Source organism: Haemaphysalis longicornis, unplaced genomic scaffold (genome assembly GCF_048455015.1).
Source record: "Haemaphysalis longicornis isolate Haplotype H1 unplaced genomic scaffold, Haemaphysalis longicornis Haplotype H1 scaffold_3, whole genome shotgun sequence".
In the NCBI taxonomy this organism is placed as follows: domain Eukaryota; kingdom Metazoa; phylum Arthropoda; class Arachnida; order Ixodida; family Ixodidae; genus Haemaphysalis; species Haemaphysalis longicornis.
The window spans coordinates 150,423,266-150,567,444 of NW_027526335.1; the positions used below are offsets into that span (position 1 = coordinate 150,423,266).

The following is a 144,179-nucleotide window of genomic DNA, read 5'->3' on the forward strand; positions in this document are numbered from 1 at the left end:
TGATATGACGCGAAAAGCAAAAACACCCATGTGTGCAAGATTTCAGCCCACTTTAAATAACCCCTGCTCGTCAAAATTAATCCGGAGCTCTCCACTACGGCGTGCCTCATCGCCTGTGTAGTGTTGGCACGTTAAACCCCACAATCAATCAATCAATCAACCTACTGTAGCCTCATGCAGTGTGACCCTTGTACACCCATCAGTGAATGCCGGCATCCTCTGTATGTGCCAAAAGGGAGTGCTTGATTCCGGTTCATGGGAGGCAAAAATAGATTGAACCATTGTTCCACATCGTGCATTCACTGGTCACTGCAAATGGGGCTACGACAGGTGAGAATGTCGTTTACTTGAATTCGAAGTAATCACCAGCCTTTGTGCAAAGTTTGAGCGCAAGCGAGTGAGCATTTTACTATAAAAATTTTAAAGTGGTTTAAATGTGACAACACCGTGTTTATCTTCCTTTCGATTGCAGAAAGAAGCCTGTCGGATTCTTCCGGGGCTCGCGAACCAGTTCGGAGCGCGACCCGCTGATCCTCCTGTCGCGCAGCAAGCCAGAACTGGTGGATGCGCAGTACACCAAGAACCAGGCCTGGAAGTCGGACCAGGACACCCTCGGACGGCCAGCCGCCAAGGAGGTGCGCTTCGAAGACCACTGCCAGTACAAGTACCTCTTCAACTTCCGTGGCGTCGCGGCCAGCTTCCGCCTCAAGCACCTCTTCCTCTGCAAGTCCCTCGTCCTTCACGTGGGCGACGAGTGGCTCGAGTTCTTCTACCCGCAACTCAAGCCCTGGGTCCACTACATCCCCGTTGGGGTGGACCTTGATGAAGTTGAGGAGCTTCTGGAGTTTGCGAAAGAGAACGACGAGGTCGCCATGGCGATCGCCGAGCGAGGCTACGAGTTCATATGGAAGCACTTGCAGATGGAGGATGTGCTCTGTTATTGGCGCAGGCTGCTCAAGAGGTATGCCAAGCTGATGCAGTACAAGGTCGTGAGGGACAGGTCACTTGTCAGAATCACCGAGAAGAAGTGAATGTGCTTGGACTTCGAGCTGTGGTAAAACCAGAAGTGACTTCTCCGTGATGTCACCCGCCGCGGTGGCTCAGTGGCTAAGGCGTTGTGCTGCTGAGCACGAGGACGCGGGTTTGATTTCCGGCCGTGGCTTTTCTGATGGAGGCGAAAAGCAAAAACGCCCGTGTGTACGAGATTTCGATCCTCAGGTGGTCAAAATTAATCCGGAGCCTTCCACTACGGCGCGCCTCATCGCCTGCGTTGCATCGGCACGTTAAACCCTATAATCAATCAATCAACTACTCCGTGATGTAAGCTTCTTATGAGTGGTGACCGGCACAAAGTTAGAGAAAAAAAGTCCTCAAGTCCTCTTCAACTGCACTCAAGAAAGGTAGGAGCTGGTGAAGGAAAGATCTGCAGCCCGGAACGCTACGATGAAATCTGTGATTCACCGCATGCCTCGTTGGACAACGTCATGTTCCCTAACGGACATTGGGTCACAAGAAGAGACATCTCGCATCTGGTTCTCCCGTTTTTAAAGGACACAAGTCTATGTGATTCTTGGTGATTTCCTGTGCTTAGTGTTAAAAAGGCACTGATCAGATGGAGCAAATGCTGGCAAGGCCTGGTCTGCCCGTTCATGAACAACCACAACACATGCAGGCCAGTTTGCCGTACCCTGATGACACATTCCATTGTGCGGATGCACCAGCACAGCAAAGGTGGAGGACAAGTCGGCGATCTGGAATGGAAACAGTGTGGTAGACAACATTCAATGAGAATTGTGCTTGTTGAGTGAAGTCCCCTGTTATGGGTTTGTAGCTTTTTTACAATATCTTTGCATAGGCCACAAGTTGTACAAGGTATTACATTCTTCTCTGAATAGCCTTGTATGTAACCTCCTACCTAACCCACCGTGGTGGCTCAGTGGCTAAGGCGTTCTGCTGCTGAGCATGAGGATGTGGGTTCAATTCCCGCCCGCAGCCGCCGCTTTTCTAATGGAGGCAAAAAGCGAAAACGCCCGTGTGTACGAGATTTCAGAGCACGTTAATAGCAAATTTAGAGAAACAACGCGCTACGAGCTACGCTTTACCCTGCTCGTAAAGAAGCGCATTGAGCTCGCGATGAGATGAGAACACTACGAACGCCCACGAGCGCGCGTTAAAGATCCCCAGGTGGTCAAAATTATTCCGGAGCCCTCCACCACGGCACGCGTCATCGCCTGCGTTGCGTCGGCGCGTTAAACCGCGTTAATCAATCAACCTCCTACCTAAATTGGCACCTCACTTGAACCCTGCACGGATTGTACTTTGCAGCCTATTCTTTTAGGCCGTTTCTGAAATATGTTTCACTAGTGCTGTGGAGCACATTGAGTCACATACGGTGCAGTTTGAGTACTGTTCCTCTGCAAGAATTTTTTCATTGCAATTTGTAGTAACAGAGGTACATCAAATGAAAAGATTGCATAGCTGTACCCTTTTTTCCCAGGACATTTGCAATGATGTGAAAGGTAGTGCTGTGCTAGTTTGGAAGCGACATTCCGTTACCAGGTCAGTGCACTCTGGGCACTTCCTGTTACACCTAGCACCATCCAAAACTGCTAAAACAATCTGGCTGTTCGGCCTCTGCGAACTAGTGGGTAGCGTCGGGGCTTGTAACGCTTACGTCCTGGGTTCGAGCCCCAGCAATTCTTTTTTTTTATTTCCGGGATTTTTTACTGGAAAATTGCTCTGGTAGATCAGTTCTACACACATCTTTTCGTAAATAAGGGTGGTTTAGCAACTTTTAGGTCAGTTTATGTGCGGAGGGAAACCTATCGCCATGTTTGGTCAAAGTTCTGCATAGCACCGTAGATGCCTGGCCTGCTTTGACTTGGCTACAGAATGTCGCTGCTCGAAATAGTAACACGCTTGATTTTGCGCATGTCAGCATATCACTTCCTGTGAAACGCATCGATGACTGGTGTGATGGCGACATCTGTTGTGTGTGCAGTGAAGTTCATTCCTCCCATCACTGGAAGTGCGTGAAAAGGTGCTGAATTGCAAGAATCTCTCCTCCGTAGCCTATAAACTCATTGATGGCGTGTAAGTGCGCAGGAATTATGTTCAGGATTTAAAAAAATGTGAAATGAATTGGTGCATCTTTGAAAATGCACAAGCACCTCGTCCCTCTTCCTCACAAACTTCACGCCCAACCCAAGGGCATGCTTTGGGATGGCTTCATATGTCCACAATGGGCATTTCTTGCTCGTCCCTTGTACATTGTGCCAACCGTGCCAGCGGTGATTCCGAAATGTTTATAACCTCTCTGTGAACTAATTATGACAAGTGAGTGAAACCTTGCGCATTTATGTAGTTGTCTTGGTGGTCAGTTGTGCTATGTTCTTTTTTTTTTCCCCCAATATATCCACACTAAGAGATACAGAGCTCTTACAAGAAAGTTGGCTTTGTCGTGAAGGTGAGAGACCCAATTTTAAACAAAACGTTGGTAAAATTTCATTTAAGCTTGCCGTTTGGGCATAAACACCTGGAAAATTTAGGCAGTAGGTTTTTAAATATTTTTCTGGGAGTGGTGTGCTCAGTAATTTTGGGTTAGGTTAGATTAGATTGGGTTAGGTTAGGTTCTGTTAGCTTAGATTAGGTTAAGTTCAATAGAGGGCTAGTCTGTGGTTAAGTAGCCCTTTGAAGCATGTTTTGTTAATAGCGCACACATTTACAGCCCACTGTCGACAGTGCAGTTCACCTGTGTAAAGTGTTTTTAATTTTTCTTTTTGAAAGGATTGTGTCCAATACCATACAGGGTCAAGTACAGTGTCTTTTCTGCCATTCAGATGTTTGTGCAACCCAAGTAACTTTACAAAGTTCTAGTGGGCAATAGTGACATTAAAGGACGAAACCACAAAAGTGTTTGTACACAGCAACTCGTGCCTGTGCGCATGAAAAAGTTGCACATGATCATATGTAATGCCCTCCAAAGCTTCTGTTTGTTGGAAGTGTAGAACTTTACCAAGTTACATTTTATAACTGTATCTGTTTTTGCTGAATGCTGAGCACGAGGACGCGGGTTTAATTCCCGGCCGCAGCGGCCGCTTTTCTGAAGGAGACAAAAAACAAAAACACCCATGTGTTCAAGTTTCAGCGCAAGTTAAAGGAGCCATGAAGACAAAATACAAGTTGGGTTTATTAGAAAGACTGCTTAGTCCCGATAACAATGATACCAATATCATCGCGATCTTCGAACAAATAATGGAGATATTAAAGAAAATGTGTGAAGCAGTCGCGACCCCCTAGCCAGTTTCCCTCAACTTTTCTATGACGTCACGGAACCTTGTTTGTGCGATTGGCGGCCGCCTAACTGACCTGTCACGACGACACGACTGGACGTCTGTAATGGGCCTCTAGTTCCATTTGACCGCATCACTTGAATGCTAACATGCAGTTAATGCACTGAAAATTGTTTTATTGTTGGCCCGTATGACGTCATTCTTGCTCATAACACGTCACTGTGGCGCAAAAATTTGAAAGTTTTTAAATAGTTCTTGCTTTTTTTCATTAAAAAAACATCTTTTGTGGCTGTAATGGAGCTGAGTGAGATACTAAATCCTAGTTCTTTCAAATTAAACGAAGTTGTATTTTCTCTTCATGGCTCCTTTAAAGAACCCCAGGTGGTCGAAATTAATCCAGAGCCTTCCACTATGGCATGCCTCATTGCCTGTGAAGTGTCGGCATGTTAAATGCCACAATCAATCAATCAATCAACCAATCAATTCATCAATGTTCTTACTGAATGTCTTCTATCGTGACACTGTGTGTGTGTGTGTGTTTGTGTGTTCTTTAATTATGTGTACAGATGTTGCTCTGGTGCTGTAATATCTCTGTAGCAAGAAATATTCTGACTGAATCTTGTTATTTTGGGCTTAAATACTACACTGTACGTCTTGTAACTCTTGTGATAGTGTTGTTCCAGGGAAACATTTTTGCTTTTGTACAAATTCAAGGTGACTGTCTGTCATGTATTAGCCTGCCTTCATTTCCATAGCTATTTTTTGATGTGCAGTGCAGACGTGACAAAAAGATGGGTCACAGTTTTGCAGTTATTTAGAATGACTAGTGTCTGTTATAGCACTATTTTGCTAAGCATGCTATCAATGCGTATACTCGTCCCCATTGCACAGCATTTCTTTGTATTTTTAGCATCATTGTGCGATTCCAAGTATTGTTTACAAAGTCAACAGGCCGTGCCAAATGGCACCAGTTTATGTGGCATCCTTTTTGATGTTTTTTGTGCTTACAAATAAAATTTCAATTGCTGATATTTTTAAATAGGTTCATTTAATGGCAAAAGTGAACCTTGACGTCGAAATTGATGTTTTGAAATGGTTCCAGGTCAGCACGTGAAACGTTTTGCCACGAAACACGTATAAAAAAAATCCTAACATGCTAATTCTGGAGCATGCCGCGTCGTGCTAGGGCTACATGCTAGTGATGTAACGCGAGTTGACCAATCGACGTTTTCAGCTGCCTATTTCCCTAGACGCATGTTTTCAGATAAGCCCAACAATACAAAATTAATCATGCAAACTTGATTTAAGCGTCTACGTGAAGCATTTGACTGCAAAACACTTCAGATGGCCAAAAAGTACAAAAGGGGTCGTATGAACTTGTTTTGCGCCCGTATGTGAAACATTTTACAGCGAAACGCTTTGGATGGTCCTGGAAATGCAAAAGAAGATATAGGTGTCTTCGATTCGGCAGAAATCATTTGGGCAGGGCAGCACTCGCCTCCTCGATTTTCGAGCAGAATGTGCATTGCCTGCGCTATTCTCTTCAATTTGCCGACGGTGCTGAAAGTGCAGGATGAGTTCCCAATCTTCTCTGCACTCCAAATAAAGGAAAGGCATTAAAGCATCCTGACGGGCTAGTTGGTCTGACATAATGGAAATAAACTTTGCGCTACAAGGACGGGACGATAGAAGAGGACACACCACACAGCGCAGGACACACCACACACACTGCGCTGTGTGGTGTGCCCTCTTCTATCGTCCCATCCTTGTAGCGCAAAGTTTATTTCCATTAAAGGAAAGGCAGAATCAGATGAAAAAAATTGGCCGCATATCTGCTCGCTTTGCTGCAAATGTCGTCAAAATCTCCTGCCAGCTCTTCCCCACCTGTCTTTCTCATCCCAGGGTAAACACGGTGGAAGTTTAATTAAGTCTGTTGAATTTTTTCATGTTCGCCGCTGCTCGCAAACCATCTTCAAACCTTTTGTTACAGTTAAACGCTAACCATATGAAGCGATTTTCGAAACGAAGCAATGAGCGACGACTTACCTTTTGCCACAAAGGGAATCGCTCAGTGCTTCGCTCAGTTATGGCTCGCGAGAAAACATTGCTGGTCACGGACAAGTAGCCTGAGCGACTAGCCAATGGGGGAGCAGGAACTGTCGAAAGGTCGCAACTTTCAGCTTACGAAGAGAATGAGAGGAAGTGGCTATAAGCTTTCTGTCTCTCTGCTTTCCGCAGTATAGTAGAGCCCACATATAGTGAACCCGGTTTTGACGAAATAGCGGCTATAACGAACAAATCTTCATTTCCCGTCACCATTTGCATACATAGATTTTGTGTCCAGATATAGCGAAAGCGGAAATGACAAACTGATTTCTGTTTCGCTATGTGCCCGTTATAAGCGAGCTCGACTGTACTTTTATTTCCCTCTTTTGTGAGAAATGCACACAAAAGAACCTTGCTGCCACTACTACTAAAGCAGGAGCTTATCGTTTCTCTGTCATTTGCATCATTGCTCGTGTCGTTGCTCTCGTGTGGTTGCCTCAGCTAGCAAGGAGAACAAGTGTCTGCGGATCACTGTTGCGTCGCTTGCAAAAATCACTCCATGTGGTTACCGCTTTAGGCTTGGAAAATCACCATGAGGTCTAGGCTCAAGCGCGAGCCCTTTTTGTATTTTTGGGTGAAATATTCGCGTTATTATTTGCCATCACAAATATCAAGCGCACACTTATTTTCAATTAAAAGAACACTGCCAGTACCAGTTATGGATTGATTTCTTGCCTCAAATATACCTAATGCTTTCTTTTTTCTCAACAATATTCACAAGAATGAAGTGTGTTGCCAGACTTAGTGGTTCATGAACTCTGTTAAATTTTGTGAGGGTGACTGGATCGAGAGACCGACAGACAGACCACTATTTTAGGGTTTAAGAAACCTGAGAAAGACGATCATCTTTAAAATTCCAGGACCGGTAGTAACGTTGGCGCCGGCGGCACCTACGCTGAACTATAGGGACCGGGCGGCCGTTGTATGGCACCTCCGTCGCTTCAGCCAACAGCGCCGCCTGTGGCGAACCGCTCGTCAGTGGAATGCCGGTGGCGGTCAGCACAGCGTAACTGTGCATAGCTTTCTGTCGTTTTTCTGCGGTGCGGCTTGCAAAGCGTACGTAACCCCACGTGTATTTTTCAGATCGGTAAATCTTAAGCGTGGATGTGACGTTTACGAGGCATGCCATGTGTGTGATTTACGCCCATACTCCGTATTTACAAATAGCAGACGACGCTCAATGCGCCAAGCTGGAAGTCAAGCTGGAAGTGAAAGTTTGTTGCTTCATGCAATTTTTTGATGCCTGCATGCAGTTTCGCGTATCGAGGAGTATACTGCAGCTAAATGCTCCCACAAAGCCGGTGTGTGCAACCGATCTAGGAATGCTGCGGCGCTGGCATTGGGCAGTTGATGACGAAACAGCGTCGACGTCGTGCACAAGCGAAAGACAAAGTTGGGGGGTGTCTTCTAAGAGTTACCTCAAAACAGAAATTGTGATGGACAACGCTTCCGTAACTTCATTACCTACGGCTGAAACGTGTTTAATTTCACAGAAATGCTCTTACTACAGTCATCGGGAATCGTTGATAGAATAAATACCGCATGATAGTAGAACGTTATTGCTTGTCGTGGAGAAGCATTGCTTTACAAGAATTGCAATGTTTGCTGGCTAGTTGGTAAAGGGCTTTTCAAAAACCAATTCCTGCGTGGCTGAAGGACGCAAAACAGGAGGGTGCCCGAAACCTGTACTCAGCTTCACAACTGAATGCTGCGGTCGGTTTACAAGCTGCCACCTACGCCTGAAAAATCATGCACACCTTCATCTAACGACGATGAGGGTTTATCGCAAAGCTCTCTCGTATAGGTTTCCTTGGTTGCCTTCTGGATTTAAACTTTGACTAGTTGAGCTTCGAATTTGACCAGCACGCAGTTGGGTCTTTTGATCGCAGCGTCTTTGACTTTGACAATTTCCCATTCGATTTCGCAGGAAGAAAGCTTTGCGTTCAACCATCATAATCATTAGACGGAGGGCTAGATGATTTTGCTGTTTAATTTTGAACTTCCATGCCCCCTTCTCCAAATCTAAACTTTGTCCAGCGTGTCGGAAATGTGTCTGTGCTGGAGGACTCGGGCTGATGCACCCATATTTGAGGCAACTAATTGCGCTTTTTTGGTGTCTTCACCAGGCATTACACGATTTTTTTAGGTATACTCTGTAAAGAATACTTAAGCATTAAAAAATACCGGCTGACGTTAACGCTGCCACATTTTTTAACTATCGGTACCAGCCTTTATACTACGCAGGTGGTAAAACGGGGAGGGGAGGAGGGATGGTGGATGGTTTGTAGCTTGGCTGTTGAGTTGGTGAATAACTTTGGCTCTTGATAAAATGACCACCACAAATGTGGCATTTCCACTTCGGCTTTCAGGATCCCATGCTGTCACATTGTCGCTCACCAAAACCGAAGGCACAAAGCTCACGGTCACAGAAAGTGTAAACTACCGCAACATTTCTACGGCTACACGGTAATCCATCTCGTATGCAGGTGCCTTTCTATTTAAAGCACACGTATCAAGGTATCCCAGCACTAAGGCTGGCGTGGAAACTGTAGTCATTGAAACCAGTGAAGATAATTTAAAGTGGTAGAAATGAATAATAATATTGCTAATAGCTTTATTCCTACTCAGATCGCGCGGAGCCAGGCGCAGAGCGCTGCAAAAAGCGCTCGTGTCAATGTAATCGATTCCCAGCCTTACAAGCATCCAATAAATTTGCGTAGCCGTTAGTGAATTTAAGAAGAAAATAATACTACTAATAGTAGTTTTATTCGTACTCAGAACGGGTGTAGCCAAGCGCAGATCGCTGCAAAAAGCGCTCATGCCATTGCAGCCGATACCCAACTTTAGAAGCGTCCGACAAGTTTACTAGTCATTACTGCATCTAAGAACCCAACACATCTGTCTAGACTTCATTTCACCGCACATATACGCTCACAACACCACCAAAACATTCAAAGGACCGAAGCAAACACGACAAAAACTACGGGAGGCTGTGTAGTCCAATGCACCGGCTCATTCCACTGACGAGGAGAGCAGAGGAGAGCGCCGAGTGGTGGCGCCACCCGTCCAGCTGGTTCAGAAGTTTCGGTTTCAATTTTTTGTCGTGTTTTTTATTGAGTTGAAATTTACGAGCCACCATATACATTTAAAAACAAAAAGAGGTCTGTGGCAAGGAATAAGTAAAGAAAAACAATAAGGGTTAGGTCGACAAATTTCAGTACACACAAGTGGCGTAAACGTGAAGCCCGTGCTTTATAGAATTGTGCGTCTTAAATTTGCAGGTCTATTTAGTATTTTATGACTAATTTTAGTGTTTCGTAGCAAGGCATGACGAAGAAAAATTGTTTTCGGTGTGTCTGGTGAGGGGGCGCCGCCATCGCTTTCGAACGCGCAAGATCGAACGCAGACGAGTGCGTTCATGTAGCGACGAAAGTTTTGAAACGGCGTGCTAGACCACAGCGGCATGGACCCAGGCGCAACGCCCCGGGCTGGTTTCCCGGTCTCCAGGATACGGACGATCATGCGAAGTTCCCCGGAGGTGTCGTGCATAGGACAAGACGCCGTGCAGATAACCACAAAAGCGGCGGTGAGTGTGAACAGGAATCGAGCGGCCGCCAACACCGGTCGAGTGTTTTTACGCATCATGTCTCGTTTCGAACGCAGGAGAAATTCGTCGTATTTTTGGCCCGGGAAGCCCTAAAGCACAGCAAGGACCACAGGACGATCGAGTATTCAGACCTGGCCGCTGTCATCGACGCTCAGGACCGGCTGGATTTTTTGAATGGTGAGAAATATTAGCGCGTTCCGCCACTTTGCGTTTTGCACTTGCAAGAGACCTTGCCACTAACGTCCCAGCTCGGTATGCGCAGGCTGTGCCTGTAGCTGGCGTCTGTCGCTGCGTCGAAAAGCGAACGTTAAAGGTACACTGAAACAAGTTCGGGTTCAAGTCGAGTGTGTAGCCTGTTGAGCTTTTCGGACCATTTCACCCGCCGTTGTTCTGCTGAGCTCAAGGACACGGGTTTGATCGCGTTTGCAGCGGCCGATTTTCTGTTGGAGGCGAAAAACGAAAAAGCCCGTGTGTTGAGATTTCGGCGCACTTTAAAGACCCCAGGAAATTAAAATTAATCTAGAGCCCGAGGGTGCCTCGTTTCCAGCGCTGACATCGAGGCACTATTAAATGTTGTTTCTCTCTCTCTTTCTGTCTACGGAGCCCAACACGGCGGCGCGTCTCACAGCCCAGGCCGCCCCCCCATCAGCTTTCAATACCCCCTCCCAAATTTTTTTGTGGGAAAACATTACTGTCGGAGTGACAAGTGTGCCAATTAACGCAGACTGCGTCTGGTTTAAGTTACCATGAACATGGCATACGACTTTACTTCACTGAAAACGTATCTGTGATGGAGTTGTAAGCACTTCAAGCTTACCGTGAGCTGGATTTAATAAAGCAAGACAATTATGAACTGCAAGAGCTATGGTGGCAGCCTCCCAAAGCATTTCCTGCCCTCACCCTTTCTCTACATTTTTTTAATCTAGGGAAAAATGTCTCACAAGGGTTACAAATGTTTTTGTGAAAGAAAACGTTCTGAGAAATACTGTTTTCTAAAAGTGGCTTCAGCAGCTGCCGTCGTCTGCCAGCAGTAGCCAAATCCGAAAAAAATTCAAAACGACGAGTAACGCAATGCTTTACCTTTTGCCGCTGTTTCAGTGAACTTCGTCTTCTTTAGAACTTCACCACCAAGAGTGCACAAAAAATAGCTACGTTTCCGCATCAACACTCTGGTGCTGAGAGCTTCGTTGGTTTCATTTGGTGCTCATCGCGTTCGAGAGTAGCCAGATTTAAGGCATTTGTGAAGGCGAATGAGTTGTGCGGAACTCTTTACACCAAAAAAATTACATTAGAGCGAATGGCATTAAAACTTAAGGCATTAAGCGCTTAATGCCATTAAGCACACTTGTGGCACGGGTAAAAAGAAAGCTTTCGTTTTAATAAAGTTGTAGTCAGTCACGAGCTGTCGAAACAAGAAAACACGTGAAGCAGTGACGGCTCCCCAGCCATTTTCTGGCAAAGTGTGTCTGATGTCACAGGGTCTTGTTTGAGCAAGTGGTGGCCACTACCAAAGCCACTGCTAAGAAACGTAACTGGGTGATAGTAGCGGGGCCTCTAGTTCCATTTGATCGCGTAACTTGAATGCTAACATGCAGTTAATACACTAATAGCTATACTTGTTGCCCCTCTTTTCTGCATCACTGTGGCTGCTATTGCGTCACTACTGATGTCATGTAGCATTGAATTTGAAATTTTAAGTGCAGAGCACTTTAGGAGCTCGTCTTGTCGTCGTAGCTCGCTGCTGGATCCAAGTAGAGCCCCGTGGCAGTCCATTGTAGCGGCTGCCGTCGCGGCGTAACCCAGAGACTTCAAAAGCCAAGTGGTTTATATAGTCATAAGCGTTCTAAACTCGTGAACCGTTGGCGCTTGTTATACATCTCCCTGGTGTTTAGCGCTAAGAAAACTATAGGTACATTTAAGGCTAAATATACGTAATTAACCGGCAGCGCCCGCGTTCATTTAGTTCGGAGAACTTATTGGGTTGGTTTTTACGATAGTAAGCGAAAAAAAAGTGGCAGTTCAACACCGGCATGTGCGGGACGATAAGCAAGCACAAAAAGAACAGAACAACCGCTGGCGCTGTTTCAGGCAGGGGGGGGTGCACAAGCACTGCGAAGGCGGGAAATTTGAATTGCATTGGGTGGTAGCAGTGAGTGCATAATGGCGCTACAGCCCATTATGGCTAGTCACTGCTCTGCACTTCTGAGAGCTTTCACATTGAGTGGAGCAACAATTTTTTTTTTGTCATGAATGGAGCAACAATTTTTTTTTGTCATTTTCGATTAAAAAACATATTTCACAGGTGGAACAGATCCAAGTGAGTTGCCAAAGGCTAGTTCATTCAAATTAAACTAGGTTGCATTTTACCTTTATCACCATTTGAGCCAAATAATTTGGCAAACAAGAAAAGGTGGGCCGTGCCCCACAGACTTCTTCCAGTGATGTTAGCGATTCCAAAGTCCATATGTCTGACAGCAGCAAAAAAAAAAAAAAGTGCCAGCAAGACTAACTAGTAATTTTGGTTTGAAATAGAAAGACTGCCTTTTTTTTTTCAATAGAAATAATTACCAAAACTTCGTGAAACCTACACCGATTTGACTGCATGTGCAGCTTGTGCTGAAGCCGTAGAGAGCGAGGTAGTTGCGCTGTGAGAATGGCTCTAGTAGCAATGCTGGGCGATGTGTAGAAGAGGTGCAAGATGCGATGCATGCGCTAGGCTAAATCAACTATGGCCATAGTTCCTGTTTAAGGCTTTGTTCGGCATGAAGTCAGCCTTCTGGAAGTACGATTTTGGCAGTTCTTTACTACTCCGGTATAAGGGGTAAAAGGGGTGGCGATTTATAATAGTATACCCCCTTCAAAATCACATTACCGGGTGCTGGCGACATTATTTCCGGTTTTGAGAGAACATGGCTCAGAGTTGTATGTTGTCTTTGTTGTGTTAGCATGTTTGTGTATTGTAGTGCTGCAGCATAAGTGCTTTGCTATTAGTAGTGGCCCAGGACTGTTCTTCTACGCGATGTCAATTCCTCATTGTGATTGTGGCTCGAGCCTGTATATAAGTAGCCGCTCTTGCCTTCCTTTTGTTATTAGACTGTTTCATTGTGTAACCAGATAAACACGTGTTGCAGTTAGCCACCGTGCGCTGCTGGCCAGTTCCTCCCCTTCCCCCCCTCTTCTTTAAGACACAAGTCTTCATGGCGAACCTCTGAATCTCGCCTCTGAACCTCGCAACGCTTCCCACAACTCCTTTCTACCTTCTATCTTTCAATAAACTACTGTTTCTCTCTCTCGGAAGCCCAAGAACCAAGAACAAGCACACATGTCTTCATGGTCCTTTCAATTTTTATTAAAAGTGTTAAGATTTTCGTGCTGCCATTTTGAATGATGGGGAAGTTCTGTACAAAGGCCCCCCTCTCCGGCATTTGCTCAGTATTTTACAGTAGTTCTCACTCTGGCTTTTCACTCCCCTATGATGGGGTCGGTATATTTCCAGGGTGCGGTCTTTTCTTTTCTTTTTTTTTTTTTTTTAATACCCTGGGAGATCTCTGTAGAGCACTTCCTCTATACGAGTTGTGCTGCAAGGTACCACCACTCTGGCCGCATCTTTACCGTTGGTATTCCACGCGCTTTGCAGACATCGTCCCACAGAAGCTCAAGTACAAGGACTACTTGAGGCTGGTGAAGGAGGCCGAGGGGAAGGAGCAGCACAAGGAGAAGCAGGCCGAGGTGTGAACGACAAGAGGGAAAAAAAAAGAAGAAAAGGAAGCGGGAGGAGGGGGACAGCGCTGGATCGGTGTCTCTCTGTCCACTCACATCGCAATCACACAGCTTTTTCATCTGTACAAGCTAACTTGGAAGCATGTTTTATTTCATTTACAAAAAAAGAAAAAAAAAACATTGTCTTTGCCGTTGCTATTTATGCCTAACAATAAAGTGCCGGTGTTCTCGCTGTTCTTGCTGCGGCTTCGCTCTTTACATCATGTCCAACTGCAAGAAGAAAAATAAAAATAGCATTACTCGCATATCAGATAAGACAGGTGAATGCAAATTACAACTGGTTTCATACGCAAGGTAAAACGACCTTAAACAATGTTGTCAGTTTTGCACGATTTTTACTGTAGTTGGGGCTTTTTGTTTTTGTAAAGATGGGAGGATTGAGAAAAATGAGCCAAAAAATCTATGAAAACTGTAACAAGGAGAAGAAAACCGCCCACACTTTTTTTATCTTCACTTGCATCTTAGCAGAGCATCTTAAATCAGAACAACACATGCTTGTCTACCATGACATTTTGTATGATGCTCAATCAAGGCAGGCTTGGCTTCACTAAGCTACTGCACGGCTCACCGACTCTCTGACAGTCATTCGGCCAGCTGCAAGCAAGTCGTCGCAATTCGTTCCCTCAGTTAAAACTAAGCCACAACACGATTTGTGCATGGAAGAACGTGCTTTTAGTTTGTTATTCTGCATACCATATATCAAGCTTAGTAAAGTCTGTGAAGTCCAAGTAGCTCCACACAAGCGCACGTGCGACGTTTCGCTGACTGGTATGCTAGTAGAAAATCTAAGGCCAATGAAAGGCGGGAGAATGGCCGGCAAAGTAATATGGATACTAAGCAATTAAAATCAACGGAAACTTTTATTGTAAAGCATAAACCAAGGTGCAGGAAGCACTTTTTGCGCCGGGTGAATCAGCACAGCGGTCAGCAGCACGACCACACATCTGAGAGCACTTTTCCGCCTAAGGAATGCAGTCGCTAGAGATGAGATGTGTGGAAATTTGGGGGACACTTTCGGCACCAGCATTATTAAAGAAATACTCATCTGAGCTGCCCGGAATGCTGAAACTAAAAAAAAAGAAAAGAAGGTTATACGATATACTATATGTACTTTATATTTCCAGTCACGACAGCGCTGGGGTTATGGCCGAGCGGTCTAATGCAGTGGATGTATTCCATTGCAAAAAGCAGGTTCAAATCCATCGCAGGACTTTTTTTTTTCTTTTTGAGGTTATTTTTTCGTACCTGGTAGTGTTTTCTATACTAATTCACCATTTTGCACTGCAGCCTTCATTGCTCCATGAGCAAATTTGCAGAACGCATGCAGACTGACACAGACGCGCTGGTGAGTTCGTGCTGGCGTGGTGCTGCCATAATTGAGCATCGACTGCTTGCGGGCACAGTCCCGAATCAGCCAACCCTTCGCCTGGTGCGAATACGCCTCTTACAATGCAAGCACAAGCCAGGCAAGCTCCAAATATGGGGGGAAAAGTGCACCGCATTTGAGCGTCTGCGGTGACATGGAGAGAATTCATCCACTGCGTACACCTCGGCTAGTGATTGTTAGGATTCCAAGCTGTGCTGCCAGGCTTATCTGAGGCATTTTACAGCCAACAACATGACGGCAGAAGCGTGGTATGCCACTTACTGACATATCGAGAATGTCCATGCAACGATAGCGTCGGATGCCAAGCACGTTGTTTCACAGAACTGAAACTGGTTTGAATTCTAATCTTGGGCATTGTCCAATCACGTAGCTCCTTTACCTGACAACACTGCGTTTAGTTGGTGCTGCTACCGCAAATGTTGCATGGTATTTTTTTCTTCTTTCAGGCTTTCTAAAAAATTAAATATTGCTTTATCGACCGGGTAAACGATGAAACGTGTGGTTCTTTGACCAGTCAATGCAATGCAAACAAAAACAGGAGTTTAAAGGAGCCATGAAGAGAAAACACAAGTTTGGTTCATTCAAAAGATTGCCTCGTTACAATCATACTGACACCACCGTTAATGCACACTTCGCTCAAATAAGCTACATAACTAGGAAAAAAGGGAATGTCCACACCACCTACTACGTCATTTCCTGCAACAGAATCTATGATGTCATAACAGCCAGCTCTGCGATTGGCGGAGGCCGGAAAAAGCAAACGCAAATTAGGCAGCGCTTGTAAGCTTGCCGAACGAGATATTTGCGCCTAAATGTAATGCATATCCATTTTACAGCAGTAAGAATTGTGCGGGAAACGGCAAAAGTTACGAAAATACACGTAAACATAGAAGTACCGATGAGCATTGCTGTTGGTACTGGGCGCACTATGCTTGTTTTAGCTGCCCAGCAGTCCAGCGCTTCGGAGTTGTCTTGCACAACGCTGGCCGACTGGCGTAAGCGATGTTGCCTTACGTGACCCTGTTTGTGAAGCATACCCCAGGTTTCACGAAGCGGTTACTTTCTACCGTTACAAAAACAAGCCAGGAGTAAATAAGGTCAAAAACAAAGCAACGGCAGAGTGCCGAGTATGCTAGCGCCACCTGGGAGGTTTGACGGCAAGCAAGTCTACAGAGCTGAATGGCGCAGTGGAAGTTTGTATACGCGCCGTTATGACTTCATTGCAGACGTTACCAAAACACACGATTTGGTGGGAGAATCAATATTTTAACCCAAATTGATTAATTTCTCAGTGAATACGGCATCATTTGCTGCCGCGCAATTGCTGGGGACGCTGTAAGACACGAAATCTTTCGAATAAAACTAACTTGTATTTTGTCTTCATGGCTCCTTAACAAGTTCACTTCAGTGTCCCTTTAACACTCTGCTGCCCACGCTTATTCAAATTGATAGTATACTACCGACACTTTCAAGTTCAAATTTTGATGTCTTCCCATTCGAATTTGGCGCTTTTTGAGTGTGACCTGAGAGCTGGCGCCATCTACTGAGTACTAGTAGATACTTACATCCACTTTGCTTTTGTTTTTCTGTGTGCCACAATTTTTTTAAAGCACTGCTGATGTCATGTGCCTTGCACTTGGAGGATATGGAGATGGCATCGACATCACGCGCTACGGCGCCACAGAAACGCCACATTTTCCCTCGATTTCGATGATTTTAGGCGCGACTTTTGGAATGACATTTAGCAGCACTGACTCCGCGGAAAAATTTTTGCCATCGGATTTGGCACCAAATCCCTGGACCTCGACAATTGACCACCGCCTGCTGATACCCCTGTTCAACACAAGCCACACAAATTTCAGAAGTATCGGAGCTGTAAGTTCTGCTACGACCCCAAAAAAAAGAACTACAGCAGAAAACAAAAATTTTATGCGATGCGTGTGCGGCCAATCTATGCGTAACAAGTTCGAGGAACTGCTTTGCACAGTGGCATGAAACCCACTAGTGCTAACACTTTGTTTCATATAAGTCACCAAATTTTACAATTAGGCATTTGATACGTGCAGGAAACGTGCAAAATGTATGATTTAATTTTCTTACGTTTATCCGAAAACTTTTCTCTACAGCTTCTTGTCTTTTTTTCTCAAATAAAAATTCCTTTTTCAAACATCACCACTGAAAAGGAAATTTACTCTTCTACAATATGATACCTTGCGAGTGGGAAAAAATTTGTCGCTACACTATCCAAAAATCACTGCTTTTCCCGTCGGCAGGAAAGTGCTAAGTACTACCTCGCTAGTGGTATTCTCACAACTCGAGCACACGCACAGAGGTTTTCAGTTGCACCGAGTACGTGTCAGGTTGGAAGAACACACGAACGGCACAGAGCGACACTTGCCAAATCGTCCTCGTCCCTGGCTGGCTGCTCCTCCTTGTCTGCACTGGGCTTCTCGGTGGCGTAGAACTGTTCGACCTCGTCGTCCTGCAACGTGCTCTGCTCGCACTCCTTCTTCCCGACGGGCAGCACCGCCTCTGCACGGGAGACGACCATCGCACCGCACATTTTGGAGAAGGAAACTTGTCCCCTCTCTACCTGGCCCATTTCGCGCAAAGCTGAGAATCACTTGCACATCACTGCGCTACGATTTTGCGTTTACGATTTTCACAGCTACAGGATGAACAGTTCGACTGAAGCAGCAACTCGGAAGTGAAAGGGGTGCTACTTAACGCAGGCATCAGGCCTACCTGCTGCCTACAGGTTGCTCTCGTAAGGTGAACAACACGTCTGACCAAGTTACGTGTGCACGATTTTCACACCATTCGTTACCCGATCAATATCACTGGCTTGCCACTTGCTGACTCAGCATCTGCCAATGCTACACTTTCTTTCCCCTGTGTCAATCATTTGAGTGATTTGTGAATTCAAACGTTATTGCTTTGAACCTCGAATCAAAATATTTGCACAGCCGTCACCCTACTTGAATTCAAAGCCTAAACATTTGCACATTCCTAAATACTAAGCGTTCACCTAACCACTGTGACAACTCTGTCTGCACTGCTATGTGCTGAAGGAAGACTTTGCACTGCCAACTGCACAATGTGAATTGCAGTGTGAAATTTACAGTACCTACTTCAGTAACAGAGCACCCATGAAGGTACAGATATCAGTAGGGCAATTAAGAATAAACACCCATAAACTAGTAATCATCTCGTACATTCCTCCCTTGGTGCCTTGGCAAGTGAAAACTGGTAATCAACATGGGTTTAAGTGCGTGAATTTGCAATTACAAACACAGGCTACCACTTATGCGGTTTTGGCACGCCCCACCTTCACAAGCAAACACAAATTTGGCATACCACTACAGCAAAGCCACAGCATCATCAACAGCAAACAACAAACAGCCTTACTCGAGGCTCACTGCATCCTAGATAACCAACTAACCTTTTACGAGGAGACTCCAGACGTCACCCTCGTCTTCACAGTAGAGGCTCTTCAGTTGCTTCAGGAAGCTGTTGAAGTTCTCCGGGCTGGCCTTCTGCAGAATCAAGTGACGCGCGAAACTTGAGAACAACGGCTTAGAAAAAAAGACAAGCGAGGGAATAGCGAGTTTCAAAAATTACAGCCTGATAAACAAGACACACAAGAAGCAAGACGAGATGAACGCTCTTGCACCGCACTTTTTGTGCCGTTGCATTCACTGCGCTTTAATCTTTAAAAAAGGTACGCGCCAACTCACCCAAAAATGCGTTTCACTGCACGTTACGGACATTTCTATTCTCGTCTGCGTAACAACTTGCTACGTTCAACTTTGCACTACTGTGGTGCGATACCAGCAGGAGCGCCCCATTCGCAGACAAACAACGCAAACGCTGCGTCAGGACTGCATGACAACCCACAATCAGGTTCCGGCACACTACGAATGCTCGATACATGCTCACCGAGCTTTACGTGCATGACGGGAAGCGAATAAAAAAGCGTGCAAACCTCAACCGCAGCCTCCCGGTATGCCCGCAGACATCGAACAGCCTTGCTGTGTGCCGCCCTGCCCATGGCGTCCTTGAACAGCTTCAGCACCACTTCTTCCAGCTGGCGGCAGACTGCGGTGCAGAGGAGGGGCGCCACCAGTGTTGCACAACGTGCCCAAAACTCGTTGCGCGGTGCAAACACACCCGCACTGCAAGAACCACACTCTAGTCTGCCGAGCTGACGCTCGCAAAACAACACTGTGTAGCCCCTGGTAGCTTTAAGCCTGTAGATTATCGCAGTCGCACTAACAACACGCCAAAGCTACCTTTTATTGGTTCCAGGAATCCCCCTCTCCCCCAACTTTCTTCCCGCACGATGCTTGGAGTCAACAACTTGTTGTATTCTGGTTTGCCATTCAACTTTCAATTTTGCGATGTACGTACCAGCATCATCATCATTACCATGACTAACTTCCTTGTTCGCAAACTTCACTTCACCGTGTTAAAATGTTGACTTTCGGAAAACTTGCTCTTTGCTGAAGTTGTGGTGGGTTTGTAGAATTGAGAAAATACAGTACCATAAAGTTCCAAAAGAACGCCCACCGAAAGAACGTACAGCGATATCAAGTGAAATATGGGACGGGCCATCTTTCGGGTCAGGTGCGAAGAACTAGAAAAAAATGGCCGCACCGCCAACGAAAACTGCGGAGATATCAAGAAAAAATACCAGATGGGTGAACTTTCGGCGCAACTAAGAAAAGAACAAATAAGTGACCGCATCAACACATGAATAGATGATTCACTGTTATTTTGTTCACTCATCGGCACTAAAGCAATCGCTATTTTAAGGGGTTGGCGATCTTCGGGGTCTTTTTAAATAAATTGAAAAATTCACCTCTAAAAGGGAATGGGCGATGTTTCGGGGGTGGGCGTTCGCTCGGTACTTTAGGGTAAGTCACTTTCCCATTACACCTGCCAGTATGCCGTCAGCCAAAAAATTAGCACCCCGCACTGTGCTACAACAGCCTTCTTAGCCACTGAACGTCTCCCAACAAAGTTTCGGCGCCCCTTGTGTGGCAACCAGCGGGAACGGGAACATAGAAAGTTGAGGTGGAATCAAGGAGCTTTCCGTAAAAAAGGTACACTCCGCATACCTTCCGAATAGGATGCGTCTTTGCCGGCGAGCAGCTTCTTGAAGTCTTCGACAGGATTCACGACGCCAACCTGGGAGGGAGGGAAAGGTAGCAAGGGTGGCATTCCACAACCACTCCTGCTGTCAGCAAACAAGTTCAGAACCGCATCACCCTGGCTAGCAGAAAGGGAGACATGCCAAGGAGGAATGAAAATGTGACAGCACTGTTGCTCTGCACTGTATCAATTAGCCCAACTATCAGCTTAATTTGAGGGGGCACATGGGTCTTTGGGACCGAAAAACTGCCCCCCAAAAAGGATTTTTTAGGTATCACTTTTCTCTTAGTTTGCGCAAATGAAAGATGAAGTGATAGCACTGGGTCTCTCTGGCCGTTCTCGCAAACCTGAAGAGGCAACTTTTTAGTTCTGAAAGGGCCGCCCCGAACGTTCAAACCAAGAGGTAGGGTGCCAGGGGCGTGGGTAGTGAAACGAACCTAAATTCATAAGCCCATGCTGCGATCACTTTTGACACACCTGTACATTAACGTTATAAAAGATGTGCGGCAGAAGCCCTTGCCTTTGTCGTTGCCGTGGCAACGAGGCTGGCCATGCTGACATCCTCCGTACGGGCTCTCTTGGGCGCAGGTTCGTCCGAGTTGTTGGCCGGGGGACCCTTGGGACTAGAAGACGCACAATGCCGCTTTTATTAAGAAACGCTCTCTCTCTTCCTTTTGACCGAAGAACTGGAGTGTGGAGTCTGCGCTGAGCACTGAGCATGTCGAGAACCTTGATACAGACCTTTTCCCCCCGTCCTCGTGCATCTCTAACCAAAAGCCAAGAAACCGCACTCAGAGAAATTCGAGTGGGCACATTTGCACGCCCAGTCCCTGTGCATTACCATATTTTCGCGCGTATAACCCGCCCCTGCATATAATCTGCACCCCCACTTTCAGCCCGCTGGAAAAAAAAAAAACCCTCGCGTATTGCCCACACATTTACTACAGGAAAAGCTGCAACGAAGCTACTGCTGAAGCAACACATAAACAGTGTACATTTACCATGTAGAATACACTGACTGCAAGGCTTTCGAAAGTCACAATCCACTAATAACAATCAGTTGTTAGAGTGCGCCTGTCCTTGTTTTTTCTTGTCCTCGTATGTTTTGCACAATCGTTGCCATGCACGGCTTGGTCAGTGTTACTGCATAGGAGCTTCACGGCACAACAAGCATTGCTGTGAAGCTGCACTAAAGGAAAAACAGCGTGTATTATCCGCACTCCTACTTTGCCACTGAAATTTTTGCATTTCTGGTGCGGGGTATACGCGCGAAAATACGGTAACTCTTCCCCGCACAATAGTCAGCTACGTATAAATTTTGCCACAAACTTGGCACGCCCAAACAATAATGCGCCGCTGTGCAGATAACTCGCTGACCTTCCAAACCGATCCTCTCCTCTTATTCCCCCAAGCAGTGGTGGTGAACCAGCGAGCTCTCTCAAGCACATGCGCGCGCACACACAAAAATCCCTCACAGGTTTTGCACAATGCAGGGTGAAGGGGGACTCACCTGTTAACATTCCACGGTCTTAAAAAAGCACCGTGCACAAAAGCAAAAAGTTTTAGAAGTACATATACATGTGTCCAATGGCCTAGTTTGCTTATTGTAGACGTATGTCACTTCTGTACTGAAATAATAAAAAGAAACTCTCGCACAGAAGACCGCTAGTGCCATCTGACGAAAACCAGGTAAACTAAAACGCATTTCTCGTTTATTTTTTATTCTAGTAAAGATGGGCTATATTTCTAAAAGAAACAAACTAGGCAGTTAGGAGCATTTAGATGGATTTGTAAAACATTTCGTATTGGTGCACAATGCTTTTTAAACGTGTAAGTCATGAATTTACTTGGTAAGTCCCATAGGAACGTGATCAGGCGAGACCCCCTTAAATCATGACAACAACCACCTACGCTCACTTTTTGTCTTTCTGTTCCACCACCTTCCAAAAAGGGGCACCATGTTTCCGCAGCACAAAGTGCAACGCGCGAGGGGGGGGGGGGGGGGGGGGGGGGAGGGAGAGAGAGAGAGAGAGAGAGAGAGAGAGAGCCAGGTGGAACGACTGACCCGTCGCTTGGGAGGACGCCGTTGTCTTGGGAGACGGGGGCCTTCACGGGGGCCACCTCCTCCAAGGGGAACAGCTTCGCCATCTTCTCCAGAACGGGATCGGCAAACTCCGTCACCTGCCGGGGTGGAACACAACGCTCGTTCCACGTCTTGCATTCCAGTACCCCATTTACAGCATTGTACAATGACTTACACCCCATTTGGTCTACGCCTAATGCCCTTACACCCTGCACAGAAAACACAAAAAAACACCCATTCAAAGCAGTATTCCATTTAGAGCCTTGTAAAATGATTTACACCTTTAAAAATGTGTTTAAACAACAAAGCACACTCTAAAAGGGTGTTTTCTTGTGTTTTTTGCGAGGTTGCAGGAGTGTTAGGTGTACTAAACACCGTTGAAAATGTGTACTGTTGTGATTTTTTACTAGGGTGTAAGGGTGCTAGTTACAGACAACGAGAATTCGCCTTAAAAGTGTAAATAATTTTACGGTGTGGTACTGCAGTTTAAGAGGCTTTTGACGAGATGACTTTCATGTCGTACACCCTGCTGACAAAGTTCAATTTCACCCTAATCTGGATAAGAACTTTTTTTTATGCCAGTTCGTACACCAAGATAAAACACCTCACTTCCTATTCTTACGTGCGACAACAATCAACTGTTTTTCCATGGATCTTCAAAACTGATCAAAGTGTTCTTTCAAACTGCTCAAAGAACCGCAGTTTCGGCCTCGGAAGCAAGCACCAAAGTTTTGCCCTGCCTTTCTCTTTCTCAGTGAACAACAAGAGGTTTTCCTCCACCGCAAACTTGCCAACATGAAAACATACACTAAACAGCGTGCACAATGAAACAATAGAGGGAGAAACAACGACACACAACCCTATACATCAGTATTTTTCCCTTTAGTCCTATTGTATATCTTGCTTTGCATGCATTTCAACAGCAAACCAACCAGCACTAGCACACAACCCTAGTTTACTGCTGGCACGTTTACTCTCCAGCTGATTTCTTTCTCGAGGTTCGCATCCATACCAACCACTTTTGCAAGATAATCAGTTACACTCATCTGCCTTTTTCGGTATTTTCATTATTGGAGAGGCTATCTAGTACTCAATCTTAAACTTTTTCACGTCTGTCATTAAGCCTACCACCGCCAAGGTCTTTCCGCACGAATTTCTATTAAACTTTTTCGTGTCTGTCATTAAGCCTACTGCCAAGCTCTTTCCGCACAAACCTCTATTAAACCTTTTCGTGTCTGTCGTTAAGCCAACTACCAAGCTTTTTCCCCACGAATCTCGAATCGAAGGGTCCCCTCAGAATCAAAGCAAAGTTGGTTCCGTAAACCCATGAGCAAGTGCTAAGAATAGCGCCGACATAAGAGGTCCCTCACCGCCTTGGGCGTCTTGATGGCGTCTTCGATGTGCTGCGGCACGGGTGGAAGCGGGTCCTTAGGGTGCATTGCCCGATGCTGTATGCACTGCAACGGGGAGAACCAACACAGAACAAACACGGCTTCAAGGAAAGCAGGTTGCCGTGCAACCAGTCTAGCCGTGAAAGAAAGCAGCAAAGTGGCAGCAGTCGGTAGAGATCGTTCTATTGGACAAGGGGCAATCCTAGCCTTGCACACAGCAGATGCTTTTTAGGGTGCAGTCTTTTGACGGTTGTCTCTTGGCTGAGCCGTGTTGTCGGCGCAACTGAGTGAACGATGGAGAGACTGATGAGTGAAAGAAAACGCGAACGGTGAAAGATAGCAAAGGAAGAGAGAATAGAGAAAGGAGGGAGGGGAGGGCCGTTCACCGTGGCGGCGCAAGCCAGAACTGTTCGAAAGCGTGTGGTGGGGGAGGAGAGGGGGTAGTATGCTGTGCCCACACGAGGCGCTCAACGCCGCTACCCTTGGCGAAAACGGGAGGCGGAGCGTGCTCGTGACTATGATGTGCGTTCGCTTAGGACGCAGTTCGCGGTCCCTTTCTGAGATGCACTTGGCGCCACTGCAGCAGAGGCTTATCATCGTTGCCGTCGAGCGAACCCACGAGTAAGTGCTGCTGCGCCCAAATATCGCATTAGGGAGTATCGTAATGGCCAGCCAATTTTCATTTACTTCTTACAGTTAATTTAAAATGCCATTAAGACGTTGTTTTATTGCACAAAGTAATAAGCAAAGAAAAAACACCCACCTGGTAGAACCGCTGCAGGTACGGGTTCGGTGTCTGACTAGACTTGAACAACTCCTCCGGTTCACCATCTCTGCAAAATGGAACAGGTAAAACAAAGTTGGTTTGTTTAAAACCGCTGCTTTAGGTCTGGTGAGAGAAATACCCAAGACAAGCGGGAAATTTGGAAGCAAAACTGCACAAGCTGATCCCGCTTGCAGCGTTGACTAACTACACTGGTGCAATGATGGAGGGCCCAGTGAGTGCAAACTTCTTATCATTGAGCACTGCGAATTATGGACGCAAACTTTTTGGTCATGACCTAAGGAGGTTTAGTAACTGCACATTTGGTCAGCTTATGTCACCCCCACCAACTGCCATCGAAGACCAGATCGCAAATATATGACCGACAGGCAGCACAAAATATGTTTATCAGAACCCAAAAGAAACGCAACATCATTCCGCCTACAACACATTCAAAGCTTGACAGTTGGCAGTGAGCTGCAAACCAAGCACATGAGAGCTTACAAGTGGAGTATACCAGAGCCAAGTTGCTAAAAGACAACCACAAGTGGCAAAGGCCACCGAGCAGTTAACACAATGGCTGCCAGTGTAATACCTGTGCTACACGAGCGTTTGAAAGGACATTTCAGTCGAATGACCTTCAAGGTTTCAAATGCCATTGGAACTGGAAGGAGTTCTGACGATCTACACGACAATTCTCAAAGGCATCAAAGGCAACCGAAAATTTTCACTTTCGCCCACCATGTTTTGGAGTCATCGCTGCCGCCTTGTTTCGTTCTTGGCAAAAATTTAATTTTAGAGTTAAAATGGACAAGAAAACAATTATTAGTGATCAAATTGATGACAATCTACAAGCGCGCACAAAACATGCACAAGACAGCCTGTTTTTTTTTTTTTTTTTTTTGCACCGCCAGTGTTGACAGTGCGACGTTACCTTGTAATCGCAGCGCAAATGATAGAGAACAAAACAAGTGAATCGGTAATGATGAAAACCGTGCACTTTAAACACCTATTTTTACCCGTAAATAATTGTTTTTGTAATTACGGCGTGCAGAAACTGTGCCCGAGAGTACAACCGTTAGTGTTTCAAAGGGCTTTGAGAACCTCAAAGGCCGTCGGTGGTGCTCCTTTGACTCAAATGGCATTTAAACCAAACGCATTTGAAAAACGTCGTGTAGCAGCTCAAAGGTGTCATTTGAGTCAAACGACATTTGATTGATTGATTGATTGTAGGGTTGAACGCGCCTACGCAACGCAGGCGATGAAACGTGCCGTAGTGGAGGGCTCCGGATTAATTTGGACCAACTGGGGAACTTTAACGTGCGCCGAAATCTCGTACACACGGGCGTTTTTGCTTTTTGTCTCCATCAGAAAAGCGGCCGCTGCGGCCGGGAATCGAACCGGCGACCTTGTGCTCAGCAGCAAAATGACATTTGACTCAAAGACCTTCTAAACACTTGTGTAGCATGGGTACTAATTAATCAGCCTGTTGCTCAACCGTTCCAAGCACCCCTCATGCACGTGCAAGGGAGACTGCAGGACGCCAGCTTACATGTCCACTGCCGTGAGGTCCATAGCTGCTATCAGGTCGTCACACAGGTTGAGCTGGAGCTCTGAAACAACACATTCAACCAACTTGTCATCCACCCAGCCGCCACAGGGTTACACACCACAAACAGACAACTGAGGCTGCATAAATTTCCTCACGTGCAGAGAAATAGTGAGCAGCAACCAATTTGCTGAGCTATTTTGCCTCCTCATGTTAGCAAAGAAGCACCTTGCCCAAGTCACAAAAGTACCCAACGCAAAGTTCCGACACCCCCACAGGATATCTAGGGGGAAACAAAAGCCCGCTACATCTAAGGGGTACGAAACAAAACTAGTGCCATCGAAACCTTCAGCCAGGAAAGAAACTCAAGGGAAGTCCATACAGCTAAGGACATTCCTGAAAAACACATTACCACCTAATGAGGGGTGAGTGTAACGGCATTGTTACTCTAGACCGGAGCAGCAATGCCAATGCCAATGTGTTTCTGTTTTAACTCCTTGGTAGGTGTCAGACAGCGGCAGGGAGCGAAAAGCAATGATTAGAAGAAACACGACAAGCCGCTAAGCACCTCACGATAGTCTTAAAGTGAGGCATTCAATTTTCTTTCCTCTTTCTTCAGGCTTGCTCAGGTGGAGCTAAGGCCCAGTTACAGTAAGAGTCCGTTAATACGTTCTTCTGTTCATACCATTTCCCGGTTACTACACTCTCAATTGTGAACACTACAAATGCCCCATAGTACGTTGCTTACCAGATAGTACGTTATCCCGCATTGTACATTCCTCCCTTGTGATGTTTTTAAAACGTATCAATGATGTTCTACTGTTTTTGCAAAAAGCACCATTACTGCCTCAGCACGGTTTCATGCAATCAGCGCAGCACTCCTTCCCTCCCTGAGCTGCTCACCTGTGGGGACGTTGTCCTTGTTGGCATCCAGGGGCAGGAAGGTGAACCTCCGCAAATCCTCCATGTAGGGCAGTTGGATGAACACCAGGCACTGCAGGGCAGTCGGAAAAATGAGGGCCGTGTGACTGCTCCGTAGAACCATCGGCAAAATGACAAAAAACACTGCCCATTTGGAGAAAGCTAGTCGGCTGAAGTTCCAGCTCCCACTGCCATAGATGGTATTCACTGAAAACTTTAGCTGTCAATTTCTTCACTTGCAACACTATAAATGGCCCGGGAGATGGCGCGACTTGTACCACTGCGACCGCATGTGCCGAACCAGAAAAAAAAAAAAAAAAAAAAACACTAACGTGCATTGTCTTCTTCATTTCGACCCGATTCTCAACAGTGGTGTCAGCAGAGATGTTATTAATCACACTCACATTGGAATCGAGGCATTACTTTGCGTTCGGAAAGGTAGAGTTTGGAACGCGCTCAGCACGGACAAGTACCGCCATCCCACTCACATGGTTGCCAGCATGCATGCTTCGCCAGTGAATGCAACCTATATGAAAGCCTTGTTCATGAAGCCGTATGCTTATTCTTTCCCGGCAGTACCCTTCATCCACCGACCAGTGTGCACTGCTGAACTGATTATAGAATTCATATTGTCACAAAGCCAAGGACGACGCAGTTGTCTTGAAGGAGAAACAAGTTTATCGGAGCGAACTTGTGCTCCCCTAACAACTCAAAAGAATACAGAGGCAGCGAAGCAGCGGTAAACAGAGTGACTAGCACAGGCGAGTGTCGTTGAATGAATGCCGCGGCGTCTGCTCTGCAGGCTTTTATCTTTCGGTGCAAGTGTTTCTGGAAACGTCGATTCACATCCAGAACATTGTAGATCACAGAAGATTATTCTGGGCTAGTGACGTTAGGGCGAAACAGTCTGCTTATCTGAATGTGATAGCCCGTGCGGCATAAAAGTAAAGAATGTAAGACGTGCTTCGTTTGGAACACAGATAACACAGCCGGGCGTGGCCCGGCAGTAAAAACAAACAATAAATAAACAAACGCATACATGGTTCACGGCAATATCATTCCGAAATTTATATCAGCTGTGATGGCATCATAAAAATCCCACTTTAAATATAAAAACAACCAGGAAACTTCCCAAAGGATGCTATCATGAACGAGCATGCCTTACTGCTCAGAACTGTCGATAGCGGTGCTGTTGACAAGAGTGTCTTAACTATAAGGTTGGCTTAGTGTAAACGATGCTGTTGTTAAAGGGGCCATGTAGACAAAATACAACTTTGTTTTATTCTAAGGATTTCGTGTTTTATGGTGCCCCGAGTGCTTGTCTGGAAGCGAATGATGCTTCATTCACTGAGAAATTAATCAATTTAAGTTAAAATTTTGATTCTCCCGCCAAATCGGGTGTTTTCACGACGTCTGCAATGACATCACACGAACCACTCTGAAGCCAATTGCGAAGCCTTGTTTGCCATTAGTCAACCTAGATGGCGCCACTATACTGCGGCAGGCGGTTTTCTGCTTTTGCTTTGCTTTTGACCGTGTTTCCACCTGGCTTGGTTTTGTTAAAGTAGAAAATAATCGTTTCGTGAAACACGGGGTATGCTCAACAAATATGGTCACGTAACACAGTGTCGCTTACGCCAATAGGACAGTGTCACATAAGACAACCCTAAAGTGCCGCAGTGCTGTGCAGCTAAAACATCTTTAGTGCGCGCAATACCAACAGCAGTACGCATCGGTACTTCTAGGTTTAAGTGTACCTTTTTTAACTTCCACTGCTTACCACACCATTCTCACTGCTATAAAATGAATATGCATTACATTACGGTGCAAATAGCTCATTTTGCGAGCTTATAAGCCCTGCCTAATTTGAATTTGCTTTTGTCGGCCTCAGCCAATCGCACAGCTGGGCTTATGACATCATGGGTTCTGATGCGCGAAATGAGCTAGTGGATCGCAATGCCATTCCCTTTTTTTTTCCTAATAATGGTGTTGCGCCAAGTGGCTTTCAGATGAAGGATCCATTTACGGGGGCTATTGCAACTGCTAATGGGAAGGCCGAGGAGACGAATGGTGCCGTTATGAGAATCCAGCTGCGTATCCCCGATCTGGATGGAAATGAATTGATCTGAATTTGTACCATTTGATATGGCACTGTGAGCACTTCCAAGACCAATCGCGAGCCACTATTGGACCTCGGTTCCCCACCCGGAGATGAAGAAGCGCACCTGCAACGCGTTCGACAGGACCCCTCAGTGCTTGAGAAAGTTATTGAATACGCACTAACCAGTGGTCTTTACAAGCTGGTGTAATAACCTGGACTGACACCTCTAAAAATCATCGCACCTATCTCTTCATGGTTTCTGCGAACTATATGTTCACGGACTTTACAATGCTACCCACCATTTAAGGTGATTGAACCTTGAACATTGTTCCTTTTTTTTTCGATTATTCCCTCCCTTCCTTCATGTCCCTTTCCTTCCCCAACAGGGCATTCATGCCCCCTCTGATAATAAAGGCATTCCTCCTCCTCCTAATAATGCAGCTTATTTGAGCGGAATGTTAAAAAGTGCTGTCAGTATGATTCTATCGAGGCAATTTTTCGAATGAACCAAACTTGTGATTTGTCTGCACGGCCCCATTAAGTGAAAAGGCTGAGTTGACAACAGAGCCCAACACGAACCCATGCCACGAAACCTGCCTAGATCTGAATGAAGACGCTTTTCGTGCAGTGATTTTCGAGTGTGCACATGCATGCGTGAATGTGTGTGCATGACGCAGGCGCTCACCTCGTAGCGCTCCTTGATGCGGGGGCTGAGGAAGCCCATGCGGGGGGCGCTCTTGTCAGAGAAGGCGTACCGCACGATGGCCACCATCTTGCACTTCTTCAGGGCTTGCACCAGGGCGGACACGGCCGCACCGGCTGCCTGCGCATTTCACCCGCCCTCATTTCTTTAAACTGCCTACCCTGAATGCGCATTCGGTGCTCGCAAAGCAGTGAAAGATCGGACCAGAGCGGCAGCGACGAATCTCTTCAGGTTTATTAGTTGCTGTCCAGTCTTAAACTAAACTCCCAAAAGCCCCAAGCATCTGACAGCTGACTATCAGAATGGCAGCTGCGTTAACAAGTGCCATTAGGTACAGTACATGAGAAATTAATTTTTCTTTTCTTTTCTTCATATCTCTACCCCCAACGATTTCATCTCCGTTGGCAAAAACGCCAAGGCGCCAAGAATGCACTTACCGTATTTACACGATTGTAGGTCGACCCCTTTTTTCAAATTTGACAATGCAATGTTGGGGGGTCGACTTAGAATCGAAGTCGAACTGTCTACCGCTAGTAACGGCAAGAGAAACGAGAAATCAGGGGTGCTACGAGGTGGGGACAGCTTTGCACCCTCGTTCCCATAATTATGGTCTAAACTATGAACCGCATGGGGCATCTTCTGCTCGTGAAAATGCACCGCACTGACGCTGCCGCGAATACCACCCGCATGCTGCGTGCTACGCGATCGGCGGCGGCAACATGGCGGCACCATTCGCGAAGAGGTGCGCGTAAGCTCCAGCGACCTCTTCTAACCGCTCTTTAAGACATCACTGAAAGCACTAACAAAGACGTTTGTGCAGGAAAGGAGCTGATAATGTGGTCGAAAACGATACTATAAAGCATTATCCACACCGCTAGGGAAAGCGCCAATCAAATATCCGTCACCGTGGTAAGCCTAAACATCTCCGGCGGCACCAGCCGGCTGTCCCGAGCGCTATCTAACTTCCACCATGAAGAGCGCGCGTCGTCAGGCCCCTCCCGCTGCCGCGCTCGGCGCACGTTTTACCGAGGTAGAACTGGTATACAGTAGAATCTCGATAATACGAATCTCGCGGGACCGCGAAAAATATTCGTATCATCCGAAATCCGTATGAACCAACACAGACCAAAAAATTGAGCGCTGAAAAAAGTTTTCGTTTATTTCTTTTCTTACTTTTGCGTGAACAAATCCGTGATTTTTTCTGCTTTTTTTAAACCCCCACATCACAAAGCAGTCCTTTCTAGAGCGCGTAACGGTTCGCCTAGCTTCGCGCTTGTCCCCTCACTCCCGGTGTCGAAGCTCGCTACACGCCGCAACAGTCAAGCGTGAACCGCATGGTGTGTTTTTGCACGCGATCCGCACGCCTCGGCTTTGCGCGCGCTGTATTTTCAAGGCCGCATTGACGATTTCGTGCCCGCGGTATCTCCTACCTCGGTCAGAAAAAGACGCAGACGACTTGCGAAACGCTCGTGACAGCCCGCTGGCTCCACCCAAGATGTTTAGGCTTAGCACTCCGGTAGATATTTTATGGGCGCTTTCACTAGCGGCGCGGATGGTGTTTTATAGTACCGTTTTCGCCAACGTTATCAGCTCCTTTACTGCACAAGAAACTTCGTGTCTGCCTTGAGCAGCATTTTAAAGAGCAGCTAGAAGCAGTCGCTCAAGCGGCCGTGCCACTTCGCGGCCGAAGCCGCCGCCATGTTGCCGGCGCCGGCCGCGGCGTGCACAGCGTGCGAGAGGTTTCGCGGCGCGCATGGGGCGTGCGGGGCGCGTTTTCGCGAGCAGAAAACAACAGCCCGGCCGTTTCTGGAGAAAGAAGAGTGACAAATGGGGGAGAGAGAGCCGTCACTTGCTTGTTCGGCAGTCAGGCGCCTCGCCGGCTCGTTCGTACCATCCGCCGGGCCGCGCAGGTCCGTTCGTAACAACCGAAATTTTTCCCATTGCAAACAATGCAATTTTGCCGGGACTTTTCAGAAATTCGTATCATGCCGCAATTCGTATCACCCAGAATCGTATCATCGAGATTCTACTGTAATTTAAAAGCAGTAGAAGGTGCCGCACGCATGAAAAGTCGCTCGAGCAACGCCGACACGCACGAATCGCGTGCAAAAACGCGTCAAGAAGTGTTTTATTGAACTCTAATAAACAAAATGAGTATTAGCGAATCCCTTGATTCAATGCGCGGCACTAACATAGTCCATATCGTATCACATTGTTCAGTACACTTCCGAACGCGTCGGTGAGAGGTTAGTCGCTCAATCGCGCGCGGCCGCTTCCGTCAGCCGCCATGTTGTTTGTTTTGGTATCGCGCAGCAGTGGCCGCTGCTGGTTGCTTCGATGGTTGTCATCTCGCAGCGAAACATCTACCACGCATACCGCGAGCGCACGGCTCTTGCGGGAGCATCGATCATTGATGGTAGAGCCGCGGTGTGGGTTGACGGAAGAGCTTCTCTTTGTGCGTGGCCTCCGCAATCTGCTGCCGGCGGTGCTGCGAGCGGTGCTGCCGGCAGCGCGGAGGCCATGCTTTGTGATACAATTTTTTTAGGCGGCGCTCGCATTTTTTTTTTTTTTTTTTTTGAGAGGTGCAATTTTAGGGGGTCGACCTACATTCGAGTCGACTTACAATCGTGTAAATACGGTGTGCACTGCGTGCTCCGCCCCTCCCCAGGTTTCACGTTAGAGGAGATGGCCCGGGATTTTTGTATCTCACCGATGTCTTGTATTGCCAGTCTTCCCTACACACCTAGTCTCATCACTGTATCAACGCAAGTCTAAATGATTCAGTCAAGTGAAAACAGCAAGGAGAGATACAAATCACTGTGGCATCGAATGGGATCTCTGCCGCATGAACTTTGCTCATCCCTAGGCATCGCAGAGTGTGTAGCACACGATAAATTTGACATTCAATAAGTGCACGAAATTGAGCCAAATGTAATCCAACCTACTTGGTCTCCCTTCCTGGCAACAATGTACGACGTCTTGTCACCCATGTAGTAGTGCCTCTTGATCTGGGGAGAAAGCAAAAAAAAAAAAAAAATGAGAACAAATCAGCACCCCCGTACAATAAGGTGTTTTTGCGTCCACGAGCACTTTGAACGTTCGACCAACAATATAAACACAAATATGAGGTTTAATTTTCAACATAGTGCCTTACACTCACTCCCGATTCTCGCAGCATATATGTGGCACTTTTTTCCAGCAGTAGTGTTCTGAGCACAGCACAGAACATCATTTGAGGGGATGGAAGCTGCACTTATATAGGAGCCACGAAGACAAAATATGTTTGGCTCATTGAAAAGACTGTTTTGTCCCGATAACAGTGGCGGCAACTTTATCGCAAACTTCAAACGGACAAGTGAGATACTAAAGGAAACAGATGAACCAGTGGCAACTACCCAGTCCCTTTCCGGCGATTTCTCAGTGAAATCACGGAATCTTGTTCATGTGATTGGCATCCGCTGACCTGAGACATTGCCAAGAAACATGACTGGGGGATTGTAGTGGGTCCTCTAGTTCCACTCAATCGCACCACTGAAATAGCAACACGCAGTTAACACGCTGATAACCATGTTTTTACGGCTTGCCCATAATATGTCATTCCTGCCAATATTGCAGAACTGCGGTATGAAATTTGAGAGTTTTTGGACATTTCTTGCGTTTTTCGATTAAAAAGTCAACTTTCATGGCAGGATTGGAGCGGAACAAGCTACCAAAGGCTTGTTCATTCAAACTGTAAAAAAAAAAAAAATGCATTCTGTTTTCATAGCTCCTTAAAGAACACCAATTGAAACACTTTCGTGCGAGTCTCCATGCTATTTTTATTCTTCTTTGTAGCTGTCCTTTTATCAATGCATCTTTTCTGCACCAGTTTATCCATTAAAAAAACTAGCAAAGGCATAAAAACTTCGAATATTCGATTCGAATTTTTTGGTATTCGATTCGATTCGAACGGCACTTTTATTGTTCGAAATATTCGAGCCACTCAAAATAAAAAATAAATAAATTCAGAGCGTGTCTCAGCAGCAAAGTCACGAAGCATATGCACGGCGAACGGTACGTGCTTTCGCAGACTGTATCGGTCTTTATTCGTAGTTACAGTGGACTTGATGATACGATTCTGGGGGTGCGAATTTCGGGATGATACGAATTTCCGAAAAGTCCCGGCGAAATTGCATTGTTTGCAATGGGAAAAATTTCGGCTGTTACGAACGGACCTGCGTGGCCCGGCGGAAGATACGAACGAGCCGGCGAGGCACCCGACTGCCGAACGAGCAAGTGACGGCTCTCGCTCACCTGTTTGTCACTCTTTCTCCAGAAACGGCCGGGCTGTTGTTTTCTGCTTGCGAAAACGCTCTGCGCACGCCCAACGCACGCTGACACCGCCGCGAAACCACCCCCACGCTGCACGCGGCGCGGCCGGCGGCGTCAACATGGCGTCGGCTCCAGCTGCGAAGTGGCGCGGGCGCTCGAGCGACCGCTTCTAACCGCTCTTTAAAATGCGGCTCAAGGGAGACACGACGTTGATTGTGCGGTAAAGGAGCTGATAATGCATGCGAAAACGGTACTATAAAACATCATCCGCGCCGCTAGTGAAAGCGCCCATAAAATATTTGCCGGGGTGCTAAGCCTAACCATCTCCGGCAGAGCCAAGCCGGCTGTCTCAATCTTATCGCAAGTAGTCAGGCTCCTCCATTCTGCCGCGCGCGTCGTGCGTCATTTTCTGACCGAGGTAGGCGCTACCGCGGGCGCGAAATCGTCGATGCGGCCGTGAAAATACAGCGCTCGCAGAGCCGAGGCGAGCGAATCGCGTGCAAAAACGCACCATGCGGTTCACGCTTGATTGTTGCGGCGTGTAGCGAGCTTGGGCACAGCGAGTGAGGAGACGAGCGCGAACATAGGTCGGCAAACTCACTCACGAGTGCACTCACAAACCCCCCACTCACCACTCATGAGTGAGTGGTGAGTGAGCCTCGCCATCGTTGTGGGCTGGCGAGTGCGAGTGCGAGTGAGTGCGAGTGCCACTCGCGGCGAGCCCCACTCGCCACTCGCGAGTGCGAGTGCCACTCGCGGCGAACGCCACTCGCCACTCGCGAGTGCGAGTTCCACTCGCGGCGAGCGCCACTCACCACTCGCGAGTGCGAGTGCCACGCGCGGCGAGCGCCGCTCGCCACTCGCGAGTGCGAGTTCCACTCGCGGCGAGCCCCGCTCACCACTCACGAGTGCGAGTGCCACTCGCGGCGAGCGCCACTCGCCACTCGCGAGTGCGAGTGCCACTCGCAGCGAGCCCCGCTCACCACTCACGAGTGCAAGTTCCACTCGCGGTGAGCCCCACTCACCACTCACGAGTGCGAGTGCTCTCACCACTCACGAGTGCGAGTGCACTCACTACTCGCAAGTAGTGAGCCCCGCTCGCCACTCGTGAGTGGCGGGCGCACTCGCGAAATGTGCGGTGCTATGGTGCCGACTGCCCGGTTAATTCTAACGTTACTAAATAAAGGCTTTTAGAGTAGCGGCACTCTTTTCTCTGATTGTTGTGTGCCGCCAGCATTTTCATTGGTCGGTCGGCACCACGTGATAATTATTTACACATTGGCGCAGCCATTTTGTTTCTGGGCGCCTCTCCTTTCTCTTTTACTCTACAGCGCGGACGCTAGAGCGCCCGGTCGCACTCTGCCCGTCACAACCAGCAGCAGTTTCGTTGGGAGAGGTGGCAGCACGACAGACAGAAACAAAATGGCCCCAGACGCTTCCTGGTGCGCGAAGTGTCAGTACTCTCAAGCGTAGCTTTTTTAGGGGTGTTAGTGAATCCGATCCTCCCTCTAGAGTGTCTCCCTCCTGTCCTTCCCCTTATTTCGCGGAAACTTTCCAAATGAACACGTGACGGCGTAGTTTAGGCTCAAGCTGTGCTCCTGTGCGGCAGCTGGCGCCGCTTGCGGATGGGAAAATGTGGGGGGAAGGGGGAGGGTGGCGGCTGCCCGGCAGCTCGTCGCCATCATGACCGCCGCCGCGACACGACGGCGCCGCCTGCCTCCACCGCCTCTTCTGCCCAGCGCTCAATCAACGGCGCTCAAGGCCAAGCCCGCCTTGCTACACATTGGTCCCATTTTTCTATCCTTTCGTGGCGGTGTTTTACCAGTTTTACTGGACATCCCCGCTGTGAGCCCTGTTCCAGCTTGGATTGCTCTTTGGAATAAACTGTTTGGAGGGCCGTCTGTAATGAATTCATTGGGAAAATTTAGTGCCGTGGATAGCGCGCTAAGCGATAGGATTAATCGCACACGCTAGCCAGTGCTTTGAAAGATGGCAGCAGCTTTACCGAGTTTTCCTTCCGAACGGATCTTTTTTTTTTATGTTTGCTACCGCTGTCAGAATTTTCAGTGTTTTTTTGTTTTATACAGCGTGAACGAACTAGGTTACATAAGTCCTGAAAAGCTTTGATTCATAGCTTGCGAAAAATTTGCGAGAATTTTTTGTTTTTATTTGCCAAAAGCGAAGTTTACCCCGTTGAAAGTGGGGTATTAAGACAGGTGGGTATAATAACCGTATATAGACTTAAGAAAACGTGAGACCCCATTAATGATAAATTTAAATTCTAGCTCAAATAAGTACGCATTCTATGCCCAGAAAACTCGTTCCGTAGACAGCCAAAAAGGCTAATGCCGCTCATAACAAAATCAATGCATTGATACTTGTGAAAATCGGGGAACCCTACTGGGACGTCGACACAATCAAAATAAGAAAAATAAAATAAAGGCCCAATGCTCACCACGCGAGATAGGACGGGACAGAAGAGGCAGCTTTTATTGACGAAATATCTACACAAACCATGTGAGCTGCTACACCGGCCACGTAAATTAAGGCTGTCTTAGCCCTCTATGAATGTAATTAACATCTTTATCTTTGACGACTACTCTGATTGTTCTGAGGAATTCCACAGGAAAGAGGTAAAACCACGCGTACAAAACATAAGCGCGCGCACATATACTGTAATCCCTCATTATGACGAAATCGCTTTACTTGAAATATCGCTTTATTCGAAATTTCTTCTGGTCCCAACCCAAACGCATGCATTTTAGGCCGCATTACTCGAAGCGCACGAAGAGCTGGACCCGCTTAGAGTGAAGTGGCGAGCGGAGGCGGCGCCGAGCAGTGATGACCCAGCGGCGAGTCAGGCGGTGAATATGGCGAGTTGACAAGCTGGTGTTTCCCCGGCGATTTTCTCGAGCCCGTCATACTCGTTTTCCGCCATCCGATTTAAGACAAATGGTCGATATGCGTGTTAGGGTGATTGAATTTTCTTCCTAGACATTGGTCCATGGCGTGGACGCGACGGTGCACGAAGTGTCGTCGAGAGCGGGGTGCCCAAAAACTCGTTTTGCAAACTCCACGGCTGCACACCTCGGGAAAAAATTGCCCAGTAATCATGCAGAGCCCCTAAAACCGGTCAGTTTTCATGATTGTGCTGTGTACTCACAATGAGCGGGTAAACGTTTTTTGAGCTCAACAAACACAACCTCAGATTCCAGCTGTGGAATTTGCGGCGCTTTCCAGCGCGAAACTCTCGTAGCGTTCCTTGGCGCCCCCACCCCCCTGTAAAAGCTGCCACAGCCTTCTCCTCTTCCTTCGCTCTGCAGTCTGCAAGGCGTGCGGACGCCAGTCACTGCTTGGTCACATTAGAGAAGGGGTTGCTCGCGCCCAGCAAGAACATGAAACAGCCAAAGCTCACTGCCTTCCTTGCACCTGAATAAAGTTGTGTTTCAAAGAATACATTATGCTTTGATTCCTCGCAGTTGTGGCGCAAATAAAGCTCAACGAGTTTAGTTTTCTCGAGTGGTCGCTTATATCAAAATACCGCTTATAACGAAATTTTTCGCCGTCGCGCTGAGTTCGTTATAACGAGGGATTACTGTGTATGCACACACAAAGTAATCAGGAACGCATAGTTATTGCTTACAAAACCAGCGACTTTTATTTACTTCTTTATTGTTTTACAATTCAATAAATTCCCTTGTGAAAGGGTATTTTTACATAACGGTGGTCACATGCGAAAACCCGCTCAAGTTACGCTAACAGCCTAATGCAGAATATTAACAAAAAATGGAGCAGCTTCGCACTGTAGTTGCGCGAAGAGTGGACAAACAGCGAAACTGGCGGCCCCACCCTACTTATTTTCGGTTCGGTTAAGTTTATCCGCCATTATGGTTGGAGGCTCGGCCAAGTTTTTTGCTTGGTTATGCTTTGAGACACGGTCAAGCTCTCTGCGTGGTGTCGTGGTTAGCCCCAAAAGAGCAATGAACACTCGGTCATTACGTATGTACAATGCTCGTGAGCTCGTAACTCCGGATCGGACGTTTCGCTGCTGCTTCACCGGCGCGATATTCGGGATTGTACCAAAGTCGTCTCCTCCGTTCTCGAGTAGCGGCGTAGCGGCTTTCGCGCCGCGCTTGCTCGTCTTTGGGAGTGGCGCTCTTCTTCTATTGCACCATCTCTCCCTTCATTACAGACCGGACTTTTGCATCTCACATGGATTTCCGAACTTGCCGCTGAAAGTTCTCCATGACTGGCCTAGGCTGGGGCAGAGCGTTCTACAAGGTCGAGCGGTGTCGGCGCGCACGACGACGTCCTCGCTCGGCGAGGTTTTTCTGCGCAGGTTCGCCGGCCCAACCACCATTTTAAACAGCATTCGCTGTTGTAAAACTCAAATGCCATTTGTCTAACGACAAATAAGGTTGAAACGATGATGATGATGATCGTTGGATGTTTATGGCGCAAGGCCAACTGGGGCAAAGAGCGCCAAAAGAATAGTCGATGATAGGGGTGAAACCTTAAACACTAACTAAAATCAGCAAAAACAAAAGTAAAATCACAACACGACAATGAGCATGGCTGGTGTATAGGGCCAGATTTCATGATGCGTGATAGGAAATGAGGTTTAAAAACTTGACGTCGGACAAATACTCAAACACACGTTTCACGGAAACAATGGCATCATCACCTAGGAAAAACGATGGATGTAGGGGAATATGTTGTCTGTAGAGTTCTCTGAAGTGTTTGTGTCGTGTTGTGTGAAGTGCCTTGCATGTGATTAGTATGTGTACTACGGATAGGGCCTCTCCGCACCTGCTGCACTGGGGTCTACGAGATCCCGTCAGCAGATACGAGTGAGTTGCATGCGTGTGCCCCATCCGTAGCCTACCCAAGGCGACTTCCGTGTGTCTGTTGCGTGAGTCAGCTGTGTACCGTCCCAAGTGTGGCTTTATTACATGTAGTTTGTTGTCTGTCTGTTCGTCCCAGTGTGTTTGCCATGTTCTGCGCAGGTGTTGTCTTATGTGTGGCTTGAGGTCTGTGTACGGTACGGTTGTTATGTCGACAGTGTTCCTGAGTGCAGCAGCAGCTGCCCTCTCGTCTGCCAACTCATTCCCAGCGATCCCAGCGTGTCCTGGAACCCAGCAGAGGAGCAGCTGATGCTTCTTTGCATACACAGACATGATAATGTTAAATACAAGATTAACTATGTGGTTTTTGGGGGGTGTATGCGATGACAGTGCGCGAACAACACTCAAGGAATCTGTGTAGATGATAGACTTTGGAATTTGATTTTCAAGTATGTGCCGTACAATAAGCAAAATCCCATACGCCTCTGCTGAAAAAATTGTCGTGTGGACGCTCATGGTTCTGGCTGCACAGAAATTCGGACCATGAGCAGCGCACGAGACCATAGTGGAGGTTTTAGACGCGTCACTGTAAAATTCTGCAAGTGGGTATTTAAACTGCAGAGACAGAAAGTGCTGCAGTATTGCAGCTCGCGGTACCCGATTTTTGTCAAGTTTCATAAAAGAAAGGTCAGAGGACACAGGACGAACTTTCCAAGGAGGTAAAATGTCTAAAGAGGATGACCTGTACACATCTAAAAACGAAGCGCTCAGATCCGAGGCTCGCTCTCTCACTCTAAGTGAAAAGGGCAGAGGAACGGATGGGCGATTTACAAAAAGAACAGATGTGGATGTGTCGTTAAAAACGGGATAAAAAGGATGGTTATTCAGCGATGAAATTTTAAACGCATAAAGTAAGTCCATGTACGTCCGTTGGTTCTCAAGGCTCCACTTATTACACTCGGCATACAGACTCTCGACAGGGCTCGTGCGAAAAGCACCCGACGCAAGCCGTAGCCCCAAGTGTAGCACTGGGTCAAGCATTCGCAACGCTGTTTTGGACGCCGACCCATATACCACACTACCATAGTCTAAACGAGACCCAACCAAAGCAGTATAGAGCCGTAGTAGGAGTTCTTTGTCGGAACCATACGATTGATGGGAGAGAACCTTAAGTATATTCATTGTTTTCAGACATTTATGTTTAAGTTTCTTGATGTGTGGAATGAATGTGAGTTTCTGGTCAAACACAACACCTAAGAACTTGTGCTCCTTGTTCACAGGAAGCGACACGCCATTCAGAGTAATGTCTGGGTCCGGATGGACCCCGCGCTTCCTGGAGAACACAACGCAGGAGCTTTTTGCAGGATTCAATTTAAACCCATTCTTGTCTGCCCAGCCGGCAAGCTTCTTGACACCAAGCTGGACTTGACGTTCGCATATTGACATATTACATGATTTAAAAGATATTTGCACGTCGTCTACATACATAGAATAAGAGATTGTTGGTGGCAGTGCCTTTCCAAGAGAGTTCATCTTTACGATAAAGAGAGTGCAACTCAACACGCCTCCTTGCGGCACGCCATTTTCTTGGACGTGAACCTTTGAAAGTGCACAACCAACTCTTACTCTGAACGCTCTGTCCGACAAATAACTAACAAGGGTGTTCAACATATTACCCGAAACACCGAATGACCTGAGATCACTAAGGATCCCATAACGCCAAGCGGTGTCGTAGGCCTTCTCGAGGTCGAAAAAGACAGTTAAGCAGTACTGCTTATGCACGAAGGCATCCTTGATGTATGAGTCAAGTGCAACCAGTTGATCGTTCGTCGATCGCCCCACCCTAAAGCCTGCCTGGCAGCTCTCGAGAAGACCATTGTACTCGAGGAAGTACACAAGCCTGCGATTGATCATCTTCTCGAAGAGCTTGCACAGGCAGCTCGTCAGGGCTATTGGACGGTAACTTGAGGGGGACGACGGGTCCTTTCCCTCCTTCAAGAAAGCCACTACAATGGCCTCCCTCCAAGAGTGTGGAATGTGCCCCGAAAGCCATATTTTATTATATAGATGTAGAAGTGCTTCAAGTGTGTCTGCATGTAGATGTTGTATCATTGTGTATGTAATGTTGTCTGGGCCTGGAGCTGAGGGTTTACACGTGCTCAGAGCAGCCCTCAGCTCATGTAGTGAAAACAGAGAGTTGTAAGAAGTCTGTGATTTGTTGTTGTCGTGTAGGGACTTCTTTTCACAAGAGGCTTTATACTTCAGGAAAGTGTTCGTGTAGTGTGCTGAACTGGACACGTGTTGGAAGTGTTGTGCGAGTGTGTCAGCCTGGTCTTCCAGTGTGTCCCCTGTTGTACTGACCAGGGGCAGGCTGTGTGTATGTTGTCCTTTGAGTTTGCGTATACGCGTCCATACCTTGCGTGTGTCTGTGTATGAGTTTATAGATGTTATGAATGAGCGCCAACTCTCTCGTTTTGCCTTACGGCGCACACGTTTTCCTAACGCCTTGGCCCGTTTGAACAAAATGAGGTTACCCGACGTGGGGTACCGACGAAGGACACCCCACGCCTTGTTCTGGGCCTCTCGCGCCCGCCTACAGTCCTCATTCCACCACGGCCTCCGCTGGTTGCGCGGGGCACCAGAGGCGTGGGGAATAGACTTTTCGGCGGCGTCGAGGATGTGCGCCGTGAGGAGTTGTGCGGCTTCATCTACGTGTAGGTGTGCTATGGATGTGTGGTGTAGTTTCGATGTCTCTGTAAATGTGTTCCAGTTAGCTCGTGCTTCATTGAACCTATTATGGGAAGATGAACTGCTTGGGCCTTTACCTATATATCTAAGTGAGGTGGGGAAGTGGTCACTACCATATGGGTCAGTTCCCACACCCCACTCGAGAAGAGGAAAGAGAACTGCGGAGCCAATAGCCAAGTCAAGACATGAGTATGTGTTGTGTCCTATGTTATGATATGTAGGCTGTTTATTGTTGAAAAGGCATGCTCCAGAAGATGTCAGGAATTTCTCTATCAGGCGACCTCGGGCATCCGTTCTGGAAGAGCCCCAAAGAGAGTTGTGAGCATTAAAATCGCCTGTTAGAATGTATGGTTCGGGCAGCTGGTCTACCAGCGCCTCGAAGTCGGAGCTCGTAAGTGCAACATCAGGAGGAATGTATATGGAGCATACCGTTATTAATCTATTAAATATTATTGTGCGGACGGCTACAGCCTCAAGGACGGTGTTCAAGGTGACAGGGTGGCATGCTAAGGATTTGCGGGTGATTATGGCAACACCGCCAGAAGAGTGTGTGCAGCCATCCCTGTCTTTCCTGTATACCATGTAACTATTCAAGAAATTTGTGTGTTTGGAATTCAGATGTGTTTCCTGGACACACATTATACTTGGCTGATTGGCATGCAGAATCTCATAAACGTCGTCAAGATTATTCAGAAGGCCTCTGCAGTTCCATTGAACAATATTTTCTCTTCCCATTATTATGTGTTCAGAGCTACTGGAGTGTGACTATTTATGTAGGGTCTTTCGGGGCTTGCACTCTTGGAAGGGGTTTTCTGACCTTCTCTACTGACCTGGACGTCGCAGCCCGTTCCTTCCGCTGCGATGAAAGCCGGAAGGGCTCGACGTCCATGTCGTCATCTGAAGGCAAGGGGGTGGCCAGCGGACTGGGCCCCCTTGACATGGTACCCTTTCGGGTGTTCTTTGCCTGCGCTGCCAGTGCCGAAGGCGTGGGGAGCACCACAGGTGGCACAGGCAGTGAGGCGGGGGAGGGGGTCGCTGCGACTGCCTCCGTCTCCATCTCGTCCGGGCCCTCGCGTGTGCTTCGGGCCGGTGGAGAGGGGGAAACGGTGGGTGCAGCAGCATCCCCACCGGACGTGGATGCCCCCACAGCCGCTGCTGACTTAGCAGGCGGTGCGGAGGCGGGTTGGGCTGCAAGAGGCAACCCAGGGGGGGGCGGAGGCGGGACCAAGTCCGACTCTCGGTACTGGGTCCCCGCCGAAACCAGACGCCGCTCCGCCCCCCGGCGAGCCGCGTCGGCGTACCTGCCCAGGGGGAAAGAGGCGAACCTCTTTCGCGCCTCTGGGAAGGTGATGTTCTCGTTTACTTTCAAGGCGATGATCTGTTTTTCTTGTTTGAATTTTTCGCAGCTCCTGGAATAGGCAGCGTGCGGTCCCTGGCAGTTCGCACAGGTGAAGCTCTCGGATTCGCAATTGTCGGTTAGGTGATCGTGTGCTGCACATTTTGCGCACGTCGGTTTACCACGGCAAGAGGTTGTGCCGTGCCCAAACCGCTGACACTTGAAGCAGCGGCGTGGGTTTGGCACGTAGGGTCGGACCGGACATCTCATGAAGCCTGCATTGACCGACTCAGGAAGTGTTGAGCGGTCAAACGTCAAGATGATGTGTTTGGTAGGTATAATTTGATCGTTTCGGCGTATCGTGATTCGCCGCACTGCTGTCACGCCCTGATCGCGAAGGCCGTCAAGCAGATCTGCTTCAGTCTCATTTATTAGATCTCTATCAGAGATGACGCCCTGGCAGCTATTCAGACTGCGATGGGGCGTGATCTTGATATCAACATCGACCATGCGCGTTTGCTTCAAGAGGTTACAGGATTGTTGTTTGTTTTGGACTTCTATCAGGACTTCTCCGGTTGTGAGCTTTTTAGCCTTGTACGATTTGCCTACAACGCTTTCAAGAAACTTGGAAATGAGAAAGACAGACTGGGAAGTGATGGGTTTTGATTTATCTAGGGATTCCATTACCAGGAAGCGCGAGAAATTATCGGGCTTTGGAATGGAGATCGAAGACAAAGGAGGAAAAGATACTTCGGTGCGGCCCCTTTTCAGGGACCGATCACGTTTGGGGGGGGGTTTAGAAAATGCCATATGACACATTGGAAAGCAGGGAGACGGGGGTACTTTCTTCTTCGACCTTACCCTGGTAGTCAAAGAGGTCCCGGAGCTCCCTGCCTGGTGAACAGACAGGGAGCCCATCCGCCGGAGCTTGACCTGGGCTCCGACGGCCACCGTTCGTGGTTTCTAACCCTTCACCTATAAACACATTGCCACGGTTGGATCCAGCGTATGTTTGGGGGCTCGGGGTCCGCGGTATCGCCAGTACCGTCACCAAGATTGCTCAAGGTGCCCCGTGCGGGGAAATAAGGTTGAAACGCGAAGCTTTTGAGGCGTGCATTTTGATCGTTGGGGGTTTCAATTTTGATCGCTGGGGTTCAAACTCCTTTCACTTCACCCGCCACGATCATCATCGTCAAAAAGTTGGCTTTCCTGCAGTGCGTTTTCGCAAACGGTCTCCATCATCCAGGCAAAGAAAGCTTCGTTTAAAAACGAAAGGATTTGTTTTTAAAAATGCAAATAAATGTAAAACCTATTGGCAAATTATATTGTTAATGCAATAATAGTTGGTAGTAAAATGACAGTATTAAGCAAAATATGAACCAAACCGTTCAATTTCAAACACGTGCATGTGGACGAAAAAGAAAAAAAGATATACACAAGCAAGTTCAGTTATAGCACAGATAATACTCAACTTTTCACTACACGTTTTCTTAAAGAATACCAGAGGGTAAAGAAAAGGTTGCGTAAGAGGTAAAAAATAAGTTGTTGAAATCGGTAAAGAAACGGACAGCATAAAAAAGACACATTGAGAAAGTAAAATATTTGCAGCGGCCGCACAGTTGTTAGTTATTTTGTTTAGATCTTTCTACTGTACAAATATTAGAATTTTAAATGTTTAATATATCGCAAGCACTGTGCAAGTTCAACTAACATTTTCTTGTTTTGCAGTTTTGCCACAGCTGCACGCTTAGAATTATCTGCAGCAGCTTCCTACACGCTTTTGTTATAACGACGTCACGCTGTACTATAATTCCTTCACAACCTCAAATTTAACAGTAAAGCAGTATTTTTAACATGGCTCAACTGATCAAAAGCACGGTACTTTTCTGCGCAACGCGCGTACTGCAATTATGTCCTAAGTTTGGGTCCATTCTTCGCGTAACCGCGCTTCTATGCCGTTGGTATCTGTCGTGGGGGATCCCACCACCACTTTCGCTCTACGAAGTTTCTTTTTTTTTTTTACCTCGACGGCGCCTACAAGCCGGCGCCTGCTTTCTCCCCACCCTTTGCTTTTTTGTTTTCCTTTTCTCGTAGTCCGCGACACCGACGCATATTCGAAACAGCGCTTGTTCGCGCATACGGGCTGGCTGGCGCGCCGTGTATCCTCGCCTCCTCCCTCCCCCCCCCCCCCTCCCCCCCAATACTCCTTTGCAATACTGTCCCCCCCGTCTAGACACACGCACGCCTTTGCCCGGGACTGTGTCGACGGTCGACGAAGGCCTGCAGGTCAGCCCAGCGCGCAGTCGTACACGATAAACTGTGCGCCCCCACCTCCCTCCATACACAAAGAGAAAAAGAATAACTTTAGGAGATGTTGGCGGCATTTGTTCGGAAGCCAACCTAAGTAGGAGAGCCCTCGTAAGCTACAACCAGGCGCCCGGACGGCGCGGCAATCTGTTGCGCGGCAGAAACGAGAAAGTGCAGGTCGCTACCGCCGCCGCCACATCGCCGCTTCCGCGATGCCAACGCGATGTATGCCCGGTATGCCGCCGAAGAAAACCCGCGTTCGCACCGGACACTGCAGTTTGCGCTAAGGTCCCTGAAAGAACTAAGGTAGCGCCAACTGCTCCCTCCTTCTCCGCTGCCCTCCTCTTTTTTCTCTCCCCTCACCCGCGGCGCCGCCGTCCCTTTAACTCCGCGGCGGGGCCGCCATATTTGTTGGCCACTTGAGAGCAGACGCCCTCGCTACGCTTCAGGGCGCTCGCTGCAGTTTGCTCTTGTTTTCGCGCCGAAATCGCTCTTTGGTAGCATTTATAGGATTTCTAGAGCCCCGTTTTACCAACAGGCACTGAGTGATAGTGTTTTGTTTTATATTTTTGTCTACAAGGGGATATTTGCGGGGCGGATGCCGCTGGCGCATACGCACAGCGCGGTTTTTGTTTACGTGTGCGGCATTCCGTAACACCTCAGGATAGCTCGTGAATGCGAAAGGATCGAGCGTGGACATTTCAAACTGCTCTGTTACGGTAGTTCCGTTCTTGCATTCGCGTGACTGTGGTCGTGCAATCACTGCACAGAGGTCTTGCGCACGGTTCGCGGCAGTATACAGTGCGCTTCATTCGCAAATGCCGTAGTTCGAGCGCTGCGCTGGCGTCCTTGCACTCGCCTTTCTTGCGATAATTGTGTATCCTCAGCGGCGTTCACTCTGCGCCCGCTTTTACTAACCACCTACAGCCTACCTTAATTACGCGCAGTTTAGAGTGCTTTGCCGTTTTTGTAGAAATGTTTCCTTCACCTTCATGTCGTTATAGGCTGCTGTGAGTAGACTAAAAACATACACATGCTGTTGTGCGTGTGTGCACGTACAGCGACGTGAAAAGCCCCTGCTTCCCCGACTTCGCAGCCGGATACACTGAACTACACTCGCGGCCGTACGTTCATGTGCGAACCTAGTGAAAAACGCAGACTTGTAATTCTGGGAATACGCGCCAGAGAAGACTGCGATCAATCGATCGGGTAAACTGAAATTACAGTCCCTCTAGGTACAAATTATGTAACTAGTTACTGCAGTTAATTAATCATGCAATACGTTTTTTCACCGGGCGCGGTCGTTTACAGCCGTTATTAATGGAGGCGCCTGGACAGAATTGTTTTGTGCTGGGATATATTCTGGCAGATTTGTACATTGCACTAACACAGGGATACACCCGAAAGAAATTCGAAAGAGGACCAATGTCACGATGATTATCAAGAGAAAATAAATCACAAAAATGAATTGGTGCCAGCAAATATATATTTTATTGGAACAAACGTCCGTAATGACGTCGTGCAGGTGGCTTGTGCTGCTGACGTGGCTTTCCGTGAGAAAAAATGTTGGGAGTGGCATTTGGGTTTAGTTTTTTTAACGCCAAGCTTCTCCAATATCCGTTGCTCAAATTGATCCGTGAAATAATCCTATTGAGAAGGGAAAAGAAATGTCGCTACCGAGTTTGAGATGCGCCACAAACACTCCGCAAATATAGGCAATAATGCATTGCAGAAGGGAGTTAGTGACCGTTCTACCGTAGCATGGTCAAATTCGTGTTCGCGCATCTGCTCAGTGCCGCGTCCGCTCAACTCGCTACACTAAACCCGTTTAGCAAGCGCTTTGCTGGACAAAAATACGTCTGCTGAAAATAATATAGTCGCCCAGTGTGTTTTGGTTCAAATCGCAATGACTGGATACGCTGCGCCATTGACTACTAAAATGAAGTAAGCGCGCACACTGCAAATGTGCGGCATCACGTGTAATGCAAACGTAAGTCGTAATTAACGTTCCTCTGTGCATACACGGAAGAAAGGGCGTACAGCCGTTACGGTGCGAATATGCATTTGAAGTGCTCATTCAAACGTGCGCGAATTTAATAAAGCGATAACAGAAATAGCGCATGAAACGTACGTCAACGGCGCGGTCACTATATTAGCTGACCTTAAATTGTTTTACCTAGCCGCAATTTTTTTTTTCTCGCAACAGCCTCAATTTGCGCCGCACCGACCAAGCCCATATTACGCAGCAAATCACTCCGATGTCATAACAACGGGATTATAATACCACCCGGGTAGCTAACACACAAAACATGACTTCACGCCAAAAAGAGCGTACACGCACTCGGAACGCACACGATACATGGTCAGACGCAAGCTGCCGTCAGCCAAAACAAGCATGAATTCAGGTGAACAATTCTCGCGTCACGAAACCCTTACGACAACTGACTGAACATGCTACGCCGCTGATATTGATGCTGGAAGTTAAGCGCGCACATGACAAATACACAGCCTCTTATCCAAACCAAAGCTTACGACGGGACGAACTTGGCGCTGCGCGCAATGCCTACTCAGAACAAAGCGTGGACGACGGTCGCGAAGGGAATACGCATTTCTTCGTAAGTGACCGCTCAAGCTCGCGCAGAATTTAACAGAGCAAGAACAAGCATTCAGAAACTTACCTCGCAAAAGAGTGATGGTAGCGTCGGCCTGAAGTATGCCCGTTCAAATCTATGCAACCAAACTTTTCTCCTTTCTGCGTCGCGTTTCCCGGACGGAATAACGAAGTCTTGTGCCCTGCCTGACGATATTCGCGCTGCCTAAGGCACAACACATCGACACCGAGAAGCAACCTAAAACGACACCGGTGCGACATTTTTTCGAAGCGAGCAGCTAATTCCGGTACTGAAGCACGGTGGCGACGGTGGCTCGGAAGCCAGCAATGGCGTCGCAGCGGCGGCGTTGCGCAATGTCCCAGCCGGCGAGGCATCGGCGAGGCGACCCAGCGGTGGAGCAAAAAAAACAAAACCACGTGACTTTTCCCTTGGCCAATGGCGCGCGGCGTTCGCCGGCGAAAAAGAAAATGGCAAAAAACGAAGTAAGAGAGGAGCGCGGGCGAGGGCGAAAGGCGGCGAGATCTAAAGATGGCGCTACCTTAGTAATTTTAGGGACCTTAGTTTGCGCGCGACTCCAGCGCCACCTCTCGCCGCCGCTTAGAAACTCTGGGTCGTGGATGTCGCGACCGGACGTTCAGCGCACGTAAAAACACACGCGCTGCGTGCGGTTCGACGTTGTGTTGCGGAAGTTTTTTAAGAAACATAGTTATAATTGCAAGTTGCAGGGTCTGAAAGGATCAAAAGGCTGCAGGAAAGAATTAGTGGCAGCGCCGCTACTGCTGCGCGAAGGGCAGCCACAATCGCGAAAGGCAGCATGCCATCGTTCTCTACAGGTTTCTCGCTCGGGCAGCCGTGGGAGAATAAGCGTCGCAAGAAATGATTTTAGCAGTAAAAAAAGTCAAGGAAATAAAAAAAGTCATGACATTTTTTGTCAGTGGAAGGAGTAAACTTATGAGTACGATTACCGTTTATGCGGAGCGCAGACACGAAGGCCCGTAAAACTAAAACGTTTGCTTTCAGTGTCCATACACATCACGCGCTGCGATAGCGCATGCCGTCGTAGTAGTAGCATAACACAAGGTATTACCGCTTCCGGCACTATTGTTTTATCAGCAGTAACCTTTTTTTAGCGCCATTCACGGTTCACGGCACAGAATGGGTACCAAAAGGCGGCACAAGAATATGCATTCACAGCACTTCGCGAGTGACGCCAAAAGCAATGTCAAGACGGTCAATACGCATCCCGCTTATATACTGCCCTACTTTGTTCCCCGAAGTGTACATAGTTCGGCCACGCGTTCCAAGCGAGAGCATGGAAAGCTATCAAAGGCAAGGTTGCATTCACTCGTGCTGACTTCTTTAATGTGTTTATACATAACGTCTCCGATGCTCGTAATCTCCTGCCGAATCAGTCATCGGCACTGTTGAGGTTGACAACCCAGATATCCATATGCATAGGTTGCTCCAAACGGCTCAATGTCCCACCAGGTAGTATCAAGAACGTGGCAAACGTCACCCTGACCTCATTAAACTGAAACGACTATACAAGAAAATCAACGATTACCAAAAGACATTACAAAGTGAAAACTGGCAAAATCTTTGCCATCGGCTCCGGCAAGAGGGAGAGGCCTTTTTCACTTATAATGGGGCATCTTTCGCAGCCTTTGCGGTAAAGCAAAGCTTCCTATCATTGACAAATGAGACTGCAGTCTGACTATTATGACGTAGAAGAAACTATTATCAAGACTCTCTTTCCGCATGCTACGAAGGATAAAACGGCACTAAAATCTCTTCCCGACATAGACATACCACACCCTCTAGACGAACTCAACACTCCTTTTACCCTGGGAGAACAAAGCTTCCTATCATTGACAAATGAGACTGCAGTCTGACTATTACGACGTAGAAGAAACTATTATCAAGACTCTCTTTCCGCATGCTGCGAAGGATAAAACTGCACTAAAATCTCTTCCCGACATAGACATACCACACCCTCTAGACGAACTCAACACTCCTTTTACCATGGGAGAACAAAGCTTCCTATCATTGACAAATGAGACTGCAGTCTGACTATTACGACGTAGAAGAAACTATTATCAAGACTCTCTTTCCGCATGCTGCGAAGGATAAAACTGCATTAAATCTCTTTCCGACATAGACATACCACACCCTCTAGACGAACTCAACACTCCTTTTACCCTGGGAGAACTTCACGTTGCCATCGCTCAAGGCAAATCTAGATCCGCTCCAGGCCATGCTAAAATCACTTGGCAAGATCTCCGCAATCTGCCAACGCACGGCCATGAAGCCCTTCTGAGTGTTGTCAACGAATCATGGGAAACGGGACAAGTCCACGAGCACTTGAAGACGACCATCATTCATCCCATCACGAAGCCTAGTAAAGACGCCCGCGAAAACCTGAAAATCTGCGACCTATTTCACTAACTCCTATCATGTGCAAGGTCATCGACCGATTAATTAACAACCGACTTCAGTTCCATCTCGAGCGCACTGGTTGGTTTCATCCATCGCTAACCGGCTTCAGACCTAATCCTAGTGCGCACGACTACCTTTGGGTGCTCCGAAGATTCATAAATCGCACATCTCGAAAACAACTCCCGGATTGCATTCTGGCAACATGTAAATAAATAATTTCGAACCTAATGCAATGCGTGTTAGTGGGCCAATCAATGCTTTCATAGAAAGAAATCACCCAGCTCGATGTGGTTCAAGCCTTACACGACCTAATGCAAGCTTCGCCATTTTTGAAATGAAGCTTTCCATTCCTCACTGGTGGCGTCGGCGTCTGAGTAAAAACACCACAGGAAAGCGAACTTTATAGTGGGTTTCACAAAGCAATGATGATGATAAGCGAAGGCACACGAAGCGCCTCAAGAAAAAAACCTTTCCCATGGTGCGAATCGCGCTTGGGTCCACCGCGATATGAAGCCGACGTCTATCCGATTGCGCCATTTCGACACTGTTGAATCCGTTTGGATTTTAAACTTAGGCTTTGACTCAGTTTGCACGGGAGAAAGCTTCGAGTTTTAATTCTCTTAAGAGAACGGTTTGATTTTTTGTCAGTTGAATCAAGTTTTTCGGAGTTAGCGATTGTTATGGGGCACGCCCCACAGCCAATGTAAAGCTCTTAAAACACCGAATTTCCTTTTCGCTTCATGAAACGACATCACTGTGGTGTCGGTGTCAATATGGCCACATTTAAGGTCTCCACAAAATGGAACGATTCATCTGGTTTACAAACAAAGCGAAGTTAAAATGAATTCCCGTTCTGCAAAGGAACAAAGCGAGTTGTAATGCGAATTAGTGGCGGTTGTGAGTGAGCGTGAGTGAGCGTAAGCGGGCGATGGGAGTGGCGAGTGCGTGAGTGGAGGAAGCGAGTGGTGAGGACGAGTGAGTGTGAGTGGCCATTGCGAGGGGTGAGTTCGATTGCGAGGGAGTGTAAATAGGAAATGCGAGTCGTGAGCGTGAGCGTTAGTGAGTGCGAGTGGTGACACCGAATGGTGAGCGTGAACGCGAGTGAGTGCGAGTGGTGAGGGCGGAGTGGTGAGTGCGAGTGAGTGCGAGTGGGGACTACGAGTGGTGAGTGTGAGTGCGAGTGAGTGCGAGTGGTGAGGGCGGAGTGTTGAGCGTGAACGCGAGTGAGTGCGAGTGGGGACTACGAGTGGTGAGTGTGAGCGCGAGTGAGTGCGAGTGGTGAGGGCGGAGTGTTGAGCGTGAACGCGAGTGAGTACGAGTGGTGACGACGAATAGTGAGCTTGAGCGCGAGTGAGTGTGAGTGGTGGGGACGAGGGGTGAGCGTGAGCGCGAGTGAGTGCGAGTGGTGTGGGTGGAGTGGTGAGAGTGAGCGCGAGTGAGTGTGAGTGTTGGGGACGAGCGCCGAGTGTGAGCACGAGTGAGTGCGAGTAGTGAGAGCGGAGTTGCGAGCGTGAGTGCGAGTGAGTGTGAGTGGTGGGGACGAGTGGTGAGCGTGAGCACGAGTGAGTGCGAGTGGTGAGGGCGGAGGGGCGAGCGTGAGCGCGAGTGAGTACGAGTGGTGGGGACGAGTGGAGAGCGTGAGTGCGAGTGAGTGCGAGTAGTGAGAGCGGAGGGGCGAGCGTGAGTGTGAGTGAGAGCGAGTGGTGAGGGCGGAGTGGCGAGCGTGAGTGCGAGTGAGTGCTTCAGTATAAATATATTTTTTTGAGTGAGTGTGAGTGAGTGGCATCCAGTTTTGCCGAGCTATGAGCGCGAAGCTTTGCGTGCTCCAGAAAGGGCTGCTTTGCGACATGGGGTTTAAAAAAAAGCAGAAAAAAATCACGAATTTCTTCACGCGAAAGTAAGAAAAGAAATAAACGAAAACTTCTTTCAGCGCCCAATTTTTTGGTCTGTGTTGGTTCATACGAATTTCGGATGATACGAATATTTTTCGCGGTCCCGCGAGATTAGTATCATCGAGATTTTATTGTATCAGCGCGGGGCAATGTGCACGGGCTCGGGCATGCCAGCCACTAGTGTCAAGTGAGCGGCTGTTTTCGGTATCTGGTGGAGTCGTGACGAGCAGGAGGTTGTCACTGCACCCAGAACATGTCGAGCAGTTAACCTTTCTCCATGTTAACATTTAAGTGAGTGCAGACCTTAACCTGTTGGGTGCAATGGTATTTTGTAATTCCTAATTTTACTTTGTGTGGTTTGTTGTGCAATAAAGTTGCAGTTTTTGTGTTTCTAGATGGTGAAAACTTTAATTTTACAAAAAACAATAAGTATTCGTATTCGAAAAATATTCGAAAAATATTCGATTCGATTCGAACTTTGTTTTTATTATTCGAATTCGCTTCGAAATTAAAAAATTGATATTCGCACACCCCTAATAAATACAAAAAAAAAAAAAACGAAAATCAGCTCTCCACTGCTTCATGCGTGCACGGACAGTGAGAAACGGCGACTCACGTTGACCTCGTCGGTGAAACCCAGCACCTGGAGGCCGCGTCCCGAGCCTTCCTTCTTCTGCATTCCCTCCATGGCAGCCCGGTTCTCCTCCGTGAAGGGCACCAGGGTGGAGCCGTACCGGTACGCCGGCACGGTACCGTCCCTCTCCACTTCCGTCTCCTTCTCGTCGTTGCGGTACAGCACGCTTTCGCTGCGCACAGGCACGGACGCTCGCTTGGCCACAAACTGCTTCCACGGCTTGGTCTTCACTTCCAGCACCTGAACGCAGAACGGGGAGTGCATCACCTCTCATACAGTTGAACCTCGATATAACGAACCTCGATTTAACGAAATTCACAACGAATTTTTTCAAGTTTTCTATCAAAATTTTGCTAAATCTATGTATTTTTATCTCGATTTTATGAAGGAATTCGTGCGGCGCTTTCGATTTAACGAAGTCACGGCGAGAAAGGAAGAACGAAATTTCGGTTGAGGCAGGTTTTATTTTGCCTCTCGGAGCCTACATTGAAAACATTCAGTACTCACATTAACTCTTAAAAGGCTAAAATGAAAGAAAAGCGACGAATTATGCAGTTGACAACAATTAAAAGCGGTGAAAGAAGCTGCTCAAAAACCGCTAGCGGTCATGGACGGTTTAATAGTGCGGCCACCATTTTGATGTCTCCATCGTTGCCTACGCCAGCGCCCTCTATGCTTAGGCTGCCGAAGGCCGAAGCCTACTTCAAGTGTCTTTTTCTACGCATCCTTGCTCACAGTGCTGCTGCTCTAGGTTGTGCTCGCTGATAACCACATTAATATTTTGTTCATCCATCATTAGATGAGTCTTACAAGCAGCATGAGCACTCCAAGGGAAAGAAAAGTGTTCCGAACAAGAGCCTGAGGAAGTGTCGGTGAGACCGAAGGCCACCGAAGTGATGGATGCCATCGACGTTCTGCGGAGGCACGCAGGAGCACGCGAATATTTAAGAGCAAGCCTTGTTAGCGCTGTCAGCATACGAGCGTCACGTAAAGCCCACCCTGGTCAAGAAACGCCAAGCACTGCTTACGGACTTCTTCACTACGGCTTGAACATCGAGTGCTGGTGGCAATAAAGTGCTCTCCGAACGTGGTCAAAATGTGTTCGTTAGACAGCTGCGATGCGGAGAAATCGGTTTCTTTAGGGCTCAGCGGGCATAAAAGTAATTGCTTAATCAAATTTGGCCAGACGATATTTAATGTAAGCTTTCCGTTTTAGCGGGAGCACGTAAGCGCTGCTCCACAAAGTAAAGCGGTCCGTGTGTACTCCGCTCAACTCTTAATCATGGCTTTATCTCGAGTGTCGTGGTTGCATCACGCGCCCATACTGCAGAGCCTTTGTGCATGAAAAAAGTCTTTCGAAAGCTTTATAGCACCCTTCCGCTGTTGGCCCGCCGCACCCCTCAACACCGCGCCTAAGCCTACCACCGAACGGACGACAAGAGGCGTAACTTCGAACCAGCACCTCGCCAGGGGTTCACGGGGCATGGACACGGGTTCAATTGACTAACAGCGGCGTTTAGTAGTGACTGAAATGAAAAAAAAAAAAAAAAAAAAAAAAGTGGAAACCTAGTCTGTTATCATATTTAATGAGGCGTTGCGGAAAAAGCACCGGTTTTACGACGACAAAATTCGCTTTAAGTGGAGAGGTAACTACATAGCAGTTGTTTCTGAGCGATGGGCAAGGTTTTGAAACCTCAATAGCTGGTTAAATTAACTGTAAAATCGAAACCTCGATTTTACGAAATTCTCGATTTAACGAAATTTTCGCCCGCAAGTACGACTTCGTTATACAGTGTAGACCATTTATAACGTAACCGCTTATAGTGCGGGACCGGATATAACGCGGGTTTTTGCTACCACCGGTTTGCCTCCCATAGAACTCAATGCATAAGCATACCGCTTAAGATGCGGTTGGCCGAAGCACAATACCGTTTATAGTGCGGTTTTTCGGCGGGTCTGCTGATCTACCGGCGCAGCTGAGGCATCGTTTTAGGGTAGCAAAAGAAAAAGAAAGGATGAAATCGGCCATCTGACGCAGTGTGCACCCCTTGCCCTCCTCTAACGTAGACACCCAAAGAAAAAAAGATAGGCACCCTTTAGTTGGTGCGTACGTGATAACCACAACTGACCTTGCTTGATGCACCTCGGAAGATAGCGACAGACTCCCCATCCGCGCGCGGCAAGTTGATTTTATTGATCGTGAACCGCATGGCCCGTTTTCGCGCACGAATCGTGCACATCGGCGTCGGCGTTGGGCGTGAGTTTTTTTTTTTTTTTTTTCGTGCTCGTATCGACGATTCCGCGCTCGCGGTGGCTTCTTCGCGTGGCAGTGGGAGGAGCCTGACGACTTGCACCAATGGGGAGACGCGTACCTAATGGCGGGAGATTCGAAGCGCTCAGAGCCGGCTAGCCGCGCCAGAGATGTTTAGGCTTACCACCGCGGTATTTTTTGATGGGCGCTTTCACAAGCAGCGTGGATGGCAGTTATATTCCACTTTTCGCCCACAATATTAGCTCTTTTCTTGCATGAGCACCTTCGCTTGCGCCCCGTGCGGCATTTCAGCGAGCGGTTAGAAGCGGTCGCTGGAACTTACTGGAACTGCCTGCACCGCTTCACGGCCAGTGCCGACGCCGTCTGTTACCGCGCCGCCCACACCACGCCAGTTGTATCCGCGCCGGCGTGCACTGCACGTTTTCGCGATACCAAATCTACCACGCGGTTCACGCTTGAGAACGTTGTTGCAGATAAGCCACCGCTCTTTCCCTTTCCGAACATTCGAGCCGCGCGAAGCCGAAGATTTCCACCACCAGTACGTTGCGGTGATAAGCAGCCGCCTTCGGCATCGTGAACACAAGGTGGGGTAAAAAAAAAAATCCCGCTGGCGTTCTTATCACGTCTTGCGGCATCTGTTCATAGACGCTAAAAACGCAGCCATGGTCTTTCAAAACAAACACAACGGAAGTTAAAGCCGCGCTCGCCGTTGTGAGACTGCGCTTTTGCCCTGTAGCAGCGGCTGATGTTAAAAATAATACGAAATATAGACCGTGCCTTCGTTTTTAAGTGCTGTGCATTTGAGTGATGATAAATATAGGTTGACTTGAGAACTAGGTGGCGATGTGGTTGAATTTGCGCGTGTTTTGGTTATAGTGCGGTACCGCTTATAGTGCGGATTTTTGCGGCTCCCGCGACATACGTTATAAGCGGTCTAGACTGTATCGAGATTTAAATGTATTAGGCAAATTGAGCAATCCATTCAGGTGTCTGAATGAAGAACATCTGAACTGATCTGGAATAGGAACAGCAGGCCCAAACAAATGAAAATGCCCCCGTGCAATGAAGTGAAAAGTTTGACTGATGATTACGATGCTCCCTAATGCGAAATGTGTGCGCAGCGCGAACTGCAGTTGTCTGGGTGACATTGTGTACCTGCTCTGTCTCACAAAAGTGATCGCCGCGCTGCATCAGCAAACACACGAAGGCATGTGACATACTCTGGCGTTGCCTCGTAGCGTGTCGTCGCGGAGGACCATGTCTCACGCCTTCCACCATACTTTCATCCTTCGCTTTCCTGCTCGCTCTGTCTTTGGTGGCTTCTTCGTTCTCTCGGCTATCTCGTAGCACATCGTCGCCGAAGAGATGACACACTACGAGATTTCTTGCAACGACTCGGTATACCGCCCTCCCCCTCACACTTTCTCTATACTTTTCACTAAAAACGGTGGACTTGTACAGAGACTGTAGCACAAACGACTACCCTCTATGAACTCACTGAACTTTCTTGTGTGTAGTGTCCTACCGCTGGGCATACCACTTTACGCGCTGTCCTCACTTTTCGCCTTCTTTTTCTGTTTTCCTCTTTTCTCCCCCCGTTGTTTTCCCACGCGTAGAATAGCATACTAGGCCAGCCTGGCTATCATTCCTGCCTTTCCTTTACCTTTTTTTTCTTCCTTCCTTCCTCCTCCACTTTCCTGCCCCTTTTATCTCATTTTGACTTCGGTATCCCTTTTATTCACTCTGTTACAACGAGAAATGACGAGGCTGTGATACCACAGCAGTGGGCACTTCAGGGCTGCGCACTAAAATTACACTGTGAAATTCACAGATGCTGAAAGGTGGACCCTAGAAGGGCAGCTCTAAAATCATCGGGTGACAGGAGGAGCCCCAGTGCAGTCTACTCACATCAACTTGAACTCGGTAGTTGTGATTTTGTCGCCTTCTTTTACTAAATTTCATGGTTTAGTTAGTGTCCAGAGCCATGTGCTTAGACTTCAGCTAACCAGATGTCTTCCTTCTTTTTTTTTCCCAGACTCAAGCAATCTTTTCAGGGTCAAAATAACAACATACCATATTTGCATGATTCTAACGTGCCCCCGATTGCAACACACAGAAAAGTTTACTTAAAAGTTTCGAGAAAAATGTGTGCTTTGTTTTGACTGAATTAGGTATATTTTTGGAGGCGTTCGTGTGCATGGAAATTCTGCTGGCCTCTTTAAGCCGATTTCGGCTTTGGGCCCGATTGTAACGCACACACAAATTTTAAGGTCACTTTTAGCAAAAGAATCGCGCAAATACAGTACCACTACAGCCACCCACCACTGCCTTGTCCAAAGCTTCGCGTAACAGATTGCTAGTTTATCAGTGCTTGTTTTGAACACTGCAACCCGTCTAAGGGCCCCGAAAACAGCGACTAACCTTGATGTACGACGAGATCGGTATGGAGATGTCGGGACCAATCTCGAGGTTGGCGTTCCAGGGCGTCGGCCGGGTTCGCTTCTTCTCGTAAGACGTGAGGGCTGGCACGGCTTGGCTGGAAGGCGCAGCAGCCAGGCACAACGCCATTACAGTCACCAACAAATATTGCGCTTGTCTTTCGTTCATGACGGTCGGAACCTTTAACCTTGCGGCTCCAAATAACAGCCCAGCTTGTACCCCATGCTGCCTGGTCTTGCATGATATTGGAGCACTTTGGTCATTTTACGTGCACAGCTGTTACAGAAATGTGGACACTATTCGAATGGAAACAGAATGCACTGATTCTCACTTTGGACAGAACTGCTCTAAATGACCGCACAGAAATGGAAATCTGCGTATAGTACTTGAATGTTCTTTTGAAAAATATTTTAGCACTGAAGCAGTCGGGCGGCAGTTTTATACTGATAAACTTTATTTGCAGCACAATCTTTCTCATTTTTAACTCAAAATTAGGCATAATTGCTCCCAATCATAAAACCCTGTGCAAAAGAAGGGTCCACAAACAATAGGCCAAAATCGGTAGCACTTGCATTCTTGAGAATTTTGCGATCTCGAAACAAGTAACTGCCGACCAACAAGATTGCCGCAAAAATTGAGGTTTGACATCCAGCTCTCAATAGGCTTTCCTGAAGCAGGAGCCAGCAGACTAAGCATTCAAGCGAAATTATCTGATAGTCAGTGTACTACGTGCACAGTGAGGAGGTTCTTGAGCTTTACAAATGGTCTTGCTAATGCTTAGAAGAACACTCCGCTCCACCAGGTTTAAAGTCAGGAGAGAGAAACGTATTCAATGTGATGGAACTTCAAACCAACAACAACAACAAGACAAACATCATTTAGCTCTTACAGCATTATTAGTATTGTTAGTTAGTATTTTCTTGTTGCTTAACTATGCTATGCATTACCCCAAAAGTGTGACTACCACAGTAAATGCTCAACTGGCACTTCTGCACACTGTAAGCATATTGGAGCAAGTTGGCACGGTACAGCCCACTCATTAAAACTGCCAAAGAGCCCCTTACTTTGAGCATTACTCTGACAGCAACAATAAAGCCAGTAAACCAAAAACAAGAATTCTTTCACTTGTTCTCCCACTGCAACACCTCAGATTTCAAATTTTGGGGCATCACACCAAAGCTACACCTTCGATATACAAGGCACGCCATAGTGGAGGGCTCCGGATTAATTTCAACCACCTGGGGATCTTTAACAAGCGCCGAAATCTCGTACACAGGGGCGTTTTTGCTTTTCGCCTCCATCAGAAAAGCGGCCGCCGCGGCCGGGACCAAAACCATTGGACTTGGACTCAGCAGCGCAACGCCTTAGACACCTGTGGATACTGCAACGCTCCAAGACGGCCCTCGGACAAACGTTACCTGAAGGTGTACGACTCTCCCGTGACTGCCTCCAGGATTTTACGGAGATACTTGGCTGCCTTCAGCTGGTTGGGCGACAGTTTTGCGACGTCTTCCGTATTTTGCACATCAAATGGGCACCTGGGAAGAAGAAACGGGAAATAGGCTACAAAAACAGAAATAAACAATAATATAACAAGAACAACCAAAAGATCACGCTGCGAATAAGTTAATTAGTTATCCGCATGCAGCCATTTTTCATGACTTTCCCCTTTTTTGTCAACCCGTAATATTCTAACCTGTGTCTTTATTCCACAAGCCCAAAAAAGTGCTAAAATCAGGAACAAAAATTAATATACGGAAATTCCATACGAAACTAGAGGCAGTGGTCTATTTCACAGTACTTACGAAAGTACACCGACAGCGTGAGGTAACGTCTAGTCCCTGATTTTTGCGCAATGCTACCTCGACCACTCCTTCAAGAGAAGCCTTACTCGGGTTATTCTTTCATACCTAAGCTGGCTGCAAATGAAGCTCGCGTCACCCCCACTACAAACCTACTGCAACAGCACATCACAAAGGCGCAGCGTTGCACAAGAGTCAAAATAACAAAGAATACCAGCACCAACAGCAAACGTGTATGTCACGACAAATACAAAATGTAGCAAAACAAACATAATATATAACTATATTTTCGTGTGTATAACCCGCGCCAAAAACGCGAAAATTTCAGTCGTGAAGTAGTGGTGCGGATTATATGCGAGCTGTTTCCTTTGGTGTAGCTTCGCCGCAATGCGCGTTGGGCCGTGATGCCCCTACAGCAGTAACAGCGACTAAGCCACTGTTATCCCATTGACAGTGATTATTTTGCACACACAGCACAACCATATACCAATCCGAAAAAATGTATGTGCAAGTTGTCTAGAGACATAGTTAGCTAGGGAAGTTCTTTTGGTTAAAAATGTGCAATGTTGCTTGAGTAGTTGATTTGGTCCATCCTCTTATGTATAAAATGTGCAGGAAATACGTGGGGATATATATATATTTTTTTCGTCGATGGAAAGTGGGGGTGCGGGTTATATGCAAGGGTGGGTTATATGTGTGAAGACACAGTACCTACAAGAATAATGACACGTGACAGCAGCACAGACAACAATCAACCAGAAATTCCAGCGCAAATTCCCCCTGCTTCATTTACAAACATTAGGTTTAAAGGAGAAGAAAAAAAAAAGTTCCGCCGCTTTACTTACACTATGGTGAGAGACAGGTCGGAGTTTTTCATGCCTTCCGCAATGACGTTCTGCTGGCTGTCGTTGAACGTGCCGCCGAGCTTCGAGAGGAGCACCACCCTGCGGCTGGCAAACTTGAGGTTCTTCGTCTTATCCACCAGCACATCGAGAGCAACCACGACGGCGTCGACGACTTGTGATGCACAACGTCAAGGAGACGTACTGGATCCTGCACGCCACACTCCACTCACGTGACACTCCGCATGCGACACTCGAGCCACAGGAATTCTGCTTTGTGATGCATAAAGGCGGCAATTATGCGTGGCAATTATTCCAAACCAGGCACAAAAAAGGTGTGGGAATATGTTCAGCATAACTGTGAGATTTCTGCTACAGTCGAGCCCGCTTATTACGAACACAACGGGAAACCGAAATCACTTCGTTATATCCGCTTTTCGCTATATCTGGACAGAAAATCTATGTATACCAATGGTAACGGGAAACGAAGATTTGTTTGTTATAGCCGCTATTTCGTTAAAACCGGGTTCGCTATAAGTGGGCTACACTGTATTTGTGAAAAAAGTGATATTTAGCTCTGGCGCTTTTCATCAGGCGACATCCCAATTGAGCTATACTCTGGCACAAGCTAGGAACGGCAATAGCTCATCATGTAGTGCATCACTCTGCTGAGGCGAAGGACCCGGATGTCAATGCGCAGGCACGTTTTGAAACGGCACCGTGCTTAACATGTGACATCGTCCACCTTTTCTCACGTAGCTTGCTTGTTGTCGCTGCAGTAGTTTATATAAGCAGATTAAGTCCAAAAAACCGCAGAAACGACTCGTGTCACGTTCAAAATATTCGCAGTAGTGCACTCTCCACACAACGCAGAGGAACAGCCGGCTGTAGTAATGAAGTACAGGGGCAACTTCCGCTGTCGTTCTTAAGTTGTACACGAGTAACCTGTTTCGGGGCCCCTTTAGTTAACTGGGGTGGCAAATTGCCAAGGATACAGTCGCAGGCGTGCTGCGTGCTCTTGACCTGGCTCAGCTTGTCGAGCATGTCGAAGCTCACCGGCTGCAAGCCACACAGGACGTCGATGTGCTGGTACTCGTCATCACTGGAAAGGCTGTTGTTGGTCCGCTGGCTGCCGCAGATCACCACGGCCACCTCGTCCTTGGACTCCGAGAAGATCTGCACGCCAGGGGTTGCACGTGTGTCGCAAGTCGCAATAGTGTCACGAGCTGCGTCTTGGAGCAGCAGTAACAACTCCATGTAACTCTTGCATATAAGACAACAGGAATGAGGAACGACTACACAGAGGGTGCTCAGTGTCATCTGAAGATACTCCTGCTAGACCCGAATGTTTGTTCAATTAATGCATTGGTTGAGATTGTTGACCCATTGTAACTGATTGAGTTAAATTACTTATTTGACTGGCCAGTTTGTCAAGCATATCATCAACTGTGCCAGTAGGTGCATGTACTGCATACTGGAGCAGCATCAAAAACAAAAAAACAGAGGACATAGCGAGAGGAAGCTAGACTACGTGTCCCACTGAAAGTCACCTAGTTTGCTTCAGTTTTCTCGTTCCTCAATAAAGGGGTGCTATTACTAAGCTCAGTAATCATCATCGTCATAGAGAGATGATGACGATGATGATTACTGAGCTGGCACGTTGCTCATCCAAGCCGTTTGCGGTTGTTGCCCTGGGAAAACCCACACCTGAGGCTTCTTGGACGACGGCAAATGAATATCCGTGTAAGGAGAGTGTATTATGGGAACACAGAAGAGAATTATAAGCAGTGCCTAATTGTCTGAAGCGTACAGTTTGTGGTTAGAGTTTCTACGGCAAGCTTATGCAAATTTTATCGTTAGAGAGCTGCCTCGAAAAGTGGCGCTTCCTGAGCCCTACCAAGTCCATGCAGTGGCGTTTAACTGATAGTAGCTTGTTTAAACGGCACATACTTACCGTAAATAAACAAAGAGATCCTTATCAATCAAGGAATAGGTAAAGACAAGAATTTTTAAGCTAGGGACAGCATCAAACTGCATTACAAACCTGTTGTAACATCACAGCGGTATTTTGCAAAGTGTCTGCGAGTAGTGTTTTCTCTTGTTTCAGCTTAACACAAAAACGAATATGTCTTCCCACTCCCCTTAAATAGTGAAACCAAGGTTCACAAATGCCACATATACAAAGTCTCCAATTCTGAAACAAAGCTCTGAAAATGTTGGATCCTAAAATGCAGCCACAAACAAGAGTTCAACTATAATTCACTCCAGAAATCCCCTGTGCAAGCCTCCCGAAGTGTGTGCAAAAACTGCAAATTTTATCTGCGGCGCTGTCCTTACCCTGCGCTGAATCATGAGCTCGGCGCATGTCTTGGCCTCTTCCAGGTCCGTTGGACCACCGTCGGATGAAGCCTGGTTCATGTGGGGCCCAACATCCAGAATGATGGCAATAGCTTCCTGCAAAGACAAGCGTACACTGACACGTGTAGCCGGCGGGGGCACTAATAACTCTGCTCGCTACCATCTTGGTGGTACAGAAGCACATGCCGTCCAATACTGGTAACAGAGCAGCCTCTCAACACTCGTGTGAGGTTCCGGCAACTGTGACAATGGACGTCTTCGATTACGAGTCTTGGATCATCTGAGACGCAATCTGGCCTGGTGCTCAATTTTCCTATGTATTCCTGTGGGACTTCCACACCGAACGCAGTCCTCGTACTGCCCTCGGACGGTCCAGAACTGGTTTATCGCGGAGGCCCAGTGGATTCGCAACATGGCTTCCTCTCCACTCTGTGTGTTGTGTCATCGAAGCGCGTGCGTGTCATCTGTTATGCCATGGATTTGTCTTCTACTTTGCTTTAACCGGTCATGCTCCCCACCACACACTAAGGAAAGACTGAAGCACAATCTGCTGATGCTATGGGTTACATAACTCACACAAGTGCACAAAGGCACAAGTTTGGAGGCAATAACAAACAAGTAAGCCACACACTTGTGGGCAATCCGTTTTTTTGGGTAATGCAGCAAGGACCAAAAAGAAAAATAAGGATACGCAATGCAAATGTGTCATTAGGAAAAAAACTTTTTTTTTTCTTTTCTCTAACCACTCCCCTGATTGGGTATGTGCCATACTCGAAGGAACAGCAGCACCAGCAACAGTGTCACAGTAGTTTTAGTGCGGCGAAGCGCTACGAGAAAACCGAGAGAACGAACAGGCCACCGAAGAAAGCGGCCTGCAAGAAAGGAGAGGATGAAAGTATGGCGAAAGTGTAAGGGGGAGGGCAGTTTGCCGAGGCAGAGCGGTTGCGCCAGTGCTACAGCAAAGTGATGATACTTTTAAGGACTGCTGATCTCATTTGCACTGTGAAATGAAAATTTCTTGGCATACAATAACCCGCTTTAAATGAGGCGTGTAAGTTCCAACCTGCGGCCTATGAGCTTGATTTTTCTTAATTCTAAACACAGCAATAGTAGCGCCGAAACAGACTGAAATGAGTACGCTTGTTTTCAAATTTGAAGCAGCCATGAAGTTGGCGCCGAGACGGTTGTGACAAGTGAAGTGCTGCCTGTTTTCAATGCTGTATCACTGCACGTGACGCGTCGCAAGCGGCGATCTGAGTGGCACGACTTTATTTAGAAGGTAATGACAGAAACGCAGTTATCGAAGTTTCTCCTAATTTTGATGGCAACTGGGGCGGCCATTTTTAAAGCATGTTGCGTTTGTCAACAAACACCCGTCGCCGGTTCGTCGGAGATGGTCCGCTTAGTAAGTTCGCAAGTGAACATTACGTGAAATTTCCGTGCTGAAATGCGGATAAGTAAGATGTTACTGATCTGGGAGGTGCGTTCGGCAACAAAACGGCCCACAAAGTTCGATTTGTTTTGAGCATTTCAACACTGACCCACCTTAGTTGCCGCCATTTCTTCGGAAGTGTGCTAAAGCATAGATTAATGAGTAAAGTGGTAAAGTAGTACAAGCGGTAAATTTATAAATATTTTTAAACAGCAGGAAGTATAATGCGTTACAATAAACACTATTATTTTTTTTTTATAAAACGGGTAAGATAAGGTAGAGTTACTGATAATAAATTATTCTGGCTAAACGTATAGGTGGCAGCACATACTGCACTACATCAGACCAGTTCTCAGTCTCGTGTACTCGTCACGCCCGTAAACATTGGAAAGCGGCACATTGCGCTAGACCTTACGCAATGAAATGATGCTGAATACTACTAATCCAGTACTTTTTCTGTATTAGCGTAATCGATAATGAATGAGAAAGAATACAAGTAGACACGCGATGCGTGTTCTCTCCGTAACGCCGGTAACGGTCATGGTTTGTCCATATGCCACCCTGCGTGCCGTGCGCAACGGCCGGCAAAAGCGGGACTTGCGGGTGACGCGGGGGGCGTTTCTGTGTTCGACGACGGGGCAGAGCAGACGCTTATTCCGTCTCGTAAAAAATTCTCCGCCGTTTATCACCGCAAAGGACTGCTCGTCTACTGATCGCCGACCATGGCCACATCAAAGGAGCGGTATGTTTACAGCGGGCGCATATTGTACTCGCGCAATATTGCATAACCCTTCCGCTGGTGACTTGTATTTTCGGTTCTTTTTTTTTTTTTTTTTTTTTCTGGCGAAAGTAAGGCATTATTTCTAGGTTTGCAAGAAAATCAAGGGGCCGTGGAAGTGTTGTCTTCTCATCCGAGAGCCAAATACACTAGTTGAGATTGTATTTGTGGGGCCGATCGCATTTATTTTGGCGCGGCCAACGATTAAACCGGGAGCGATGGGTATTGCCTTCGATTTGTGCAATTAGATCGCTGACACTGTTGCGCTCCGAAGCGTGAAATCGGCTGCTGGTGACCGCAATGCCGAAGCGGCACGAGACATTCCTGATCACTACTTGCATCACATTAATCCAACCGCGTGGTCCCTTCGATTTTAATCGTCCTCGAGCCTTTTCGGTCGTTCAGGCCGGTTCCGGCCAGAGGTTGCGGCGGCCGGCGCGGACCGGGTATATGGGGCGTTGTAAACACGCCGCAGCCACGTTGCATTGCAAAACGTTATGGAAGCGGCTCGTTTATTGCATGTTTCGACGTATGCGCGCCGTTATCTTGTTGGTGGCGATCCTCTAGCAGCTGACGCACACGATGAATGAGCGCTGTGCATGAAGTTTTTTCTCTTGTTCGTCGTCTTCTGCTAAGAAATGTGGTTTCTAGCTGTTTACACCGTCACAATTACATTCTGTCGTTGAGTTATTGTATTGTTTCTTTTTTCTACCCCTACTTTTTTCACATTGTGTACACAGTTCAATCGGTTCAATCTTCTCTTTCGCTGATGAGCGCAAGGACGCGGGTTCGACCCCTCCGCGGCAGCTGCTTCTAAAATACAGGCGAAAAGGCCCGTGTGGTGAGATTTGGGCGCATGCTAAAGATACCCATACGGTCAAAATTAATCCGGAGTTGTTCACTATGGCACGCCTCATAGCCCATGGTGTTGGTACGTTAAACCACCAAAATGCTTAATCACTCGTCTCTTTATGTTTGGTCGGTGTTCAGTTAAAGTTAAACCTGTGATATTCGTATAGCTCAACTTGTGGGGCCCCTGTGACTCGATTGCTTTTTAGCTTTGCACATTTTTTCAGCCGGCTTAAAGGGAACAAGCTAGCCCCATCCCACACTTTCCTTGCCAAAGGCAAATCTGAAATGATAAAGCCTACCCCATGAAATATGGGCCATTCTAAGCAACAAAATATTTAGTATAACGGTGGCTTGTAACGAGGTACTCAGCTACTCGACACGCTTTAGCGGCAGTAGCGCTGAATTAATGTAACATACGAAAGCACACTTGTGGAAGTCACATTCCAGCACACCTTAACGGTCTCAAGAAAACAAGTATAATTCGAAGCTCGTTATTACAGCAGTGTTATTTTGGCACATGGAACATTGAAGAGTGACTGCAATGAAAAACTAATGACTGTTTTGTACCATGCATGAACCAGGAAAGGAACGAGCATGCCTGAACTGCAAAATAGCGGGGCAGTTTTAAAAATCTAAAATCAGCAATAAAGCATTTCTTGGTAGTATGTCAATACTTCTCACTGGTTTGAATAGGTTTTGTGCATCAGGACAGCGAGAAGCTCTTTCTTCCAACAATTGTTTTTGAACCGTGTCACTCCAATTTTGGCCGTACCCGGCACGTCCCAAGTCCCCTACTGCACCCTGTTCTTGTGCCCCACCCCTTTTGCACAATCTTTCAGCTGCTGCCAATTGAGCGACATGCTGATAGCCAGGCAGCTTGTAAATGAAGCTGCAAATTACTGATTTAAGGTAGACCCGCAAAAAAAAAAGAAACTGCTTCAACAATCGTTCAACTGCAGTCCAAACCCCTCACAGGGACAGCTGTGGAGGAGGTGGCTACAATAAAGGGAGGACTTTGAACCTCAACCTCCTTCTCATTTTTTTTTAAATTTTTTAGCTTGTGCACTGGGTGGTACCCGCAATGTGTTGATACTGCCGGTCAGACTATTGTTCTGGCTATCTCTAGCAACCGCACGGCATATGGCACTTGTGATACTATTGAGTTGTAGCTACCTGCGGCAGCCGTATGGCATACTCCATGTGTGAAGCTATTGAGCAGCTGATTATATTCCCAATGGAACAGCTGCGCTCATAAGCTGCACAATTGTCTCTAGGCATTAGAACAATGGCGCTCTTTACATGTATCCAATTGCTGCACCATGTTGTATGAGGGGTGGTTATTAAAGTGTTAGATAGAGCAGCCATAGAACTCCTCCCCTGAGGTGTAGCGATGTGTCTGTTGATGTGTACCTACGCCTATAATACATCTATAAAAAAAATTGCTTCACTGATTCATTCACTGAGTCTCTCACTCTGAGTCGCTTGCTCACTCGCTTACTCGCCCACTCATGCACCACCTAATACGTATAATGCGCCGTAATTATTTCAAAGTTAGACTTGCATTGCAGCAATTAATGCAGTCATTAAAATTCCAGGCAGTAAACGAAACAAGCTTGCAGAAATTTTAAAACTCGAAACCACGCTATTCACCTCGCATATGTAAAGTCATGGACAAATGAAACTTGGAACACAAAAATATGAACCAGAACACACAAATAGTGCGGTTTCTTTCCGTGCAAGTCAAAATGACGAGCGACTTAGTTAGAAAAACAAAGTTTGGAAAGTTGGCTTTCCAAATATACCATTAGTGTGCCATTATTGAACCTCCGAGAACAGTGTTTTTCAATTTTGCATGTTCTGGTTCGCATTTTGGTGTTCACGCTTCATTCCTTCATTCACTCTGTCACGGTGTACATTCTGTGTATTGGTTGAAAACCCAGTTGGTTCATGCATCTAAATTCACATTGAGGTAACTGCCATGCAACTGAGGTGACGGGTTCGATTCCCGGCCGCGGCTGCGGCCGCTTTTCTGATGGAGGCGAAAAGCAAAAACACTCGTGTGTACGAGATTTCGGCGCACGTTAAAGATCCCCAGGTGGTCAAAACTAATCCGGAGCCCTCCACTACAGTGCGCCTCATCGTCTGCATTGCGTCAGCGCGTTAAACCCTACAATCAAAATGAAGTGCCGTGCAACTAGAGTAAATGTTTGCATTCTCACTACGCATTATGGGCGCTTACTCCCTTTTAAAACTTTGCAATTATGTATTGGCTGTTTTAATCTAAAAAGGCAAATTCTCTGAGAACTTCTGAGTACAATGCATGCAATTCGATTGCATCTAAGCTCGAGGTGTTTGCAACCTAGTATCAAATTGAAAGATTTGAAATCTTTCAAAATCTCGTCAGCTACTGAAAGAAAAGGGGGGGGGGGGGGGGTAGCCATTGTGTCATGTATGATCATCGCCTCGTGTATTTTTACAATGCCAAACGCATCGCGCGCTTTCCAATGGGAGTGAGTGACTGGTACGCCTGCAGTGCCTAGATTTCGCAAGGTGGGGCCCCGAGCTGACCGGGATCACGCAACCGTAACTAATTTCGAAAGTGGCTTGTGCCTGGTTGCCAAGGCAACCTATGTTTGAGATCTCCGAAGGAGGGGCGCCCCCGCCAGCGTCAGAAAACTCAGGCTCGCGGCGGAGCACGTTTTGCCAACGTTGCCGCTTTCCACCACGCGTCGCGCCGGGATGAACCGGTCATGTGACTAAAGCGCTGGGAAGGCTACAGATTGGGGGAGAGTGGCTGGAGTAGAAGGAGAGGGCTTGGTTGGCCGGTCCGGGCTGATGCGTTTGGCATTGTAAAAATACAGGAGGCAATGGTATGATGCATAGTTTGCTGCAGTAGTTTCGTTAGCGTACTGGTTTGGTTGTCACTTTTAATCGGTCGGTTGTCCCACACACACACAGTTAGTTTAGAGCTGTTCTTTTCACAAGTGAGCCACAAAATATCCATTCTCCAAAATGTTGCTTGTAGCTAGACGCCTCGTTTTTCTTGCAAAAGCAGCTAAAAGCAGTGTAGCTAGACGCCTCATTTTGACGCCTGGTTTTTCTTGCAAAAGCAGCTGAAAGCAGCTAAAAGCATTGCTGATTCCAACGCAAGTTTTTCCTACAAGCGCATAAGCGACCTACACTTATCGGGCACGGTGTCGTCGGAAGCAGAGCTAGGGGGCTGCAAATTTGCACAAGGGCACTGGCAGTACTGGAAGTGTGTGTGAGGGGGCAAATATTTGCACGAGTGTGGTAGTTGGGTGGTTATCAGCAAAGCAAGCGTGAGCCTTCCTAATACCCAGCAGCCCCTTATCAGTGACTTGCACGCCTGCCTACGTGTACTGTTTGTTCTGGCAGATAAGTGAGTCACTGGGGGAGTTCCTGCTTGGGAAGCTGTATAGGAAGCTCACAAACACTTGGCGGGCTCTCGCATGTGACAGAATTGCAGTGCATTCTTTTCGTTTTGTGGGAAGAAATGTCTAGTAATTCCCTACTTCAAATGTGTTCGTGCAAGGATACAGTCTGGGAAATAAGATGTATTTGTCAGTTCGTAAGTTTGGGGACTGAGTGTGGGCCCCTCACTACTTCGGAAGTGCGGATCATAACCATTTGGCCATGATTTGCGGCTGATGGACTGGTTTCTATAAAAGTCTTATCACCTGTTATGGGGAGAAATTGTAAAAAAATAATCGTGGCTTCTAGGTATCTCGACTGAAAACATCAGCAACAAAAAACACCGCTATTGCTGTACCATGAGCCCCACGCTCGCATAACTCGCATGCGGCGTTGCAGGCGGATTTATGTGCAAGATTTGCGTGCCAGATGTCGAGAGTGCCATGTTGATGACTTGCACAGTCAAGGTGAATTCATTTTGCACAGTTCTGTGCAAACTGTGCATATGCATTCTGCAAAAGTGTGCTTCGTGTTTTTGACGCACAGCTGCTGGAACTTGAGTCTACAACATATTCATGTAGCCGTAGTGCCATAGGGAGGAGAGTGTTAATTTGATCAAAATAAATTTCTTTCTTTTCCACAAGTTGTTCAGCACAGTGCGATTTTTCACCTTTTATCTCGTACTGCCATCACACATCGTTACAGTATATAAACTTCATGTTATCATTTTGCATCTCGCTTTCTCGGGCAGTTCCAACGTTCTCTGGGGCACACTGACACCTATTCATAATAATAATAATAATAATATTAATAATAATGCCTTTATTTTTCTTTCACAATGATGTAGGAAGAGAGGGGAAAAAAAGCTAGTTTGGTTAGCTTGACGGTGCGCCCTCCTCTTCGAATAATACAGAAATAATTCAAGAGGCACACAGCACAGCACAAAGTGCAAAAAAACGAAGCAATAAAAAATCAATTGCGCTGTATTTACAGGCATTTGAAAAAAAAAACAAAGAAAAATAAAAACCGACCGCAACATTCAAAAACACTTTCTTTAACACTGGAGCAGCTAGCAGGCTAGTAAAACGCCTGCGATCCGGTGTGGTGTTTATAAAGAGGGCACAGAGAATTTTTATGCCTATATGCCGATTGCAGTGTAAAAAATTAAGCTGCTGTTTCTCTTTCAGCTTTGTCTTCTCCGCGCAGCCGGCACCAAGCCAGAAAAATGCACCAGAAGAACTAGTCAAGGTGTTCGGGTAAGCGTGCCCCCTCTGTCTACGTGCTTACACAGCTTTCTGATGTCCAAGCCATAACAACCAATGTCGAACATTTGTGTCCAAGCCTCTGTTTCTTTCATTTTTTAACAGTGGCATGCTCTTATGGCTGATTAGAAAAAAAGGTTTAAATGCAAAAGGATGCACTTACATGCCGAAAAATTTGGGGCTTTTGAGAGATGGCTTACGATGAGCAACCAAGTAAAGCAAAAAAAAAAAGCAATGTATGGAGCTCGGAACAAGCTTTTGTTGTTTTTTGGCGCTTACATTTCTTAAAACGAAGGGCAACTAATTTCTAAATCTCGCTGTATACCGGTGCATTGCACATTTAATCATCCCAATTACTTTTGTGCCATCTCTTTGTTTGAGTCGTACCTTGTCATTGCAGCTAGGATGGGATGAAAGAATGTGTTTCGGCTATAGCTGAGGAAAGGCTTAGAAGGTTGCAACCTCCAACTTTTTTTTTTTTTTTTTTTTGCATTTCGAGGAGAACGAGTGTTTTGTTCCAAAGTGTTTCCCCCTCATTGATGAGTGCATTGTGTTGTGTTCTGTTTTAGCGTGATCAACAACAAGCAGCAGGAGATGGTCGACCTTCTGAAAGAAGCCGTGGCCATCAAAAGCGTCTCTGGCTGGCCCGAATCCCGGGATGAAGTCGTCCGCATGATGCACTGGATGAAAGAGGTGCGGGGTAGAGCCTGCCGCTCGTCTTAACGACCAGTCGCGTTCGTTTCGCTTGTTGCTGGTATTGGTGTAGTCGCCCCCATTTACCCACTTGATCATTTACTGTCTACAGGTTTTCCCGCCCAATTTAATCCAGTTGCCATCTAATTTAATCCAGTTGCCATCTAATTTAATCCAGGTGCCATTGAATTTATTCCAAATGCCGTCTAATTTATTCCAGGTGCCAGCGAATTTATTTCAAGTGCCACCCAATTTAAAGGAGTACTGACACCAATTTTCGGCATTAATATTATTGCACAGTTCGCTTCCTTTGCTCAACAGAATACACTGGCTGAATTGTGAGCGGCCTGCGACGCGATGAACAGACTTTAATTATCTCATTTATTGCACCGGCGGAACAGCACGCAGAGCGGCACTCAGCAAATGACATCATCCGGTGACATCATCCCGGTGACATCATCCTTGGTGACATCATCCCGTGGTAGCGAAAAGAGTGACGCGAACACCACTCGTCAAAAACTCGTGACGTCACTTCACGCGCGCGGCCTAGCACCTTCAGGCAGCTCAGCTGTTTAGCTCCGGCGGTGGCGCGGTCGAAACAACGCCCCCACTAGCCTCCGCAGTGTTTTGACGTCCACACGAAGCGTTGAAGTCATGCTGAGATTCTGTCATATGCGCCTTTCAGGCTGAAAGGCGGGAAAATGAAACAAATGATTTCCAGGCCATTCAATATAATTAGTTATCATGCGCTGAAGTATTTAAAGTATTTAAAGATCTGTGTTGGGTTTGCCAGACCATTAAGCATCGATAATTAAAAGCAATAAAAAGGGATCATAAAATTTTTGTGTCAGTACTCCTTCAATCCAGGCGCTAACCAAATTAATCCAGTTCTCAGAAAGTGGTAAACGAGTGTTTTGTGCGAAATTAGGGGCAGCTCTGCGGACTTTGTTGCGCGTGGTGTGCTGAAAACGTAACGTTTCTTGATCCATTATGCGCAAAATATCTTATGCACACAGCTTAATGGACATTTACTAACATGCGCTGACCAAGAGAGTGGTCTTTTTTAATCCGCTGGTGCCACATGCTGTGAGGTGATCGTCTGCAAGAGGGCCTTCGATAACTCGTGCCAGAAGCATCATCTGCTCCTCGCGTAACGATGCCTTCAAAAGTTCCTGTGATAAAAACACATTACTTAATTAAATGCCTCTTTGCATTCTGACTTTCAATCAATGAATGCTTTTCTGCCATGTTAAGTATTATTTCCGTATTATAATATTGTCTGCTCGTGTCAGAAGTATTGTCTGCTTGCGAAACAATACTCTGGCAAGTCTGCTGGAGTAACAATACCCAAGCAGACGCCACTCCTGACAATTTCAGACAATGAGCACATGGCACCAACAGTCTGTAAACTGTTATAATTGATATAACGAAATAATGGATATAACGAAATAATTGCTGTTCCCCTTCAACTTCATTATAAAGGGGTTTGAGTGTAGTAGCATGGCAGCATCCTATGCAGCATGTTAGCAATTTGCTTTTATTCAGTAATGCTCGTGGTAGTCCCAGGTTGTCACTGAACTGCTCTGAATCAGTTTCGAGCAGCCTGTAATCTGTAGTAATATTGAAAACTTTGAGTAATTTGGAAATAGTGTAAGATTCCATTCAATTCGCAGCTGCCTTTGACCGTTCGTAGTATCAAAATATATGTATTTTTGGGGGAGTAGAGGCGCCAAATTCATGTATTTTCTTTTATGAGGTCCAGGTAGCCGATAAGCTAACGCACACACCAAGACTGGCTACCAAGCTGTCGAAGATTGGCCCTGTTAGTCTGCAGCTCTGAGACTTCCATATATCCTAACCATGTACTGAACCTTCCATCTAGATTATAATCTTTGACTTTGAAACGGATTGTCTTGCATAAGGAATGGGAGCTCACCTCCTGCCACAGAGCAAGAATATATAGGAGGCGAAACAGCCTGTTGCGGCAAGTGCGGGCGAGGGACCCAATAATGTCACAACGAAAACCAAGACGGACTGCCAAGCTTCGTAGCTGCGATGGCAAAGAGGGTAGCAGCACCTGATAGACGAACTGATAGCGGCCGCGCTTCATCCCGTGGCTGCGCAGTGCAAGGCTGATTGCGGCGGCTCTGCGGTTTCTTCACCCGTGGCAGATGCCGCTTAGCTTAACGTCTGACAAGCACTTGTGACATTACTTGGCCGTGCAAGGAAGCTTCGTTTCCCGTCCTATCTTGTTCTTGCTCCGTGCCTCCTGCACAGCACTCGTTGTGGTTGTCGTCACAGCGCACGCCCTCCCCCTTTCCCTCTGACAGAAACTGGAGAAGGAGGGTGCCTCGTGCGAGCTGAAGGACATTGGGGAGGAGACACTGCCCGACGGGAAGAAGCTCAAGCTGCCGCCCGTTCTCCTGGGCGAACTGGGCAAGGACCCCAAGAAGAAGACCGTGCTCATTTACGGCCATCTCGACGTGCAGCCCGCCTTCAAGGTGACCCCACTCCCCCTCTCAACTCCTCCTCTCTCTCTCTCTCGATGTACCCACCGGGGCAGAGTTATTCGGTGTACATGTGTTGCGAAACTCCCCAGTGGCCTCATGTATGAAAAGCCAGTCCACCAACAGGGTCAAGCGTGGGGCAAATTGACTACCCCCCTATCTGTCGGCAGAAAGTTGGAACTCGAACTGGTTGCGGCTGTTGCCGTAAGTCATAAAAGAAAAATCCTGGAAAAACAAGTAAACATTGACCAGTTTAATGTTTCTTGGTTTGAGAAGCAAGCTTTATTTTACAAAGTTGTGTTATTCGGTAAATGTTCAGCAGTGTGCAGTTTTTGTCGCATAGGTGCTGTGCCAATCCGGGCCTGCAACGCCGGATTCCGAACCGGTTTCGCAACCGGTGTATGTATATTGACGAACTGCGCCGCCAGTGTATCTTGTTTGCACTGCTTGCTTGCATTGCTTGCAGGCCGTCTTTTAAGTGCAGGCAAACGACTAAAGTGGGTCAGTAGAACGTGCTGTTGGGCCTGTACGAGAAGCTTCAAAGGGGCCACAAATACAAAACACAGCTTTGTTCGGTTTGAAGGAACTGGCCTTTGGTAACTCACTCAGCTCCATTCGAGCCGGGAAAGGTGGTTCGTAACAGAAGAAACACAAGAAACGTTTCGAAATCAAGTTTGGTGCTGCAGTGACTTAATGCGTCCCTACAGAAGGCAAGCGTTGCAGGGGGCGGCAGGAAGTTAGACACGCAGATGAGATCAAGAAGTTTGCGGGGATAAATTGGTCGCAGTTAGCGCAGGACCGCGATAATCAGAGATTAATTGGAGAAGCCTTTGCCCTGCAGTGGTCGTAGACAGACTGGTGATGATGATGGTCTTAGATGAGGACTTTAAAAACAGAATTCAAGTCATCCGACCAAACGAAAATGCACTACAATCGCCCAGTCGTGTTTCTTGGCAATGGCTTCGGTCGGTGGCCGCCAGTCGTAAAAAGTTTCTGTGGCATCAAGGAGAAGTCGCCGGAAAGCATCTGAGGCATTGCCACTGCTTGATGTTTTAATTAGTATTCCGAGTTTTTTTTTTTTTAAGTTTGCTATAAAATTGGTATCATTCTTATCGGGAAAAGGCAGTGTATTTAGAAGCAAACTTTTTGCCTTCATGGCCCTTTTTTTTAAAGTACCCCAGGTGGTCGAAGTTGATCCGTAGCCACACACTGCATCATACCACATAGCCCAGGCTAGGGATGTCAAGCGTCGTTCTTTCTTTCAAGCGTCTTCTTTTTTGTTTGCATTCCGGATCGAGAAAGGAAGCGTTTATAGCCACTAGATAAGCTGCATTTAGCCAGTGGCTCTAGAAGTGTGGGGCTTAGCGCTTGGGAAGGGAGCGTGGAGTCGAACTTGTAAAAATAGCCACACGGAGATAGGAGAGATAAAAAGATGCGATTCACCATGGAGTTATTTTGTGACATTCCACTGTTCTTTTTTTTCCCCCCCTTTTTTTCCATTCATTCTCCACTGCTTTACACAGCCAGCTGTCCATGTGCAATTCTCTGCGTATTTGTAGTAGCAGCACACAGTGCTGATGATACAGATCTTGCCAAGGGCATTTTTATTGGCTATGACAAATGCATAGCTGCAGTGCAGACGAACCTTCTGCCCGCAAAAACCGGCAGATTCCTTGGTTTGAAGGGGCGCAAAAATGTTCGAGACCTTCATGTACCGTATTTTCGTGTGTATAACCCACACCAAAAATGCAAAAATTTCAGTGGCGAATTAGGGGTGTGGATAATACGTGGGGTTTTCCCTTTAGTGCAGCTTCACAGCAATGTGCGTTGTGCCGTGAAGCTCCTATGCAGTAACACTGACTAAGCCTTTCATTGCAACGATTGCGCAAAACATACAAGGACAAGGAAGAAAAAACGATGACGATTGCACTCTAACAGCTGAATTTATTAGTGCATTGTGACTTTCGCCTGGCAGTCAGCGTATTTTGCTTGCTAAATACACGCTTCTGTCTACATAGTATGTGATGTGTTGCTTGAGCAGTAGCTTTGGTGCAGCCTTTCCTGTATCAATTGTGCAGGCAATACACGAGGATTAATTTTTTCTTCTCCGGCGGGCTGAAAGTGGGAGTGCAGATTGTAATGGATTACACGAAAATACGGTATGTTCTGGAACCCGGTGAAATAGTTTGCAGCTCTGGTCAAACAGAGAAATTCAAGAGCTTGCCTCATTAACCGTCTCAAGCTTTTCCCCGAAAGCGTGGAGGCTGTTGTTCTTCTTGTCAGGTAACATCTTTCCGCACCCTTGCCACCACAGGACGACGGCTGGGACACGGAGCCGTTTGAGCTGACCGAGAAGGACGGGAAGCTGTTTGGCCGGGGATCGACAGACGACAAGGGCCCCGTGCTGGGCTGGCTGCATGCCATTCGGGCCTTCAAGGAGGCGGGATCCTCCCTGCCCGTCAACCTCAAGGTGGGTGGCCCCTCTCCCTCCCCTTTTTTCTCCCCCCATTTCAGTCTCCTTCTCTGCTCCTTCTCACTGTCCCCCCTCTCTCTTGCTCACTCTCTCCATCTCTGTCTTTATTCCCTCTCTCTGCCTCCATTCTATCTCCCTGCCCCTTCCCACTTTCTCTCTCTCCTCCTTCTCACTCTGTCTCCGTCTCTCTTCCTGTCTGCCTCCGTTCTCTCTCTCTCTCTCTCTCTCTCTCTCCCTCCCTCCCTCCCTCCCTCCCTCTCTCTCTCATAATTCTCCCTCTCTGTTTTGTTTCCTCTCTCTTCCTTTCTCTCTACCTCTTTCTCTCCCTCTCTCCCGAGGGGCACACTGCTGAGAAAGGGACAAGAGGCACTTCATGCAAGATTGGTGATAAAAGACTGAGACAATTGCAAGAGGTAGACGACGAGACAAGCGCTCGTCGTCTCAGTCATTCTCGTCTCAGTGGTGTCAGAGTCCTTCAATGCTTCACTGGTCACGAAACTTCGGCGCTCGTTTCCTATAGGAACCGTGCGCGCCACTACAGGCGCCACCGCCGCACGAAGGGCATCCAGCCGCCAGCTCTTGGCGTGCAAACGCTCGCTGTTTTTGGTGTCTGCGCGATGATTAAGTGCGCTTTTTTTTTCGTAGTAGTTAGCGATGAATAGTACAGTCATTGTGTGTATCACCTGCCTTGAATGGGGTTTTTAACGGCAACGGCTTCTGCGTGCTCTGGCACAAGCGCTGCGTCATCGTGTTTACGGACTTTTAAATCTCTATTGCTACCCGCCGCGGTGGCTCAGTGGCTAAGGCGTTGCGCTGCCGAGCACGAGGTCGCGGGTTCGACTCCAGGCTGCGGCGGACGCTTTTCTGATGGAGGCGAAAAGCAAAAACGCCCGTGTGTACGAGATTTCGACGCATGTTAAAGATCCCCAGGTGGTCAAAATTAATCCGGAGCCCTCCACTGCGGTGCGCCTCATCGCCTGCGTTGCGTCGGCGCGTTAAACCCTACAATCAGTCAAATCTCTATTGCTTCTTTTCTTAAAGCAAAAGTTGTAAATACTACACATACGGTAGCTGCGTAGTCACGGACTGCTGCGGGCCTATCAATACAATAAAAAAAACTGAAAGAAACCAAGTACGCGTTGTTCAGACTACGCTTAATGAATCCATTCATTGCTCTGGAATGCACAGAACGCTAAAAGAGATAGCCCAATAGTATTGTCATTTCGATGAGTGGGTACATACTTCAGAACATCTAAAAACGCTGCTGAAACGCGAAGAATCAAAACACGAAGAGATATATGTTGCACCATGTGTCTTTCCACTTCCACGCTTTGCAATCCTTGCAAAAACAGGAAGCGAAAAAAGAACAATAAATCTGATTTTATCACATGCAACAAAAAGTTTCAATGTTACGAAGGGAGACAAAAGAACGTGGTCTAGCGTACAAAAATAAATTTTTTCGTGCTGCGATGTGCAGCACACGGAGGAAACAGAATATTGCCACGTAGCCAAGAACAACGCAAAGCTTTTCTGAACGCAACGAGCTAGCGAGCTCCTGCTCTACAAAAGACTAGAACGAAACACAAACGTCGAAGAAGCAGTCCGCAGTGTGACGTGCACAGATGAGCGTCGATAAAGTGAGTTGCGCGGCGTTTGCTATGCATGCATTACTCTCGGAACATTATTAATTTCAGATCCATGGAAATAGGATCGAGCACATTGTCGAAGAAACAAAAAATCAAGTTAGCGACAAGGTGGCACCCTTTCCATATCAAACAATATTGTCCGACGGGACGTACGACAAAAAGAACAAATAGGTTGAAACGCCAGATACAAAACTGGAATCGGCCACGCGCGGTTACAAAACAAACAAAACGAACCTTAAGGGATAATTCGTGGAAATATGAAAAGTAAAAGCACAAGGATGTCCCACAGCTTTTTTACATGCGAGCCTGAGCCCAACATAATACAAGTTTGCAAACAGGTAATAAAGCACCGCTACAACCTGACTGATATGACAAAAATCCAGCTTTAAGTTAGCCTTCTACAATTCTAGGTCCCCGATGCTCTCAAAAGGGTACATTGCTTTTTCCATTTTCACACACAGTGCATTTCCACACAATGTCATACACTTATAATCGACGCTGAAATCTCCCGTTGCTTGCTTTGGAATGGTGCACCTCCATTTCTCACGCAGCTCCCAGTAGCTCGGTCAACAGAACAAGGAAACATTTTCTGTGGTATCGTTGTACAAGAAACGACATCCCAGGACGTAACACATGTTCGGCATCGTCGTTGCACTACTTAAGTCACATCACAAGAGCGCGAAATGTACATTACATTTTTTTTTTCCCGCACAAAACAAACACAACTCGCTGCGGCTCCGCCGCCCGAGAAGTGACCTCAGTGAGAGGGTGGCGCCACCGCGCGGCAGCCAAACACAGAATATGAAGCTCTCCCATTGAGTTACGGAGCAGTTTCTTGACCAGTAAAGCACTGAAGGACTCTGGTGGCGCTCTACTTTTACCACCATCGTGCACCAACCTGCCCAACAGTGGGTTTTCGTGCACTGTTGTTTTGTGGTCGCTCATGCTGTCGATCAGCAGGGAGTTTCAAAATACCGTATTTACACGATTGTAAGTCGACTCGAATGTATGTCGACCCCACAAAATTGCATCTCTAAAAAAAAAAAAAAATGCGAGCGCCGCCTTGAAAATCGTATCACAAAGAGAAGCTCTACTGTCAACCCACACGGCGTCTCTACCCTACCATCGATGGTCGATGCTCCCACAAGAGCCGTGCGCTCGCGGTATGCGCGGTAGATGTTAAAAAAGAAAAGCTTTTCTAAAAGCACCCGGAATAACCATGCGCTGTGGGTTGAGCGGGAAGAGCACACCCACTGTGAGATGACAACCATCGAAGCAACCGGCAGCGGCCACAGCCGCACGATACCCAAACAAACAACATGGCGGCTGACGGAAGCGGCCGCGCGCGATTTACTAACCTCCCACCATCGCGCCGGCGTTGCACGGGCAACTTCTTTTTCACGCTGGCGTCGACGATTCCGCGCGCGCAGCAGCTTCTGCTGCTTTGAAGTTCTACCGTTCTGCCTCGGTATGATGCGGGACGAGCGCAGCAGTGGGAGCAGCCTGACGACTTGCCCCAGCCGGCTGGCGCCGCCGATGTTTAGGCTTACCACGGTGGCGGATATTTGATTGGCGCTGTCCCTAGTGGCGCGGATAATGCTTTATAGTGTTGTTTTCGACCCCATTATCAGCTCCTTTCCTGCACAAACGTCTTCGTTTGTGCCTTCAGTGATATCTTAATTAAAGAGCGATTAGAAGCGGTCGCTGGAGCCAGGGCCGTACCGAGAAATTTTTTTCGGGGGGGTTATGAATTTTGGGAAGGGGGTAGTTTTGCTGAAAGCAACAGTAAATATTGTTTACGTGCTGCCTGGAAAAGATTTCGGGAGGGGTTCGAACCCCCAAACCCCCCCTCTGGGTACGGCCCTGGCTGGAGCTACGCGCACCTCTTCGCGGCTGGTGACGCCGCCATGTTGCCGCCGCCGATCGCATAGCGCGCAGCATGCGGGTGGAATTCGCGGCAGCGTCAGCGCGGCGCATTTCCGCGAGCAGAAAACGCGCCATGCGGTTCACACTTTAGACCATAACCTCGGGAACGAGGGTGCAAAGCTGTCCCCACCTCGTAGCACCCCTGATTTCTCGTTTCTCTTGCCGTTACTAGCGGTAGACAGTTCGACTTCGATTCTAAGTCGACCCCCCAACATTGCATTGTCAAATTTGTAGGTCGACCCTTTTTTTCAATCGTGTAAGTACGGTAGCTACAGCGCGAACAGAGACAAGGACACAGAGGAAACGAGTGGACGAGCGCCGAAGGGAGGTTTGCAGCTTAAAGACGTTGACGTGCCCTAGAAAGTGCATTGCTGTGCTCACAGGTGCCTTCACTTTCTACCACACTCACCCAACAGCAGCACCCTTTCCTTTTTTTTCTTGCCAGAAATTGGCACTTTCGGTAAACTTCTGCATCTACCAGCAAATGATGGGAGCAGAATTCAGGGTTTGTCCATCAAATTTATTTATGGAATTTCCTCACCCCCCACTCCTTCCCCAGCATTTAAACGAAAAATAAGGTGTAGAAACAAGTTTGTAAATTACGGCGTTAACCCTTTGAGGGTCGAATTTTTTCACCAAATGCGACCCCCCGGGGCTGATTTTTTTATTCCTGATTTAAATTCTTCGGGTGAATCTATTTCGAGAAAAAATTATTGTAATTGTTTCAGGGTGACCATAAAGTGACAAAAAATCGTTTGTGTTGTTACATACATGTGGTTTATTCATGAGTAACACAAGAAAAATTCTAAGTAAAAACGAGAGAGTAACAAGCCGGCATCTTTTGAGTGAATCGAAATCGGATAGACATCAGTTTCGCGGGCGCAAAAAGCAGGATGTGCTCAGAGGACGATACCAAAACCAGCCGCGAGCGATAGACAGCGCACCGCTCCTAAAAATTACAAAAAAGGAGAAAAGAGCCTCATCAGTTTCGCAGGCGCCCTTAGTCTGTGGCAGGCGCAAGAAGCGAGAGGCGCCCGGTGGGCGTAAGGGGCCTTAGGTGGGCGATACCCAGCGCGCCCCCTCGTTACCGGATGCGCAAGTGATAGCCGGCGCGCCGCTGAAGTAAATCGTAAAAAAATAAAAAAGAAGAGCCATCGGCGCCAGAAAATAATTTGACGTATTTCCGCAGTGTGGCAGCACATGCCAAGCAAGAGAAGTTGACGAAAAAGGCGCGCTTTTTAAACATACAAGCGATGACGTACATGTACGTTATTGACCATTTTGAAGGTGTTTGCAGGGGACGTACATGTACGTCCGTGACCCTGAAAGGGTTAATTTTAGGCGTACCACTTTTGGCTGTTACAGCTGCACATTATAGCTGAAAATGGCGAACATTCGCAAAACTTGTCATTGTGCCTCGCATTCTTGCGTGCTGCGGCCTGAACGCTACAAATCGTGAATGGTGAAACGGGGTTGCCAGAGCTTGTGGTCGGATTTTTCTGAAACCAAAGCTAAGGCAGGGATGTGTAAATGTAAAATAAATGTATGAGGAGTCTTTCCTGAGCGCAAGTTTTTTTGTTTTAAGACACGCATTTCAGCCTTTGAACGTCATTAAACACGTTCCCTCACTACAACTAGTGGCAAGATTTGTTAAGTTCTAATTTTGGCTGGATGTTTTTTTTTTTTTTTTTTTAATTTTATTTGTCAAATCATACAATACAAAGGATCATCAAACTGCTTGGACCCATAGCCTTGTGGTTTAGGTACTACTTTCAAAGGGTTTATGCGGATGAAAGGGAGAGCTGTCTCACCATTTTACTGTCAGCTTCTGTCTTATACACGACAACCAGCGGCAAAGGTCTGAAATTACCGAGCAATTCAGCAATGAGGCATCATGCTGGGGAAATTGTGCGGGTGCTTTCCATACCCCCTTCTCCCAGCTAGCAGCAGCTGTGCAAGGTGATCGTCTGCATATTGGAACGATTGAAAGGACACAAGAGACAGAAATGCTAGCTTTATTTCTAAACAAATGAGGAATTTTCGCTATCGAGCGAAGCCAAAACAGCTTTCAAAGTCGTGATCAAAACAAACTGGTCGTTGCGCATTCACGGTCTATCCTCGAAGAGTGGAAGCTTCCAAATTTTGTGGCGCAAACTATTTCGAGTTGAAAAGGAAGACCTCTGTGTTGGAACAAGTGATGTGCTATATTGGCAGTGTTGCTTCGTCTTAGTACTGCATGTGGCTGGGCTAGTTGGTGTCGAATTTTGAGAGATGGACGGACGCAGTCCTGTCCCTTTGTAGTCCTGTCATAGTCCCATCGTAGTCCCTTCCCTTGCACGCAGTTTTAAGTGCAATGCACTTTATAAGCGACCCCAAACCTTCCACCGCCGGGGGCGCCGTCCGTCCGCAGTCCTCCTATCCCCTAGCAACGGCGTGGAGCGGAGAGGAGCGTCGGTAGCAACGGCGCAGTGACGTCACTCACCACGTGACGACACGCCCCTCACCGCTCCTCGCGGCGCGACGGCGTGGGCCGCGCGCGTCCCTCTCCCTTCCCCGCGCCGTGACGTCACAGACTCCACCTCCTCTCCCCGGCAGCTGCCGTGCGCCGCTGTGTGTCACTCTCCCTCCCCGCGCCGTGACGTCACGCACCCGCACCTCCTCTCCCCTCGCTCGGCTGCAGCTGCCGTGCGCCGCTGTCCCTCTCCCCTTGCGCTCGCCTCCTCTCTCAGCCACCTGGCTCGGCGCGGCGTACCCCCCATATATGCAGCGATAAACTGCCATACCTCCGTGGGTCGGCTCGCGCGCGCTCACGGGCGAATGCCAACGGATTTTAACTTTACTCCCCCTCATAGCATCACCCCGTGCATTCGCACTTAACCATGTTCACCCTCGGGGAAATGCTTGGGAGTTTTTCTTCTTGAAACTGCTTCTTCTTCTCGCTGACTTGTAGAGTTGATGGGCGTCCTCTGTCCGTGTGCGATTCCAGTTTGTCTTTGAGGGCATGGAGGAGTCCGGCTCTGAGGGCCTGGATGATCTGCTGTTCAGCATGAAGGGGGGCCCCTTCCTCAGCCAGGTGGATTACGTCTGCATCTCGGACAACTACTGGCTCGGCAAGGAGAAGCCCTGCCTCACCTATGGGCTCAGGTACGAACCTCGAAGGAGTTGGCCTGCATGACATTTTTGTGCTCCACGTCTCAGGTGAAAATGGCCAACTGGTTTCATCTGGTCCCAGTTATGGGTCATCTGGTTTCAGCTGGTCCCAGTTACTGGGAAACTGGTTTCATCTGGTTGCAGCTATGAGTCATCTGGTCCCGGTTTTCAGGGGTCTTACTTATCAAAACTTGTTGCTGAGCTAGTTGGTACATACTTTAAATTAAGAAAGAAGAAAACATGGTGCAGCAAACTAGACGTGGACGAAGAAAACAAGGTAAGACATATACAGGTGCCTGTATATGTCTTGTCTTGTTTTCTTCTGCAGTCCTAGTGTGCAGCATAGATGCAGTTATCTTGGCGGTTGTGTGGATTGAGGATTCACTTCTTACAAGTGCTTGCACGTGATACTCAGTGGATGATATCTGCACCAACACAGAGCGTGCACCACAATGCTTGGCGACAGTTTTTAGACGTTATACGTATCGCTTTTTGGGCTCATCACTGCTGGAATATGTAAGACTCCTGGAACCTGACGCCACCTGTGAAAACTGTCAGCCATTTTATGGAAAAGATGCTTCTACCGTGCATTCATTCCTCACTGCTGCAAAACGTGGCATCTATTCAGAGCTCCACAAATGTTTTGACCAGTCCCAAAGTGTGACCCAAGTTTCTGTGCCCTCATGCATGCCCATTATGCGCAGAGTTTCCTTCCTAGAAATTACTAAATCAGACTGAATAGTTGAGGCTCTCAATGGGTCAAGTGTGGTAAATGTAGTTTGTCAGAACGCTAACAGTAAGAACAGTGATGCCATCAATTAGGTGATAGTTATAGCAATAGTGATAATAATATAGATCAACTAATGCTTAATACTTGTAGTTCAGATGGAAGCGGCCTCCGAACTATCGGCCAAGCCAAATGCCTACTTATGTTCACTGCGGTGTTTGTTTTCTGCTGTTGAAAAGATTTTCCGAAGGTCCTAGCTCTGCACTATTCTTGTTCTTTTTAGTAGTTACTGAAAAATACTCAAAGATCATAAATTTCAGTTTCCGCACACACTTTCCATTGCAATCGCAAAGTATTGGCTTTGACTCAATTCTATTTAAAAAGAAAAAAAAAAGACATTTGCTTTATGTTTGCTCCGAAATCAGAAGTCACTTTTTTCACTGACCTGCATAGAACAGTGCTACTATTTGTCTAGCCTGCAACAATACAAAACTGTACATAGCTTGCCAACAGCTGAAGTCCCTTGAGCAGCTGTTACTATCAGGGTGTTCTCTCAAATCAACCCCAAGCGTGATCAGGTACTACATTGGCTTACTGCTCTTGCTAAAAAAGTGGCAGTATCGCGCAAACAAATAACAGGGGGGCTTGTGAGTGGGTGCTGTGAGGGTGTCTCTTATGCTGTGGATAGATTGTGTCCTTGATTGTTGGACCCTTCTGTTCCAGGGGCCTGTGCTACTTTGCTGTCGAGGTTGAGTGCGCCAAGAAGGACCTGCACTCTGGCGTGTTCGGAGGCTCTGTGTGAGTGCACCTGTTCTGTATGCTCAAGCATTGCAGGTCCTGTTCCTTTTTTCCCACCTTCTTTCTTTCTTCCTTTCTTTCTTCTCGCTGTCTTGCCCGATCACGAGATCTGCCAGGGTGTCCTGATTTTCGGTGCGATGATCGTTGGTGTTGCTTTCCAGACACGAGGCCATGGCTGACCTGACGTTCGTGATGAGCCAGCTGGCTGACCACACGGGCCGCATCCTCATCCCGGGCATCATGGATGACGTGGCTCCCCTCACGGACAAGGAGCGCGCGCTCTACCAAAACATCGACTTTGACATGGTACTGCGACCCCTAAATTTGGCAGCAGCATGTGCACTTCCCATTTTATGTGGGCGTGGGAGGCGTCTGTTGATATGTTGGCCACTCCCTTTGTACGCCCTTTGTACCCCCATTGTGCTCTCTTAGTACACTCGGGTTAGTGTATTTGCCACGGCGGCTCAGTGGTGGTTAAGGCGTTATGCTGTTAAGCCTAAAGATGCAGGTGGTATTCCGGCCGCGGTGGCTGCTTTTCTGATGGAGGCTAAAGACGAAAGCGGCCATGCGTCGAGATTTGAGTGCATGTTAAAGGTCTCATCGACCATGAAGACAGAATGCAAGTTTCGATGGTTAAAAAGGCCGAAAGGCCCTTTTGGCCTTATAACAGTACAAATTTTATCGCAATTTTTAAACAAATAGTCGAGATATAAAGAAAATTTATTCAACAGTGGCAACTCCCGAGGCACTTTCCGGTGATTTTTGTATTTGTATGATGTCGCAGAATCTTGTTTGTCTGATTGTCGTCCGCTGACGTATGCTACTGCCAAAAAAAAAGGCTGGCAGATTTTCAATTGATCGTATCACTTGAGTGCTAAGTCCCAGTTAATGCACTGATACAGATGGTTTAGTTGCGGCCCACATCACATCACTCATGCCCATATTACATCATTATGGCATGAAATTGGAAAGTTGTGCACTATTTGTTCTGTTTTCTGTGCTAAAAACAGTTTTTCGTGGCTGAAATGGAGCTGAATGAGCTACCGAAGTCCAGTTCTTTCAAACGGAACAAAGTTGTATTTTGTCTTCGGGGTCCCTTTAAAGATCCCCGGGTGGTCAAAATTAATTCAGAGCCATCCACTACAGTGAGCTTCGTAGCCCAAGCCTAGCTTTGACATGTTAAATCCTGTAATCGATGAGTGTGTTAGTCTGTAGCTGCCCAATGTTGAGGTTCAGCCTTGGTGCGCAGAAGCACATGTTGAAACTTCTCTTCTGCACAGTCGGAATACTGCAAGGACCTGGGCGCCCCCAGCCTGCTGCACCCCAGCAAGGAAGATATTCTCATGCACCGCTGGCGGTTCCCCTCGCTGTCCCTTCATGGTGGGTGCTCCCTTTTGCATTCTGGGGGCCCATCTGTTGGGAGCGTTGCCTCGATGAGCTTTACATTCAGCCAGCTGAGCGTTGGGGGGATGAAGCTTCGTGTGCGATTAGCCCGTATGGAAAGACTGCCCTTATTGGTGTCATTTCTGATCTAGACACGAGGTGCGGTTTTGTGGTGTGTCATCAGAGTAATTCAGCCACGCCAAGGGCTAGGAGGCCTGCGCTGGCGACGGGGTTGCCACTTTTGGCAACAAGGGGGCGCATCGAGTCTCGCAGACTCTCGGGCAACATGCAATGCGCCCTCTCTCGCCCTATCAGTCTGCTGGCACCCTCCTCCCCCTGTTAGACCCTTCTTTCCTTCTCTCCTACTGAGGTAGAGCTGCCTGTGGGGGCGTCTCTTGGGCCTGTTTGCACACACGGTCACATGAGGAACGTCAGGTTCCTTGACCACAAGGCTGGGCAAGTCTGCCCTTAGGAGACGGACCAAGCGAGCGGCCTCATGTGGCTTAGCAAGCTTGTGGGGACCAAGTCTCCTGTCCGTCCAAGCTCAGGATAGCCACTCCCTTTGTATGCACTTAGCAACTCCCTCTGTATGCCCTTTGGACTCCCTTTGTACGCTCAGGATGGCCACTCTCTTTGTACACCCTTTGTGCTCCCTTTGTACGCTCGGCATATCCACTCCCTTTATGCGCTGTTTGTACTCCCTTTGTACACCCCTTGTATGCTCGGGAGAGCCACTCCCTTTGTATGCCTTTTGTTTGCTTGGATAGCCACTCCCTCTGTATGCCCTTTGTACTCTCTTTGTATGCTTGTGATAGGAACTCCCTTTGTACACCCTTTGTACGTTTTGAGCGTCTGTGGATTAAATCGCACCATGTAACTTCACCTGCCTCCAAGCATATCATTGGCACATTCCGGTGAGTCGATCTGACCCTCAGTGGCGTCCTCGGGACACTGCGTGGTGGTTTGTAGCTTTGGTTCCCCGCTCTATCTTTCTGGCCAGGTTATACAGCCCACTTACAGCTGTGACCCCTGCAGTGTTTATTAAAAGTGGCTTGTACGCGGTTTCAGCACATCTCGGGCTTGTTTGGCTTTCCTGTGAGACTTAAACGTTGTGTTATAAAGGCACCTCTTTTGTACCCCATGTTTTGGGGACAGTGCCAGACAGATCAACAGCACCCGTGTGAGATGCAAGCCACTGAGACGGTGTTGTCTTTACTCAAACCTTTTCTTTTGCACAAAGTTACAACTTTGAAGCGTAAGAGCAGCACATTTAAGGTTCAAACGGTTTAGTGGAAATCCCCTAGGCGAAGTTGAATTCTGAGAGGGAAATTGTGATGCGCACCTGAAACGCTGCTGTATGTCTAAAAGGAAGCCATACAGCTTTCTTAGAGAACAATAAATGGACCAGGACAAATTTTTGTTGAACTTTGAAGTTTCTGAGGAAACTGTATGGCGTTTTGTTTTAGCCATATGGTGGCGCTTCAGGTGCATTGCAAATGTTTCCTTGCATTTTCTGGTTCGCTACTGCTGTGCAAGCAATGCATTTTTTTTTCTCCGGTTAGAGCACTGAATGTGCGCCTTACCTGTCTTAGTGTTGCACTGGAGGTTGACTTCCCTGCTTGAAGTGAACGAGAGGGGCAGTGTAGGGTCCTTAGAGCTGTGTTATTAAAGTGAAAGCTTTTTTATTGGGACCGGTGGCATCCTGTCAAAAAATTAATGCATTTCCCCATAGACTGATTAGTCGACCAAAGATCTATAATATGTCTGGACACATTGTGCGTGCGAGAAGCTGGGCTTCCACTATGGTCAGTTACTTGAAAGTTGCGAAAAAGGAACGGTTATAATAAGGCAATATGCACGCATCAACCATGCAGAACGAGTACAATAGCCTACCCTCATCTCATAAACCACATGTATACACCTAGATCGTTTGTAGAGGCGTTTACATGGTGCACAGAAAATGTTTTATGGGTTAGTTCTTCATTTGTGGTTTGGGTCTTTAAAGGTTTAGCAATCTATCCCAGGTCGGATGCAGTTTTAGCGAAGGGTTTGATGCAGTTTTAATGTAAGACAGCTTTCGCGCTTCTGTCAGCTTTCCCTTGTAAGGGATGGTAAAGCTTTTTATACCCACGAACTGTAATCTGGGTTGAAATTGGCGCCTGCTTGCGGGAGCTAGCACACAGAAAAGTGGGAACCCCGGCGCGATGGCATGCGGAGGTGATAGTCGAAGGAAAACTCTCGATCACCATGGTTCAGCTTCTTATGCGATGCGAATGATGTAAACACAGTTTGCCTCTTATGGCTTCTGTTTGCCTTCGAGATTCTTCAACAAGCCGTTCTTCACTTTCCTCCGTCCCTTGTGTGCGTGCTGCCCACCCCCTGCAGGTGTGGAGGGCGCCTTCTACGGCTCGGGTGCCAAGACGGTGATCCCGTGCAAGGTGTCTGGCAAGTTCTCCATCCGCATCGTGCCCAACCAGGAGCCCGCCAAGGTCGAGGCCGTGGTCAAGGCGCACATCCAGAACCTCTGGAAGCAGCGCAAGAGCCCCAACAAAGTCACGTGAGCACACCACCGCCCACTCTCGCCGGTCACACGACCTTTTCAGGGGGCTGTATTCCGTTTCCTTGTGGGTACAGACATGGAGTTTCCTTCGCGCACCTAGTGCCATCTACTGCTTCACTTGGAAGGCTCCTGCTGTTTTTTTTTAAGCAACTGCAAAGACAGCTCCGCTCTTCTGCCTCGGTAGCCTAAAGAGCCTCGGGTTTTGGTTCAAATGGCTCGCTAGCAGCGCTAGATTTTTTTTTCCAAGCTTCCGTGGCTTGTCTACTGTAAAATGTTCTCTTAGCACTTTTTTGTAAATGAAAGTGGTTTGCTACCTTTTAGGTCGGTTCAGAGGTGGGTGTTTTCTATCGCACCGGAAGTTCCGAGCTAGTGCCTACCTAAGAACGGAATATCGCCGCTGCCCACTCTTGCTAAGCCTGCTGTACTTAGTGGTGCAGGCTGAGGCACTCTCTTTTGAATTCGTTTTCTTTGCCTCGCATTATGTCTGTCCACTCTCGCTGTTAATTTATTTCATTTTATTTACAATGCACTGCAGGCCATTCGTTAGGCCCGAGCTACTGCACTTTTCATAAAAAATGATTAGTCTGCTTTTTAGCAGTGGCCCTTCTTTCCTATTTTGTGCAACAATTTCCAAATAGAGGGAAGAAAAAAACATATTATTTGGTTTGTGCATAGGAAGTCTGTACTCTTCGGTCTGATCACGTATCCTTGTACGTACCGTATTTATTCGAATACAAAGGCATGGTTTGTTTCCAAAATCTCAAAGTCATACCTCGTCTTACATTCGAAGCTCCGTATAGAAGCATATTGCATTTTTTTACTCTCCAAACTGCACACTCGCCTTATATTCGTGGGCAACTTATAATCGAATAAATGCGAAAAGCAAAAACGCCCGTGTGTACGAGATTTCAGCGCACGTTAAAGATCCCCAGGTGGTCAAAATTAATCCGGAGCCCTCCACTACGGCGCACCTCATCGCCTGCGTTGCGTCGGCGCGTTAAACCCGCACAATCAATCAAACAATAATCGAATAAATACGGTATGTGCCATTCTATGCTGACCTTGACAGTGAAGAATTACAGTGCACCCCAGATATATGCGATCGCAAAATAGTTCGATATGTTGAAATATAGTTCGAAATATAAAATATGCCTGCATGAAGCTTACCTGAAAACTCCACTCTTCACAGAGGGCATTGTAAGATCGTGGCAAATGGTAGTGTACCGACTTGTTCTCCAAAGCACAGAAAATATGATGCACAGCGCAACTACCACCGCACCTTCTTATTCAGCCTTGGCTTGCTTTTTCTTCGCTGGCCATTCTTTGGAGAAGCAAGCCACTTTTCAATGAACTCATACTTCTTGCGAACTTTAACACGTGACGAAGAAGGAAAGGACGAGACACACGCTAGACTTGAACTTGGTTTATGCAAAAGGAAACAAGAGAACACTCGTATATGTACATGATTCGAAAAAAACACAAAGAAGCACATGATTCCGTGGAAATGAAACTGCACAATCTTTTCACTCGCTCTTATCACTATTTACATTGAAGCACAAACAACACCTGGTCACATTACAGGACATGATCTTTACGCACACGTGTGCATGGTTTGTTTGGTTTGCTTAACATGGTTTGCTTTTGCATAAACCAAGTTGAAGTCTAGCGTGTGTTTCATCTTTTTCTTCGTCCTGTGTTAAAGTTCGCTAGAAGTATGAGTTCATTAGTCAGTAACCAACTCGCCCAAATCTCCACTTTCATTGTCACTTTTCAATGCTTTATTGCTTGTAGTTGCCCTGCCTTTGCCTGAGAGGGTCGTCGTGACGATGCCATAGTGATTTTTGAAGCCTTGCTTCCATCCATTGCCATCAGTGAAGTCGTGTTCTCCAAACGCTGTCGCAAACCACTTCACCTTTTTCATGAGCATCGGGCTGTCAACAGGAATGTTCTTTTGCTCGAGTCTCTGAGAACCAGGCATACAGGGCTTTCTCAACTTTGTCATGCTCTCCAGAACGGGCAGACTGCGCTGGCTGTGCCTTCACGTTCAGCTTTGGTGCGCAGTATCATTCTTAAAGTGCTCCGAGGAATTCCAATTGCCGCTGGAGCCGACAATTTCTTTTACCCAGCCTCCACCCATTGAATGATGTCCGCCTTGATCGCCGAATCCAAATTCTTCTGTTTTTTTTTTGCGTCCATGGCTCCAGAGCAAGTGAAACGCGCATGATGTCACACCTGACTGCCTGCGCCAGCAGAGCCCCCACTGACCAACCGCATTCACCTCTCAAGCAGGCTCAAACACTCAGAAACTGACTGCCTCCGGCCGGGTTCCTATACTTATTTACTGCTTTTCGCACCCTAACACTCCCCGTGTTCTCGTTGCCATGCAAGCAGGCATCGAAGGTAACTCGAATTACGCGATGGCACCTGCCTCTTGCCAAGCCTGGGAATGCGATAGAAGTCTTTGCCCGAACTGTATCATCAGGAGAAGCGCACTTGCAGGGGCACTTGCGGCATGGCGTTCCATATATCGAATATGCCGGTGACCGGGTGTTCAATACAGAAGTACAACAGGGGTATTCTTTTGGATAGAATTACCAACGGGATTTTCAGACTGCTTGGTATATCCGGGTTCAATATTGCCACAAGAAGAAAACGAAGTCAAAGGTATCGCGTAGCACCATATTCACCCACCAGCGACGACGATGGCAGAGTGAGCCGCATGCAGCTTGGCTGCGACAGCCATAAAGGATTTCCATGAGTGAAACTTAAGCGCAAACTGACACAGGGACGAGAAAGGGAAACGACACCAGTGCTTATCGCTGGTGTCGTTTCCCTTTATTGTCTTTGTGTCTGTTTGCACTTAAGTTTCACTCATGGATGTTCACCAACTAGCTCGTCTTTCCATTTTGCCATAAAGGCTTGTACATAACTCTCATCGTGTTGTAAATACATTGCTTTGCCATCACATATGGTTCGTCTCATCTTTGACCTGCTGCCACGTAACAATATCTCCGGGATCCACTGTACCCACTCCTCGCCCCAATCAGAGGAAGCCTTCCCTCATGGACTCGAAATGCCTTTAAGTAGACTGCCCAATCCACTTTCCTGTTTTTGTATCTGCATGCATGTGTGTTGACACTCGGAGGCCAGGGTTTGAAATGTAAAAGAAAGTACAGGTGCACGCACAGCGACGATAGGGTTGTCTTGTTGCTTGCTGACCAGCTCTGTTTCAAGCGGCTGGGTCTTTGTGGCCTTCCCGTGGTGTATCTGAATGGCAAAAACTGAATGTAGCTAGTCGTTAAATGGTGTAACGCAACCTTGTCTATTCTGGGAGAACTAGCCTCTCAGGTTTCATGCTACAGCGACGTAATATAGGGCAGTGCTGTAAACATTTTCATCAGTGGGTTAAGTACGCGTTAACATTCAAGTTGCACAATCAAATGGAACTTTAGGCCCCGCAGCAATCAACCGCCCAGTCATGTTTCTTGGTGGTGGCTGAGGTCAATGGCCGCCAATCGCACATACACGATTCTGTGATGTCATAGAGAGGTCAACGGAAAGTGGCTGGAGCAGTGCTTCATCCGATTATTTGCTTGAAGTTTTCGATGAAATTGTTGTCAGTACAAAGCAGTCGGTTTACTGAACCAAACTTGTATTTTGTCTTCATGGCCCCTTAAAGGAGCCATGAAGAGAAAACACAAGTTCGGTTCATTCAAAAGATTGCCTCGTTATAATCATACTGACACCACCTTTAACGTAAACTTTGCTCAAATAAGCTACATAATTAGGAAAAAAAGGGAATGGCCATGCGACCCACTAGCTCATTTCCTGCAACAGAACCTATGATGTCATACCAGCTGCTCTGCGATTGGCGGAGGCCGGCAAAAGCAAATGCAAATTAGGCAGTTCTTATAAGCTTGGTGAGCGAGCTATTTGTGCTTAAATTTAGGGCACATTCTTTTTAAAGTCGTGAGAATGGTTGGACAAACAGTGGAAGTTATGAAAGCACACGTAAACATAAAAGTACCAATGTGTACTGCTGTTGGTACTGCACGCACTATGCTTGTTTTACCTGCACGGGACTGTGGGGCTGTGGGGTTGTCTCAGACGACACTGGCCGATTGACGCAAGCAATGGTGTCTTACGTGACCATATTTGTCGAGCAAGCGCTATGTTTCAGGAAACGATTGTTTTCTCCCCGAACAAAACCAAGCCAGGTTTAAATACGGTCAAAAACAAACCAAAGGCAGAAAACAGCTTGCCACGGTATGGTGGCGCCATCTAGGCTCACTAACGGTAAACAAGGCTTTGCAATTGGCTGCACAGCGGTCGGTTCCTGTGATGTCATTGCTGACCACGAAAACGCACGATTTAGCGGGAAAATCAAAATTTTAACTTACATTAATTTCTCGGTGAATAAAGCATCATTTGCATTCGGACAAGCGCTGGGGGCACTATAAAACACTAAATCTTTTGTATAGCACAAACTTGTATTTTGTCTTCATGGCTCCTTTAAAAGTAACATTGTTCTGTACCCCACTTCCTTGCTATCCCCTGCTGCAGGGTCCACATGCTGAGTGGTGGACGGTGGTGGGTCAGTGACCCCTACGGCCCCAACTTCGAAGCTGGCAAAGTGGCCACGAGGCACGGTACGTGGCCATCACCAATTCTCCTTCTTTTATTCTGGCCATCGTCTAATAGTTCGTGTGCACGTGCGCATGTGCGTGCGTGCGTGTGTGCGTGCAGCCCACTATAACTGTGCACCATGGGCTGCTTAAACCTCCGGCCGAATGAGACCTACGGGGGGCGGCTGGTGCAATGCAGTTGAGCAAAAAAAAAAGTGCATTGTGATCGCAACAACTTTTTTTTTAATAGTTTTGTTTGGAGCTCATCATGTTGAAAATGTAATTTAAGTGTGGTGTGTACACTAGAATATCAAAAATGTGGTTTTTCTGGGGTCACAAAAGATATTTATTTCGAATACAAAGTAAACAAGCAAAAATGACTGTATCTTTGTCCCTGTGAGAACTGTTGTACGTTAGCCTTTAGATTTGGATTGCTGAAAGACTTGGAAACTGGCCACATTGCTTCCTTCACTTATCATGTTACTCGCACGATGAACTCGATGTGATACGAGGGGTAAGCCTTTTCTTGCGCAATTCATTTTTCCATCCAGAATATCGATTGTGGGGTTTTTCGCCCGCTGGACCCGCTCTAACAGCGAGCCATTTACTGCAGTGCAAATGGCTCTGCCACTTCCAATCCACAGACGCGACTTTGGTTTCTAATGCGTGCAGAGTTGTGCCTTTTCTGCGATTTGCTAAGACGAAAGCCTTAGGTCTCTCACCAAACGCGAAAAGTGATCGTAATCATGGTCACCGGCGGTGGCGTCAAATGATGGCCGCCACTGCAAAAGATGGCCGCCACTGCAAAAAGAAAAATCACTTGGGTTTGTGTGGGACTTGAACCCTGGTTGCCAGAGAAGCAGCAGCCAGGTGGGCTAACCACAGCACTTACCTGGCACATGCGAGGTTGGAACAAAAATTAGCTTGAAGCGTGCGCCCGGAAAGGTGCTCGTGGTGGCATGTGCGTGCTCCACAATCAGCTCTGATTGTGGAGAAGCTTTAGCGTGAGTTGTGGCCATTTGGCTCGTCGCAGCAATTTTGTGCCACAAGACGAAGAAACGAAAGCGAAGGAAGAGACGCAAACACGATGTAGCAGTGAGGAAGTCTTGAATAATTGTTGGACTTTTGCCTCCAAACCACATAAGCATACCTGCCAGGTTTTCCGAATTATCCGGGAGATTCCCGGATTTTTATGGTTTTGTCCGATTGTACTGTCGAAGCAAAATTCTCCCGAACACACACCCGTGTTTGGTTAAACCCTTCTCCCAGTCTAGCCACATTGCCCTGGAACTACCTGGCAACCAAATCACATCCTACACAACTGGACACCGCAATAACTTATAAAGCATAGTTGGCAATGTGCGCAAGTTGAACTGGTCAGTACCACAGAAACGCTGAATGTGAGGGGCAGTAAAAAAAAAATTCTCTCCAGTTTCGAGAATCGTTCTTTTGGCGATGTGTCGCAGGAACGAACGTTGTTATGCTCGACAGTATTCCCAAAACTTCTTGAATAGGGCGGCGTCAGCCACATCGAAGATTTTGCAGCTGACCAGTGGTGTAGCTTGTTAGTAATTTGGATGGCACAGTTGGCTTCCTACTCTGTAGTAACTAAATTAGAAATGGATGTAAATCAGTCCATTCTGTTGCTACTAATTTTTCTATCCTCCCCCCCCCCCCCCCCCCCCCCCCCCGGTCAGATCTCCCTAATGCCATCACGGCGAACCTGGCAGGTATGCATAAGTGCCTGAAACTGAAGCGCTTGTCCTCGTCTACTGTGTCCCTGTTTTTTTCTGTGCTTAAGATGAACGTTATGGAATACCAACTAGCCCGAATGCAAGCCCTTCTTGAAGAGTTATTTTTGCTTGAAAGGATGTCTCCCTCCCTCCTTCCCTGGGGTGCAGTGTACGGTGTGGACCCCGACATGACGAGGGAAGGCGGCAGCATTCCCGTGACGCTGACCCTTCAGGAGGTCACGGGCAAGAGCGTCATCCTGCTCCCCATGGGGGCCAGCGACGATGGAGCCCACTCCCAGAACGAGAAGATCGACAAGCGCAACTACATTGAGGGGGTGAGTGTGATGGGGCTCGCATTCCCTTTCCCCCTTCCTTCTTGTAGGAGGGAAATGGGTAGAACACCGTGGCCTGGTCTTTCTCCTTCTATCTTGCCCGTGTTTTGTGCCTTTTTTACAGCCAAGCTGTATACGGATCAGTTCTGACCAAACGTTGCTTCCGTGGGCAGTGGCGTGTAGAATGAGAAGCTTCATCTCTAGAGCTAGTGTAAAATTCTCTGTAGTTCTCAGCCTTGGTGTCTCGGAAAAAGTCATGCTGAGACTGGCCGCCTAGACGCAGATCTTCATTTACTTGTCGCGAATAGTTAGTTCACAGTGCAGTTTTCAATCCTACAGAATAGCTGTGGCTGCTGTCAGTACATGGCCATGTACTGGGGGAGATATGGTTACAGAAATCGCAGCCTCTAATGCTGGTTTTGTTGACACAATCGTGAAACAAATTATATTGCAATTAGCTGCTGAGTCAACTGTGACATTACGCTGAGTTTCCTCTACTTTTCTTAATTACGAAGTTCACAGTGAAACTGTTAAGTGTTTGTGGTAGTCCTGTCGTCCGCTGCCACCAATACAGCTTCGCGGGTCTTTCATCTTCACGGTAGAAGGGCTGTAAATTTTTTGACCACAGATATGTCCAATTCGGGCACGAAAAAAAGCATGCGTTTTTCTTTTTGTGCGAGTTGGTGCGGTGAATTTTGCCTAAATTTGAGAGGAATGGCCATCGCAGCTTTAATTGCACCACGTAGAAACCCGTAAAGAAATGGAACATTGTACTTTTTTCTGTTGTAGAACTGTGAGATTGCCTGTTTCAAAACATTGCCTCATTTATTTTCAGATAAAATAGAACGTTGCAGCAGAGGCAAAAATATTCATGCTGACAATACACTACTACAAGGCCGTTAGCTTCCTGTCCATTCGGGGTGTCACTCTGGTGGAGGCAGAACAAGTGCGCACCAGTGTGCGTGCAATTTCGGTGGGGGTTGGTCAATCCAATCGGCCACCGAGTCCATGGTCATCCACCCCTTCTCGTTTGCACGCACAATCACATCACTGGGGAACAAGATTCTTTTCGGGAGCATCTTGCGTTTAATTATGAGGTAGGGAGGAAGTTTGTGCCCGTCCACAGTGCAGCAAAGCATTGCCGTCACTCGTTTTTTCGGGGCCAGAGGACAGCACATCAACTTGCTTGGTGCCCTTCTTCTGCATCGTTGTAGTGGCAGGCATATCAAAGTATAGCGGCATTTTATCTGCGTTGCCGGTCTGCCTAAGCACAGTTTGTTCTTGTGGGTGGCACAAATTCAAGACGTACTGCTGAAATGCGTCCAGTTTTTCTTCAAACTCTGCCGGCAACTTCTGGCATATGCCTGTCTGCCGGCGAAGTGAGAAGCCTTTTCTCTTCATGAAATTTGTTACCCAGCACCTGCTGGCCTTGAACTCCCTCTGCATTAGTCCTTGCTGCAACGACAACTGTTTCGCTCGAATCTTCAGCAGCTCTGTCGTTACGGGTCTCTGAGCCGCTCGCTGGTGCTGCATGTACTCCGCCAGCGGGTCTATTTGGGGATATTGCCCCCTCTTTGGTCCGCTGAACCCTTTCCATGTCGCCTTGCTTGCAAAAAATTTTTCCGTTCTGCTTACGCCAGTCCCGCACGCAAGTCTCCTGAACACTGAACGCACGTGATACGGCCCAATTTCCATCGCTTTCTGCGCACAAGATTACTTTCTTCATGCAGCATCGTGGTGAACCCGCCGTGCCTTCACAGTGGGAAATTCCATGGCGGAAAGAACAGAGGAATGGAAAAAAATGACTACGCAGACAACAAAGACAAACCTGCGCCGACTACGAAGCGCTGGCTACGCGTTCAGTCGTCAAGTGGCCATCTTGAAACGTCGATGGCAAAATGGCGCCGCAATTTTGAGTCGTAGTCGATTGTAATGCGCATGCACCTGCTGCGGTGGCTAAGTGGCTGAGGCGTTGCGCTGCTGAGCTTGAGGTCGCGGGTTCGATTCCCGGCCGTAGTGGCCGCTTTTATGATGGAGGTGAAAAGCAAAAACGCCCGTGTGTACAAGATTTCGGCGCACTTAAAGGGCCCCAGGTGGTCAAAATTAATCCCGAGCCCTCCACTACGGCGCGCCTCATCGCCTGCGTTGCGTCGGCGCGTTAAACCATACAATGAATCAATGTAACGCACATCTGATTTTGGGACCTATTTTTCCTGAAAAAAGGTGCGTGTTAGATTCGAGTAAATACGGTATGCTTGGAGGTTAGGCGAAAACTTAAAACACCCATGCGCCAATATTTCGACGCACGTTCAAGATCCCCTGTTGGTCAAAATTAATCAAGAGCCCTCCACTGCAGCACACCTCATAGCCCATGTGGAGTTCTTGCACGTTAAGGCCCATATTTTAATCTATAATTACTTCACTCTGTGCCCTTTCTCATTGCATTTAAGCCACGCATTGGTGTGAATACAAGTTAAAAATTGAACTTGCTTCCTCAGAACAAGTATTAAGTGCAGAGCATTTCAGGGGCTCGCCTTGTTGTCATAGCACGCTCGCTGTACCCAAGTAGAGCCACACGGCGTTCCGTCGTCGTGCCGTAACTCGGAGGCTTCGAAAGCCAAGTGGTTTATATAATCATAAGCGTTTGAAACTCGTGAACCGCTGGCGGTTGTCATACATCTCCATGATTTAGCGGAAAGGAAACTGCAGGTACATTTAAAGCAAACTATACGTAATTAGTGGGCAGCACCCACGTTCATTCAGTTAGGAACGCTTGTTGGGTTGGTTTTTATGATTGCAAGCGAGAAAAAGTGGCAGTGCAATGCCGGCACATGTGGGAGGAAAAGCAAGCTCACAAAAACAGAACTTCCGCTGGCACACTTTCTGGCGGGGGTGTGCGAGCACTGCGAAGGTGGGAAATTTGAATTGCATTGGGTGGTAGCAGTGAGCGGATAACGGCAGTACGGCCCATTATGGCGAATCACTGCTCCGCACTTCCGGCAGCTTTCACGTTGAGTGGAACGGCTTTAATTTTTCGTTCTATAACAGATTTTACTGTAGAGCTGAGTGAAACTGGCTTCTCCGGTGCCATTTACGATATGAAGGGAGCTGTCATGACCACTCTAGTTTCGCTTATCTAGTGTAGTTATACTCATGACTTGGCAGTATCTCGCTTAGCAAAACGCTGCAATTCATGTCTTTGTGGAACATTCCATCTTACCTCACCAATGTCATTGCGCTGTTTGCCTCTGTCGGCTTTGCACAGTAAAACCCTTAGTCATCATCGTCATCGTCATCGTCCATGTTTGTCTAATGTGCTGTTCTTGTCGCCTTTCTTGTTCTTTCAGTCGAAGCTGCTGGCAGCCTACCTCTACGAGATTGCTCAACTGAAGTGAAGCCTGTAGCATTGCATGCGGCCCTTCTACTCGCCATTCACTAAATGGAGCCCTGTTTCGCTACCCCCATTACTCAAGGTTGTGGCTGTTAACTTCCTGTACTTGCGGTTAAGGTTAAGCTTTGGCTTGATAGATAAGTTTTGCGGCCTTTGACGGTAAACAATCTACTCGGTAACAGTATTGTTTGCAATTTCATGGTTTTAAACCAGAGAAATATTCAGTCGGAAATTTTTGTTACGCTGTGCACTCAGTGCATTTTTACACTCGATATTGAGCCTGCATGATTTTTATAAAGATGACGTAGACATGAGACTTGAGATTCTTTTTTAGGTGAATGTATTTTTTACAGAGACTATATTTTGCACTGTATGGGCGGGAATAAATATTTGTTTTACATTTTCGTTGTCTGCTGTCTTTCTTTTGCTGTGGGCAGTATATTTGCTCGGTATGCGCTAGCAGTCGCGCAACAAAAAAAGAAACTGTATCTTGAGTACTTTTTCAACCATCTAACTACTTCGCAAACAGCTTTGCGAACTCTTAACTGGAAAAAGTTTCCATTGGGAGGGAAGAATATTTGTTTCGAGATTGAAAGGTGACTGCACAAATAGGTCATTCAAAGCTTGAATCCCCAAGATTTGAACTCGAATAGTGCTGATCTTCGAATATTTGATGGTTCAATTGGTACTTTAGCAAGCATGCTTGTGTGCGGCATCTTTTATTTTGGCAATGTCTGGTAAGTGATGCCAGCGGTGAGCTGTAAGAGAGGAAAGTTCCTCGAGATGCTGGTAACACCCCCCACTCGTACCCACGTGAGCCCTGCATGCAACTAATGTGAACAGCCGCCGCAATAATGGCCAAACTCCTTAAGTGGGTACACCTGGCTTGACGAACGTGCACGGGGGACGCTGGGCGGTCGCCGCGAGGCATGCACACACAAGCGCTCAGCATTTTCTTGACTTTGTTAACTGCCGGGCGGTCGCAACGACGCCTGCGCTCATGTGCGCGCTCGGCAATTTCTTGGTATTTTTAACTGCGGGCACGAGAAATTGCGATTTGCTAAACAGCTTCGCATGTTAATAAATCAGTCCATCCTCCGAAATTATGAGAATATGATAGCTGTTTCGAAAAGCTGTTTCTTAGAGGCCAACTGCACTCAAATTTTCGACAACGTAAAAATAATGTCACCTAATAGTGCACATAAAAAGAGTGCAAAATGCAAAATACTACGTTTCAAACATGAACGCGAGCGACGCAAACGGCTCACGGCATTGGTTGTTTCGGAACCGAAACTGAATAGAAAAGGCGGCCATTACTGGCGACCGGACGTGACGTACGTGATGGAACGGAAGCGGCCGTGTTAGAACCGGCGGTCGCTCAGAGCGCCCCTTCAAATGCGCCTGGTAGCGTCGTGGTTCGCACTGTTATTTCCACAGAAGAACTCCCACTAAGGTTTGTTCAGGATAATAGAGTTAGGCGAAATTCCGCCATTGCGTTGCTATCTAGAGATGAAGTGCAACAGTTATTTTTTCCTCCTTCAGAATAATTGCCGTTGTAGCAATCCTTGGCACTGTGAGCAAAAAAGTGGGCCCTCATTTACAAAGCTAGTTGCTCGTACGATATCGAATATCAGCTTTGGTTAGTCGGCGCCTCGGCTGTCACATCGCTCTCTTTGAAGGGAATGAACCGCACGCGGGCGGAGATCGATCGCTATTTTTACTATACATTACGCGCAAACAGCTTCGTGAATATCAGCCCAGTATTTTTCGCCTTGCTGCACATCGAGAATCGAATTATAGAAGGAATCTAAAACTAGAAGCCAGCTTCCACGGCTAAATTAAAACACGAAAAAAGTTGCCTAGCTACCGCTGTTTTCTACTTTCACTTAAAGGAGCACGGACACGAAAATTTTATGTTACACTTTTATTGCTTTTATCGATGCTTAATGGTCTGGCGAACTTGAAACAGCACTTCAAATACTTCAGCGCGCGATAGTTAATTACATTGAACGGCCTGAAAATCGTTTGTTTCAAATTCCCGCGCTTTCATCCCGAACGGCGCATATGACAGCCTCCCAGTTTGACCTCACCGCTTTGTGCGGACGTCACCGGCGGCCGCTTGAGAGGGTGTTGCGCCCGCTCGCCGCTCGTGGGGCCGCGCGCATGAAGTGACGTCACGAGTTTTTGACGAGCGCTGTCGCATCACTTCTTTTTCCTCTCCTGGAGTGATGTCACGCTGATGTCAATTTGCTGAGTGCCGCTCCGCGCGCTGCTCCGTCGGCGCGATAAATGCGATCCAATTGAACTATGTTCTTCGCGTCGCAGGCCGCTCATATTTCAGCCAGGGTATTCTGTTGAGTGAAGGAAGCGAACTGTGCAATAATATTAACGCCGAAAATTGGTGTCAGTGCTCCTTTAAGACATGTGCTGTTGAAAACATTTTACTTTCAAGTAAACTATATCTAGCGCTCTACAAAAGCAAATACTTCATTTGGGAATTGAAAAAAAAAATCATGTTTATTGTTTATGAGAAGAGCAGTTTTGTTAGCTTTCGCACTTCGCGAAGACGACGGCCGATATATTTGTGCGGATGTATTTGTTGCCACGAGCAAGGCTGATTTTTTTTTCACTTAGCGAGTGAAGCAAAATCGCACAAATGTATACCTGCGAGTACAACTCCATGCAGTTAGGTCGTCACACTTAAAATGTACAAGGGATGGAGCCAGCCCAAATGTGGCAAATATTGGACGCGGAAGTGTAAGTGGTCAAGAATTTATAAAATATCGTTTTTTTTTCTGTGGTAGATGCAATAGGAATGACAAATGCAAAGCAAGTGTGCATGTCGCGCTATTTTTTTTTTTTTTTAGTAGAAATATTATTTTCAAGTACACTGAGTTTTGCTAGCTCCAGAACGTTCGGAAGCGTGTGAATAGTTTGTGGGTTTCTAATCCATTTTATTGCACTGAAAAAAGGGCGGATATTGCTACCTGTATATGCAGTTAGTTTGAAACATGTCATCGCGACGGCGGTACAGCGCGGTGGTGTAGCAGAGAAACCCCGGGCGAACGCGTCCCTGCGCCTGCCGGAGCGCCGTGCAAGTCGCCGGAGAAGCGCAAGCTCCACGGTAGAGTGAACTAGAATACTTCTAGTTCACTCTATCCACGGGCACGGCCGCTGGATGAAAGGCGTGCCACCGGACATGGTTCCCCGACCTCCGTCACAGGCTAATCGGAACTTGTTTCGGCGAAACTCCGCCAGGTGCAAACGTCGTCTGCACGGAGCTACTTTGAAGACGGTACCTAGTGTGCTTTGTGCTTACGAAGCTTAGGATTTCGCCATGGTGATTTTAAGAGCATCTACTAATTATTTAAATCAAATTTAGACAAAGAAAAATTTGAGTGCAGTTGGCCTTTAAAAGGCTACCGCAAAGTTTTTGAATAAACAGACACTTCCCTTTAAAAGTATATAGCCAAGCTTTTCTGAGGAGGAGGACGATTACATTATCTGCACACACAAAGATGTCTCAAGAAGCATGCCAAGATTTTAGGAACATGTGCGATAGGTGTGGTCTACCAGATATTGTTGACCCTTCGTTAAGTTTATATCGGCCAAGCTAACCGGTGTATGGGCCTCGTGCGCTTGTATGGTGGCGCCACTGATGCGCTGTGTTCAGCGCCATCTTGCGGGCAACGGAGGCATAATTTCTGAAGTCCGTGAGCAAACGACGTCCGGAAGATAGTATTCCGCGCAGTACGATTATTAGAAGAGAAAGAAGGAATGACCGCTATTCTGTTGCCATGCGATACGAACAGCCAAACGGTACTTTATTAAATAGAATATGGTATATGGTTCACGAAGGCGACAGGAAATCGATGCATCACATAAAACCAGTTTTAAACCAGCGCGGTTTTGTCTCCGCGCAGCGCGTGCTCACACTGTCATTTCGCAACGGCTTCCACTGAACACCGAGCAGCGCCGCCCAAATAAAAGATAAAAATAAAAAGACGGAAGCCCGCGATGTTAACAAGAGAACGAGAGGAGTGCAGGAGTGTGCGTCTGTGTGTGCATCGCCTCCCGGAAGCGATAATGTATGTGTGAGAGAGGGTGTGATCGCTGGCTCCACCAGTGGAAAATTTTTTGTGGGGCCGCCGGCCCCCGAAGAGCATGAAATAACGGCATAACGTCCCAACGACGCCAGCAACGCCTTCGTTGCGGTGGTTGCTATGGTGGATTTTATTTATTTAGCCTTAGATCAGAACGGCTGGGTTATAACTGCTGGCATAACCAAGCAGTTGGCGGAAAGCTTATTGTGAGGAGAAGACCGACTACGCGACTTCATGGTGCTTGCAGAAGCGAATTTCTCCCGTGTGTACATTCCCCTGTGCCTTGTATGTACATACATGTCGGGAAGTGATTTGATGTGTTGTGTGTGTGAAATCGCGGCGAAAGGTTTGTGTGTATACATTGCGACACCAAGGATAAGCGGCTTCAAGAGCCCGAAGATTCAGGTTTGTAGAGGCAGGTATTTGAAAATGCCAACTGCTTGAGTAAACTCTACCTCAAACTGCTGAAACTACGATGAGTTCATTGGATGGGCTCATAAAAATATCGCGATGCTTTTTGAAGTGCTTTCATAGGTTTATATATGCGTACTTAATACGCGAATAATTTTGGACGTAGATGCGCGAGACGAGGCTTTCATGAAAGCCTCTGAACGTTTATTTACCTTGTTTATCGCTCGACATAGACACGGGCACAGATATGATAGATCGCACAACAGAAGCTTTAATTGTGCACGAATGATTCCTCTCGCATTCGGAGTGACCTTGATAAAATAAGACCATTTTGAATAATGGAGATTGTTTCAAAGCTGACAGAGTTGTACGTGATGTTTGTGTGACTAGGCTGCAAGTTGTCTTTAATTTGTCAGCAAAAATATTTTGCGCAACAAGCCGCACTTGAACTCGTTTTTCAAACGCAAACTACAAGTTGTACATGTTTGAGATTTTTTAGAGTCCTTTCAATAAAAGTGTAGATGCGAGTCTCCGAATTGTGGCTGGTGTGTGTCCATCTGTTTACGGTTGTGTCGCAGTGTAGCGTGAATATTTACGTTTCTGTTTTCATTTTAAAGCTTCATATTTTGCTGGTATGACTACGTACAATTCAAGCATGCATGTCCGCGGGTTTTCCCATGTATTTTCTGATGCGTGCACAGATGCGTGTACACCTAAGGCTATTTGAGCCGCTACAAAAATATGCACTGGATACACGGCATTTTTTTTTTTTTTGCAGCGGTCTTACGCCAAGTAGCGTGCACATACGCAAATGCATTTACGGATCTGTTCTTTTTATTTCTTTTCGGGTACTACGTGCTTTGGGAACGTCGGCGTCGCAGGCAGCTGATCCGTGTACTGTCGTCTGCTTGTATTGGAGAAGGGGCGCTTTCTAAATTATTTCGGCTTGTATTCCCGCACAACTCGTCAGCGTAATATTTCTATTATTACAACAATTGTGAATTAAAAAAAACGTGGTAATTGTCGTATACTTATTTTACGGTTGTTATTTAAATTAAGCCGCGTAGCGAACTGCTGTATATGTTTATTTTGTTCTTAAAGAAAAAATTCCGCCGCCGCTCCCAGGTGGCGCCACATGTTTATTTGAAACTGCAGTGCACGAGGCCCATAAATGACCGGTTGTGGAAACATGCCGTCAGATGAAGAGCGGGATGTTATCGCATTTTTCTTTTCATATAAAAGATTGTAGCTGTACAGCCAACCTGAGAAATGCAAAAATGGTGATGAAGCAGTCTTGTCATGGCACTTGATGTTGGAAAAGCTTTTTGTGTCCAACGTACCAAATCCGGGCAGATAACCCAAGTGTACTTTACTGAAAAAGGACAAAGGATCCTCTTTGTAGAACCGGGCCATTCGCATTTATCGCCGAGACGTGACAACGCCCAGTGGTGCCGATGACTTCCAGCCGATAACTTCCGCTGTCCTTACTACGTCATACAACGGATGGTCATGGTCGTCTTTGTCCGAAATCACGCCATAAACTTGTAAGAAAGCAGCTGACGATTGCGTGGCAGAACTTACGGTCGATAAGGTAATAACGCAACAAAAGTTGCCTTGAAGGAGAAAGCTCAACGATGTTACTAAAAGGGATTGTAATAAATGAGTAGATACATAAAAAAAGACTGTGTGATGATTTTTACCTTAGCACCCTTCTTTTGCGCGCTTTTAAATCAGAGTTACTTGATCGCCCTCATATGCCGCGGACACTGGTGCATACTATGTCGACGCGGCGGCATACCCAGACCGCCCGGGCACGTACGCTGTGGCCGTGGTCGCGGCGGCCTCAGGGGAGCTGTACACGGCGGGCAGCGTACGGGCTCGGGACTCCAACCAAGCAGAAGAGCTGGCCATCACACTAGCCCTAACTAACCCAAAGTGCACAACAGTGTTAAGCGACTCGTGTAGTGCGGTTATGAACTTCGCTACAAACAAAGTGTCCTCGTGCGCGTCTAGGGTGTGCGGGGCCCTACCACAACGACTAGTGCCAGTGACTATCAGGTGGTTCCCAATATATGGGCCCGCGGTGAGCACGGGTGCGAACCGTAACGAGGAAGCAGACCGAGCAGTGCATGTGCTCACCGGCCACGGCACTGCCCTGAGCCCTCGACCTACGGAAGGCGACAATGACGGGATGATACCGGTTGGCACATATAAAGGGGTGCTGACCTGGTATCGAGAAAACAGAAGGAATTATCCGCCACCACACCGGAATCTCACCCGACGGGAGGCAGTACTGCTACGACAGCTGCAGGCACGCGCAATATGGACGCCAGTACTCGCAAAGCATGTATGCCCGGAGGTATACCAAAGTGATGTGTGTGCGGTGTGCGGCAGGGATCGAGCCACCATGGTGCACGTGTTATGGGAGTGCCAAGAGACAGACCCACTCATGGACACGCTGCCACCACGCCTTGCCAGTGCGGTGGCCAGCACAGACTGCAACCTACAGCGGGAGGCCGTTCAGCTTGCGCTGGCGGCCCTTGAACGCCAGCGGCCGAACACGCTGCCTCCCCCCCCAGGAGGCCGGCGACAGTAGGTAACCTCTCGCAGGCAATAAAGATGTTGTTTCTCTCTCTCTTGATCGCCCTGCAATGGTGACGCCAATTTTATTCCGAAGAAATGTGTGTTTCTCTTGCCAGCATCACGTGCCACCCTACTTTTTATAATACGTGCGAAGAGTTTTTATATATCTTTTATGCGCAATGTATGATAGCTTGATTGTGTTGTTTATAAGCTAAGCGTCAAATTACACTGCACGTCGTCATAGCTGTACCACGTACGGTCCACGGCTAAGTCAGCTGGTAGACCCCCAGGTCAGCGGGAATTGCGTCATAAGCGCCAATTTGTCCCCTGGTGGTTGGTAAGCCAAACTGTCAAAACAAATAACAGCAGGAAAATCACTGATGCTGCCATGGCAACGCTTTCGTTGATGCGCGAGGAGGAAACGCCATGCCGCTTATCGTCTGCCATGGGCTCAACGAGCGTGACTGTCTTTGTGTGCCGCAAGCGTGAACAAACACCGCTGGTATTTTAGATACGACTGCATCTCATTCACTCCCCTTGTCCCTCCATACGGCGTTGTCCGTCCACACCCCTCCCCCTACACTATAAAAAAAATAATAGTTAGCGGCGCCTGGTTTCGATCCCATGACCCTGTGGGCGGAACGCGAGGTACATGGTGCTCTTCCCACTGCGCCACAAAACCGAGACAGAATCAAATGCTATGAGGAGGGCGCTACGGCCGCCGGAGAGTGCAGACGCACTTCACGTCGGCTCCCGCTTTAATGCCCAATTACGCAGCGTTACTTAGTTACGACCAACGATTCTTCATCACCACTACGTCCAGTACACCTTACGGAGTAGAACGATACCTGATTTGGCCCCGAGGTACGAGATTTCATCAATTTATCGACGATTTCTGTGCGCCCGGCGAGGCACCCCGGCTAAGCCTAGCTTAGGCCTAGCACGAGTACGCCCCGAGCGCGGCGGCCTTGCGGCCTAACCCTAACCCGCTCGAGGGACCGGCGAAAGCCGAAGAGATGGCCACAGACATGGACACCAGCGCACTGATTGATGCGGAAGCAGCGGCAACGAAGAATTCTACATTTCAAGTCGACCGAAGTGCCGGAAGAACGACAATCGCGGTACCAGGAGCCGACCTCTCTCCGACGGACACGGAGGGGTGGAAGGCGTCCGGCAAGCAAGTGAAGCAACGAATGGCCCACCCTGCCATCGGTGAGTCCAAAACCACAACACAAGCACCTACCGCAACCAACCGGGCCGCGTACGCACGCCACGTGGCCGCTAACATTACGAAGGCAGCACGCATGCCACCGACGCTGCCACGAGAGGAAATCAAGATCGTAATGCGGCCATGCGGCGGTATGCATGTAGGCCGCACGGTAGCCTCTACCCTCATGTCGGCCGTCATCGCGGCGGCGGGAATGACAAAGAGCACGGCAAGCGAGGACACCATATGCACGAACGCGGCCCAAAACATCATCGTCGTGAGCACCCCGGACGAGGATCGAGCCGCACGTTATGCCCGAGTACGCTCCCTCACCATCGGAGGGCAGAGCTACGATACACACGCATACCGCACGGCTCCCACCGGAACGGTAAAGGGTATCAGACGTGGAATTGCAGTGGAAGACACAAACGACGACCTGTTAGCTAACATCGTGAACCCCTCCAACCCGCTTGCGATGGAGGCCCACCGCATCGGAACCTCCACTACAGGGATTGTCCTCTTCGCTGGGCAGAAAGTCCCGAACTACGTATACTGGTCAAATGCAGCCTATACAGGCAACACTATGAGGTCTGCAGGCAATGTGGCAAAGTGAGGCACAGGAGCGACGTATGCCCAAACCCTAACGCTAAAGTGTGCTTCGCTTGCGGCACAGTCAATCCAGGTCCCAACCACGAAACGGAATGTGTCCCCCACTGCAAGCTATGCGGAGGCAAACACCCCACGGGAACGCCAGGGTGTACGAATCGATACAAGACGCCATACGTGGTAACACGAAGGCGATGGGAACGGAAACACGAGGCGCAGCAGCCGCCGCCATTAGGCCTAGCCACCTTCCCGCAGCTGCCGACACGCAACGCGCCAGCTGCGACGCGGCGCAGCCGCTCGCGACACCGCAGCAGCAGCAGGCGGCGCTCTCAGAGCCGTCGACGTAGTGCCAGTCGAGGCAAGCAGCAGCAGTCACGTTCGCGCGAACGAGCGGCCTGGGCAGACGTCGCCCGCACGCCGGAAAGCAAGCAGCCCAAACGTTCACAACCCCATGACGAGATGTTTGCTGCACTACGACTCGAGAACGAGCAGCTTCGGCAGAAAGTCGCAGAGCAAGACTCTACCATCACGGCCATCAATGCAAAGCTATCGCAGCTCCTGGCTCTACAGCAACAGCCCCAACCACAACGACAACGCATATACGTCACCACCCCAACCAGCACTGCCTACACCCGGCGTAGTCGTACCTCAAAACGACCTGTCTGAAGACGACGACGAGATGACGAAATCCGCAGCCGAGCCAAACCCCCGAGACGCAAGACCTCCGCACCTACTCCCAAACGAAGAGCGCTAGGACCCGCCAAGCGCACGAAGATATCATACATCCTAGCCCGACTGGACCAGCACGATGAGCAGCTTACAGCAGTCGAGGCCCGGCTCACAACAATAGAGCAAACGTGCCAGGCGATGCAAGGCAACATGCAAGCGATGCAAGCTACTCTCCTTCAAATCCAAACGTTCCTCAGCACCATGCACTGACATGCCAGGCAATCACGACCATACCCAACAGCAGCGACCAACATGGCCAGAACACCGATAAAGAAGCACAAGGACCTCCTGATCTGACAATGGAATTCCAACGGCTACAACAACAAGCGAGCGGTACTGCAACAGCACATACAGCATCTCAATCGTCCACCAGACGTCATACTCATTCAGGAAACGCACAGCGAGACCCCGCCAACCCTCCCTGGCTATCGCATGCACGCAAGCCCTCCAAGCGCGCGAGACGCCGGGAAAGGCGTGGGTAGAGGCGTCTGTGCCCTGATCAGGAAAGGCATCACGTTCATCGAGCACGACATCCTTAGCCGCAGCGCCATAGAGCACTGCGCCATCGAGCTAGTTACGGGTACCAAGAAACGCAAAGAGAGCACCTTCATCGTCAACGTGTACAGCAATCCTGCACATCGCCAACAGAAGTTCCGCGCACTCATACACAAGACCCTATGACAGGCACAGCACAATACCGTCCTACTATGCGGGGACTTTAACGCTTCGCATCAAGACTGGGGCTACCTCAAGACCACCACCAAAGGCCGAGACCTCATCGACGACGCCACAGACGCCGGCTTCCATCTTCTCACCGACCCCACCGACTCGACGCGCATCGGTACGTCCATCACAAGGGACACCACACCCGACCTAACGTTTGTCAGGCCAGGACGCAACGGAAATATGGCACACTGGCTCAACACGGGCCGATACCTCGGTAGCGACCACTTCATCATTGAGATCACCCTACCTACAAATGCGACGGCAACTACCCCGGCCACGAGCACGCAGAGGATCACCGACTGGAACACGTTCCGCCAATCCCTCGAAGCATCCGAGGACATAGACGACATCGAAGCATGGTCTCGAGCGCTCGCTCAGGCAACCGAAGCGGCAACCACAGACCTCGAAACCGACGACTCCATCACCCAGGTGGACAGCCGGCTAGCCCACCTCATCGAAGCTAAACAATCCATACAGCAGAGGTGGCGAAGACAGCGAACTAACCGCAAACTCCGAAAGAAAGTAGCGCTACTCAACAAAGCCATTGAGCAACATAGTAAGGTGCTCTGCCGTCAACAATGGCACGCGGTATGCCAAGAGGCCGACGGTAAAATGCACAAGAGCAGAACGTGGCAACTACTACGCTTTCTCCTTGACGAGATCAAGTTGCACGTTGCAGAAGGCCATAGGAGAGCTCGGGGAGCAGGAAGTGTGCAGGCGTCTGAACGACCGTTACCTTCCTACCGCTCCAGTGGACAACCACCCCGAGTACGCGGGCCTCGAGAACGCAGACCTAGACAAGGACATTGAGGAATGGGAAGTACGGGCGGCCCTGCAAACGCTCAATAGCAGATCGGCAGCAGGCCCGACAAAGTCAGCAACAAAGCTCTTCGCATCCTCAGCGACGCGGCTATCACGGCACTCACGCGTTACTTTAACACGTGCTGGAGAAACGGTCGCCTGCCGCGACAGTGGAAGACGGCCAAGATGGTCCTGCTACCCAAACAGGGAAAGCCGCCGCATATCGACAACCTACGACCCATCTCCCTAACCTCATGTGTCGGGAAAGTACTGGAACACGTCCTGCTATACTTAGAGGGCTCCGCACTATACCCCAACACGATCATAGGGTTCCGAGCCAAGCTCAGTACGTAGGAGGCCATGCTCCTACTTAAGCACGAAATAACTGACGATCCCACCCGTACCCTGGACAACCGGGCGGTGCTGGGGCTGGACCTACAAAGCGCCTTCGATAGGCTACGCCACGCCGCTATCCTTGAACAGGTCTCCCACCTGAACATGGGTAGCAGGACGTACGCCTACATTAGAGACTTTCTGACGGACCGCACAACTACCATCCACGCCGGCGATCTCCAACTCCCACAGAAGTCCCTAGGAAGCGTCGGTACTCCGCAGGGCTCGGTGATCTCCCCGCTCCTCTTCAACCTTGTGATGATCGGAGTGGCCACCGAGCTCGCCTGCGTACCCGGCGTCGACCACACGATTTACGCCGACGATATAACGCTGTGGGTCGCCGGTGGCAGTGACGGCCACATTGAAGACACGTTACAGAAGGCGGTGACTACCATCGAAACAAGACTGCAAGGGACGGGCCTTTTCTGCTTTCCTTCCAAGTCGAAGCTGCTCATCATCCCACCGAGACACGCCCGCACCAAGGTCCCAGCACCAGCAGACATCACTATACGCACGATGAGCAGCAGCACGATCCCCCATGTGAGGACCCTACGAGAGGGATGCTCCTCGACAGCCGGCGCAGCAACTGCGCCACGGTCACCAAAATCACCGCCAAGGTAGCAGCGGCAATACGCCTAATCCGCAGAGGGGCCACTCGCAGGAAAGGCATGAAAGAGGACAGCCTCACCAGGCTCGTCCACTCTTTTGCGAGCAGTCACATCGCATACGTGGCGGCGTACAGGTGCCGTCATAAGTAATTGGAGCACACGAGCTGTGGCCGAACCGCATAGGAGCGCCGTGTAGCTGCACCGGCGGTAAATAGAAGGACGAGAACACGCATGCGCGCCTGCCGACGGCGATAGCCCATCTATACCTCTCAAATCACTTTTTTTAAACCTGGCTTCAAGCATAATTCGAAGCACAATTGTTTCTGCGATGGCGCTGATAGCGTACACACCTAAAAATACTTGATAGAAAAACTCACTGCTGATTCCCGTGATAGCGCGAGCCACTTCTCCGGCAGCTCGCATTTGCTGGACGTGTGCCAGAGACGCTGTCAGATGCGTCTCAGCTATCAGCGCCTTCACCGAGACCAGTATGCTGCGAACAATGCTTGAAGGTAGGTTCAAAAAAGTGGTTTGAGAGGTATAGATGGGCTATCGCCGTCGGCAGCCGCGCATGCGTGTTCTCGTTCTTTCGTTTACCGCCGGTGCAGCTACACGGCGCTCCGATGCGGTTCGTCCACAGCTCCCGTGTTCCAATTACTTATGACGGCACCTGTACCTTAATTGGACCGCAGCGGAGCGTGCAAAGCTGGATGCGACCATTCGTAAAGCTTACAAGGCGGCACTTGGCTTACTGCAGAGCACGAGCACCGACAGGCTCCTTGAGCTCGGCGTCCATAACACCCTCGACGAGATCATCGACGCCCAGAGAACAGCACAATACGAACGCTTGTCCCAGACACATACCGGACGATCAATCCTGCAAACAATTGGCGTGACTCCCCTGGCCACCCAGCCCGAGGATACCGTCCCACTACCAGCGACAACGGCACGGCGACTCACCGTTAGCACGATCCCCAAGCACATGCACCCGGAGCATAGCGAACGGCGGCTTGCACGGGCCCGTGCCCTCACAACTCTATATGCCAACGACAGAGGAGCCAAATACGCCGACGCAGCGGCATACCCGCACCGACCGGGCACCTACGCAGCGGTGGTGGTGGACGCCGTCACCGGAGACACACGCAGTGCGGGCAGCTTCGCCGCAGCGGACCCACACCAGGCAGAGGAAATGGCCATTGCCTTGGCCATGGTGGACCCGACGTGCACAGCAGTACTCAGTGACTCGCGAACTGCAGTGCTTAGATACGCCACAAACACAGTGAGTCCCAGTGCTGTGAGAGTGCTTAGTGCCACGCATCCCCCGACCACCCCAGTGACTCTGCGGTGGTTCCCCGCACACGCGGGCCCCCTCCACACCAGAGCGGGTCTCGCCAAGCGCAACGAGACGGCCGACGCCGCTGCGCGCGCGCTCACACTCCGCGCGGCGGACGACGACGCAACGGCCACGTCTGTTGAGCGGGCGGCGACTCCCGAGTGTGCCCCCATCACGAGGTACGGGAACATCCTGGCATGGTACCGCCACAATCGACGGACGAGTCTCCCGCCTCACCCAAGACTTTCAAGGAAAGAAGCGGTGCTATACCGCCAACTGCAAACCGGGTCTCTCCTGACCCCGGTGCTAGGGGTGCACGTGTGCCCTGAAATCTACGAGTCCGATGTGTGCCGTGTGTGTGAGTCAGCTAGAGCAACGATGGCCCACATACTGTGGGACTGTGAACTGCACCCGCATGAGGCTGCCACACAGACGCAGCTCCCCCCGACCATCACGGAAGGCATGATGTCATCCACATATGACTCACAACTCCGGGCCGTCCAGCAAGTGGAGGCAGCCCTCGAACACCAGATGCCTTTGATCGTGCTTGCGGGATCCGGGAACACCCCGGGACCTGCGGTGCGTGGTCTGGCAGCGGCTAGTAGAGCACGCCGACACGACGCCGTGGCCGCGTCTTAGAGGCTCGCCCCTTCGGGGCTCGCTCCTAATTGCAGGCATTAATAAAGGTTGTTCTCTCTCTCTCTATCAAATGCTACGAACGCGCCTTATATCCTTGACTCATTCACGCTGCGTCAAGATGCTACTGATACAACGCATGATGGGGCAATGATTAACACTTGCAATAAAAGAAAAGAAGCTCCCACTTACAGCAACAATGGTGGAGTAAAGGTCGTTGCGACAGCGAAGCCCCAAGCATACCACTTAGAGAGATTGACCAAGATTGGCCAATAAAACATAATAATAATCATAAAACATAATAATCATACGCGTTCCCGACACGTTTCACGCGATTTCAGAATCAATCCAACAGAAACACCAAGTGAACCCCACGATGCGTCGCATCTACACAGGGTTCCCTTCGAGGGGAGGTGGGCGCAATTTTAGGGGCGAAGCTCCCAAAGCCATGGGTCTGTCCATCCCTTGTGTCTCGTGGTACGTGACCGCCGCATGCTTTTGGAGATGTCGCAAACTGGGCCGCGTTGCACGCGCAAGAACCGGCTGCAACCGGCAGCGCAAACTCGGCACCGGGAGCGCGAGCTTGTCTGTGTTCGCCAACGGAGGCGCGAGCGCACGTGCACTGCGAGGGGGAGATCACGCAAGAGATCACGCCACGAACGCAGGCAGTCGTTCTCGGAGATCGAACGAGACGCAAGGACCTTTGCTCGTTTCCTCTCGTCTTGTTCGGGCACAAGTTCGCCCTAAATAAAAGTTCTTTCTTTACCGTTGTGTCCCATCCTACGTGACAAATTGTGGTGGAGGTGCGGGGTAGTCCTCGATGGCGCGGGGTCTTTCACCAGGTCTGGGCCTGGGAGCATTGACTCCGAAAATAAAAGTTGATTTGTACAATGTACGCACACAGTCTTACGTCTTTCTTAATGATGTAATGGGCGAACTTTCACGGGAGAGTTACGGTTACCGATGACCTCCCCCTCTCGAGCTTCGCCCCACTTATCATCATTCATTCCGTGGATTTGTGTTGTTGCTCCACATGTTGTTTTCGACAGTTTTCAGTTGCTAATTTGCTTGGACTCTCAGAACGTGCACAAAACATTTGTTCGGAAATCTTTGTTAGTTCAATACGCGCGAGCCAGCACGCCCTGAAGTGTGACAATTTTGTTTGGGCAAGAAAAAGGAGTAGGCGGGAAATGTGGTTTATTCACTGATTTTATTAGCAACGTATCGCAAGCGAAGAAGTTCAATACATGCCAGCACATTTCAAGCACCATTAACAACCGCTCCATATTTTTATTCTTGTAAACTTGCTCGCCCAAAAACATTTTATAGCTAGTGAACTTTCTGCGTAATTCAGCACCTAGGAAATGGAAGAAATACCACCATAAATATCAATAAACAACACGTAAAAGCAAAACAAATATTGAGACTGCAAACAAATTACAAAAAATTGTGTCCTAGCACAGGTTGAAAAGCGAAGCGCAGCTCGGCCGTCACGCAGGTAACTTGAACTTCTCGTAACACAGAACGCAAGCGGTCAACTTCCGTGTAAATTATTTTAGGGCTTCTTTCGTCTTAATAAACATTCAGAGGTGGTAATTTTACTATAAGAAGCTGGTCGTCGGAACGCTCTAAAGCCAAAACGGTTCGACAAAGAACCATTTAGGCAGATAAGGCGAACATAATTGTTCGCATTACTTGTACATGAAATAAACGCAAATAATTTCCAAGCTTTTCTCTGGTGGAAAGAAAATAAAGAGCAACCGCTCACCAAACCGACACCGAAGCGAAATTTCCGTCTGCGTGTCGGCTGCCATCACTCTGCTCATGAGAAACTGTGGACAAGTATCTTCATATGCCCACAACATTACTGAAAAATGCGTTGTACCAAACAAAAGAATCTACTGTAAAGCAACAGCGGAAGGTTTCTCCGTTCGCCCTGCAGCTTTTTTGATAAGGATAGCGCTTGCTTCTTCATATCTTTGACTGAATAAAAAGCGCGCTGACCTGCCGTCCGCTGGGAAGCGGAAAAATTTCGCTGCGCTATTCCTCCCAGAGGTTTCGCACCACACAGCAGCCCAGCATTCATTGTGTCCTATTCTCAGTTTCGCTTACATTCTGAGCCCGTCAGCACTCGCAGACACCAGACGTTGCACCTTCAAGGCATACTACAAAAGTTTTACACGTGCACACAGTGAAAGCGGCATTAGCAGACGAACAGGATGGCAGCAGAAGAGATCAGAGCGAAAGCGCCGCCCGTCGGCCCAATGAAGGAAGCGACTAAACAAATAAATAGGATGTCAAAAAAGGAAATAGACGAGAACACATTTTATTTCTGCGCGGAATAGCATCACTTTACTTTAATGCTGCGTATGTTGTAAATATAAAGCCACGTATGCAAACGATGCGGGATTTTCGCGTGGCTACCAGCGTCATGGCGGCACTTAATTTCGAATGCCAAACTAGCCGAAGTGTCCGGCCCCTTGCTGTACGTTTTTACGTCTCTGATTGCTTACAGCTGACGCAAAAAACCGCGAATTCACTGTGAATATATGTAATTGAGGATAGGGCCACGAGGCACCAATCGTAACGAAAGCAGAGTTGTCAGACGGGTGAAGATAATTGCGCGAACAGACAAGGATTCCCCGACGAGTCGGGAGTCGTCTGTGCAGCTTGGAAAACTGGTTCCCGATTCCAGCAACGACGCTCCCAACGGCTAGCAGCCCGCGCTTGTGCCGGCTGCGGAATCGCCCGCATGGACGCGTGACGCGGAGTCAAGTGACACGCAGGATGGATTTTATCCTCTGTCTGAATCCCCCTTTAGGAACGCGGCATTGACTCCCAATCCTTCCACCGCCTGGCATTTGCCGGGGGAACAATGTATGTCTTCCACTAATACCCACCGAGATATATTCTTCATTCAGGAAGCGGGCGGAAGCTTTCCCCTCCAAGGCTATTAAATGTATCACCCATCGTCGCTGAGGCAGTGCCAATATCATACAACAACTACAGTAACACTCACCTATTTTTACGAAGGTACCACCCAAAGTGATACGAGGCTTTTAAGCGCACCCACGAAAGAGAATTTGTATCACCACTCCTACAATATTAGGCGACAACCGCCTTGCCATTATCAACGTCTGCTAGGGCGCTAAACACCTTTCTGCACCTTTGATTCCCGTTTTCACTTTGACCACTTGCAATGCCGTTTTCATCCTTGGTTTACTTGACCTCATACCATCTGGGACTACGATGGTGTGGTGCCACTCGGGCTTAGATTGGACTCTTTTGTAGAAAATAACCAATTCACTCTCCTCACGGAATCATCTCTCCCTACACAAATGATGACACGGGTACCAGACATCGCATGGATTGGAGGACCCTTGAATGTGACTAGGGAGGATACCGAAGAAGCACTACGCAGGGGTCATTATACTCACAAAATGCCTCCTCATTTAAGTTTCCGCGTCGTTGAATCAGCGGCAACTATTTGCGCGCGAAACTCGCCAAGTATCAGAACTCCACAGAAGATTTTGACATTTTTGACACAGGTACGTCACATGTCTCTGGGCATGTGGAGCGCTGCAATACATTCTAGAATAAGCTTACCCGCACGGGGCCCCACCTGTGTTGACAACCACCTCGCGATAGCGCCGGAACAAATGCGTCATGTCTCCTCACTCGAGATTTGTAGCGCCAGATTAGGAATGCCGGGAATATTCTGATGAACTGACCGTACAGCACTGGTCTGGCTTTGGCTATGTCCTCACTGGCTATGTCCACATTCCCCGTGCCTGGACAGTGTGTTTAGATTTCTTATTGGAGTAACCAATCTTCAATACATTTCCTAAAAACTCCAACTGACATAAAATCTCGATCAACCCACTCTCAGAAAATATTCGGTACAACTTCTACCCAGTTTTCCCTCACCGTAGTTTTACACAATTCGAAACTTCCGCGTGCTGTCGAGACATGGGCTCCTACCGGGGGCGTGTCGTAAATGGAAAAATTTCACCATCTTCCCGTAGGGGAACCCTGAGTAGTATGAGAAGCAGCCATGGGGTCGACTCAAGTTACCATCAGTTTTCAGTTCGATCGCGGCGTTGCGGGAGGAGAATGAGGGTAGCGGAGCGCGCGCGCGCGTCATTTATACCGCGGAGCTACAGTGGCGCCCCCAGCGGAGTATGCAGCGGCTACAGTCAAGTCTCTAACCCTAAGCTGCTTCGCATTATCGCGCGCGGAGCCGCAGGTATTGCCATTCGTTGCGCAATCCCGGAGAGGAGTTCGGAGAGGAGAGGAGTGTCGGAGAGGAGAGGAAGAATGCCTCGCATACTACTCAAGGTTCCCCTACGAGAAGATGACGACGGTGGTTGAACGTGAAGCTATCTCTGATGGATTCATTGGTTGACCAATCTCTAGGGGCATCCTGCCACAATCATCATCAGCGATGCCTGGCCAGGCATGCGCAGTGGAGGTGTGGTACTCAGGGTTCCCCAACGGGAAGATGACGACGGTGGTTGAACGCGAAGCTATCTCGTCATGGATTTTTTGGTTGGCCAAACCCTAGGGGTATCCTGCCACAATGATCATCAGCGGTGCCTGGCCAGGCATGCGCAGTGGGTGTGCGGACGGCGGACAACGACAAGGAACGGAGGGACACAGCCCCGAGCATGAGATGCTTCGCATCTAATCCAATCCCTGGGGGAATCCTGTCACAATCATCAGCGGTGCCTGGCTAGGCATGCGCAGGGGGGGTGTGGTACTCAGGGTTCCCCTACGGGAAGATGACGACGGTGGTTGAACGCGAAGTTATCTCGTGATTGATTCTTTGGTTGGCCAAACCCTACGGGCATCCTGCCACAATGATAATTAGCGGTGCCTGGCCAGGCATGCGCAGTGGGTGTGCGGACGGCGGACAACAACGACAAAGGAGGGAGGGACACAGCCCCGAGCATGAGATGCTTCGCATCTAAAATACGGACTGGTACGGGGAGGTGCGTGGTTGCCGAAACTCCCAACAGACGGCGCGGGCTATGCGAACGCGGGAAAATGGAACTGAATTCCACATCAAGAGAGGTGCAAGTTCAAAAATCCCGGTCGCGTCTTGAAACGCGTCTTAGGACAAAATCGTGAAATTGGTTTTTGGACAACTGTATGGGTGGCACATGCAAGCAAAAACGAATTGGATATACCAATGGGCTGTTTAGTTATTGAGTAATTTGTTAAAGCAAGCGATTTTCTTAAAATCCTGATCGTCCCTACGAGGTGGGTGTTATAAAAAAGTCTTCTAAAGCAGTATTTAAATACCTGTGCAAGTTGCCTATATCAACAAAACCAGTTCAATATCTGAACTGGACTGCTTTAAAAATATATATATATAAAATCAATTTATGGTGTAATTTCTAAAAATTATAGCAATTTATGGGCATTTATAATACAATAAGAATGCGGTCATGAAACTTGAAGCCGTTTGAATAAGCAAGTTGGCTAGGCGTTGATGTCCCTTGCTAGGTCTTTGCGGCTCGTCACTTGGGTCATTTAAAAAAAATCAATGGAATTGCCAGTCATATAACAGTAAAAAAGCCCAGCTCGATCATTACATATGCCAATCTCCCCCAGACGTTATTGCCCTCCAGGAGAGAGAGAGAGAGAGAGAGAGAGAGAGAGAGAGAGAGAGAGAGAGAGAGAGAGAGAGAGAGAGAGAGAGAGCTCTTTATTAGATGAAACCAGAGAGATTTGCCGGCATGTTCCCGCCTGCATGCTACTCTGCGGGGATGGGGAGAAGGGAGTAAAGGCCCTAAAAGAAGTAGGGCAGAAGAAAGAGGGGAATCGAAGAGATTAAAAGACAAAGCCGAGATGATGATGATGAATAAACTTTATTGGAGACCAGGTGCTGATGTTAGGGCACCCGCCCGGTGGGAAGCCGAGAAAAAGAAAAAAAGGAAGCCGAGCTTACGACACGGGAAGCCAGCGACAACCTTACACGCATTATCACGGAGTGTGCAGTAGAAGTCGGGGGCACTATGGCTAGACAGGATACTGGTAAACTTTCAAAGGAGACGAAGGATCTAATCAGGAAACGGCAAACCATGAGAATCTCTACCGCAGCTGACAGAATAGAATTAGCCGAGCTCTCGAAGTTAATCACTAAGCGTAAGACAGCTGACATACGGAAGTATAATATGGAGAGGATCGAATACGCTGTAAAGAACGGAGGTAGCCTGAAAGCAGTGAAGAGACGTCTTGGCGTGGGGAAAAATCAGATGTATGCACTTAAGGATAAGCAAGGCAATGTCATCACAAATAGGGATAAAATAGTCACAGTGGCCGAAGAGTTCTATAGGGATCTGTACAGTAGCCGGGACATACAGGATAATGCCAAACGAGACAGTAGTTCAGATGAGATAGACATCCCACCAGTAACAACCGAAGAAGTAAGGAAGGCTTTGAAAGAAATGAAAGGAGGCAAAGCACCTGGTGAGGATCAGATAACAGCAGACCTCTTGAAGGATTGCGGAGAAATTGTACTTGAAAAACTGGCAAACCTGTATACGCAATGCCTAATGACCGCAATGGTACCGGAATCTTGGAAGTACGCGGACATCATCCTAATCCATAAGAAAGGCCACATGAAGGACTTGAAAAATTACAGGCCGATCAGCTTACTGTCAGTCGTCTACAAGGTATTTACCAAGGTAATCGCTAACCGAATTTCTGCAACCTTAGATTTCAGTCAACCTAAAGAACAAGCAGGGTTCCGTAAAGGTTATTCAACAATGGACCATATTCACACGATCAATCAGGTGATAGAGAAGTGCGCTGAGTATACTGAACCCCTATATATAGCCTTCATAGATTATGAGAAAGCATTTGACTCGGTCGAAACCCTAGCAGTCATTCAGGCATGACGGAACCAGGGGGTAGATGAGCATTATGTAAGAATACTAGAGGATATCTACAATGGGTCTACAGCTACCATCATCCTCCATAGGGAGAGCAGTAAAATACCTATAAGGAAGGGTGTCAAACAAGGAGACACAATCTCTCCAATGTTATTCACAGCATGCTTACAAGAAGTATTCAGAACGTTGGGTTGGGAACAGGTGGGAGTAAGGGTTAATGGAGAATACCTCAGTAACCTCAGATTTGCTGATGACGTTGCCTTGCTAAGTAACTCGGGGGACGAATTGCAAAGCATGCTTTCCGCACTGGGCGAACAGAGTAGAACCGTGGGCCTGAAAATTAATATACAGAAAACTAAAGTAATGATCAATAACCTCGGGACAGCACAGCAGTTTGAGATGGTGGCGAGGCAGTGGAAGTGGTAAGCGAATATATCTACTTAGGCCAAGTTGTGACCCCAGATCCCAACCATGAGGCAGAGATAATTAGAAGGATCAGAATGGGGCGGGGTGCATATGGCAGACATTCTCAGATAATGAATAGCAGCCCACCATTGTCGCTGAAGAAGAAAGTGTATGACAGCTGCATCTTACCGGTACTCACCTACGGGGCAGAAACGTGGAGGCTCACTAAGAGGGTTCAACTTAAATTGAGAACGACTCAGCGGGCAATGGAGCGGAAAATGATAGGTGTAACATTAAGGGACAAGAAGAGAGCGGAGTGGGTCAGGGAGCAAACTGGTGTTAAAGACATATTAGAATAAAATAATAAGAAGAAATGGACGTGGGCAGGGCATGTAATGCGAAGGCAAGATAACCGCTGGTCATTAAGGGTAACAGAGTGGATCCCTAGAGAAGGCAAGCGTTGCAGGGGGCGGCATAAAGTTAGATGGGCATATGAGATCAAGAAGTTTGCGGGGATAAATTGGTCACAGTTGGCACATGACCGAGGTAATTGGAGAATAATGGGAGAGGCCTTTACCCTGCAGTGGGCGTAGATAGGCTAGTGATGATGATGAAAAAAAGTAACACGAAGCTTTGCGTGGTGACTTAAAAGTCCACACGATCTCACACGTAAAGTTCTAAATTGTCTCTGCGCCTCCAGGAAACCGATACGCCAACCCCAATGCTACGTGGTTTCGAATGTTTCACCCAGGATCCCTCTCATCACACAGCAGTGTTCGTCTCTAAAACATTCACGGCGCAGCAGCATGATATCCCTTCATCCATTAACCACACTTTCGTCGAGATTCTTCCAACTCACCCGGGTCAACACAGCCTCTTTATCCTCAACGTGTACAGTCCCCCGCAACACCCGCTTAAGGATATCGACCCCCTCCTCCTGATGGCTACACAAAAAGCCGGCTCTAACCCTCTTCTTCTGGTTGGGGATTTCAACGCCCCTCACCACTCATGGGGTTATAACCAAGCCAGAAGGAAAGGCACTGCCCTCCTTCACGCAACGCAGCACCATGAATTCACGCTGTGCAACGACTTAGCCCTCCCGACCTATATAGGGAACAGTGTTTCACGCGACACCAACACCGACCTGACTTTCGCTCGGAATTCCCCTCACCTAGAGTGGCAGAGACTAGCGGATACTTTGGGGAGTGACCATCACATTCTGGCGCTCACTATTCGCTGCCTTCCCCTCAAGCGTAAAATCGGTCACGCTACGCTCACCGATTGGTCCTCGTTCCGCAAGGACCCCACCTCCCTGCCAGATGACATCACGGACCTCGAAGAATGGACATCGCAACTTCTGTCCCTGGTTCAGAAGTACACAAAAGTTATCCCCCTCACTACAGCCAATCCCTCTGTGGACGCCCATCTTGCACATTTGTGGGAAGCCCGATGAGGCTTAGTAAACCACTGGAAGACGCGCACGCACAATCGCTCGCTAAAGCGCCGCATCGCTGAAGTCACCCAGCGTGCCTCGGAATACGCTCGAACCCTACAAACCCAAAATTGTAGCTCATTCTGCGACGAGCTGCAGGGTACGCTTAGCACAAAACGTGCGTGGCGTATTCTGAGACATCTGCTGGGCTCAAAACACTCCAAGACTGCCAGGTATCATCACATTTTACGTGTGATTCATAACTACCCCCATCCCCCTGCCCACCATCTAGACACCCTACGCACGAAGTTTTTGGTTCCCCGCAAACCCCGCCACCTCCTCCATCTAACGACTACATGGGTACACCGAACCCTGCGCTTGATGCCCCCTTCTCGATTCAAGAATTGAAGCAAGCCCTCGCCCACATCACGCGCAATGTCACCCCTGGAAAAGATCGAGTAACCAACAAGACCTTACGAAATCTCGATGAAGACACCCTGAACTCCCTCCTTGCCCTCTTCAACAAGCACTGGGCAGCCGGCACCCTTCCTCCTCAGTGGCGCCACGCCGACATCACCCTCTTCCCGAAATGGCACAAACCAATCTCCATTGACAAACTTCGCCCTATTTCCCTCACATCATGCGTGGGTAAACTCTTCGAGCACCTCGTTCACTTCCGAACGGCATTCCTGGAGGACAATGACCTCTATCCTCATACGATGTTTGGATTTCGAGCACACCGGTCTACCCAACATGTGCCTTTACAACTTAAAGAGCAAATTATCGAAATTTTAAGCAAAACGCACCCCAGTTCCATACTTGCATTAGATGTACAAGGAGCATTTGATAATGTCACGCATACAGCTATACTCCAAGGGCTGCAAACAACCAACTGCGGGGAGGCCACATACAACTTCGTCCGGGGCTTTCTCAAGAACCGCACCGCAACGCTTCGTATTGGCCCCCTCCAGTCTGACCCTTTCCCGACTCCACCGAAAGGAACACCACAGGGTTGTGTAATCTCCCCACTCCTTTTTAACATAGACCTTCAACTCCCAGCCCAGCTTTGGGCCATCCCCAACCTTCAGCACGCTTTCTACGCGGATGACCTCACGTTCTGGACTAACGCAGGATCTCCCGGAGATCAACAAGATATTCTCCATCAAGCCGTTGATTGCACACTCAGGTACCTGCAACAGCGTGGTCTGACATGTGCACCACATAAATCTGCACTCATCGTTCTTCGAGCCCGCACCTGAGGCCGTCCTCCAAACCCCACTCCGGATCCGTCAGTCACGATCGATTCTACGCCCGTTCCCCAAGTGCCCTCACTCCGTATACTTGGTGTGACGACCCACGCAGATGGCTCTGGGACGGCGATTCTCCCACTACTTCATGTCACAGTCACCCAGTTCACACATCTCATCAGAAGAATCTGCACCCAGCGCCATGGCCTAAAAGAACCAGACACCTGCCGTCTTGTACAAGCCCTACTGATCAGCCGCATTACATATGGTACTCCCTACGTCAACCTCAAACCAAAGGAACATGCTAAATTAGACGCCATTATTAGGAAATCATACCAAATCGCCCTCGGCTTCCTTGCCTTCACGCCTACTGCCCGCCTTCTGCAATTAGGTATCCACAATTCTCTTTCTGAGCTCCTCGAAGCAAAGCGGGTCCAGCAACTCACTCGCCTTGCCCTCACCCCTACGGGTCGCACGGTACTTTATAAACTAGGCTACCCCACTCTTCTTCCTTTAGACACCCCCCAGCGTATCCCTCCGTCACTCCGCGCTCATATCTTCGTGTCTTCCATCCCCAAACACATGCACCCTTCCTTCAATCAAGGCAGAAGACAGGCCCGCGTCACCCGCCTCCGAGCCGAATACCACAACAAACCGGACACCCGATACACGGACGTCGCTCCGGATACATCCCGCCCTGCTCACGCACTGGTTGTCGTCGGCTCCAAATCTGTCAATGTTACCTCCCTCAGCCTTCTCCACGCAAGCACCACGACGGCTGAAGAGACAGTCATCGCTCTATCAGCGACCACAGCTTCCTCTACGTGGCGATCCTAACAGATTCGCAACAGGCTTGCCGCAACTACTGTACAGGCCGCATCTCTCCCTCAGCACTGAAGATACTATCCTCAATCAAGGATCCCCCCACTTCGAGATTGTATGGCACCAGGCCATTCTTCCCTCGAGGGAAACGAGGCGGCACACGCCGCTGCCCGCGCTCTTACATTCCGGGCGTTTTCGTCGACGGAAAAGGACCTTTCCGAACCCTCCATCTATCCCCCGGTCCCTCCCCGATACACTGAAATCTTATATCATTATCGCCAACTGCGGCTTCAATACCCTCCTCCTCACCCATCCCTCAGCACACAGGCGGCTCGCATTTGGCGTCGACTGCAGACCAACACATTCTACAACTCCACGATACTCCACTACATCTCCCCCTCCACTTACCCCTACAACTGCCCTTCTCGCTCCGTCCCAAACACTACCTACCACCTGGTCTGGGAATGCCCCTACGCGCCAAACTCCTCTCCCTTTCCCATCCCCTGAGCAGTGGGAGAGCGAGCTGGCCAGCTCACGTGCGAGGATCAAGAACACCTCATCACTCGCGCCCAAGCAGCTGCGCTAGCTTTCTGCTATCTGGACTAAGAAAGCCACCCACTTTTATGCTCAATAAATGTTTTCCAATCCAATTTGCCTTTTTACCAGCGTTGCCGTGTGAAATCCTCAAAATAGATTTGGTCTATTTTTTAGTAACATGTATTAGCAAAAACCAACTGGATAAATCAAATAGTGAAACGTTTATTCGAATATTTTTCAGAAAACCGAATTTGTTCCGGAATGCAGGATAGGCCCAATAGTCTTGATCAAGGGAAAACCGCAAAACTACTTTCTAGATATTATTAAGACGTACACATATCATGACAAAGCACTTGGACGGGTGAGCGGGATAATGACAGATTTCCGAAATACAATTTCCCCTTTTTCCTTGCTTAACAGCACTATTTCGGGAAATCCTGCCTTAGTGAGCCCTAAGTCATGGTACGAATGTTCTCCAAAATTTTCAAGTATCTGTGTGGCAGTTTTGGCTGGGCGTTGAGGAATAAGTGAGTGAATGAGTTAGTGAGTGAGTGAGTGAGTGAGTGAGTGAGTGAGTGAGTGAGTGAGGGAGGTAGTCAGTCAGTCAGTCAGTCAGTCAGTCAGTCAGTCAGTCAGCCGGGCACTTCTCTTTACAGGTACACATTATATGCCGGGTGTAATCAGGTGCTTGTCCAGGTGGATAGCAACCCGCCGCGGTGGCTCAGTGGCTAAGGCGTTGCGCTACTGAGCACGAGGTCGCGGGTTCGATTCCCGGCCGCGGCGGCCGCTTTTCTGATGGAGGCGAAAAGCAAAAACGCCAGTGTGTACGAGATTTCGGCGCACGTTAAAGATCCCCAGGTGGTCGAAATTAATCCGGAGCCCTCCACTACGGCGCGCCTCATCGCCTGCGTTGCGTCGGCGCGTTAAACCCTACAATTAATCAATCAGGTGGATAGCATATTTCCGAAGAGTGCCAAGCTGCTGCCTGTACGCATGTTACAGCGCTTATTAGATGATCATCTGGCACAGTTTCCAGGCCATGTTCTTATTTCAACTGATACTTCGCAACACTAAACGTAAGGTACTGTGCGAATTTGCTGTTGCGACCTTGATTGGAGATTCTTTTTTAGATTGGCAGATTTCACGCCCAACCTTGAGGCAGAACTTCGGCCATACGCCTCGAGCGCGGCCTGTAGGGGCTAAGGTCGGTAAGGTCCCTGAAATTACTAAGGTAGCGCCATCTTTAGATCTCGCCGCCTTTCACCCTCGCCCGCGCTCCTTTCCTCCTTCGTTTTTAGCCATTTTCTTTTTCGCCGGCGAACGCCGCGCGCCATTGGCCAACGGCCAGTGACGTAGTACCTCGTCCCCGCGTTGTTTGTATTTTCTTCTCTTCGCCGCCACTGTCCATTTAAATTCGCCATTTTAGGCTCAGCTGCCTCGGAGCAGGCCTTATCGAAGCCGCCAGCGTATAACAACCGAAAAGTCAGCTGCTCGTTTCAAGCAAGTGTTGCGTCGGCGTCACTTTATATAGCTTCGCGATGCCGAGTTGTTGTGCCTTCGGCTGCTCGAATAAGGTCAGTGCAGTCACGGCCAGCTCGGCTGTAGCAAGTTGTAATTTATCAGATCCCACACATGAATCAATGTTAGCTGTACCGCATAACAAGGATTCACAATTGCGCTTGTTAGTGCGTTTCTGGCCTTGGAATAGGGTAGTTATTATAGAACTGGGCACTACAGCTAATTGTAAGCTGAGCGCATTCTTTAAGTGCGCGTTCTTCGTGCCAGCCTTTTCCAGATATGCCCGACAGGGCCTTACTCGAAGTAATTGTGAACGCCAATCGCACGAACATTGCTATGCCACGGACGCATTGCCAAAAGTACAGCCGTCATGGGCGAGGCCAACGAGGAGACGTGAGAACTTTGACCCTGACAGCAGCCTATAATGACGTGAAGGTGACATATATTTTGCAACAGCGTCAAAGCACCGGAAAGTGCACGAAACTAAGGTGGCATGAATGTCAGTAGCTAATGCGGGACGCATACTGAGCGCTGCCTAATGATCTACAACTAACGCAGAAAATGCGAACGCAAAAAACCAGCGCAGCGCTCCAACTGCCGCGAACCAAGGTCACCGCGAACCATGCGTAAGCCCTCTGTGCAGCGCTTGCACGACGACAACTTAATCACGCAAATGCAAGGACGGAATTACTGTAACAGAGCAATGTGAAACGTCCACGTTCGATCCTTTCGCGTTCACGAACTATCCTGAGCACGCCGCGCACGTAAACAAACACCGCGCTGTCCGTATGAGCCAGCGGCATCCATCCCGCAAATATCCCCTTCTACACAAAAATATACAAGAAAACAGCCTCACTTAGGGCGTGTTGGTAATACGGGGCTTTAGAAATACTATGTAACCGAGCAGTTTGAAACGTCCACGTTCGATCCTTTCGCGTTCACAAACTATCCTGAGCATGCCGCACACGTAAACAAACACCGCGCTGTCCGTATGCGCCCGCGGCATCCACCCCGCAAATATCCCCTTCTAGACAAAAATATACAACAAAACAGCCTCACTGAATGCGTGTTGGTAAAACGGGGCTCTAGAAATACTATTAATTGTACCAAAGAGCGATTGCGGCGCCAAAACAAGAGCAAACTGCACGAAAAACTGCAGCGAGTGGCCCGAAGCGTTGCGAGGGCGTCTGCGCTGAGGAAGCCAACAAAAATGGCGGCCCCGCCGCGGAGTTAAAGGGACCGCGGCGCCGCGGGTGAGGGGAGAGAAAAAGAGGAGGGCAGCGGATGAGAAGGGAGAAGTTGGCGCTACCTTAGTAATTTTAGGGATTTTAGTAGGGGCGCCACTGAAATCCCCCCTAGCGGCCCGTTTCGAAAGCAGGCGCGGGAGTCTCCGTCCCGCTCCCCACTGCCGCCGCTGCTTTTGCGGCATGTTCACGACTGAGATTTAGCGTTTGCGGTAGTTGGAAATCTATGGTTATTTGACGCAGTCACTCTGTTCGCAAATGGGGTGTGTTTACGAGAGTGTAAATGTTTCTGACGCGATCTTAGTGTGGTATATTCGGTCTGGTGTGTGTCACAGGCCAGCGTCGCGGAACTGGCGTATGCATGACCCTGATTGTAGTTACGCTCCCCTGAATTTACTAGCAGTGTCTCCGTAACCACCAATTCCTCAGATTTTCATGCTACGGGTATACACTACGATGTAAATCAGTTTTGTGCGCTTACATATTCAGCGGAACGCTCATACCTGACAGCACGCCAGTTACGTTTTCCAATAATATACCTCAGATATTGATCACCAGCATTTACAAGCCACTGTGTGTTAATTTCGGGAATATTCAACGTAAGTACGATGGATAATGCAGAGTTATACTCGGGGATCAGCACACGACAAAGAGTCGTCTTGTCGTGAGGTGAGCGCCGGCAAACATTCATCCGCTACATATATCCTCTCCAAGCAGCGCACAGATGGGCTTAGAATATAATCGGCATCAGCGACTAAACTCTTCTTCAAAATATCGTCACATGGCACAGGGAGCCTGAAGAATAAAGCAATACCACACTCTTCTAACCGCACCTTTCATCACTTGTGAACTTTCTACCCTATATACTTCCAAAAATGCGTGCGCCGAACGATCAGCTGTTCGTTGAAGTCGAAAAACAAAACGACAGTGAACGCGAGATTTGTGTGTGTGATTACTAAAACGTTCATTGCTTGATTCCGCTCTGCATTTGTACACAGCGTCCCCCTCCCCTACCCCCCACCTATGTCTCGCTAAATAGCAGTGCATTTCGCATATAGTACGTTGGTCTGGTGAACCCTACCTGGCTTAAGCTTCGACGAACGTTTTTAGCATGTCAGAATTCTGCACTGCATTTTTTTTTTCATTTCCGTTAGACCTATTATGTTTCTTCCGCACTTGCACAGCATGTATTTCTCCTTGGTTTCATATTAGATTGCCTTGGTTCTAAGGCGTGTGTTGGCACATATTTAACGAATATATTTAATATTTTCGCATGGTTTATATTTTTATAAAAGGCATAAGTTATTGTCCGGGATTGGCTAATCACATCCCCGAAACACATTTTTCTGCGACGTATATATTCGAAACGAAGCCGAATTTGTTGTCCACGCTGCAAAATGAAGCCGACCTCTCACTGTGCCAGTATCAGGTCTAAACGAGGCGACAGTAGAATTCATTTGTGCCTGACGTATTTGGAGGTGACAGGGGTGATATGCTGCTACCGTCGCCGACGCCCGGAAGAGCGGTGACGATGCGCGCAGAACCGCGTCCCCGGGTAGCTCTTGCAGGCGATCGCGTGCTCTACGAAGACGCTGCTTTTTAAGTGACCTAAACGTACTCTTTGCTTATAGTCGTCACCATAACAAGTTTTTGTAGGGCGCGGAAAGGCAAAAAGAAGCGAAACAGGACCAAAACACTGCATGAACCCCTATCAGCCACGCAGCGCACATCCCGTCAACGCCGCGGAGAAGCGGCGGCAGGCGGCACTGCGATCGCGAAGCTCGAGGCGTATAGCTCTGGCAATTAGAAATGTTTCTAGCTCAATTCCAAAGATTACATTTATAGCGGACTGCCTGTATCTTTGTATTTCATCTGATGAACCTGAAAATAACACTTTTAACTCAAATATTTCCAGCATTTTTCTCCCGACCACATGACCTCTTTGTGCATTTTGTGAGTGCCTGTACATGCGCGTATCGTACTCAATGAAAGTTCAGATGTTTTAGCTGGTTTCACTTCATGTGGCCAAGCAGTGCTTATCTGTCCAAACATCACGTATGAAACGGCAGCCCGGCTGCGATGGTATTATCTGCCCAGTGGCCGATCCACCGCTATCCTCAATAGGCCAGAGCATGAGCACGATAACTTTAAGTGAAGCTCACTTTTCTCATTTTTCCGCCATTGCGAAGTGTCTTTCGTAGCGCTGACACGTGGACTTCCTAAATTGAACTTGTATTTGAGCAGGTCTTGATTGGTACCAAGAGACGCTTGCATGAATCGCCATCAACCGGAATCGCTAGAACATTACTTTCTAGAATGCCGCCGCTTTAATGAGGAAATAAAAAATTAATTCATTATACGATTTAGACGCCTAGGCCTCGAGCTATAAATTGCGGTGCTTCTTTCATTCGGTGCTAGCAGTCTCGGAGACACAAGAAAAGAAATTTACTTCTTGCTTCACAACTTTATTTCAGTAACTGGAAGACTTCATCGTTAGAACTATCTTTTCTTGCCGTCTCCCCACCCCTGCGGTGTGAATCTGGTCATGCTTGAATTTTTCATTTCTATATTTACCATTTCATAGCTTATTTAAGTAGCCGCTAACTAAACTTAATAAGTAACTGAAGGAATTATCACTAACCTCGGGACAGCACAGCCGTTTGAGATAGGTGGCAAGGGAGTGGAAGTGGTAAGCGAATATGTCTAGTTTGGCCAAGTTGTGACCACGGCTGGTGCTGGTGCTGATGATGATACGTATCCGCCCACAAGATCTGTCGAATTCTCATTTCTGGGTTCAAGCCACTACATTAAGGAGGAGAAGAAGAAGAAGAATAGGGCCACGTAGGAAGATGCTGACTCGCTGGCGCCTGCGAGCTGAAGACACGTCAGCTGCTGAGTTCGGCGTTCGGAGCATCACTCCTTATATCCTTTGCGGGGTTTTGGCCAGGATTTTAGGGTTCCCTGGTGATCTATCTCTCTGTGACCTTGCAGTTTTTGGGAATCTAGTTAGGGTGGGCGCTTTTTGCGCCGAATGGCTACTAACTCCCCTGGCCGGGGGGCTACCCCCTGGTCGGCCAGCCTTTCTCCGCAGGATCTTCCTTTGACAGCCTTTCTCCGCAACGGCTTGACCGACATCCCTGTGGCCTTGGTTCCAACGAATGGTGGGGCGATTCGCCACAACAATCCTGGAAAAATGCAGAACGCCCTTCGTGCCGCTACGGAACGCTTCAACAAAATTTCTAGCGTGCGTCCATTCGGGAAAGGTGGAGTTGTGGTTAGATCATCGGACCTGGAGTGTGTACAGGACCTTCTCAAGTGCGAGTCATTTGCGGCGTTCCCGGTGAGCCCCTTTGTTCCTTCTCACCTTGCGTGTGCAAAAGGCATCATCCGAGGAGTAGACACCGAGATGTCAGTCAACGATATGCTAGAAGAGTTTGCTTCCGCGGGTGTCATAGCTGTACACCGGTGCAGCAGAATTGAGAAGGACTCCCGCTATCCCACCGAATCAGTGATTGCTACCTTCGCCGGGGTGTCTGTCCCATCAGAACTGAAAGTGTGGCCCCTTATCTTTCGTGTGGAGCCTCTTTCCCCGCGTCCTTTGCAGTGCAAGAAATGCTGGCGATTTGGCCATAGTGTCGGGGGATGCAAATCTGCGGCTCGCTGCTTTTCGTGTGGGGGTGATCATCCTCCCGCACCATGCAATACGGAGGAGGTAACTTGCTGCCTGTGTGGAAACTCTCATCCGGCGGACTACTCCAGGTGTCCGGTTCGCGAGCAGGAAATGAAGATCCTTGAAGTGATTGAGAAACGTCGGTGCACGCGGAGTGAGGCGATGACAGTGGTTCGCGAAAGATTGACCGGCTATGCCTCAGCAGTTGCCCGTGGTTCTACACTTGTTGATTCCTCTCTGGCTGAAATAATTGCCTCTGCAATAGAAAAAAGTCAGGCTAAAGTAATGGACAGGTACATGCATGCCATGACAGAACTTTTGGCAGCTCACACATCCCATGTATCCCAGACTGTGTCTGCATTGTGCGGCGTAGCGGTACAAAGCGATTCAACAGACGGGTCCAGTTCAAAAGCTGCAGGGTCACTAAACCAGCAAAGTTTTAGTGAGTCAAATCTTTCGGAATCACCAGGCCAAGTCATCTCTAAAGCCCTTCAGTCCCCTGAACTTCCAGAGCTCAGTCAGCACTCACCAGCCTCTCCCCCTAGTGTGCCCCCTTCGCCTCAGTCCTGTTCTGGACGTGATCCATCTTCCTCCAAAATCGTTTTTTGACAGCCCACTTTGCTGCAATCCTCCAATATTCATCCTGAAAACAAAGCTAGTGCCAGTTCTTTGAACTCTCCGGTGGACATGGAGTATCAAACAGTTCCGTTTAAAAGAACTGGATCTCCGACTGTGGGCTCACTGGAATCGTCTCCCAAACAAAAAGCAAAAAAAGGTCAAAGCGTTCCCAAAACAAATGACATCTTGGAAGCTGCGGTGGCAGCCATCAATTCATCGTAATGTCGCTTCGGGTCCTACAATGGATTTGCCGCTCTGTCATGTCAGCTCTCACAGACCTTGATTTTATAGTCTCTAAAGAACAACCAGACATTATTTTATTGCAAGAAACCTGGCTGACTCCGTGTAGGCCATTTTATTTCCATAATTATCGGATATTCCGCTTAGATAGACTAACCAGAGGAGGTGGATTGTTAATTCTCGTGTCATTACAATTTTGTCATAAAGCCCATAAGTCATTTGAATTCATGTCGGTGGATTGTGAAATTCTAGCAGTTACATTTAGCCTGCCCGGGTGTTTTGCATTTTCGGTGGTTAACTCCTATTTTCCGGAAGGCGTCATTTCTACCTCTCCTCTCGATGCTGTTTTGCAATCGTGTGAGAATCGCGTTATTATTTGCGGTGATTTTAATTCCCACCATGTCTCTTGGTGGCTCCGCACAGATTCCTGTGGTAGGCGGCTAAGTGGTTGGATGAATGATAAGAATATGCATTGTTATAACTCTGGTTCAGCAACATTTTTTCGATGGAAGACTACTTCAGTCTTAGACTTGACTTTTTCAAACTCCGGCAATATCTCTTCGTGGACTACTTTAGGTCACGCGACAAGTAGTGACCATGTTCCTATTTTATTTGAGATAGTGTGCCCTTCTAGGTCCCCACGTGCTCGTATGATTCGGCATACAAATTTACACCGTATGCGAAACAAAGTAAAAATAACACTTCAATCTGTTCCATCCGGTAACGAGGAACGCAGGGCAGTTCAAGTTACTTCGATCATTTCGGATGCTGTTAGGTCTTCCCAATTCATTATCTCTTCTCAAAAAGATGGCAAGAGCCCATGGTGGAACGAAGATTGCGCACGGGCGTATAATCAAAGGCAGGCGGCTTGGAAGGTACTGCTAAGAAACCAATGCCCGTCTAATTGGACCAATTACAAATTTGCGGCCGCCATATTCAAACGGACAGTGTCTAAAGCGAAAGAAGCTCATAACACCCAGAAGTTTGCCGCTCTCTCAAAGCCAAAGAATAGACGTTTGCTGTACCAGTTTCTTCGCTCGAGAAAGGTGGTTCAAGAGCTCCACAATGAAAATTCAGTGGTTCATTCAACACAGGAATCTATTGAAGCTCTCGAACAAATTGCACAAGAACTTAAATCCCGCTTTTCTTCTGTGTTCTCCGCTCCTTTTGTCAGTCAACTTTCTAATGTTGGTTTCAACCCAGTGAAAATGTCGGAATTGGCTGACGTTGTTTCACAGCTGTCTGAGGCTGCTCCGGGGCCAGATGGCATTACTGTGCCAATGTTACAGTTTTTATTTGAGGAAACCCCTGAAGATTTACTCAACATAGTAAACACGTCAATGAAACATAGCTGGATACCTCCAGAATGGAAACTCTCCAAGATAGTGCCATTGCTAAAAAACGAAGGATTAGGTTACGTCCCAGATAACATCAGGCCAATTTCCTTAACTAGCAACTTGGTAAAGCTCGTCGAGAGGATATTGAATGGTCGCCTTATGCGATTTCTTGAAAGCAATAAGATTTTAAGCCCCACTCAAATTGGCTTCAGACCCGGGAATTCCATTTGGAAGGCTCATATTGACATTGAGAGCCGCGTTAAACTAGCCCGTAGCCTAAAACACGTGAGCGCACTCGTTACTCTTGATATAACCAAGGCCTATGACAGCGTAGAGTATACTACCTTAATGTCTCATCTTGAGAGTAGCGAAATCCCTCTATTCATCCAATCGTGGATTGGTCAGTTTTTAACTGGAAGGACATTCTTCTGTTCGAAAGGTGGCATATCATCTTCGCACTATCAGCAGTTTCGAGGGGTTCCTCAGGGGTCAGTCCTTTCTCCGGTTCTTTTTAATATTCTTCTCAGATCAGTTCCCATAATGGATGGCATATCAACTTACGTTTATGCCGATGATATTGCTTTTTACTCATCGGACAGAGATATTCATGACTTGTGCCAAAGACTACAAAACTATCTGGCGACCCTAGATAATTGGCTTAACAGGCTACATTTGTCACTTAATGTGCGAAAATGTGCGGTCTTAGTATTTCCGGTGACCATCCCCATTTCTTTATGCCTATTGTACCGACAGCAATCCATCCGTCAAGTTACAGAATTAAAATATCTCGGTATAATCTATGATGACAAGCTTACATGGCGTCCTCATATTAAACATATTGCTACTAAAGGAGAAAGAGCTGCAGGCGTGCTCCGCAGGCTATGTAGCCACAAATTCGGGTTGCGTAGAGATACACTGTTAATGATATATCGCAGTTATGTCCGCCCGGTATTAGAGTTTGGCTGCGTCCTATTTTCTGGTTGTGCGGCGTACAAATTAAATCCCCTATTTATCGTCGAGAGAATGGCTTTGCGACTATGCTTGCGACTGCCAAAATATGTCGCTAACCCTATTTTACACCTTGAGGCACGGTTTCCTCCACTGAAGTTTAGATTCCAATTATTGACCGTACTAACCTTTGTCAAATTGTTTGAACCCCCACTGCATGACGCCCAGTTCATTTTCCGTCTGAGGCCTGATCTTTTTCAAGGCATTCAGTGGCCGCGGTTCCAGAGACCCCAGATGGATCTAGTACAGTCATGGCTCCAGCCACTTCACGCAGACCTTTTCCGGCTCCCCTCTACTTGTATTAGTGTGTCATCTGTTGAAATAATGTTTGATAATATCTTCCCCCCGAATGCCAAGATGTTGCCAGCCCGAATTCTAAATGGATTGCTGGAGGATCATTTGTCAACCCTTCATTCCCATATCGTCATTGCTACCGATGCCTCACAAGTTGATGAAAAAGCTGGAGTCGGGATATTTTCCCAGTACCTCGATTGGTCCTTTTCGATCAGGTTACCTGATTTCACACCTATTTTCCAGGCGGAATTATTGGCAATAATTTTGGCTCTTCAAAAACTTCAGCATAGATTTTCCCATGTAGTTATACTTTCTGACTCCCTCTCTGTGTGTTCCGCATTAACATCCGAAAAAGATTCTTCAATTATCCGCACATTCCGATCATTTGTTCCGCATCAGCTTTGTGAGGTTCGGCTAGTGTGGGTTCCAGGACATGCAGGAATCTCATACAATGAAATGGCTGATCAATTAGCCAGCATGTCTCTTGGTGGCCCTGTGGTCGTGCAATGTCCAAATGACAGTTTTCTATTGGGGGCGAGATTTAAACGTCTACAGCTACTCCAGGCTTATAAGCAAGACGCCCTTCTATCCTCTAGAGATTATAGCCACCTTCGTCATGCATGGAAGCCAATGTTTTGTGAAACAAGGATATGCGAGGTAGCAATCACTAAACTTCGGTGCAAAATTCCCCCACTAAATTTTTATCTTTATAAATCTCGTCTGGCTCCATCTCCGCAATGTCCTTTCTGCGACGTACTGGAAAATTTAGAACATTTTCTATTTAATTGCCGCAGCTTCTCCCCAATGCGACGCACGCATCTGGAGTCAACTTTTAGGCGCCTTAACCTTCCGCTATCTAGTTACGAGGTCCTGTCACTAGGCGCTTCCGCCCTAGGAGTCTGCCACAGGGATGTTGTGTCTGCCCTCCATTCTTATGTTGTGGCGACAGGCAGGTTTTCCTGCTAGCCAGCTAAACATTCACACATACCTCATTTTTCTTCTTGAATCTACTTTCATATTATACATATTTAAAAAATTCTGTTGGGTATTTTCTTTTCTAAATTTTGGGATCTAAAATAATATAGGTCACATCCTCATTAGGCACAAAACTTCTTGGCCAATCCCCCGCGTGGGTATGTGCCATGGTGGGAGGCAACCAACCAACCAACCAACGAATAGCGCTCTCTGGCAAAGACTCTAACTACGAGAGCAGGGAGGGCCATACTCCTCACCACGGGGCACATACCCGAAGATTTTGAAGCATAACAAGTCAAATTCGATGGGAAAACGAGGGAGACCTTCGAAACCAGGCCCATCCCTCGCAACATTCACCCGCAATTCAACGAAGGCAGGAGGGCAGCCAGGGCCAAGGCGCTACTGAAAATTGCACAAGAAGGGTGGCGAACGTCCACGTTCGTGGATGCAGCACGATACCGCCGTTCCAACAAATACGTGGCGGTCGTGACCAACCCAGCTGGCAAACTACTGAACGTAACATCCGTAGTTACCCACAAACCCGCTATCGCAGAACAAGTGGTGGTTTCCCTGGCTATGGCTGACCTTTCGAGACCGAGCAGCTTCTCGGACTCAATGGCAGCAATCCGTACGTTCTTTAAACGATAGCCAAGGAACCAGCGGGAATCATTAAAAACAGAAGCGAGGACGACTATCACTACATTGCGAGGTTCCCTGCCCACATGGGACTCAAAATACACGAGAACATCCCCAACGCCAACGAGATGGCCCACGACTACGCATGTGAAATCACCCGCCGCGGCATCGTAGGACGCTCGATAACCAGTGACTGGGAAGAGTATAGGGATCCCCTAAAAACTTTCAACGAGGTCACAGCACACTACAAGCTAGAGAGAAAAATACCCAGCTCAACACGCCAAGCTTCAGCGATCAAAATCCACTGCCTTTATAATGCTACAAACGGGTACATTGCCTCGAGAAGCGTATTTAGCCACTTCGCACACGACATACAACCACACAGCACAAAATGTAGTAGCAGAACATGCTCCTTAAACCACATGCCCTGGCATTGCCCTGCGTTACCGCGCGGTGACTTGATAACAAAAAAAAAGAGTGGGAAGAATCCCTACAAAGTGATGAGTACGTGACTCAACTCCGGGCTGTCAAGATTGCTTGCGAGAGAGCGGAACAAGGACTTCCGCCCCCCGGGGCAAGTGCGGCGCGCGTCCGCAGGACGCAGTCACTAAGAGTGCCACGGATTTTCTGGACCTCAATAAAGGCCTCTGTCTGTCTGTGTGTCTCTGGGGCAGTCATAGAGGTCATCCAGCGAACCTCGTTAATTAATATGGGAAGGCATCTTAGAGTCCTAAAACTTCAAAGCCAGGAGGAATCTGTTTTATTTTCATTGACACACTTTAACCACACTTAATTTTCCTGAAAACGAGATTTGTGCCTTTACGTAGCCTTGAGGTTATTTCGACCGCTATCTGCTGTCATGTCCCACAATTAAATAGGTGTCTTTGCAGGTCGCGTCCGACGCAACCTCCTCTGTGTAGCTACTTTAATGAAGATGAATCCGTCGAACATTACCTGATGGCCTGTCGACGTTTTTCTAGAATCAGATTCGAGCTTCTTGAAGTGCCACTTCGCAGCCTAGGGATTGCGTTATGTGTGCCGAGTCTCCTCTCACTTGAGGCGTCCGGACGGGGTGCTGCCACAGGGATGTGTGCTCTGCTCTTCCGAGCTTCATAGAAAATTCTAATCGATTTCCGCTCTGATTCGATTCCTTTATGCTGGAAACTTCAGTGATTGGTTTTAGGTCTTCTCAGTTCTCCCCCCCTCTCTCTCTCTCTCTCCCTCCCTCCCTCCCTCTCTCTCTCTCTCTCTCTCTCTCTCTCTCTCTCTCTCTCTCTCTCTCTGATTTTATTTTCAAAAAAATTCCCCCGCACCTCCCCGAGGGGGATTGTGAGGATGCAGAAATGCGAACGTCGAACGCAACGTCCTCGGGTACCATGCGAGGAAGGCACCGCACAACCTTCGATATGTCGATGGGCACGTTCACCGCCTGTCCCTTGATTCCAAACTGCCCGTTGCCTCGAGTTAGCCGCCTGATGCTCATAAAGGGGAGTCGAGGCGCGATGAGCCGCTCTTCGACCGGGTTCATATCGGGAAGATGCGCCGGCCGAGGAGGATAACGGTAGCCAAAACTCACGCAGCCCTCCTCTTCGCAGCTTTGTCTTCTTCTCCTTCTTCTTCTTCAGCGGTTCCCCTACGGGAAGATGACGATGGTGTTTGAACGCGAAACTATCTCGTGATGGATTGTTTGGTTGGCCAATCCCTAGGGGCATCATGCCACAATCATCATCAGACGCTCTGCGGACGCCGGCCAAGGGACGCACGACAACCCCGACTATAATGCATTTCTGCATGAAAGGATTTTTAGCCGCTCTAGATTTTCCTTTACGTGAGCCTGCAAATAAACAAGATATTTTTTTCATACCCATGATGTTCGGCCGATCCCCTGTTTGGGTGTCATTCACCTCGATCACCACCGCCACCACAACCACCACCACCACAATCATCATCATCATAATCATATTCATCATCATCATCGTCGTCGTCGTGTCGTCGTTATTGTCATCATCATCATCAGTATCACACCATCATCATCAGCATAATATAATAATAATAATAATAATAATAATAATAATAATAATAATAATAATAATAATAATAATAATAATAATAACAATCACCATTATCGCCGTCGTCATCGTCGTAATCATCAATACCACCAGTGTAGCCATTATCATCATCATTTGTCGGACTTCCGGGTTGTTTGGTTCCTCACCATTCCAGTAAAGTCGCCGGCGTGAATGAGCCGGTCGCGTCTCTTCGAGCTCTGAGTGCTGTGGTTTGCCTTTTCTGTTACCGTTTCAACAATGACAGGAATGCTTGACCGTGCGTGGTGGCAGTTAATGCTGCTACTGGACCACAGAAAGACACTTGTAGCAATGAATTGCCAACGCCTGCTCTCATCGGTGATGAAGCGGCAGCCTCCACCAGGATTGCTTACAGAGAGTGGGAACCCACCTCGGATCGACCTTGAACGAGCGTGCACTGCGGGCTCGCGGCAAGAGTGCTGGTTGTGCTTCGACCTTACCATGTGGAACGAGACCCTGAATCCAATCGGCTTGAATCTCTCCGAAGCGGAGCCAGGAAAGCTGACGCTTTCAACGTTCACGGAGCAGGAGCATTGGCTCGTGAACTTCAACGATTTCCCGCCGGAATTTCCGCCAAACGCTTGCGCCACCTTCTTCATAGTGTGGCTTCCTAGAAAGCACCACTGCATTCAGTACCTGGTGGTGGACCGCAATGTGCCAAGTGCCCTGCGTGCCATGCCAGAACTCGCGTCCGCGGCAATGTCCGGAGCTTGGCGGCGAACTTGTCTTCGCAACGTGTCTTGGTCGACTCCGTCAGAAAACTGGCAGGAGCTGTCGGTCCTTGCCGTCACGAGCACGTTGAAGGCCTTGGACGTCAGCTTCGGGGCAGGGAAAAATCAAGTGCCCGAGGAATTCTCCCACTTGCTGCGCCGGTCGGCTCAACACCTCACAAAGCTGAGACTCAGACTGCCGCGGCAGCAGGTCGAGTGTTGTTTCCTCGATGAGCTTGCCTCATGCCGCTCACTGGAAGAACTGGACGTCCAAATTCCTCACGTGCGATCCGTGCCAAGCTCTGTAGCACGGCTGCTCGAATCAGGAGCTTGCAATTTGCAAAAACTAACCATATTCTATTCAAAACAGACGACCGGCAGTCCCAAATTCATACAAGCGCTGAGGGGTAACCAGACTGTGAGCGATGTTCAGGTCATCGGTGACTGTTCAGAGTCCTTCAGAGCCGTCTGCGAAGCCTTGAAGCAGAACACTGTGGTCAAGCGTCTCGCCCTTTTGGCGCGGAGCGAGAAAGATTGGCTGCGGGTGCCGGCAAGGTTTCTGGCCCTTCTACTGCGAAAAAATTCTGCACTTACCAGGTTAACGCTGGAAGACTTTGAGCTGACGCGCGATGATGTTGCGATGATCGCCAGCACGTACAAACACAACACTGGACTCGCTTCTCTTTACTTCGTGGGGGGCCTAGTCCACGCCGACGCTATCCAGGAGTTCCGCGTTAACAGACCCACGCTGATACCTCGAGCAATCTATTTAGAAAGTCCGAGAATAATGCAAAGCCCAGAGGAATGGTAAGTGTTGTTCTGCTTTGGCTTCCAGTGTGTAGTCGGCTGGGGCGTAGCAAGCTTAGTACTGTTGCCGCAGGATGTGCTGATCTGAACTAGAGTGAATCCTCCTCGTTAAAAACATGCAGAAACCTTCACATTTCCTTAATGCATACGCATTATCACTGGAAGCGTTCCCCACGCGAGCGTGAAACTGTGTTGGTCGTTTTCAAGTGAAAGTTGAACATCTTCGTGCACTCTCTATTCAGCCGTTCATGAATACTATGGGCCTTACACTACGTTAAGATATTTGAGAAGAGCATGGTCAGTTTTTCGCGTTTCAAAAAGTGGCCGCTTTAATTGATGTTGCGTTTCTATTTTAAGGGAGCCGACGAAGACGCTGGATGTTTTTCCCGGACCTGACTACTATCTCCAAGTCAACCAACCCCGCCAGCACGACGGTCAGTTCCTGGAAGAACTACGATCCGGTCTCGCCAAGGCCGTCCCTGTGCGAGAGGTCACTCTCAATTTCTCGCACCCGTTGGAGCCGTCGCTCGCAAGCAAAGTTTCCTCGACCCTGTGTGCAGCAAAGACTGTCACCACGCTCAACTTGGCAAAGTGGGACTTATCAAACGTTACCTTAGCTCTACCTCGTCTGTACACAGCTGTCTTCGGCGGCGGCCATAGTCAAGCACAGCCAAGCGGGAAATGGGTGTCTGATCTTCTGGCGGGCAACCGAAGCATCGCCAGAGTCGAGTTTGACGCGTACTTGAACGACGTCGTGCCTTGGCCAGAAGTAGCCCCCGGTCTGTGCAACAACTTCTCGGTCACTTCTTTCAAGGTGGGCGGCCGGTTCCGAGACTTGCCTGATTTCGTTGTGAGCCGGACAACCACGAGGAACCTGAGCCTCCTCAACGACGCCGTTCGGTTCATCACGGGCGCTGATGTGGGCAGGCGTTGCGGCATGGCCTTCGAGTGCCTCGCAGCCTTGCCTGCTTTGAGGGAGCAACTGCTAAATGCGACGGGGTCGTCAGAGTCTCATGCCGAGGACCTTGTTCAGAAGGCGACGAAATTCCTCGCCGAGAACTACTTCGTCGTAACAGGTGTAGTTCGGCGGTCCGTCCAATGCTACCCTACCGGATTGGCCTGGCAGTTGGATGCTTTAGACGCCATTTGCTGGCGAGCAGTCGCCAAAAAACTGAGCGTGTCCGATGTACTGCTCGAATAGGACGGCTGCACAGAGCGCTACTTACTCAGAGCTCACCCTAAAATTTCACGTCGCAGGTGACGCTACCTTGCTCCGTGGACGCTACAAGCACCTGTTGCCTCCGTGGCGCTAACGAGGGAACACGAGGTCCTTGAGCAACATACCAGAACTCTGAACACAATATTGGGAGCCACTATGAAGTTCATATATTAAAATTGAATGAGTTCTTCCTGCAGACGTGACCTTGTTTCCGCTCCTATTTTATCCAATATAAAAATCCGCTCTTATTTTATCCAATAAATATATAATTGGAAGGCATTACGCTTGCAGCGCACACATATAAGAGGGTACGGTTGCGGAACTTATCGTATTTTGCGGCAATGACCTATTTACTGCTCCTGGGTTCCTTCCGCTGTAACAGAAATGTCGTAGGAAACTCTGAAGGCGACCGTCTTGATGTGCACAAGGCGCTGCTGCACTGCTTTGTTAGCAGTGAGACAAAACGGTATGAACAGAGGCCTCTCCTCAGCTTTTATTTTCACCAAGCTACAATATAAGAACTAACAATCACGTTCTTATGTTATACACTTACATAAGTACCGGCAGAAACATACAGACTTATATAGCTTGCATACGTGCGGAAATTCATCCCTGTTAGCATATTATGTGTCAATACAAGATTCCGGGACGCGCGGGACATGTAAATTACTTAGAAAACGTGATTTCGCTTGCCTTAGGAGATAGTAGCGGGGTATCGCTCTCCTAAAGTTCAATGGTGACATGAACAAATCCGCGAAACATTTAAGACTGCTTAGGTGTGGTAATGCGAACGCCTTACATTTTATTTCAAGTTATTCTAGCTTGTATGTCTATAGGTTGAACAGTTGGAACCACGTCCTCTCCTGTTGTGACAGTGTCTTCGCCATCTGAGAAATTTCTGTCAGGAGCGTTATCTTCGTGTCCTTGCGGTTGGGGAGAGGGGAAGTGGCTGGTCGGGATTGTAGCTTCAGCGAGCGCCTGCCTGTTGGTCCGTTGTGCGGTATTTTTGTGTTCGCTCGTATCATCTACTGAGGGACAACCACACCTAACAGCGGCCGCTCATGTAGTCTCTTCTGAGTCAATCGCCATAGCGACAGCACCGACAGCAGACACGTGTCCGTCATCTCACCACAGTCACGGCGCTCTTTGCCTGTATCGGCTCTGAACCATAAAATATTTAATCCTGATCGTCACCTACAGCAGAAACTTCGTGCTGTTGCATTCTCTCATTACCACCGTCACGATTCTTTTCCTTTAAAGCCATTTCCATGTAACCTGTTTTTTCGTCGCCTTTGTTGGGCGTGCAATGTGGGCGCAAACGCGCTTTTCCCCTTCTGTCATTAGGACGCTCTCATTACTCGTCTAGGCGTGCTAATTGCAGGAGTAACAAAGCCTGTTTACGGTAACAGCGTATATGCAGGGCCAGCGAAGGCGAAGAAGAAAGCAGGGGCCAGGAAATTGAAGTTTCAGTCTGTCGCACGTAAGCGCTCACCCCTGTGGTGTCATGGCACCTTTGCGCCCTGTTGTAACCGAGCGAACGAAGGGGACACTGTATACAAATGAGATAGAACAAGCAGGAAAGCGCACGAGGAAAGTGTGGCGAAACTGTGAGGGGGAGCGCACCCTGCAATGCAGTTTGAGAAGCAGGTGGCGCCTTATGGCGGCTGAATTTATAAGCTTGAAGGCGTTATAAGCTTGAAGGCGTTATAAGCTTGAAGGCGAATTTATAAGCTTCGCTGCTGCTGCGTGAGCGTGGACTATTTGGGAATTTGATCCGGGTTTTCTATTTCGCGGTGAAGTTTCTGCAGCTGACGGTTCGATGGCGTCATCGCAATCATGCTGCGACCCCACAGTCGCAAAGAAAAAATCTGGGCTCAGATATTGTTGCCTCAAATGCCACAGTCGCGAGGGCACGCCAGGCCCGAAGCTTTTTACAGCTTCCCGTCGCAGCCGTGGGAGAAAACGTGAAGGCAAGTGGATTGTCGCCGTGCGGCGACTAAAGTAAGTGAACTCTGTTAGTTCGGGAAATCGCGGCACGTTACGAAAGACACTAAGGAAACGTCAGTCTGCATTTGGTACAAGGCGGTCGCCTCGACGTCGTAGCTTACCGTTGGTTTAACGTCTGGTGGTTTGTAGTTTAATACCTTCTAATCTGATTGACAAATGTCATACTTTACCATTCTTTTCGACTCCGTGTGCTTGTACTTGTGGCTTGTATATGTATTCGAGAACAATGACCCAACCTCTCGTGACGTGCTTAGCAAATGTGCATGTTCGTCGGGAGCCATCCTCTGTTTCTACATTGTTGCACGGTTGGCGTCTGCAGTCGAGATATGGTCAGGGCCCGGCGCTGACGGTCGCGTTTCGTATTCGTGGACAACTCGCTGTTCATTCATGCTGATTGAAAATAATTGCAATATTAGTCATTAGCGCGTGGTATATTATAAAAGATGACGAAAACATCTGCAACGTTCAAACAAAGAAGAAAAATGTATATGCACAGTGTGTTTGTTTTTCTCCACATTAAAAAAAACTTGTATGACACAGCTTGATATTACTGCACTTTGACGTCATTCCTCATTCTTTAGTTGTTTTAGTTTGCAGGATTCTTCAACCTGGCAGCCCAGTAGGGGATCAAGTGTGTACTCCAGTCATCTTGTAAATGTCATTCAAATAAAACGCATTCAACTGCGGCTAAGCGCTTGCTGTGCTGTATCGACTCACGCTGCCGTATCAACAAGTGCACTTGCAGGAAGTTCACTTTTTTGGGGCCTCACCGTCAGCTGCGAAATGAATTCTAGCGAAAAGATAGCTGAGGCACACGCTCCCCTCCCGAAATGTCACCCGTTGGGTGCGCGACTTCCCAGAGATTCTCCCCAAGCGAGCAGGCCTAACGCCGCAGGCCCCTTTAGCCGAGCGCCAGGCCTGGGTGCCGCTTGTACCCATTAACCGGTGGGTGCCCCGCGGTAGTGGCGTGGGCTGCATACCACCACCTCCCGTGCCGTAGGCGGGTGCTCTAGCCACTGGGCCACGGTGAAACGAAATAAAACAGCGCGTGAAGTTTTACAAACGTTTCACGCCACCAATACGCTAGTAATGTTTTTCTCGAGCTTTGAACTGCAAGCTGAGAACTCATGTTGTTTTGGTTACTTATTTTCACACCAATGTAGTACACGCGTTTGCTCTGCTGGGAACGACATGTTTCGGTGGCTTCAGTTTCGTACACTTCCCAGATCCCGTAAACATGCTTGCTTTCGAACAAGCGGCGTTCTTCCTACTGTATTTATCCCTTACTTGAACCGGCAATGCAAGCCTCGCGACATGGCGGCTCGCAGTTTTTCACCGTATACTGCTGGGCTATAACGGCAAATCCAAGTGTAACGTTTGCTGCACACGTAGCAGAAAGATGTCTCGGCAAAATCTATCGCCGCGCGCCGTTAAAAACGCTAAAATCACGGATCCCCGCATCACGGAAAGCAATGCTAACACGGCCACAGAACAGGGAGGATTGACACGGCCGCAGCCCCGCACGAAGCGCCTGCGTGTTTGGCGCCCCCGCCGTTGGCGGCACGCATGTAAGCTCGATGGAGGCGCCGCCCGACGATTGCAGGGTGCCTTTTTTTAGGCGCGAGATATTTTCTCCGGCGGTGATGCGCTACGAGATAACCGAGAGAACGAAGAGGCCACCGAAGATAGAGCGAGCAGGAAAGCGGAGGGCTTTTCTGAATTTCTGAAACGCGGAAACCGAAAACACCCGTGTGTTCGAGATTTCGGCGCACGTTAAAGGAGTACTGACAATCCCGAGCATAGGATTATAGCGGCAAGGTACAGCTAGCGTGTTAAGTCACGTTCCCTTGTTGGGCTCGGTGGTGGGCGGCCGGCCTTGCTACCGAATGTACACCATTTATTTATGGCTTCTTTTTCCACCCCAAGAAAAACTGATCGGTCCCTGGAAAGGGGCCGCACCG

At 48.2% G+C, this 144,179-nt stretch overlaps 4 protein-coding genes across 4 annotated transcripts in view; 3 read left to right on the forward strand and 1 right to left on the reverse strand.

The window, feature by feature from the left end:
* The window catches only part of LOC144175119 (O-glucosyltransferase rumi homolog), a 7,876-nt gene extending 2,545 nt beyond the window's left edge, over window positions 1–5,331 (forward strand). The window contains exon 2 of the mRNA XM_077704200.1: window positions 473–5,331. Within this exon, the coding sequence (XP_077560326.1) occupies window positions 473–1,031 (559 nt within the window). The 3' untranslated portion in view covers window positions 1,032–5,331. The remainder of the gene's footprint in view (window positions 1–472) is intronic.
* Window positions 5,332–9,771: 4,440 nt separating this feature from the next.
* LOC144175121 (chromatin accessibility complex protein 1-like) lies at window positions 9,772–13,961 on the forward strand. The gene is made up of 3 exons (XM_077704202.1): window positions 9,772–9,984; window positions 10,062–10,182; window positions 13,643–13,961. The coding sequence occupies exons 1-3, from the start codon at window positions 9,862–9,864 to the stop codon at window positions 13,738–13,740; spliced, it is 342 nt and encodes a 113-aa protein (XP_077560328.1). The 5' UTR covers window positions 9,772–9,861; the 3' UTR covers window positions 13,741–13,961.
* On the reverse strand, window positions 13,838–64,287 carry Ku80 (X-ray repair cross-complementing protein 5 Ku80). Its single transcript, XM_077704201.1, has 20 exons — window positions 64,216–64,287; window positions 62,650–62,766; window positions 61,308–61,488; window positions 60,316–60,487; window positions 59,087–59,206; window positions 57,651–57,765; window positions 52,940–53,197; window positions 32,783–32,845; window positions 29,820–29,957; window positions 27,016–27,106; window positions 26,116–26,176; window positions 24,564–24,633; window positions 23,780–23,866; window positions 22,392–22,507; window positions 20,847–20,949; window positions 20,293–20,362; window positions 19,158–19,270; window positions 18,615–18,708; window positions 17,571–17,704; window positions 13,838–13,995 (listed from the first exon to the last, which is right to left on the reverse strand). Exons 1-20 carry the CDS (start codon window positions 64,228–64,230, stop codon window positions 13,981–13,983), a joined length of 2,133 nt encoding a protein of 710 aa, XP_077560327.1. The 5' UTR covers window positions 64,231–64,287; the 3' UTR covers window positions 13,838–13,980.
* Window positions 64,288–64,673: 386 nt separating this feature from the next.
* Window positions 64,674–98,770, forward strand: Cndp2 (Cytosolic non-specific dipeptidase 2). Its single transcript, XM_077704203.1, has 13 exons — window positions 64,674–64,844; window positions 70,352–70,420; window positions 70,996–71,119; window positions 73,450–73,620; window positions 75,941–76,096; window positions 82,658–82,815; window positions 84,272–84,346; window positions 84,508–84,652; window positions 85,627–85,726; window positions 88,115–88,286; window positions 92,853–92,938; window positions 94,816–94,982; window positions 98,327–98,770. Exons 1-13 carry the CDS (start codon window positions 64,825–64,827, stop codon window positions 98,372–98,374), a joined length of 1,491 nt encoding a protein of 496 aa, XP_077560329.1. The 5' UTR covers window positions 64,674–64,824; the 3' UTR covers window positions 98,375–98,770.
* Window positions 98,771–144,179: the final 45,409 nt, after the last annotated feature.

Coding starts and splice junctions, on each gene's coding strand:
- LOC144175121 (XM_077704202.1), top strand. CDS start 9,862: ATGGACCCAGGCGCAACGCCCCGGGCTGGTTTCCCGGTCTCCAGGATA. Junction 9,985..10,061: donor AGATAACCACAAAAGCGGCG/GTGAGTGTGAAC, acceptor TTTCGAACGCAG/GAGAAATTCGTCGTATTTTT. Junction 10,183..13,642: donor CCGGCTGGATTTTTTGAATG/GTGAGAAATATT, acceptor CGCGCTTTGCAG/ACATCGTCCCACAGAAGCTC.
- Ku80 (XM_077704201.1), bottom strand. Junction 24,634..26,115: donor GACCTCACGGCAGTGGACAT/GTAAGCTGGCGT, acceptor TCCATTTTGCAG/AGATGGTGAACCGGAGGAGT. Junction 20,363..20,846: donor TTGCCACGGCAACGACAAAG/GCAAGGGCTTCT, acceptor CCTCCCTCCCAG/GTTGGCGTCGTGAATCCTGT.
- Cndp2 (XM_077704203.1), top strand. CDS start 64,825: ATGGCCACATCAAAGGAGCG. Junction 64,845..70,351: donor ATGGCCACATCAAAGGAGCG/GTATGTTTACAG, acceptor TTTCTCTTTCAG/CTTTGTCTTCTCCGCGCAGC. Junction 84,347..84,507: donor GGCGTGTTCGGAGGCTCTGT/GTGAGTGCACCT, acceptor GTTGCTTTCCAG/ACACGAGGCCATGGCTGACC.